Genomic DNA, 144,179 nt, shown 5'->3' on the forward strand with positions numbered 1-144,179 from the left:
GACTGAGGTAATTTGGTTTGGGAAAGAAGAATTTGTATATATGTATATTTGTATATATGTATATATGTAAGCATAGCTGTTTACAAATTCCTCACAAGGAGAAGCAGAGGGGCAGGCACTGATCTATTCTCTGTGGTGATCAGTGACAGGATCTAAGGGATTCATATGAAACTGTCTCAGGTGAGTTTTAATTTAGATATCAGGAAATGGCTTTTCACCCAGAAGGTGGTTGAGCACTGGAGCAGGCTTCCCAAGGAAGTGGTCACAGCACAAAGCCTGCCAGAGTTCAAGAAGCATTTGGAAAATGTTCTCAGGCACATGGTGTGATACTAGGGACTGTCCAGTGCAGAGCCAGGAGCTGGACTTTGATGATCTTGATGGATCCCTTCCAGCTCAGGATATCTTATGATTCTGTGTTTCTACCTGTGTCAACACTAGTAGCTGAAATCAGAGAATAGGGATCAGGCATATTATGGTTTTTACACTAAGCAGATGGGATGGTCTTTAATATATTATGATTTTCCAAAGTAAGAAAAATTCTTTCCCTGGTGGCAGAATTAGACTAGATCTGAGCATGGTAAAAACTTTTTTCCCTTTTTGGATAAGTCAGAACTAAAACTCAGGCTATCACAGTTGCTGCCACTCAGGTTTGCTGAAAAGAGCCAGAAGCATCCTCTTTTGCATCTTTAGCCAAATAAAAAAAAATTTCTTTCGCCTTCTTGAAACAAATAATAATTTTTACTATACAAGATAATTAGCCATTTAGCTGAAATCTCAAATGTTTTAGTGAACCATAGCCATAATACAAACTAATGTAACTCTATGATTGATTGATTTTTCACATAAATATTCTTATATTGTCTCGCTTATAAAACATTGTTAGTGTGGTTGAAAAGTGTTTAGTGAACAAAGCAGGGTTGGGGATTTGCTGAAGACACCCAAAAGGGTTTTTTTACAGTTTTTTGATTGACTGACTTGCTAAGGCTGTCAAATCAAAATAGTGAAGGTTCCTTCAGGATGTGCATACAGCATGTTTTAATACAGAGAGGCCCCTCCAGGTCTGCATTAGGTTTGGACAAGATAGTACATGCTCCAGAATAATTTTGCTTATCCAGGATAAATGATCAAATCCCTTGCTTCTAGCTATCAGACTTGTGTTTTAATTTTCACATTTAATTTTCACAAATTTTAATTTTAATGGTAGTAAGTCCATATTTATGTATGTTTTTAAGGAAACTCTGGTCCTGGGACATAGTGAAAGGGGCTATGTATACTGAAGTCAATGAAAACTAATGAAGCAGTCCTGTAGGAATCTTTATTATCCTTTCCCTCACCCTTAAGACTAGTTCAAATCTACTTTTTATTACTTGTTAAATATTACTTAAGAGGAGTTCTGGGTCTTAACCATCTAGTGCTTCCACTAATTACATTTGCTTTATCATTGCTTAACTGAATTGTTCATTAGTTCTCTTGTGCTCTCAGTCTGTTTCCAGAAGCTTTCAGTATCCCACTGTCTGCTCATAAACTCTTCCTGACAAAATAGTTGTTTCCTTCATTTCCTCTTTTGCAACCCCAAGGAAGACAGAATGCTGTGATAATGAGCATAAATATTTCAGAAAAAAAGATAAGTCTCTTGTTATCTCAGTGGTTATAGTGAGACGGAGCATGGGTTATTGGTGTGATTACTAGTTACTAACTCAAAAGAAGTTGAGTGAAATGCAGACAAAAATTAAAGCTACTAGGGGTTGTTGATTCTTAGAACTAAATCTGAGACAGTGAAAGTTTAACAACACTGCATATTTGAGATAAAATCTCTTCTTGTCTAGGGTGACCCACATGATTTGTGAAAACGATCTCTCTTATCTGAAGGAGCATAAACCATATTTATGTAATGTTAACCATTTTAGCTTAATGAAGCACATTCACACCAAAGCTTTATTGTTTTTGTTGGCACTATTAGACTGTATTATATGTCCATGAGAAACAACCAGAAAGATTTTTGTATATACAGAGAAATGCTAATACTTTCAACTGTGTATAAATACAGCCTTTGGTCTTTCTCTTTAGTCTGTTGACTCCAGTATTACTGAACAATTTTTAAAAGAGCTTTTTTTTTTTTTTTTTTTTTTTTTTCCAAAAAGATGTAGGTATATAGTATTCACCCAGTTCTTTAAGCTCAGCTGCCAACAAATAAAACATTTCTGTTTAAAAACCTTATTTCCTTAAAATAATTTTGTTAAATTGTACACTTTTGAGTATGAAATGGGACAAGAGGCTGTCTTTCAGTTCTGTTTTGTCTTTGACCTATACAAAAGGGGTTTATCAGGCTGCAGGTATGTTTAATTACTTATATTGCAGAAGATTGTAATGGGAGAGCTTAAAAGCCATAAAGTTGCTCAGTCAAGTATTGTCAATGTGGTAAATTGTGCCATTTACTATTTAATGCATTTCTAACTCAACAGTTTGGAACCCAAGTTCTTAGTTTCAAGTATGCAAAAGATTAAAAAAGCAACTTCATAGAAATGGATTAATGTATGGGAATTTAAACCACAAAGCTGAGAAAGAAGAAGCAGTATCCCACAGTGAAATAATGAGTACAGATGGGTCCATATTTACAAATTTTTGTATAAGCGTTTCCTGGGAATCTTTCTTTCTCTTCTAAGATTTTCTTCCCCAAAGATATCAGTCACAAAGCAGAGGAAGAATGAATAGTATCATTCATGGAAGAAAAAAACCTAAAACTGCATACTTCTGTGGGGGTTTTTTTTTGTTGTTGTTGTTGTTTTTTACTCACTGGAAAGAAGAAATGGTAATTTTATTGGTGCTTCTGTTAATTACCAAACCTAAAAGGACTTGAGTTATTGGACTATGATACAGTGGTATTTTAGATAATGACAAGTTATTTTTAGGAATCTTAATAGCTCCTTCTGGTATTTTAATAGCTCCTTCTTAATAGCTCCTTCTGCAAAATTAATCTCAAGGTATTTTTACAGAATTTTTATTAGAAATCATCTTATTATTAGAAATAAATTAGTTCAAAACTCCTTTAGCTGAGGCAGCTCTTCTGTTTTCTTATGTGCAGCAAACAAATTTCACCACAGTGTGTTTATTAAGTCTTTAGAAACCAGCAAATCAGGCACCACCATGCCTAGCTGCTGGAAGCCTGGCTCCTAGCTGGAGATCAGGACATGGAGATAATGCATGGTGTGTCATTACTCCTGGGGCTTTTTAGAGGGTTAGGTGCTATAACATCCAAAGAACTCAGTACTCTACCTTTAGAATAATAATTAAACTGCTTACTATTTATTTTGTGGCCTAATATTTAGGGCACTGTCATTGACAATGCCAAGAGTTTGGCTCAAGGCCCTCCATCTCAAAAGTTACATCAAGAGGGACAGTTGGGAGATCTCCTGCCCAAAGAAATGTTAGATTTGTGAGGCCATATGGGAAGAAAGCAAGAAGAAATCACAGAATATTCTGAGTTTAAAGGATCTGCAAGTCCAGCTCTTTAGGAAATGGCCTATTTGGGACTGAATCCACAATGTTGGCATTGTTAGCATGATGTTCTAACTGAGCTAATCTCCTAATGGAAAGTGTTAAAAGGATTTCTGGATGCTAAGTCCCAGCTTCATACCTGGTTTATACATTTTGCTCTCCTCCTTTAGGAAAATGGTAATCTTTACTTACAAGGCTGGGTGAAACTGTACTATTGCAGATGTATCAATCAAAAGATTGTTCTGCACTTCATTTTTTAGTCTGTATTCTATAGTCATGAGTCAAAATATCATGTCTCATTTTGGAGACACATAAAGGCAGGAATTTGAGGATCTAAATGGGAATTAGGTCTTCTTACAGAATTAAGTAGTACACCACAGAAGTATCACATTTTGTTGTCTTAGAAACAGGATGGAAAGCAAGTAGCTAAATCTTGACTGTGGCATTCCAGTTAAGCCACCTGCTAATAGGGAACTGAGTTTAAACCTTTCATCAATGTTCAGGCTCTCAGGAAATACTAGGCTTCCAGGTTTGGAGACATGGGACTGAAGGGAATTAGTGTTAGTTAAGAACTTGAATTTAACATGTGAATTATCCAAAGGTACCTGATGCTGCAAAATATTGCCATTGACCTTAAATTACTGTGTACTAAAAGTTGTCTTGATTTGAGAAATCAGCATCAAATCCTGTGTTTTTTCCAACCTCTATTCACCCCAAAGTGGGGTGACAGGAAAGGAGAGGGAAAGGGAAAAGGCATTTCAACTATTATAGTTTTCAAGTCAAACTCTATGTCCATGAGCACAGCAAGTTCTAGGTACTGTATGCCAACTCTGTTGATAGACTCCATGTATTAAGAGCCCATCCTATTCAGAAAGGTCTTGTTCAAGAAGGATTGATGTGAACTTAGCTGAATTTCACATTATCACCCATCACAGCACTATGAAGAAGGATAGGAAAAATCCTGGAGAAATACCTGTTCTCAAAGAATCTGTCAGATATTTCTCAGCTTTTCCCAAGGGGAAAAAAACAAAACAAAACAAAACAAAACAAAAAACAAACAAACAACAACAACAAAAAAACAAAAAACAAACAAACAAAAAAAAAAACACATCCCACCAGTTCTCAGGATATGTGGTTTAAGAGTATTGTTGCTTATATTTAGGCTCTGGAAGCAGTGAAAAATGATGCTATTTCTATAATCCAGAAATAACTTTTTCCTATGAAAATAGTAGTTGAAATTTACCTCTGCACTGCCAGTCTGGCTGATCAAAGCTGTGGTGTGCCTCTTCATGATCTTTCCTTCACAAATGACACTTTCTAACCTAAAGATGAAAAGTGATTGCCCTGAAGTAGTCAGGCAGGTGGACTTTACGTTAGTTTCAAGTCCCTTCCAACTGAACTAGACTATTCTGAAAAAAACCCTCCAAGTTGAAAGCTTATGAAAACAGCAGAAATGAGGTACTCTTATTATGCTGATAAAGTGAAATGGGGTGTACTTGTCCTTTTCAATAATATTTATTAAGGAACTAGTATTGCCTGTGACCTTCCACTGAAGCTAATAGAACCAATGGTCTTAAAGGTCTTTTCCAACCTAAATGATTATATGTATTCATTGTACTGGTCTCTTTTCAAATGGAAGACACATTCAGTTGTGAGGCTTCCTTTTCTCATCCTGCGCACTACAGATGTGGCTGTCTACTTTAAGGACATTTGGACAATTTATTCTGTAAGTTCCAGAACTCTGAGATGGGTCAAGTATCTAGTCTGTGTTTTGTTCTTAATGGGAAGGATTTAATTTGGGGAATGGTCAAATGTGGGGAAAGCAACTTCATTTAAAGCTAACCTTTTGTGAGACTTTTAGATTGAGGCAATCTTAACTTTGAGAGCATATTTGTCTTCAAGACCTCTTCAATTCCTAATGTTTTCTTGTAGTTTTTTATTTAGTTATGCCAAGTGTTGTAGAAATACTGTGTAAAGATTCAGTTTAATTTCTTTGATCCAGATAAATAAACACAAAGGATCTCAGAACCACACATATTTAACAATCAGAAATGGCTGATTGTTGAGGAAGTAACCATGATGCTATTGCATCACTGAAAATACTTCCATTAATTGATTATTAATACATTTTCTCAAGCCTTTGCTGCAGCTGTAATAATTAAAGCCCTATGAGTTCTGTGTAAGCAGATTTATTCTTCAGCCTTTACTCTCCTTTAGTTATGAAAATAGTATGTGAGGCAAAAATGGGAGACATTGCAGGAGACATTATATTTTCTGTACTTTTTTCAATCTACTGAACTATTTTTGTTGATGATTGTTTTCTGTAAAAGGGATCCCAACAATGCTCTGTTGATCCACTCCAGCTCGTCTTCTTGGTGATGAAGGTTCCCCTGAAAAGCATAGAATCTGATGGGTTAATATGTGCTCAGGCCAGGTAGTAAAATACAGGCACCTCCCTGGGGTGGGGGATTTGCCATTGTCTCTTAAACCAAACTATGGGTTTATTGCACCACGTGCAGTTCTGTGGTGCAAGGCCTCAGGAATGACTCTGGGGAGCACTTTGAGGGCTCTTTGATGGATTAAGGCACTCCTTCAGCTGCCTCTCACCTGAATGTCCCATGGATGTGCACTTCACGGGGCCGGTGGTCCCATAGCCAGTGTAAGGGAGGATGGGTTCACAGCCCCTGAACAGAAGTTACAGCACACTGAAACTTCCTCCCACCACCACGGCTGAGGAGGAGATATGTGCAAACCTGCTCCCAGCAGATGGGTCTGTGGGCTATGGCCTCCCCCATCCCAAAGCTGAGAATCCCTGAATCAAAGATGATTCTCAGCAGGGCTGCTGTGTTTGGCTCACATTCCTTTCCTTGTTTACTTGTTTGTTTCAGGTGATTGAAGAACAGGTTTTCCTTTTATCTAATCTCAGTAGTTTGACTTACAGTTCAAAGTTCCAGTCAGGCATCTTCAGGGAGGCTTCTCTGGTTATAGCTTCTTTTTGTTATAATGAGTAAAACTTTATATCAATGTTTGAGGCATGAACTATTTCAGTCTCTGACACACCTAAACCACTCTGGCTTGCAAGTTCTAAGAATGGCTGATCAGGTCTTTTATAAAATGAATTATTTATTGAACAGACAGAAAATAACAGACAAAAGGTCTTGGACAGAGTTACTTACTATACATTATAAAACACAAGAAGTACTAGTAGATTACATAAAACAGTGCATAACATTTAGGTACCAATATTAAAATTAGCAAAGAAATAGTATAGATTAGGAGTCACTGTAATTTACCACCAAATTGATGATATTGTACATAGAGTCCTTTCACTCAGCCCTTAAGAGATTAACCATAAAACCAGCATGCTGATTTTGGGGAAAAGCCCCACACATTTCCAGGGAATGCAGAGAAGATTTCTGTTTTGTAAATGTTTGGTGTAGCTTTTTATGGTTTTAAAGCCAGTCAGAAATTCCAGCTTATTTCCACAATGTTGCTTCCACACCAAGATATTTATTGTCAGCTAGAAGTGTCACTTCCATGAGACAATCTGTCTTTAGTGAGTTAATTAATCAATTAGCAAGATCTTGTTGTGGGGGAGATACCCTGCTACAGTAATTGCCGCATGTTTGGCCTCAAATACCACTTGGCCTTACTGGGATCTTCCACCATGTAATAAACGAGGCAGGGACTCAGGTGGAAAAAAAAAGGCACCTCGTTTATTGATGTAACCACTGAGAACAGGAGCCCGAGATAAGCCCAGGCACCACTCGACAAGCCAGAAAAAGTAAAAACAAATAACAGTGCAAAAAACACTGGCTGCTCCTTAGGACCCGAAGTTCCACCGGGGAACCTTGAGGAAAATCTCAGAGTCACTTTTATACCCTCTTGCTCCCACTTGATTGGTGCACTCAGGATCCTCACTCTGATTGATTCCTTCTCTGAGGTTTGATTGGTCTTTAGCTAGGACCATCCTGGACCAATCATTTGGCCGAGGCATCAAATGATTGGTCCATTCCATCCACCAATCCAGATTTGGAGCACTGACACCGCTTACATGATGTCCACGGAGCCTTCAGTCCCCTTAGAACTATCGCATAACCTTTGACACACAACCCTTAGAAACATCACCCACCCACAACAATTACAACCTTTAACACATGAGCCCCTGGAAACATTTATTTACTTGTAACACCCCAAGTGGAACTTCCGGTCATCTTCCCACCCAGGAGCTGGGTTAGGGGCTCCAGAGGTAACATGTGAGGCATTGCCTCCAGTATGCCAGGGATTGGCAGCCACTGAGAGGCTGGGATACAGGCTCTAAGAGTGGGGTGTACAGGGCAGTGCACTGCCTTGCCAGGGCAAGGTCCAAGCTACCCCTTTGCTCACACAAACATGAGATTTTTTGAGCCAATGATCTCGTCTATTCTCTGACAACTGCCCTGTGGCTCAAGACATTGACAGGGACCACAGTAATGGTACCTTTCCTCTCATGGCCTAGCAGACATCTAGCAGACAGAACAAAAAGGAAAGAAGATGAAAGTATGCAGGAACTTATGTAAAGGCCAATTGCTATTACAATAATCAAAGAATAAATATTTATAAAAATAAAGATTTCCCTCTATTCAAGTCATTGCTCCCCACTCAGTGAGTCACGAACATCACAGGCAAGGTGTGATGCAAACCAGGATCGGGGGGAAGAGTTCGTGAACCCATCTTTCATCTGCACTGATCAGATCCAACACTTAGACACATCATGGTCTAAATCACATGGTCTGTGATTTCCTTTGTGTTTCTTGAAACAGCACTCTTCTTCAGTAAAGTTTACTGAATGTTAAGCAATTTTATAAAACTATTTTTGATACTTGCTGGACTAGTAAATTTGACTCCAAAATAGCATGGCAAATTCAATTTAAGAGTCTGTCTTGCTTATTGATAGTGCAATGCATCGCACTCCTTGTACAAACTCTAAGAATCAATAGTTAAGCTACCTTGCCTTTTGGTGTCCGTGATCTTACAGGTCCAGGTATCACCACAACCCAAACAAATATCCATGTGCCAGATTACCACCCTTTGTCCTCCCACCAACCAGATTTCAAGGGGATCTCAAAACCTGTACCCACAGAAAGAGGAAAAATCAGTGGGTACCATGGGAAAATTCTGTTCCATAAATATTCTACTACATAATAGTTTGGACTGCCTCAAGGGTGGGAGACAAAATATGACAGCACTTGAGTAATTCCAACCTCTTCAGCGTATCATTTCAGTCAGGGTGTTGGGATCAGACTGAATACATTTTTCAACTTTATCAAACCCTTCAGTGGTTCTCAACCCCAAAACTTTTCTTCTTTTAACCACTTACATCTTCTTCACTTACAGTTGGAACTTTATGGCTGCCACTTCAGTTCATCTGTTAGCCCCTTTTCTCCCTCCTTGCAGGGGCTACCTACTGTTCAACATCCCTTTCTTCTGCAAAATTAGGCTTTACACATCTCTTACTGTTATTACACATGCTTGCCTTTGTGTAATAATTTTATACTTTGCTCTGAGGAGATAGGAAGAGGTACAAAAATTTGATTCCATAATCATATTAGATCCTGTGTAGGCTCTCAAAACTAAATTGAGACAGGAATCTTTCCCATTCACTGTGGCAACTAGAAAAAAAAAATACTAACATCTTAAAATATTTCTGGCAACAGACTTAAAAAAAACATATATGAACATAGATATCTGAAAACTCAACAAGATAAAAACACGCGAACACTTGATGCAGCAAAGAACAGTGACTCCTCTGTCTCATTACTTGTTGTGTTCTCACAGAACTTTTCTAGAAGGAGAAAACTCACTCCCACTTGGACCTACTTCAAAAGGAGGAACTGTCTACCTGGTGTTCTTTTGTGTTCTTTTTCATAGAAAGTTTTGTTAAATCTTTACTCAAACTAACAAGAACACTTTGTGAAAAGAAATGCAGAAGGCATCAAAAATGCAACCATCACTAATAAAACTTACTTAGTAAAACTTCTTTAAGTTACAAAGTACTTTAACAATACTGAGGATTCTTAGCACCACGTAGGCAAAATTGAGTTAGGGTAGCCAGGAATTCTTTTGAGATGGTTTCCCTTTTAGATAAAATAGTTTTTGATACATCTACGTATTCTGTTACATCCTCCTTTGAAAATTTGGAGTTAAGTCCTAAGACAACTATATTTGTTCTGTGTGGGCGATATTAGAGTGGTCCTTTAGGAAAAAGAACACCACTTTCTTTTCTTTCTTGCTCACTTATCTGTCTGGCATTTGAAGCCATACTTGGTATTGCTGTCTGTATTAGGTAAAAGGTCCTGCCAGGATGATTGACTAATCCAGAAGCAAACAACTCTGGTGCCATAGAGGGACACTGTTGTGAAAATACAAAAAGATAAACCATTTAATGTATTTCATTTTAGAGTTTTGTGTTTTGTGGCAGCTTTGTCTGTAATGGACTTATTGTTTACTATATTGTCCAATATAGTCTGGAGCTGACTTTATGTACAGAAGAAATTCTTTATTGTGAGGGTGGTGAGGTACTGGAACAGGTTGTCCAGAGAAGCTGTGGATGCTCTGTACTTGTAAACATTAAGAGTGTGGTTGGATGTGGCTCTGAGCAGCCTGATTTGGGGAAGATGTCCATGTTTATGGAGGGGGACTTGAAACTTGTCCTGGTTCCAGCAAGGACAGGGATGACTTTTGCAGTAACAAAGAAGAAGCATGGTTAGAACCTGGAGGTTATTCTGTATCACCTCACATCATTGCCAGCAGAAAAGTGTCTCTTACAGGAAGGGTTAAGAGGTCTTTTCTAGTCAGTATGTGTGGCTCTAGTTGGGTCTGGCTCTGCATTGAGCATTTCGCATGTGAATGTCTCTTTTTAGTACACTTCTATTTTTAGTATTGCTGCTGTTAGGGTTTGTTTTCTTACCTAACTGCTGTTTCCAGTAAATTATTCTTATCTTAACCTGTGACCTTTACCTTTTGTACTTCCAATTCTTCTGTCCAGCCTGCCACAGAAGGCAGAGGAGGGCAAGGTGAGGAAGCTAAGGAACAGCAGCATGGTTTGCAGGGTCTCAGTAGACATTTAATTGGGGTCTACCATTCCAGTTGTTCTCAAGAGACAGTTCACACCATGAGGTAACCTGTGCTTTTACCTGCATGACCACAGAGAGGATATGAGGAAGTGGGCAGGAAAACCTACCTCTGTCCTAGCAGCACGGGTGTGTGAGTGGAGAGGAAGGACAGCCACCACAGGAAATTCTTCAAGGGTAAGTGCTGCTCCAGTTTCCAGTGGGCAAGTTGTCAGAAACAATGGAAGGGCTGAATGTCATTTCTGTTGCTCTTGAAGGGACCTCAAGATCATATTTACAAGACATGAAAAACTACTACTATGACTAGAACTAGAGAGGCTCTGCTTCCAGCAGGAGGAAAGGGACAACTGGATCTATTGGACTGTGTGGATCTGATGGCCTTGTGCATCAGACCTGCAAGAGTGTAAGGCTTTAGTTCACACTGGTACACAATATATCCTGATACCATCAAGATCTATAGGGGAAGAATCTATCTCTATTTCTGGGGTGACAGCTGACAGGATAGGAGCTGGAGGAAGCCTGACTGGGAATGAATGGCAAAAACACCCCAATTCTGATTGGCCAAGAGGCCCTGTGTGTCTTAGGCATAGATTAACTCAGGAGAGGGTATTTCAAGCACCCAAGAGGGCATTGTTGGCCTTTTGGGATAACTGCAGAGGAAATTAGACAGCTGAATACTTTGCCTGGTCTCTCTGAGGACTCTTCTACTATGAGACTGGTGAGGGTTGAAGAACAACAGGTACTGATCACACCCACAACACTGCATCATCAACAATACTGCACCAACCAGGACTCTGTGACCCTCATCTGTGAGACAATTTATGAACTGGAGAGCTACCCTTTAATATCCCTATATGGGCAGTGCATAAGTCCAATGGAGAGAGGAGGCTGACAGTAGACCAATCACGGTCTGAAAAAAATCACACCACCTCTGAGTGCTGCTGTGGACATGCAAGAACTTCAGTACAAACTGGAGTCCAAGGCAGCAAAGTGGTGCCACCACTGATATTCCCAATGCATTTTTCTCCATTCCTTTAGCAAGACAATGCAGGCAACAGTTTGCTTTCACCTGAAAGGATGTTGAGTACACTTGGATTCAAATGTCCAAAGGGTGGAAACACAGCCCCACTATTTGCCATGGACTGATCCAGACTGTACTGGAAAAGGGTGAGGCTCCAAAACATTGCAGTACGTTGATAACATCATCATGTGGGACAAAACAGCTGAGGAAGTTTTTGAGAAAGTTTTTACCTGAAGGCTGGCTTTGCCATAAAGCTAAGTCAAGTCAGGGGACCAGCCCAGGAATATCAGTTTCTAGGGGTAAAATATCATATAATCAGATTCCAATGGACATGGTCAAGAAAATTGCAGCTGTTTCTCCACCAATCAGCTAAAAGTAAAGACAAGCTTTCCTCAGTGCTGTTGGGTTTTGGAGAATGCATGTTGCAGATTACAGTCAGATCATAAGCCCTCTCTAGCAAGTGACTGGAAAGGAGAATGGTTTCAAATGGGGTCCTTAACAGCAACAGCCTTTTTAACAAATTAAACAGGAGACTGTTCATGCAGTAGTCGTAGAGTCTGGAATACAAAAGAGGCAAAGCCTACTACACCTCTGCCAAAAAAGAGATACTGGCAGCTTATGAAGGGGTTCAAGTTTCTTCAGAAGTCATTGGCACTGAAGCACAGCTCTTCTTGGTACCCTGACAGCCATTGCTGTGCTGGATTTTAAAAGGAAAATCCTTGTCACACATCATACTGTAGGAATGCATTTCCTACACAGAGCAGGTGTTTCTATATAAGGGAAAAAAGTTCAAGCTTACCTTAAACATATAAGGAAGTCGAACTAGAAAGTTCTGTGCCCTTTGCATCAGTATTGGCTCAGGGCCAGCACAGGAGCATTGATTGGGCTTTGGAAGTGTACCTCAAGGCCTGTTGCCGATTTCATTGGGCAAGGGGCTAAATAGCCCACCTACATTATCGAGTACTAAAAGACAGTACAGAGGTGTTCTAGGCTTTTTAAGGTGTCTTCACTTCTAAAATGACTTCTGTCAGAGGCTTCTCTGATACTCATGCTCAGCTTTTTCTTTTGTTTCTGTAACGTTTCTTATTTTTCATTTATTAAACATTTTACTTCTACAAAACACACATGAAGACCAGTCTCACAAATTATTTAAGCCATTCTGAGAAGGGCAGGACACCCTCAGAGACTTGATACATCTCCAAGTGTTTCATTCCATTCTGGATATGTGTAAGGCTGCATCATCATGCTTCATGGAGTAAGTGGATCACATTGATCACACAGCAAGCTTGAACAGGAAACCCTAGTCACCTAGGGATCTTGAAAATCATCACAAATTGGCCTGAGGGTAAAAATTGTGGACTGTCTGCAGAGGGTGAGAAGGAAAATGTGTCATCTGCTAAGGGGGCTGCACCATATAATCAACCACCTGAAAAAGAAAAATGATACATCCTCTTAACTGACAGTTCCTGCTGAAATGTGGGCATACATCAAAAATTAAAACTACATGGAGTCTTATGCAATGAGGCACAGAAGCTATTAAAGGACAAGGTGGATCAGGTTAGGTTGCAGAGCTGAAAGCCATCTGGCTGGGTTTTACTGATATGACTAAAAGAGACAAATGGCCAGCACTCTGATTTGTTTCCTCATTGTTACTGCAAAAATCATCCCTGTCCTTGCTGGAACCAGGACAAGTTTCAAGTCCCCTTCCATACACATGGACATCTTCCCCAAATCAGGCTGCTCAGAGCCACAATCCAACCACACTCTTACTGTTTTCAACTATGGAGCCTCCACAACTTTTCTGGACAACCCATTCCAGTACCTCTTCACCCTCACAATAAAGAATTTCTTCTGTGCATCTAACCCAAATTTCCTCCCTTTGAACCCATTACTCCTTGTTCTATCTTTCGAGTTCATGATGAAGAGTCCCTCTCCAGCTTTTCTGTAGGTCCCCTTCAGATAATGGAAGGTTGCTATTAGGTCTCTATGCAGTCTTCTCTTCTTCAGACAAAAAGCCCTGACTTTCTCAGCCTGTCTTCATACAGGAAGGATTCTAGTCCCCTTATCAACTTTGTGGCCCTTCTCTGGACTTGTTCCAACAGTTCTATGTCCTTCTGATGTTGGGATCACTAGAACTGTATGCAGTATTCCAGGTGGTGTTTCACAAAAGCAGAGTATGGGGAGAATCACTTCCCTTGATCTGCTGGCTGTGCTCCTTTTGATGCAGCAGAGGATTCGATTGGCTTTCTGGGCTGTGAGCACACACTGCTGGCTCATGTTGAATTTTCTATCACCTGTCACTGCCAAACCCTTCTTCCCAGGACTGCTCTCAATCACTTCTTGCCCAGCTCTTAGATGCTCCTGTCATTACCTCAACACAGATGTAGGACCTTACACTTTGCTTTATTGAACATCATAAGGTTTGCATTGGCCCACCCCTCAAGCCTGTTGAGTTCCTTCTGGATGGCATTATTCCTTCCCTCCGTCATACTGACTTCACTGCCACAGAGCTTGGTGTCACCAGTGAACTTGCTGAGGGTGCACCAGTCTCAGAGTGTCCATGTTGCCAACAAAGATGTTGAATAGTGTCAGCTCCAACACCAATTCCTGAGGGACACCACTTGTCACTGGTTACCATGTAGACAATGAGCCACACCATCTAGCTAAGTCTTTATCCACTGAGTGGTCCATCCATCAAATCCATGTCTCTCCAGTTTGGAGACAAAGTCATGTCAGACTGTGTTAAGTGCTTCGCACAAGTCCAGGTAGACAGTATCAGTTGCTTTGCCCCTATCTACCAACTCTGTAGCTCCATCATAGAAAGCCATCAAACTTGTCAGGCATGATTTCCCATTAGTGAAGCCATGTTGGTTATCACCAGTCATCTCTTTATTTACCAATACAGTTTCCAAGAGAATGTGGTCCTTGATCTTGCCTGGCACAGATGGGACACTGAAATGTCTGTAGTTCCATGGGTCTTCCACTTTCCCTTTTTTTAAAATGCATGTTATATTTCCCTTTTTTTCAGTCTATTGTGGCTGGATACTGGCCAAATGCCAGGCACCCGTGGAAGTTGTTTGCTCATGTTCTTCCTCCATAGTTGGGCAGAGGAGAGGGAAAAAAAATAATGAAGGGTTAATGAGTTGAGATAAGGATTGTGAGAAAAACACTCTAAAGACAAAACAGGCTCAAATTTAAACGTATAAGAAAAAATTATTATTAACAGAGTCAGAGAAGGATAATGAGAAGTAAGCCTTTAAAATACCATTTTCCCCCCAGCCCCTCCCTCTTTCCCACCAATGGTGCAGGGAGACAGGGAATGGGGTTTTGGTCAGTTCGTCACTTGAGATCTTCTTCTCTTTGCTCAGAGAGAGAAGTCTTTCCTCTGCTATGCCATGAGGTCCTTCCTATGGGCAAATAGTCTTCCCGAAACTGTTGTGGCATGGGTCACCCATCCACAAGGTGCAATCTTCTAAGAATAGGCTGCTCTAGTTTGGAAGCAAGGGCCCTCTCTCTCTGTTCAGGTCTCCCACTGGCTCACAGCTTTCTCTGGCATCCACTGGCTCCAGCATGAGCATTTTTCTCACAGGCTGAGTGAATGTCTGCATCCCTCATGTCCTTGTACAAAGAGGACCATTTGTTTCACCATGGTTCTCACCACGGCCTGCAGAGGAATTTCAGTTTTGACACTGTAAGACTTTTCTCCTCCTCCTTTTTTTCCCACTGACCTTGGTGTCATGTTGTTTCTCTCTCATCTTCTCACTTCCTACCCTTCTCTGACTAGAAGAAAAACTATTGCTTGTAGGTACCATTTCCAACAAGTTCCACTAATTCAAAGATTCTTGCAAGATCCTGCAGCACTGAGAGGTCAATCTCGTCTAAGTTCTGCATCAAGGAGTTGCTTGTCATCTTTCTGCTTTCTGCTGCTGGTGTGTTATAATGAGGTTATTCTTTGATAAAAGGCAACAGTGGTTTGAAAATGCTTCATTCTGGAAGATTTCATTTACTGTCTTTCGATATCATTGTCAAAAATTTCAATGATGGTATTGTGTTTGAACAGTTTCCCCAAAAAACTAATTCACACTCACGGCTCAGAAAGAACTAGTCTGCCAACAGGAAGGCTTGCTTTGGAAAAACACCAATTAGAAGATTTCTGGTTATGAAGAAAGAATATAGCAGGCTTTCTTTCTCTCCCACATCTGAAATTTATCTTTGTTCAGCTCTCACAATTATTCAGTGGAATGAGTCATCTCACCTCACCTTAGCTGTCTGAAACCACAATGACCAACTAAGACAATTTCCTTGCTGATTTCTCTCATTAGTGGGGGAAGGCAGGCACATCAAAGAGGCAGTGCACTTTCTTGAGGAAGTATATGACAGGCATGTGGTTTATCATTGATATCCATCTCCAGTTACTTCCATGATCATCTGTGTATCTGATTTCTATAAAAGGTTTCTGCTAGGTGAAGTAGTTGACTTGAATTAAAAAAAAAAAACAAAAAACAACCAAACATGACCAATCCTATTAACTGCCTATATTTTTTTGTTCAGTTCCCAAAGTTCAGAACCTGAGAATGGGAGAGGTGTTTGCATATTAGAGGAGTGCATATCTTTTAGAGTTTTTAGTAGCAGGAGAGGGAGACCATGATAATTTACAGGACCTGGTGCTGAGGAAGTGCCTAGGCTGTTGTTTTATTGAAAATCATTCAGTAAGTCAAAGTTTACTAACGTTTCCAGCACAGGACTTCCCTCAAACTCATGAAGGAATTTATAAATGGGAAGTGAAAGCCTAAACTATTTAATTGACAAATGTTGACAAAAGTTTATCTGAATCAAGATGAGTTGAAACAAGCTTTTTACTATCCTGCTGAGGCCAGTGAAATTATCATTGTTACACTTTCATGTTTCTAATAATAATAAAAAAGTTGATTACTTAAAATTTTTAGTGTTTGTATTTTTATTCAAAGGAAGAAGGATATTTCAGGAAACATGAAGGCAAAACAATTACTTAGGAAATTGCATATAAATTCTTTGGATTAAAAATGCCAGTATAGCAGTACTCGTGTGTTTGATTTTTGCAAACACATGTTTTTATTTCCTCTGAATGTTGTGACTTGCATTTTTTTTTTTGTATACAAAAGTAGTGACAGAAGATAGCTATCCAGCCTAATACAAGTTCATTGGGTCACAGGCTACCAGTTATCCTATTTTCAATTTCATTTTGAGTATTACTGCATGAGCTGGCTCTCTTGATTGTGTCTTTTCCCAGTGGTATATACATTATATACATATGCAGAGCCTTAGGTTAAGATGTGGCAGCCTGGGAATGATGATGAATAGTGCCTGCTGACTGTTGTAAAAAGAGATGGTGAGCTTCTGGGTTACATCCTGTGTGTGCTGTATCTCTCCCACCAATCCTCTGTTGGAATGTGTTTCAGGCATATGCTATGCAAACTGTTGAGACATCTGTCTTCCCAGCTAACTGAAACTACTGCACATAGGCATGACAAGCATAACTACATATAGTCAGCTCTGGATACTTTTGGACAGTGTTAAGTATCCTGTGTATTTGCTTTACGTTTTTTTACACCCCAACAGGCAGACAGATACTGTCATGGGGCATCTGTCAGACCCTCTAAGTGCTCATGCTTAGATAGTCTGCACATGCTCTCTGACTCTGCCATGACTCTCAGAATATCAGATTTATCAAGTTTGTACATTATAGTGAGATGGCAGATGCACACCTGTTTCTGTGTAGGAATCCTTTGATATGGTTCACTGTTTCTCAAACTTAGTAAGAATTTCTTACCGGTAATTATGGTGGTTTTCCTGAGAAGAGCAAGGAATGTGCTGAAGATCAGAAGGCAGTGTTTTGTCTTTCAGTTCAGCAGATGTTTATCTTCCAAACTTTAGGAGCAACTCTTCATCTTTTTCTATGTATATACTGAAGCTGGCTTTTATGCAGTCAAGGCTTCTTCTGACTACCCTATTGTCAATTTATAAAGTTTGTTGTTGATTTTACTTTTTTTATAAAGCTATTTGAGCTGGTTCTCAAAGGAATGTTATCGCAAATGAGTTGATCTTAGAGTTGACTGCTAAGATCATTGAGTCCAGCCATTAACCCAGCACTGCCAAGCTCTTGCTAAACTATGTTCCTAAGTGCTACAGGTGAATTTGAATTTCAAAATTATTTCAGCCACCTTGAAGCAGAATTTTTCAGATAATAAATTTGCCTGGATTCCCTTCTGTCCATTTAGGATTATTTTTAAAAAACTGATATATGGAATACATTAAAGGCAAACTATCACCAGGCTCTTATTTAGTACAATTAATTGGGAGCAGCTGCTGTAACTCAATAAATCAGCAATAGAGATACTGGATGGTAAGACAAAGTGTAATTTTTTCATATGATAGTGTGAGAAACAACTGTACGTCTGTTTTTGTAAATTATTGATGCACAGAGTACTTTGCATAATCTTCTTCAATGATTATTGAAGAATGAAGAATGTTGGTTCCATGAAAAAATCATTACTCGCTGCGCTATTATTGCACATGAATTTTGAATGAGCTGCCAGATACTTATAGCGATTAAATATAAGTCAGGAAAAGCCAAAGGTTATGCTCTTTTTGTAGTATTGACTCCTGTAGCATATGTACAATGTTTCTGGTAGCTAGTTAAGGGGTCATATCTGCAGACTCCCCATACATGGAATGAAGAAACGAGGAGGCATATGAAGCAATCCTTACTGTTTGGATGTGAAAGTAGTGAGTTCTATTTAATATACATGGGATAGTCTAAGGGTGGCTTCTCGATCTAATGAAATTCATAGTTTTTCCTAACCTTGTATATATTTTCTATGATAGTGTTTCTAAGTATATTCTAGTACAGTTTTGCATGTGTATATCAATCATGAGGAATAGCAGTCATTTGTTAACAGATACTATTCAAGAAGTTCCTTCTTATGGCTGGATCAAAATTGTCCTCTCAACTCCTGTGTTAAGTGTCAAGTGATTTCTATTTTCACTTACTTCAGTTTTGAGTAGGGAACAGACAGCTGATTAATGGAAGTGTTTGTCCTGCCCTGCTCTGCACTGGTATGTCCTCACCTTGAGTACTGTGTGCAGTTCTGCACATCACAATATAAGAAAGATATTAAACTGTTAGAAAGTGTTCACAGGAGGGCCACAAATATGGTGAAAGATCTGGAGAGGAAGCCTTATAAAGAGTGACTGAGACCATGTGATCTGTCCAGACTGGAGAAGAGGAGACTAAGAGGAGACCTCATTGCAGTCTTCAACAATCCCATGAGGGGATGTGAAGGGGCAGATACTCATCTCTTCACTCTCATGACTACTGACAGAAGCCTTTGGGCAAAGCTCTCAGGCATATGGTGTGATTTTTGGGGTGTCCTGGGTATGGTCAGAGGTTGGACTTAGTGATACTGATGAGTCCCTTCCAACTCAGTATATTCTATCATTCTGTGATTGTATGATTCTGTGATAACTTATGGACTTACATATATTTGCCTGGCATCATTATAACTGATCTTTGAAAAGTAATTTTTGTAAAATTTGTAAAATTTTGCAAATTCAATTTCATGAATGTAGCTTAAAAAAACTTGTAAACTTCAAAAAATTTTCACCTGTCAAGGTGCTAGGTCTCTTCCTAGGAACTGACACACACTCTCAACCTGTTTTGCTTTATACTAATCAGACTTTTGTTTTCCTTTTCTTTAGACTGCGGTTTTTGGTAAAGCAATTAGAGAGAGGGGAAGCTTCAGTTGTAGATCTAAAGAAGAATTTGGAATATGCGGCAACTGTTCTTGAGTCAGTATACACTGATGAAACTAGGTGAGCTAATTACAGACATCAGCACTCATATCTAACACCAGTTGTAATTTACATGTCAGTTGTGAAAGTTGCTTGAGCCAAGATTTATTGCTCATAAACAATATGGGTTTAATCATTAGAACATTGTATTCTGTGTAGAACAAATCTTCTTCCTTCATTTAAAAGCTTCTTCAAGTTTCCTGGGACAGGGAAGGAGATAAAAACCAGTCATAAATGTAATATACTTTTTCTCAGAGAAACATTTTCATAGTAATTGTGTCTTACTTTTTCTGACAGTTTCTAAATTTCTACTCAACTGTTTCTTCTGAATAATGTCAAAATTTTCACTTGTATGATATCTTTGAAATAAAAAAAATACTCATGACAGAGGTAGATGGATAATTTTGGATAACATTGCAGAGTTCTCCTCCTTGATTACATGCTATTTACCCAGTGATAAATGCACTTGTAGAGTCAACACAGATGACCAGAATGGGAGAGAACTGTATCTTACTAATTCAGAAGCTAGAAATTACCATAAATTACCTTTGAAAGGCAGAAAGTTCAGAAATATTGATGAGCTGAAGATGCAAAGTCAGTAGATGATCGTATAGTTGTGCTTTAGAAGACTGATACTTCTTGATTCTCAGCCTAGTAATGATTTTCACAACCTGAAATGTAAGTACATAAGAGAATAAACAGTTGAAGACTTGTATTGTGTTTTATTAGGACTGATGAATCAAAGACTTTTAACAGATGCTTTAATTAGAAAATATGTGGGTTTTTTGTTAATAATGTTGTAGTGCTCTCTAAGGGAGTCTGTTTATCCTTCTGTTTCCTCGTCTCTCTAGTCGTTTACTGGACACAGAAGATGAACTCCGTGATATCCAGTCTGACTCTGTGCCCTCAGAGGTCCGTGACTGGTTGGCTTCTACCTTCACACGGCAAATGGGGATGATGCTCAAAAGGACTGAGGAAAAACCCCGATTCAGGAGTATCGTCCATGCAGTGCAAGCTGGGATATTTGTGGAAAGGTAAAGTGTCATGTAATTACTTTGTTCTAGTAACTACCCAGATGCTGCAGATTTCACCTGTAGTATATGATGGCACAATGACAGGAGGTGGGGGAGAGTAGCTTAGGCCAGAAGACCTCAGAGGACTAGTAGAAGACTACTGAATGAAGAACACTTTAATGTGCTTTTGTTGATGTTTCTACACAGATCTGGGTAACACCTAAAAACCTGAGATACAGTAAAATATTGCAAACTGAAATAATACCTACTCCCCTGTTGTTACTATAGTACAGATGTAATAGCGCACTTGGTATAATTTTGACAGACAATATACACTTCTGCACAGTCCAAGGTCAGGAGTGATAGCATTCAAAATTTGGACAGATCAAACTCTCCCTTGCTTCCATTTACCTCTGTGGTCTAGTATTTCTTAAGAAGAAGTGCTAAGATACAGAACAAAATCCTTTACCATATTATTACTAGAATGAACTATAGATCAAAACTGATGGGAAAATCTTGTAGCTCAGGGAGGATTTCAAAAAAGCCATTGAGTCTCAGTATTCCCTCTTGTGATTTACATCACCATCTGTTGCTAAAACTGATTTTACTTCATTGACCCTTTAAGACATTTATTAATTTCAATTTGGATTCATTTCTAATCTTACCTTTTCTTGTCAAGTAACCACTCTTCACTGACCTTCTTTGTTCTATCCAGAAGGAGGGCTGGCACATCTGAAACTGTCAGCATTCTTTGGACAGCCTGAAAGACAGCAGCTCTCAGATCTCTGGGGTAATTTTGTAACAGCAAATATCACGTCAGTAATGAAAGAGCAGAGCACTTTCCACTGTTCATCAGAATTGCAGTGACAGCCTAACCGCCCTCTGTGCAGGAGATTATGCATATCAGACAGTGGACCACAATCCACAAAGACACACAGAAGCCTCCTTTTTCATGACTACAGCCAATATTTTTATCTGTGCACCAAAGTTACTGTACATTTGTTAAGAGTGGCAGCAAACTGTAATAAGACTAAACCTCTAATTACTTATTTAGATAGATTTCTCCAAGGTTTGACTGGCTACTTGTGAATTAACCCCTACTCTCAGTGGGGGACTTGCTCAACAAGGAAGTAAATGCAGAAAGCTGGCTCAGTAGGCTGTTTTCCAGCTCACCTGGATCACTGTGACCCAAAGAAGGAAGTGTTCAGATATAACACAGATAGGGCACCAGAGGAGGGTTGTGACTCTCCTGAGCTAAGGGAAAGGGGTTCTGCTTCAGTTGTCTCTTAAGAGAATGCTATGGAGTTTCTGACTACAGAAATGAAGGGCTAAGAAATTCTGTAATTTGGGAATGGGTGAATATCAGTCTCCAAAGGGGAATGACTTTTTTCAGTTCTGAGTGCAGAAGATGACAAAGAAAAAATGGCAGTGAAGAAAGACTTTGCACAGGGTCGTTTCAGATTGGAGAAGAGAGCTTTCCATCATCTCCTTCTAGTCCTACAGTTCTTTAGGGCAAAAAAAGCGTGGCCTGTGGGGAGACATTCTATGTATGACAGAGTTTCTGCATTCACCAAATCCTATTAAGCACAATGTGTCCTGAAAACAGTTTCTTTAAAAACTTGTACATACTTTAAATTCTGTTTAAAATACACCTTATAATCAAGTTTAAAATCTGGTACATTACATACTTTGTTAATATGTTGATTATTGCCTTGTTATTTTTCTCTCACTCCCTGAAACACACGCACACATGGCAAACACCAAAAAGGTTTTATACTACTCCTGAAAACATGCAGACAAAAGTAACAGCTGTATCACACTGGAGTTGGTTTATTGCATACAAATGGTTTCTAAAGTACACTCAGAATTAGTTTGCATGTTGGCCAGCAAGGACTGAGGGAACTAAAAGGTCAGTTATGTGCAGTGGAAAACGGGGAACATTTTGTTTAGTTGAGTGGAGCCTTTCCATCTGATGAAAACCTGCTACTGGCATATTCTTTGTAACATTCAGCTCAGGAAACCAAGCTGTGAGACACTAGAGAGTGTACAATCTCAAATTAAGCTGTACAATAAGAATAGTATTGAGACTATTGGGCAAGTTAGGAACAAAATGGAAGGAAAAAAGCTCCATATTCCAGTTAGAGTTTTCTAGGCTAAATCAGGTCTCCTATAATGGTCTGTTACATTATGAGTTTTGTTGATTGTTTGTTTTGTTTCTTTTAATTCTATTTATGTGTTGCTTTATCTATTTCATCTTGGTAGAATGTACAGGCGTACTTCAAATATGGTCGGCTTGAGCTACCCACCAGCTGTAATTGGAGTGCTAAAGGTAATAACAATAAAAAGATATTGAAGGGGGGTCTGCACAAATCATCAAAATAATATTGTGATATTTGACATGACAAGGGGATCTTAATACTTGGCCTTTCCTTCTCTCTGGCATTCAGTTAGTTCTCATACATTGATCACTTAACTGGCCTAAAGGATTATCCTTTCAGTAAAAGAAAGAATAAAGTTCAAGACTGGCCATTTTCTGGTTGTGAAAATCGCAATTCTGTTCTAGATTACAGTGATACATTAAGATTTAGGAATCACTCACAACATCCCACAAGGAAGAAAAAGAAAAACATAGATGGAGAAGGAGAAGGATTTTTTTGCTGTGAGAGAAAGGAATTTCTTGCATCGTTCAGCTTCAGTTCTTCAAAGTGACAATCAGTTTATGAAAACAGACCCATCTGTTAGTTTTAAGGTTTCAGAGTGAAAACGATTAGTCAGAAGTAGTGTAGTCTGAAAAATAAAGCTTCAATCCATGAGCCAATTGCAAGATTCTTGACTTAGGCAGGAATTATCAAGACTACTAACAGAAGTTAGCAACCAGTTGCCTACACAGAAGCTTTGCAGGTTATATGTTGCATGTGGTTTAGCCATGCCATGCAATGGTGAAAAGAGGTGATACAATGGGGGAATACAAAGGGCTATTAAGTATAAAACTCATTGAGACATTTTGCAGCGTTTCTCCACACTGTAAAGATTGACGGTTAGGGTATTCTTTTCATTTTGAATAGTAGAACTCATCAAAAGATCTGGAGGACTTGCAAGAAGAATGATCAAACACACTTTTCATATACAGAATCAAAGTGTCCACCCACTTCTTATTCCAACTGCATGTTTACAAGTGCTAGCTTCACTCCTGCAAATGGGATGTAAATTCTTGTTCTTTTGCAAGTACACTTCATAGCCATCTTATGAGGGAAGATATCTATAACTTGATGATCCCTCAGCATATTCTATTATTCTGTGAAGTCTTCTGTCTTAAAAATAATATTTCATCCTAAATTTCTCAGTCCCATCTCCTCCATTGAAAATGATGTGTTTTGTTGCTTGCTTCAGTCCAGTAAGGTCAATTATAAAACCCTTACAGCTACCTGACTGCTTTGTGTGCTCTGTAAAATGATCTCTGTAAATGATGATTTAAGCATGCAAAAGTAGGAGCATACCACACACACATCTTCAGCTGTTCCGGATTGCCATAATAAATATTCCCCTCAAAGTCATGCTAATAAGACAAGAATTGAGATGAAAGGAAGTCAAAAGAAGCTCAGTTTTTAACTAAAAATTCTCATTTTTGCTGCTGTGGTCAAGAGGACATCTGACTTAATAACACAAAGCTGTGGAATCACAGCTTTGTGACAAAGGTTGATTTTAATAAAATAATGAAGTGCTGCAGCTTCTGCAAAATAATGCAGGCTGTAGCAGTGCAAATTCTAGATGTATAATCTGTCTCACTTTTTCAGTGGATGAGAAGTTTGGCTGCTTTTTTTTTTTTTTTTTTTTTTGGGTGCACAGCATTTCTTTCTCTTTATACATATTTTATACTAATTTTTCTACTGCAGTAGTCTGTTGCCTTTCTTTATGACATGAATGTGAAGATATAAGACTGATTGCCATAAAAGGCATATACGGGATAGGAGGCAGCTCAACCCAGAACAAAGGGACAATCAGCTTTGTCTTTCATTTGAACAGTGGCTATACAAGCCATTCATATAGACATATTTACAGAGTAGGCTGCGGGGATCTGCTGTTCATCAGTCTAGTCCTAGAGACGGAACTTTGCATTAATTGCTGCCGAAGGATTTACATGCTTTAGAATTTAATTTTTCAGCCTTTTCTGATACCCATGCCAGGAGAGGAATATTTTCTAGTCTAGCAAATATACAAGTCGTGAACACAGAACCTGTAGTCACTTACAATGTCTGCAGTATAAACTTCTTATCTGTGGCTACAAAAATGTGCCTTCCAATAATGATGAGCAGAATAACCTCTATCCCTGAATTTGCTTGTTGACATATATAACAAGTCCCCAAGGTTAAGAAGAGACAGAAAACTAGGAAACTGAGCATTTAGAAAGAATTAGTGTTTCTCTTAATCTCTTGCTAGATAATGAATGCTGTCACCTCCTACAGCCTTCCCTAACATTTGAGATTTGAACTCAAACTCCTGAAAGAAGGTTAAACCTTAAACTTTAGATGTAGGAGCTGAGAAGTGAACTTCCCCTCCTTGATCTCTTGACTGACCAGCCTGCAGCACTAATATGTCATTTATAGCTGGCTGTAACTTTCCTATCTGGAATTAGATATTTATTCTTCTGTTATAAAGGTTGGATTTTTATATAATTGTTAGCATTTAATGTGTCATATCAGCCCAAACAGTATCATCTCAATATCTCAGGTACTAGAGCAAACAAGGATTTTTATCTTTTAAGAGTCCTCTTTTGGTGAATAAATTCTGGTGTATTATGTATAGAGAATTGTCATATTTAGAATAAACAAACAACATACATGTTCTTAATGGAAGCTTCCTAAAGACACGTCACACAATACTGATAAGTATACTGATATTCTAAGTACATTTATGATTCTGTATTGAAATAAGTTAGCTGAGACTCCATTTTCTTCATGCAGGAAAAGCCAATTCTTTATTTTCATAACTCATTTTATATGGTTTTCACAGACTTCATGCACAACACCTATTGGCTGGTAGTTTTCTTACTACTTAATTTATTGGTCAGATCAAGAAGTTGATTGTGTGCACGTGCTAAGATTCAAGTTGTTCATATTTTTCCCTTATGAGTTCTCATGAAACAGATCTTATTGTTATTGAAGGCGCATTTGTTTTTCAATCCAGGAATAGGCTGTTATGCTAACGAGTTTCGGTACCAAGATTGTTTTCACACAGGAGCATGCAAATTACTTAGAAGTGACAGGCTAACTTTGGCAATTTAACAGAGCAGGCCTGACTTTATGATGCCTTTCTTTTATAATTCTTTTACCTGTTATGACAATTCTGCATTGGTTAAATGGATTATGAAGAATTTATTGAAACAGAAATTATACATTTATATCACTACTGGAATCCTCAAACTGTGAAGGAAAGTGAAGAAATTGAAAGATCATGGTAAAAGTTATGACCATATTAACTGTCTTTTCTACATACTCTTGCAGAATGTAGACAAGTGGTCTTTTGATGTATTTGCACTAAATGATGCCAGTGGGGATCATGCACTGAAATTTATTTTCTATGAACTTCTCACACACTATGATCTGATCAACCATTTCAAGGTCAGTACCTAGACGATGGCTATCTTCATTCATCTTGAATTTTTTTTAACTTCCCTCTCATCCTGCTTTTTTTCAAAATATAATTTTTTAAAAGTGTAATTTTAGTGATCCTTGAAGAATTTGTGAACACTGCACTTTCCCTAATAATCAAGACCATATGTGATTTAAGTAGTACTTTCAATTGCAATGAGGCACCATAATCTAGGAGAGGTTCCAAATGAAATCCATGGGAAATACTGCATTTGATCCTCTAAGAATGATGCTGTCATTTTCCTGAGCTTTATAGGACCCTCAAGCATGCAGGCATAAAAGAGAACAAGAAAATATGAAGGCAAATTCAAATTCATTCCAATTAGATTGGCCAGCAGGTCAAAGGAGGTGATTCTACTCCCAGCTCTGCTCTGATGACACCCCGTTTGGAGTATTGCATCCAGTTCTGGAGCTCTCAGCACAGGAAAGACAAGGACCTGTTGAAGCCATTGTAGAGGAGGGCCACAGAAATTATCAGAGGCTTGAAGCACCTTCCCTGTGAGGAAAGGCCAATAGATTTAGCACTGTTAAGCCTGGAGAAGACAAGGTCCTGGGAATTGTTCATTGCAGCATTTTGGTACTTGAAGGGACCTATAAGAAAGATGGGGGAAAACTTTATATCAGGGTCTGTTGCAGTAGGACAAGGGCTAATGATTTTAGACTAAAAGGGGATAAATTTAGACTAGATACAAGGAAGATTTTCTTATGGTGAGAGTGGTAAAACACTGGAAAACATTGCCCAGAGAGGTGGTAAGTGCCTCATCCCTGGAAGGATTCAAGATCAGATTGGGCTCTGAGAAACCTGGTCTAGTTGAACATGTCCCTGTTCATTTCAGGGCCAGGTTGACTAGATGATTTTAAAAAGTCCCTTCCAGCCCAAATTATTCTATAATTTTGTAATTGTTAGAGAGGTTTCCTCCAGCTTTGAAGAGGAAACATTGCCATCCAGTTCTTGACCACTTTCCCCATGCAGGAACTCTGTCATCCTTTCCACTGTTGACATTTCCATTTCTCAGGGGTTCGCACTCTGATGGGAAAGAATTTACAGATGTCTAGATCCCATTTTTCAGGAACTTCCTATGCCTGATGAGACATAAAGATGTCTACTCAGAATTGCATCCTCTGCTTATATGTACCTAAGAGGAGAAGATCAGTGATCTTTTAAATGGAAATATTAGCATTAAATGTATTTCCTGTTTGAGCAGATGAAACTGGAAAACCCATATTGACAGTTACATATGTTACCACCTGGCATAATCTCCTTTCTAGAAATTCCCTGAATTGCATTTTGTCAGGTAATTTCAGTTACTCTTGGAATCAGAAAAACATGGCAATCCCATAGGATGGGCAGGCTGGGTTTTGCTGTGAAAGCTCAGACTAAATTATAGTCCTCTCAGAGTATCTAAGATTCACTACATCATGGGTTTCATTAGAAAATCTTAAGTGTGAATAGTAAAGCAGAGATATATTCCAGTGGATCATGAAGGTAACAGGCAGTTGTTTGCAATCTATTTAGAAATATTTCTCCATGGCAATCAATCCAGTGGTTGCTGTTACTTTTTATACTCTATCTGTGTTCCAAACAACATTTCATAGTATACTTATTTCTGTGTATTTATTTGTGGGAATGATTCACATGTAATGTAATTATGGATGGAAAAACCAGTTTGAAGTAGTAACCAGAAATCACTCTCTCTCAAGTGACTGTTTCAGATGTTCTAGCATTTTCTTGCTTTATGAAGAACAGACGGCTCTTTGAGAACCTCTTATCAATATACTCCTCTCTGAATGCTAGCCATTAAAGCTGTTTGTTTGTTTGTTTGCTTGCTTGGAGTTATTTATTTGTTTATTTATTTTTCTTTAATTTTGTGCTGATTTACTTAGATTCCTATTTCTGCCTTGGTGTCTTTTGTGGAAGCTCTAGAGGTTGGCTACAGTAAACACAAAAATCCTTATCACAACCTAATGCATGCTGCAGATGTCACACAGACAGTCCATTATCTCCTTTTCAAGACAGGCACAGTGGTAAGTAAAAGACTTGGCATCCTGGATATATAGAGTTTACTACAGTTTCTGCTTATTAATGAGATTATGATTATCCACAGTAGAACCTGTTTACGCTGTAGACACAATTTGATATGGCTGGGCTAATAAAGGCAAAGACTTGGGATTATTTAGGAACAGAGGGTAAGTGAAGTTGTTGATAACTCTTTTAACAGTATTCTAAAGAGGATGAATGAGGAACCCAAGTTTGGTTTTTCACTCTGCCACAGATCTTCTGTGTGAATCTGCCAACATGCACTTGCTGGTATTCATTTAACCTAGTATGAAGAATTGTACTGTCTAAGCTTTCTTCTTAACGTGGGAGACAGTACATCCAAATGATAATTCATTCCACTTATCTGAGCAAGTCCTGGGATCTGGAAATGCTGATCTCCATCCACTTCTCTACAGCAAAATTATCTGGACTGACTTGCACAGAAACCTAGACAGCTGAAGTCTGACAACAGTGCCAGGAATGGATAGTAGGCTTGAAAAACAAACTTAGTGCACAGTATGTTCCCACAGTGGTTCTCAAGACAAACAACAGGAACACATTTGAGAGCAGACTAGAGAAATTGAAGGAAGATAAAATTCCAAAGTGAAGATCAACCATTGGAGTTTGGATTCAGCTGGAGGCTTAGAAAATTGCTGGCCTACACCATTGGGGAGAATAAATAGCAGGGCAAGTTCAAAGTGTACAGGACATATATGTATACATTCTCATCTTCTTTCTCCTGGTTACCACTGCAGCCAGAAAAAAGAATGAAATTACCTTTAGTCTGATTCTGTGGAGCAGATCTTTTCCACACATTATTTGCCTCACTTTTTCCATGCATCTAATTTGCCCTTGCTCTTGCATTGGCAGAAGTGTAGAGGCAAAGGTGACAGTGAAAGGGAGATTAATCTATTAAATGTTTGGCAGTTATCTCCTGTTATACCATGGTCATTCAGTGATTGCTCTATTTGTGCATACGTGTAATTCTGTCTTATTGCACTTCATTTCACTGAGGCCTTTTCACTAGCCACAGTGCAGTTGGAGAGTCATGAAGTCTTTGTAGTGCAGAGAAGAGAGAAGACACATGAACCTAGGTCAGCAGAGGCTGAGGCTCTTACTGCAGCTCAGGCCTTCGTAAACACTTCCCAATTGTTATAAACGCTGTATCTGAAACTGTTGGAAAAAAAAAAAGAAAAGGAAAAACCGTGTGCCTCAGCCCAATCAAATTCCACCCCTCTTTCTCAGGCAATGAGCACTTTTGATCAGCTATACAAAATCACTCTAAAAATTGTCTGTCAGCATCACTCGGGTGATATTTGTATGCCAATGATACCTTTTTCACTGCAGCTCAGTAAGAAACTTGAAAAAATGCCACCAGTATCTACTGGGTGATGAAGAATAGGACAGAGGGGTACAGGCTAACAAGGTGTAGTGCAGCTCTGGCTATGTCTTTTAGGCCAGTTTCAACAACTGTGGAATTGCTCACTCTTGGAAACTATATTTTGTGCATATGATCTGCATTTCTGCACTTCCTATTGCCACACAGGTGTTGCTTTCAATTCTGAAGCCAGACTGGATGATCTTCCTTGAGGAGTCACATGCTTCACTGCCTCCTGTAAACATCCCAGATCTCCTGTGTTGAATGTTGTAGGTGAATCTGCAGACGGCTGGGACAAGGAATTCTGCCAACTTGTATATTCTAGAACATGTGGTTTTATTGCAAGGGTCGTGGGTAAAAAGGCCTTGCCTTCAGCCACCAGCCTCGGCTGAAGAGAAGTCCCAAAGAAAGAGGGAGAAAGAACAGCAGGGTATGAGTTAAGAGAGAAGGGAGCCAGAGAGCAAAGTGGCAGGAGGAAGACAGCAGGAGAGAGCAAGAATAGGGGGAGGAGGAAGGGTAAGAGAGCAAGGTCCTTGTTACAATACATTATATCTTCTTTTGTGATGAATATTCTAATTTTCAGTGATGAACACAAGACACATAATGCTATAGAATCTACATACAGCCTATAAGAACTGCTATATTACCATACTGCATTATATTTTAAACTCTAAAAACTACTCTTTAAACTTCTGTTTTGCTACATTGACCTTTGGATCCCTTAGCCAGCAGTAAGGTATTGTTCAATCATAAGGGATTCTCTTTCAGCTAGCTAGACCATTGTTTTCAGGTTATATAGTAACTAAGACTCAGTATCCTACAACTCAAAGTAAGCTTTCATTCCTATCCCAATTATAGATTTCATATTTTCAGAATCTTTTGCTAAGCAATCATATTTATAAGGTTTCCCTGATTCATCTTCCCCAACAGAATGTAGATTGCACTTGTGAATTACAGTCGCACTGCAATTAGAGCAGTAAATACTGCTGTTTTACTGAGGCAGATTTGAAAGGAGTCAGGTGCTATCTGTCTCAAGAGGTGATTCAGACAGGTTTGATACTGATGGAAGTTGTGTCGCTTGCTTCTGATTGTGCCTGAAGTAGAAAGAACTTAGGTCAGAATTGCAGCTAATACAGTTACCTACTCAAAACCTCCTGTGAGATACTAAATTGGTCACTGTTGCTAATAGGACCACTAGTTAATGAAAATGCACTGCAGGCTGTAGCCAGTAGAACAGGTTCAATGCTGAGTAATGTGAACTGTGTTCTAGTGGTGAAGAAAAAAGATTCCTTTTTTCTCCTCCTTCTTCTCAAACCATGGAAGAAGGGCAGTTTTCAAGTGGTGCTACTCTGCACCAAAAGGTTTCTGGATTAAAAGAGCTCCCCAAATATAGCTGATCTCCATCCTATGTATGTTCAGAACTGCCTTTTTTTCCATCTTGCTGCTTCTTGATCTGTTAATCATTTAGCAGCAACTTAGATGGGAGTGAATGATTACTATTTCATTCTAGCCTGTGATGCACCAGTGCTGAATGGGATTTCCTATCCTGTCTCTGAGTGCAATAATGCAAGGAAAGTGTTAAAGAGAGAACCAAGAGGACATGAAAATATATAAGTAAACAATGGAGAATTTTAGACTTTTTTCCCTCTGAGACAGAGAATGCAGCAGACTAAAAAGAAATAAAAAACTAAACCCAAAATAACTCTCCCAAAATCAAACTACACTAACCTCTTTTTCAGAGGAAAAGGTGGTCTGAAATCACAGAATGACCTATGACCTAACACTGCCTTACCAACTAGACCATGGCACTAAGTGGTACATCCAGTCGTTTCCAACACCTCGCTTTGCAGCCCATTCTAATGCCCAATCACTCTTTCTGTGAAGAACTTCCTAATATTCAGCCTACATCTCCACTGATGCAGCTTAAGACTGCTCTTGTCCTGTAGCTTGTTGCCTGGGAGAAGGGAAACCAACCTCCACCTCCCTACTACCTCCTTTGGGAGAGTTGTAGAGAGCGATAAAATCTCTCCCCTGAGCCCTCTCCAGGCTAAACAACATCAGCTCCCTCAGTCATTCCTCACAGGGCTTGTGTTCCAGACCCTTCACCAGCCTTGTTGCTTTTCTCTGGACATGCTCCAGCATCTCAACATCCTTCCTAAATTAAGGGGGCCAGAGTTGGACACAGTACTCAAGATGTGGCCTCACAGTTGTTGGGGGTTAGGTTTGTTCCTTTTTTTCACTCTAAAGAATTCCTTTCCCTGTAAGTTACTAATGTGATTAAGTGTTAGATACTTGAGAGTATCTGACCGAAACAAAGAGGTGACCAAAGTTTAGACGGAGAGATAACGAGTTTTGGGGCAGGTAAAGGAGAGAGCTGGAGGCAGATTTGCCCTCTATTTTTTCAGTGTTTGGGAAGAGAGAACAGCTGGGTTGCTGCTTGCTGTGAGAGGAGTTCACTGCTGCTGGAGGGGTCCAGTTCTGGGAGGTCTGTCATCTTCTGCTCCCCCGCCCTGGAATTCTGAGCTCCTCTGCCTGCCCTGCTAGAGTTGGGCCAGCCCTGCCCCACCATCAGGGCTTCCTCGGCACTTCTTTTTCCGCTACAGTGTGACTCCGCATCCCCCTGCCCTGCCGGGACATCCTGCCCCTGCCTGCCTGGGACATCCTGCTGTTCAGCTACCAGCCTGGGACTTTTCTAATGTTTCCAGCTTGGTGCTCTGAGGATCCTGCAGGGGCACTGAAACTAAACCGCCATGGTTTTTTTTGTGAAGCAAAGCCCTCAAGGTTGTTGCTACTGTTTTGTTATTAATGCTGTGGTTGTTGTTTTTGTTTGCTTTGTTATATATAATAGTAAAGAACTGCTATTCCTATCCCCAAATCTTTGCATGAAAGCCTCTAACTGCAAATTTATAATTGGAAAAAGGGTGGATGTGGTTTACATTCTCCATTCCAAGGTAAACTCCAGCTTTCCCTGGCAGATGCCTGTCTTCACAAACTGAGACACCAGTGCTTAGTACAGGGGAAGAATCACTTCCCTGCTCCTGCTGGCCTCACTATTCCTGATACAGGCCAGGATTCCACTGGCCTTTTTGGCCATGTGGGCACACTACTTCCAGTCAGTGCCCTCAGGTCCCTTTCTGCCCGAGCACTGTCCAGCCACACTGTCCCCAGCCAGGAGTGCTGCAGTGGGTGGTGGTGGCCAAAGTGCAGGACCTGGCACTTGTCTGGTTAAACCTCATATCATTGGATTCAGCCCATCAATCCAGCCTGTCCAGGTAGCTCTGAAGGGCTCTCCTACCCTCCAGCAGATTGATATTCACAACCAGCTTGGTATCATCTGCAAGTTTGCTAATGGTAGACTTGATCTGCTCATCCAGATCATCAGTAAAGGTACTAAGCAGGACTTACACATACACAGCCCATACACAGATCCCTGGGGGGCACCACTAATGACTGGCCACCAGCTAGATGCAGCACCATTCACCATCACTCTCTGGGCCCGGCCATGCAGCCAGTTTGTAACCTAGCAAAGAGTGCTCCTGTCCAAGCCATGGGCTGTCAGCTTTTCTAGGATTATTCCATGGGAGATGGTGTCAAAGGCTTCACTGAAGTCTAGGTAGACAACATCCACAGCTTTCCCCTCATCCACAAAACAGATCACCTGGTCGTAAAAGGAGATCAGATTGCTTACATAAGACCCTCCCCTCCTAAATTCATGCTGGCTGGGTCTGATCTCCAGGCTGTCTTGTATGTGCCATGTGATCACCCACAAGATGTTCATTTCTATAACCAGGCCAGACATTGAGATCAGACTGACAGGCCTGTAGTTTCCTGGATCCTCCTTTTGGCCCTTCTTATGGATGGACATCACACTGGGAAGCTTCCTGCCATCTGGGACCTCCTCAGTTAGTCAAGACTGATGAAAAATGATGGAGAGCAGCTTGGTGAGCTCTTCAACCAACTCCCTCATCACTCTAGGATGGATCCCAGCTGGTCCCACAGACTGATGAGTGTGGAAGTGGCTTCCTTCTAGATTACAGCAGGCTACTCTGCTCTGTGACCCTGTCTACTAGCTCAGGAGGCCAGTTGTCCTGAGGATAACCTGTCTTATTGCTGAAGACTAAGGCTAAGAATGTGTTAAGTACCTCAGCTTTCCTCACCTTTGGTAACTATATTCTCCACCGTCTCCAATATGGAACAGAGGTTTTCCTTGTCCCTCTCCTTTCACCATTAATGCATTTATAAAAACATTTTTTATCATCCTTTGCAGAAGTGAATATCTGCAATGTGTGTAAAGATTATGCAGACATGTCTTGGTTTGAAAGACAGGTATCTGCTAGTGAGGGCAGGAGCCTCCCTTGGAATGGAGAATGTAACCCCTCTCCCTCCAAATTTATTATAAGTTTTAAATTAAGGGACTCTCAGGCGAAGATACAAAGATAAGAATAACAGTTCTTTACTAGTATGTATAACAAGGCAAACAAACAACAATAACTATGGCATTAACAACAAACAGAACCAGGAACCTCATGACAGCCTTCTTGGCTGTGGGCGCTTTCCCCTTTGGTGCAGTTCCGGTCACAGCCAGCAGGGGCGCTGGTGGCTCCTGGCGGGGCAGGGCAGGTGCAATGATCACCACGTGGCTGCAGGGGGCGCTGTGGGCGGGCTCGGGGAGCACGCGGTGATGGCAGCTTTGTACAAGATGGGAGGGATGGAAGAGAGGCCTTGCTTTACAAACCCCTATGGCTGTCAATCCTGGTGCCCCAGCAGGACTCTTGGAAGCAGCAGGCTAGAACAGCAACAATGAGCAGAAAATCCTGGGGCAGTGGACAAGATGTCTCAGAAACTCCATGGCAATAGCTAGAACTGCGGGACATCCTGGCAGGGCAAGGGTGTGTGGGGCCCAGCAGCAGAAGAAAGGCAGCTCCCAGCTGGGTTATAGAAGTGGTAGAGAAATTCCTTTCCCCAAGCAGCAGCTCAACCATCCTCCTCCAAAAGCCGAGAGTGAGTGAGAAGCCCCAGCTCTCTCAACCCTTGTCCTTTACCTGCCTCTATTCTCCCAGTAACTCTGGCCCTCCTTGAGAAATTCCCAAAAACCAGAGGAGTGCCACCAGACACCCTCCTTCCCTGAGGCCTGGCCACCTCCCCCATCTCAAACACCCAACCATCAGTGCATCCTAGCAACTCAATGGGAAAAAGTATTCACAAGTAAAAAGCAAAGGGAAAGAGAAGAGAAGAGAAGAGAAGAGAAGAGAAGAGAAGAGAAGAGAAGAGAAGAGAAGAGAAGAGAAGAGAAGAGAAGAGAAGAGAAGAGAAGAGAAGAGAAGAGAAGAGAAGAGAAGAGAAAAGAAAAGAAAAGAAAAGAAAAGAAAAGAAAAGAAAAGACAAGAAAAGAAAAGAAAAGAAAAGAAAAGAAAAGAAAAGAAAAGAAAAGAAAAGAAAAGAAAAGAGAAAAGAAAACCCCCATCAAGAGGTCAGAGAATGTATATATACCAGACTTCCATCTAGAAAATAGGAACTAGAATGTTCCTACTAGCACACACTTCTAAGCATATGTACATGCTTGCACTGCAGTCAGCGCCTGAATTGAGCCTGTGGCCCGTATATTCTTACTCCAATTAGCTACACACTCAGTAGCCCATGCAGACCATTATGATGGAGTTGAAGTCCAGAGGAGTGTCTTCTCCTTCCCAGGAATATTCCCAAGTACTTATCAGTCCCACACCCAAATCATGTTTGGTTTAGGATCTAATATAGCCCAATAGGAAACCACTTCACAATCTCGCAGCACTGTGACAAATAGCTTCTCTTGTTTGAATGCTTTTTTAAACTTTGGTTTTAGGGTGGTTTTTTTTCTTCATTTTCACCTCACCTTCCCTGAACTATATGTGCTGGTTTGAAAGCAAAACCAGTGAGAGTGTCCAAGTCAGAAATACAATTTAATAGGAGGAAAGAAAAAAAAAATACAATAAAATAAGTGCAATGATACAAAAGACCACTGACAGTGTCAGAATGCAACCTGAGCAGGGTGGTGGAAGCAGTCCAGATGAGGTGGTCTTTCTGAAGCAGTGATCCTGTAGAAAGGTCTGGTAGCTCTTGTCCTTTGGGAATCTAGTGGGTAAGGGCTGCCTGTACTGTCCCAAATCCCAGATTATATCCAGGTGAGGATGCTTGGTTCCTCCGCCTGGGCGGAGCATCTCACTATGGGATGATACCATTCTAATGGTCATGCAGTGGGTCCTTAGAGGCCCATTAAAGAGGCAAAGCTCCCGGAGGGAGTTACCTGTGAGTCATGGGCAAGGCATTGACAGGCCATTAACAGAAGATAGTCCCGAGGGAGGGGGCAAGAGAAAACACTGCCCCACCTGGTTTCAACAGCTCATGAGGATAGTGATAGAATATACACTTTGGGCACATCTTACATTGTAACCTAGGACACTATACAGCCAATCTCAAAGAGCATAGATTTCCTCTTATTAGCATATGGGCATGGATGTGAGGATTTTGAGGGAATATGTTGTATGAATTTGTCTGATCATTCAGAATCTATCCACAAAAGCGTACAACAACTTAAGGCAGGCATATCAAAAATCGGAGTTAATGATGAGACTTGGGTACATAGTCTATTTGATGGATAGAATTTGACATCATGGGCAAAACAACTTCTAAAAATGGGCTTGTATATTTTAGTCATCATAATAGTTATGTGCTAACCATGGTGCCTTGTTTGCTCCAACGCATGTGACAAGTGATTAACAAAGCTGTCAGGGGAGTCTATATGACTCAACAAGGATGGGGAGATGTCAGAATGCATCCCTCCCTGGGTTCCCCAGGGAAAGAGAAAGATGTAGGGGTTGAATTAAAGCCTTTAGAGAAATTAAAATATATTAAGTCACATAAATATGAAGTAGAAGTTTAGATTTTAATTTTTAAGTATACTCTAAAATGCCTTAAGAACTTGTCAGCCAGCACAGGGCCTAGAGCCCTAAGGCCTGATAACTTGGCTTTAGACATAACAAAAACATGGTCAAACATTGCTTACAGTACTAGATAGAGCAGGTGTAACTTTTACGTCGACATAGAAACTTTTGCACTAATAGATATACTGTACAATAGAACATTTTTACGTTAGTAGACATGCTAATGACGTAGGTTTTGTGTAAGGTTTGATACCATCCTTCATAATTTTTCATAGTTTTGTGTGCTTTCAAAATTAGGTTTAGATTGGTGTAGAAAGAATGTTTCAGAATTGTGTCCTTAGTGGATTGGCTAACCTATAGGTGGGGCTATGAATATACATTTATGGTTTATGGAAAAAAAGCCCATGTTTTGGGGGCAATCGCATCAATTCATCAATTTTCAATTGACCAATCCATCCTCCTGCCATCTACAATAAGAGAGAACAGGGCTTTGCCAGGGAGCTGATGCCAGGGAGCTACAGACAGGACTTTGTCAAGTATTATCACTTGGGTTGCTGCTGGGGGTGCTGCTGCTGCAGCTGCAGCATCATGGTCTGTGCTGCAGAGAATTCTGCTTGGAAAATGGACTCTGGGCCAGTAATCTGCCTTTTCCCTGTGGCCAGGACTCCTTGTTAATTTGCCTCTGCCTCCATTGCTAGGACTCTCTGCCAATCTGCCTTCACACCCTGCTGGGAATTTAAACTTACTAGCTTTTAGTAAGACTGTGTACTTAGAACTCTTCGCCTTAGAGACTGATGCATTTATATAATAAACAACTTTGTAATAACCAGAAAATGTTCTTGACTTTTTAAGACCTTATACTCTTGAAGAGATGGACACCTTCCCTCTTTGTTTTTAGATTTTATTTTCAATTAAATCTTTGTTTTAAATCTCTCCTTTTGTAAAATTTCATCAGTTTTCCTGTTATTTTTTTCAGTCAGGATGATGATTTGGAGTTAGTTTGTTATACTTTACTGTATGAACTACAAAGTTTTTGTCTCACTCATAGACAAAATGTTGAAAGAGAATTTGGAATTAATCTGATGTTTATCTCGTGGAGGATTGGCATATAAGCATGATATGCAGGAACAGCTTCCAGGAGCTGACACACTTTTTGCGCATTTCATTCCTTCCTTTATTAAACTCTGTTGTTCAGCTCAGATTGTTACTTTATTTAGTATTATTTTTTGATTAATTTTTTAACTGTTTGGAAATACCATGAATTTCTTTTTTAACCTATACTACGATGGGAAAATTGTAAGGCTTAAGACTTCTTTTTCTGATACTGACAAGAATTACAGGAATTTCTGATACTGAGAAGAATTCCTGCAGCAGACCTGAAAAACTGTGAAAGTGCAGGACTTCTGTTGCATCTTTTAGTACTAAAGGGAAGTAAGATCATCTCCAGTAGCCTATTGTGATTAATAATCAAGTCATTATAAGTTTTCAAAATAATACCTATTTTGGAATAAAAGTTAATGAACTCTTGGGAAGGAAACTAGTCAATTACTTACATTGTAGCAATTTCTTGGAAATGCCTTTTTTTTTTTTCCTTTTCTTTTTTTTTTCTTTTGTTAGATTTGGAAACACTATTCTTTCCTCTTCCTTCTTCTTTCTATTTTTATCAATCCTTCTTCTTACATGCAAATGAGCCACCATAGTGGCTAATGCTTCACATTTACTGTATATTTTTGAAAGCCAATCATGGTTCCTTGCCCATTTTTTTTCATTCTGGAAGGCAATACTTGGTATTTCGTGCCTTTTACCCTCCACCATTTCTGACCTCCTACCACTGCAGAAAGTTTGGTATGTTTTTATTCTGGATTGGTTTTGTCAGCCCTTTAGAAATCAAACCCATTCACATTTCCTTGCTCTTTTCGTCTTTTGTAACACTCCTGATGTTCTTGTTGGCTCTGTACTTTAAAAATTAGTTCTGTTTCCAAGATGAAATCCACCACAAAGCAGTGAAATGTAAAGTCAGCACTTTGATGGAGATTGCATCCATTCTCTGCAGGCTCTTTGCTTTCTTGTTTACTTTCTCTTGCAATATCGTGACAGAAAAAAAGGGACTAAGGGACTAAGAGGTTCCGGTTACTTGCCTTGTGTTACTCAGGAGCCTATTTTGACTTTGTTCTACTTACACTGCTTTATTTATTACCAACAATTAACAACTGTAATTCCATTTTATTCTGGATGATCTTCCTGGAATGCTGTTATTATACTTAATACTGCTAATACAAGATACCGCTAATAATAAGATCTAATACACCCTATTTGAAAACCTACCTTACTCAAAATTGTTCAACAAATGATGCTTTGGTATGGTATGCGAGTCAGCACTTTTCCTGTATGTGCCGTAAGAGACAAGGTAGGAAACCTCAAACACTAAGGCTCATTGCCTTAGAATGCTTTAAGACTTGAGTCATGAGGTCTTGTTAGTGTGGGAATTGTCAGATGCTGTCGAGAAGGTCTAAAGTGGATGCACTGGATTAGCTAAATGTGTCCTGAATGAGTTCTGCGTGAATAATACAGGCTCATCCTGGCTGTTTCTGAGTACTTGTGTCCTGACTTTTCTCTATCATTTCAGTCTCTCCTTTTGGCAAATGGCAGACCCCTGTTAGCAATGAAAGTTTAGACATGTAGCCTGGAAATCCTTGTTCCATTTCTTCCCTCCATTGCAGTTGCCAGAAGTTGTTGCTTGAAAGTTGAATTAATGTTCTTAATCCTTTGGAAATCTTTCCTTATTCACAAGTCATACCTAGAAACAAAATTGAACTGACTTCTTTACCATCAGTGCACTCCAGTCATGTCCTGGGATCAATAGTGTAGATATGAGAAAACAGTGAAGTTTCTGTTTCTGATACTTTCTTGCACTTCTCACCATTCTCTCTTTCTTGCTATAAAAAAAACCCAAAAAAACCAAAAAACTCCAAGCAAACAAAGACAAGCAAACAAAAACTACCAAAAACCCCACACAAAACAACAACAACAAAACACAGAAAAACACCCCACCCCCCAAAAAAAAAAAACAAAATCAAACCAAACCAAAACACACACACAAATACACAAAAAACCCCCAAGCAAATGAAAAAAAAAACCAAACAAAAAAAACCAACCTAAAACCAAGTACTACCTTGATTATGGTCAATAGCACTGTGCAAAATGTCTCTGGGCCGTATTTTCAAACTACATCATTAATGTAAGGGGATCTTTAATACCAAGACTTGCTCCATTTTTCACTGGTTATGCAGAGATGACTGTGAAACACAGATAAAGAGCTAGACAGGTTGTTGTCTGCAGCGTCCCTATTACTAATGCTTCCCTGCATATGACTAACACACTAGTGGTGGCCCCTGAGCTATAATATATGTCTAGAATAGATTTTGAAAACCTTAGTGCCTTTGCTGGGTTTTGAATTAAAATGAAGTTTGTATATGAATGCCTGTCAAAAAGTTTGCAGATTGACAGTGAGGTGTTACAGAAGTATTTGGCAATCACTGTGTTAAAGGCTTTTTCTAAATGCAATACATTTAAGCATTTCATACAAATATTTACAGCAGTATCTAAAACCTTTGACTCTAAAGTGCTTTATGTTAACAACACTCCTTATGGGCTACCAGTGGAAAACCAGACAATAAAATGATTTATTTCTGACTCAGATAAAATTTATGAAAACCATCTGAATAATTTATAACTCCAAGGCAAAAATGACTTAAGCATTGTAAAATAAGGCTTTGACTAGGAAATTAGGACAAATCTCACAAACTCCAGGGCTTTGTCAAGTATTTTTGAAAATCATAAATAAATAACAAGATATACATCTTTTGAGGTTATCTTCCTTGCTCTCCTCAGGATTCAGTGATTGACAAAGACTTATTTTCTGAAAAATAGTGACATTCTTCTGTATCTGAGTCTCTGGTACTCAGGTAAACCGAACTGAAAATACATACCCTGGTGATATGTGATTACCTGCACATATATAATCAAGTTTTCCTCGATGAACCTTGATTTTCTTGAGTTTTCCTTGTTGCTCTTCTTCAAACATTGCTCTTTCAGAAGGCCATATCCGCTTGCTCTGCTTTAAACTTTTTTAGGTCCTGAAATAATTTTGCTGAAGATATGTTTATTTAGATGAAGGTCTATGATGAACACTGATTTAGCTTTTATGTATCAACCAAAGAAGTTTGCTTTAAAGCAGCTGGTGGACTGCAGGGGAAGGGTAATGACATTGCAACACTGACTGTCAACAGAGGATAGATAACTTACCTTAGAAGACAAAAGCCTGTGGAAATGACAGCTTATCTGATTGTACTGTAATCTCTTTTCAGCACTGGCTGACAGAGCTGGAGATCTTCGCTATGATTTTTGCAGCTGCCATACATGACTATGAACACACTGGAACCACCAACAATTTTCACATCCAGACACGGTGAGGCCACTGTAAATCGTGATGAAGGGTCAGGAAATAGCAGGAGAAACCTTTAGAGAATAACAGCACAGCCACCTTATAAAAGTGCAGGAATGTCTGCATTCAAGTATTAAAGGAGGAGAGTTCACTTTCTCAGGCTACATTTAATTTTCTCTTGTTCAAACATTCACAATGGAATGACTGTATTCTAAATTTCTGAGTGTTGTTTCATATCAATAACCAGGAAAAAGGAAGCTCCAAAAAACTTTCCATGTAAAGTTTTCAGAGAAAAAATGGCTGTATAGAGAGATGTATTTTGATGAAGATAAAGTTTTGAACTAGATATTGTAATTTTATGTTTTTTTCTCCTTGTTGAATTTGAAAAATCAAACATTATCAGTATAAATCAGGCATTCAACTGTGTTTATTGCATTAATCAGTGAATGTGAACCCTTCACATACTATTTCTACTTGAGTGGAAAACCAAGGTAGGTAGGCAGGTTTTCCTGCAGCAAGGAGATATACTTACCACTACCTAATCAGGGAAATACCCTTTTAAAGCATCATAAATTGCTAGAGAGTAATTAACTGATCACAGACTAGACTGGACTGGTGTATTTTATAAAGCTTTTGGGTTGGTGGAAAAGAGGAAAATTAGATGAAGATAGCAGCAAAATGCAGAAGCGTGCAAAGATTATGAAGTCTCTAGTTTCAGTGATAATTGGACATCTAATATCTGTGTGTTATTTTGACAATAGGAGTGTACTGGTAGTAATGCCAAAATGTCTAAATGCCCTCAGCTGACACTGCACACTTGGGCATTTCTTAAATGCATTTTAATTAAATTGGATTACATGTCTGTAATTAAAATAAATGCCTTTAGTGTGTTAGTTGAATCATACTGTACATCAGTAATGTTTCCAGTATAAAGCACACATATGCACAGTAAAGACTGGGAATGAAGAAAGAAGTCTCTGTCTCTTCTAGGTGAGGCCACATTACTCTGCTTACAACTTCAAGCGTACAGGAATTAGGGATCTGCTGTACTTTCCAAATACTTATAAAAATATTCAAGGAAGGATAGTTGTAATTTAGTTTTTATAACATTGAACATCAGACAGTGTGAAGTGTCAGAGGATAAAAATATACACTGCTCTCTGTGAAGCAGATCTGAGTGAGAACCGTAACAAAACATATTCACCCTCTGCTGCTGTTAACTTCTTTGTCTTCAAACCAGTTTACCCATTCATCAATTACAGATCTCTGCTCTGGAGCTTAAAATCAGGCATGAATACCTTTGGTCTTACCCTGTCCCACTGACAATTTTGCTTCCAGACAGCATAGTCTAGCACACAGATGTCAGAAATCAGTGGAGTTATATCTTGCTTACAACCTGTTTGCTGTTCTGGAAACAGTATTAGATCACATCTTTAAATTGCTTACTTGGATACAGTCAGATTTTAATACCAGAGAGACATACATAAGTACCAGGAAAAAGTCTCATGGTTTTAATCCAGGTTTACGTATCTCTCACAGCTTTCAGCACTTGCTTTCAAGTGTGTAACAAGGCAGTTAGGTGAGTCTTATCTGGTGAATTTGATTTTGCAGTGTTCTTTAGATTTCTTTTACTGAGTAACAGCAATTAACCAAGTATTGCAAGTGCCCTTAAAATGCTTATATCTGTTCTATAGACTTAATTGCTGTAGTTGATCAAAGAAAAAATTCTTTAGACAGGAGAGAAACAACCTTTCCTATGTTTTCTTTTAAATGCTAGGTCAGACTCAGCCATTCTATACAACGACCGATCTGTGCTTGAAAATCATCATGTTAGTGCGGCATATCATCTTTTGCAAGATGATGAAGAGATGAATATTTTATCTAATCTCTCAAAGGATGATTGGAGGTAAAAATTACCATGTGGTTGCCTAGGAACATTGCAACATCATAGACTGGTATTGCCTTGTTTGCATAGCAATATACATTATTGTATATTACATATTAGTCTTTCTCTGCTACAAGATAAAGAGCTTTAAAAGATGTTTGTCTTGTTTATTCCTGCTTTCAATTTTCACTTCTGATAGTGAGACTAAACTTTGTGACAATGCGTTGTAGTATACAAACTGACTCCCATTTAATTATTAAGTATCACAGAGACACTGTTTGTATACATGTGAAGAGTTAGCCTGCTGTTTCTTTGTCCTAAAGCATAAATATAACCTTTATCTACTTTAACACTTCCTGCCTGGAAATTATAAATGGGATTTAATGCAAAACATAATCGAGTCCAGGGGGCATGGATCTACTACCTATGCCTGGGAAATAAAAGAAGCTGTAATTTAAAATAAGCCTCATTAAATACATGATTTATGTGTGAAATTGAGCCCATGATTAACTCTCTAATAGCAGACAGTTCAAAGTGATGACAGTTTCCTGTTTTTACAGGGGTTTGTGAATTTTAAGGGGTGATAATTTAAAAACAGTCTAGTGTGCTAGACAGGAAGGATTCATCCCCATAGTTTTTTTTCATGGGAAAGGAAGCAAGTTGTGAAATCCTATGTGACACACAGTGCCTTCTATATATTCTTAAATGTGCTGAACATTTAAGTGCTGAACATATAGTGCTGAACTGTTGCTTAATCAAGTTTTAATATAAATGTGGGTAAAGCCTGTGTCTGGGGCTGACTTCTACCAAGATGGTCAGTGAAGGCTCAGCTTACTAATCTGTTTAGCCTGAGTTTTCTATTTATTTTAACTTGTCGACAGTGATGTGATCCTATAGCCAAACACTAGGAACTTACAGTGGTGATTTCAGTCAATAGGAGTGTCATGGAGAAGTGTCCTGAAAATTCTATCTTCCAATATATAGAATAGTCCCATGATGGGCAGCAAGAAGGTGGCAAGAAAATACCTCCACTGAGATGGCAAAAAATCTATTTTAGGTACAGATGGAAATGCCTTGTCAAATATTGGCAGCAAATTAATGCTTCATTTAATGTTGGTGAGAAAACACAAGAAACTGAGTGACTAGAAACATCACCCTTAGAGCCACTGTCTAGAAGGATCAGCCACTGTTTTTAGTGGAGCAGATAATTGAGTATGCTTCATTGCATAGATACTGGCTTTAGGTAAATTGTGTGCTTTTGAGCTTTAAACTGTTTAAAGTTTTTGATTGAATTAAAGCCAGTTTCAGATATTTCTCATTGATTCAGTAGTGCCAATGTGTGTGTTCTGTTGATGCAATGTGCTTAGAGCCAAAGTTTCAAAGATTAACCCATCCCTTTAAAAATGCTGTAACTGCCTGAGCAAAAATATTCAGTGGTTTGAATTGCTTATTTTTTCTCTCTCAAGTATGATTTTATAGCTGCTGATCAAACAGCAGTGCTACAGAATAAAGGGCATTATATGGAAGTGCTCTAATTCCAAAACATTGTGATTTCTATGTGCTTTTGCCTTTGACTCCCACTACAAAATCCCATAGGCAAACATTTGGGAAGCACTGTAAACATCAAACAAGTAAACATCAACTGACTTCAGCAAAATCTGAGGTGTTGAAAAATAAAAGCCAAGAATCCCAGAGTTTCCCCATTCTGGTACTCAAAACTAGGAACCTCAGTATTGAAAGATGCTTCAGGCAACTAATAAAATATGCCCAAATTAAACTTTACTTTCGTAGACTGATAAATCTCCCTCTGCAAAAGGCCAGAATGATGCTTTTTGGAATATAAATTCTTTAGTACCTTTTTGAGTTGAACTCTGACTTCTTTTTTCACATTACTAGGGAAAGAAGATCTGATGATCTGCAATCCTAGATGCCTATGTGGATTTTATAACTTTTTTGTATTCTGTCATCTAATTAGGGAATGTATTTTCAGGAAAGATACATAGAAAATCTGAGACACATTTCACAGCTGAAAAACAAATGGCCACAGGTTTTATAAGGAAAGCATATGAGAATGGAAGAGAACTTTTGGGTTACAGTCAAGAAGAAAAGAGTTGAGTGCTTACTAGTGCTTAAACATGTTTTTTTTTTTTTTTCCTCCACAGAGAAATATGTATTTTTCTCTGGTGCTTATTAAAAATTTGAAAATTAATTTAGTTGCTCCATTTTGTGAATTGCATTTATGCAATTCCATGCAGTTTATTTAAACCTTTACTACCAAGTATAAAACAAAAAATAATAAATAAAATAAAGAAGTTGAATAAAGGCTGAATAAAAAGATATCTAGAAAATGTTTGCTTGTTTAGCTTTATATAGGAGTACAACTTCAGAAGTAACTTTGAGTTCAATACTGACTTTCTCAGTAAAGTTGCTTGGTCTTTTGTCCCTCAAATAATTCTGAACTCTCCTTGTCAATCACTGTTATTAATTACAATACTGCAGTGAGAAACCACGATTTTTTTTTACTTACTTTGTTCATATGCTTTTTTTCATAAGTAATAGTGTGTGTATGGTTGCAGGATCATGTAAAATTTTGTTCCTATGCACTCAGGATGGGCACATGCATATTCTGAGTTTTATACCTTCAGCAAGGATCAGCCAATGATGATATTTCTTTTAATGTAGTGTTTTTCTATTAATTTCTGTGATAATAAAATGCTGGGACTTTGACTGAACAAAATTAGCCACATAGATCAGTTCGGAAGATGTAACTATTGTAACTGTGCAGTAAGTGTTCCTTTTTAAGACTTCTATAAATTCTTGTCACTGTTAGCAGTCTTCATTGTCTGTGGGGTTCATGTAAGTGAGCTTAGCTGGTTTGCTGTAAAGATTGATGGAGATCAGCATCTTTAGATCATGGCGTTTGTTTACTTAGAGAAGTGGAATTATTCTTTGAATTATCTTAGCTCAGTGAGAAACCTGAAAAAAAATGATGCCACCATGTGTACAGTGTGATGGAGCATAGAAGAGAAAGGTGCAAGCTAACAAGGTGTAGTGCAGCTTTGCTATGTCTTTTAGGCCAGTTTCAACAACTGAAGAGTTGCTCACAATTGGGAACAACGTTTTGTGGCTATGATCTGCATTTCTGCAGTTCCTTGATTACTACACAGATGTTGCTTTCAACTCTAAAGCCAGAACTGGATGCTTTTCCCCGAGAATTGTTTTGGTTAGAGACAATTTATGGGGTGGAGCTTGGGAAACAAGCTGCCTTCTTTTTCAGTTTAACCACTCCCCTGTCACCAACAACGACAAGTGCAAGAAGATAAAAGTGAAAAAGTTTGCTAAAAAACCCAGCCACAACCAAGATAACAGTAATAACCACTGGATACAAAGGTCCTGAATCCTATGTACTCCCCAAGAACAAAGCATACCAGATGGCAGAGAAGTTCCTCCCCCAATATGGAGACTTTTTTAGAAGACTGCATCAGCCAGAGGACAAAGACAAGATGGGGAAGAACATCTGTTCTCCTAGCCATGTGATAGAGAGAGAGTACAAAGGAAAAAACCCAACAGAATTACTGAACACCCATGATTACAAAACTCCCTCTTCCCCCAAATAGCAACCAAGCAGGAGCAAGGATAAAACAAATGAAACCTGGAGAACTTGGACAACTATTCCTCTTCAAAACCAGTCAAATGTTGCTGCACCATTTAGTCCATGCCACCTGACAGGGTCTCTCCTAGCGATGTCAACAGTGTCAACAGTGTCTCTCTGTCAACAGTGGCAGCTGGATCTGGGGTAGCAGCTGTAACTCATGAGGAAGAGGGAAGGACCAATTTTCACAGTGTGAGTGTCCTGAGTGGCAGTAGCAAAAACAAAGGTCCCAAACAAAAGTCCTCTGCCAGCTCCCGGAACAGGGATTGCTCCTGGCAACTGTGGCCAAAAAAGGTGCTTGGACATTTCCTCTGAAACAGTCTAGGATTGACAAATGCAGTTTCTCTGAGACCTGCACCAGGCAATTTCCCACAGAGTTCTGAGAGAAACTAAAGAATGCTTCTGCTTCTCTCTGCCCTGGCCCAGGAAACTCTCTTGCCAGCCCATAGAGAAACACGAAGGAGAGCCCTGAGTCTTCCCCCACTCTCAAAGGGACCCTGGTACCTCCAGTCTCCATGGACCCAAAACTGATTCCGGTTCCACTTCTGATCCCTGGGTCTTTAAGGGACAGTAGTACAAACTGCATGGACTGACATAGAGGAATAATGGAATACAGTTCACATATTTTGGTCACTCAAGACTTTATCCACTCCTTATTCCATACCATCTATATCATGCCCCAATTAATACCTTTCAACTACATACATATACAAATATAAACAACTATGTACAAATCACAGAATCGCACAGAATCACAGAATAACTAGGTTGGAAGACACTTCTAAGATCAAGTCCAACAATTCAACTAGACTATGACAACGAGTGCCATTCCAGTCTTTTTTAAACATGTCCAAGGCTGGTGACTCCACAACCTCCCCAGGAACACCATTCCAGTACTTTATTATTCTTTCCACAAAAAATTTTTTCCTAATATCCAACTTATATTTCCCTTGACGCTGCTTGAGACTGTGTCCTCTCGTTCTGTCAATTGCTGCCTGGAGAAAGAGACCAACCCCCACCTGACTACAGCCACCCTTCAGGAAGTTGTAGAGAGTGATAAGGTCACTTCTGAGTCTTCTATTCTCCAGGCTAAACAACCCCAGCTCCCTCAGCCGTTCCTTACAGGGTTTGTGTTTCAAGCCCCTCACCAGCCTTGCTGCCTCCTCTGGACACACTCAAGTGTCTCAAGGTCCTTCCTAAACTGAGGGGCTCAGAACTGGACACAGCACTCAAGGTGTGGCCTCACCAGTTCCATGTATAGGGGAAGAATAACCTCCCTGCTCCTGCTGGCCACACTATTCCTGATACAGATCAGGTGCCATTGGCCTTCTTGGCCTCCAGGGCACACAGCTGGCTCATGTTCAGCTGCTGTCACCAGTTCCCCCAGGTCCCTTTCTGCCTGGGCACTGTCCAACAACACTATCCCCAGCCTATAATGTTGCAGGAGGTTATTGTGGCCCAAATGCAGGACTTGGCACTTGGACTTATAAAACTTCATCCTACTGGACTCATGGACATGTACCTAAGAGCCGAGCTTTGAACATCCAGCCGTGCACTGGTCGTCAGGGTATGAGAATGACCAGTGCTTTAGTAGGAAACACTTCTAACATGGTTCAAACCCCTTCATAAGCTGTTAAGATCCCTTTTCCCAATGGCCTCATATTCTTTGTAGACCTGAACCCAAAGGTCATCCTTGAGTTTCCCCAGGCATCTTCTGCTAGAGGCTCCAGGAAGGACCATTCTTCCTGGCTGCAGTGTGGAGTACATTCTTCTCATCCTGTCCCATCCTGACTTACCCAAGGACTACCACATGGACAATCTCTTGTTTGATCTGTTCAAAGTATTGCTGTTGTTCAGGGCCCTACATGAAATTTTTTTCTTCTGTGTCACAAGGTAGAGATGACTTACAATTTGGCTGTACTCTGGGATTTTCATCCCACCATTCCCATGGTGCCTAGGAAAGCCTGTGTTTCTGTCTTGCAGTTGGGACATAGTAGCTATTTTGTTGATCACCTCTTCTGGAATTTGTTGATGTCTGTCTTGCCACTTCACTCCTAGCAACTGAATTTCCTGTGCAGCTCCCTTGACGTTACTTTGCTTGATGGTAAAACCTACTTTGAGGAGACACAAGATGATTTTTTTCCCTTTTCTCAAAAACATCCTGTGCCATTTTGCTCCATAGGATCATCTCATCAATGTACTGTAGATGTTCTGGAGCCTCACCCTTTTCCATGGCAGATGGTAGGGCTGTGCTTTCACCCCTGTGGGGCCATTGGATCCAGGTGTAGGGAATGCCCCTCCAAGTGAAAGCAAACTGTGGGCTGCTGCTAAAGGAATGGAATAAAATGCATTAGCAGTGTCAGTGGTGACACCACTCTTTTGCACGGGAAGCTAGTTCATCCTGAAGTTCCGGGATGTCTGTCACAGCAGGACTCAGTGGTGGTGTGACTTCAGTCAGGCCGTGATTATTCTACTGTCAGTCTCCACTCTCCTTTAGACTAATGTACAGGATATATGGGGTTATTGAATGGTGAGCAAGTCTTGCTGACCACTCCCTAGATCTCCAGTTAATTGGATCATCTTACAGACAGGAATCACAGAGTCTCAGTAAGTGCAGTATTGTCAATGGTGCATCGTTTTAGCAGTAATTGGTACCTGCTGTTTTTCAACCCTCAGGTGTCCTACAACAGAAGGGTCTTCTGAAAGATTAGTCAAGGTATTAAATTGTTTCATGTCTTCTGTCTCCACAGCAGCTATCCCAAAAGCCCAACAGAGTCCTTTTGGGTTTTTGAAATAACCACTCCTAAGATAATCTATACCAAGAATACACAGGGCCACTGGACCAGTCAAAATAGGTTGATTTTTTTTCTATTCCTTCCCAATCAAGGTCACCTCACCTTCCAACAGAAGATTGCTCAGATCCCTTGTCACCCCAGCAACAGAAACAGGCTCTGTCCCCACCATGTCATGATGGCATCAGAGTAGATTGTGTGCCAGTGTCAGTCAAAGCTTTGTATTTTTGTGGTTCTGATGCACCAGGATATTGGATCCATACAATTCAATAGATACGATTTTCCCATGGCTCTATTAGGCTAGAGGCAGAGCCCTTCTAGTTCTGGCAATCATTCACTCCCTGGGCATACATTCTGGGGGTCCCTTCAAGGGGATCAGACAAGTCATCTTCACTTCTGTTCTGCCGAAGAACACATGCAGAGGAAACTGGAGCTAAATTCATTCTTGCCAAGTTTCCTTTGTTAGTAGTTTCTTCTTTTAGTTTATGTACCCATGCTGCTAAGATGGAAGTGGGTTTTCCATCCCATCTTCTCATGTATTCTCCATATTCACGGAGGAAGAACCATAGCTTGCCTCATGAAGTGTACTCCCTCTCCCTAGCTCTGGGATTCCTGCTTCATATAGCAGGGATTCTGGTCTGTACTGGTGAAATGTGGAAAAGACCCACCTAAGCCAACTGCTTTGAAGCATGGATGCTCCCATATCACTGGCCAGTGAGCTAGGCGGAGTTGAAACCCTTGACCAGTCATGTCTGTAAGCGTGGGAAATTTGAAAGCCCTATAAAAGGAGCTGCTGGACAATAAAGGTGTGGTCACTGCACAAACTCAAGTGCATTAATGTTGCGTTCCTGTCTCCGACTCCACAATGACAATTAATAAGCCTTCAGAAACAGCAGCTCAGACCAGGACAGGCAAACAACAACGAATATACATCTGAAATGATCTTTATTACTTCTGATATTATCTTTCTATAAACTGATATCACGACATGTATAAACAAAGCAATCTTGGTTTTCATTCCTGATGTGAAAAAAAGCACATGTGAATGAATGACTGATATTTCATTTAGCCCTGTGATGCACTAGGGCTGAAGTGGTTTTTTTTCTGTCTGTCTTGGTTTGGAAAGACAGGTACCTGCTAGGGAAAGTTGGCGCTCCCATTGGAATGGAAAATGTTACCCCCCTCCCTGCAAATAATTATAATTTTGCAATTAGGGCCTTTCAGGCAAAGATATGGGAATAGGAATAACAGTTTTATACTAGGAATATTAAAAATACAAATGTAGTAGTAAAAAAAACAAGCAAGCAAACAAATAAAAATCCTAGAAACCCTTGACAGAGTCAGAGATACGACCTGACACCCTGTTGGTCAGGATATTGGAAGCAGTCCAAATAAATCTTCCCAGAGTAACAGATGTGGTTCTGTTGGAGTAGAGATTATCCTGTAGAAAGAGTCCAGTGGTGATGAGATGGCTCCAATCTTCCTCTGGAATCCAGTGAAAAACAGGCTGCCTTGGTGTTTAGGACTCCCATTTTTTCTCTAGATAGGAATGGTTGGCTCCTCCCACTGGGTGGAGCATCTCAAAATGAGATGATGTAATTGTATCAGTCAAGTGGTGAGCCTTAATGCCCCATTAACAGAAGATATCCCCCGGAGGGAGGATGAGTTGTGGAAGAGATAAGGAATTACTGCACATGGTTTTAACAGCTGGCCTGTTAGCAGAAGGCACCTGCCCCCTCCCCCTGGAGTAATGAGGAATGGGTTATACAAGAAATAAAGAAAACACCGCCCCAGTCAGTTTCAATAGATGGAAATAGAATACAGATTTTTGGTTAAATATTGCAAACCAAGACATTGTCTCAGGGCACAATAGAGCAAGGCAAGTGTTAAAAAAGAGATAACTGGAAGGACATGAAATACATGATTAAGAGTTGGAGTGGTTCCCTACTCTAAGAGGAGAGAGACAATACAGCAGGCTAAAAAAATCTCCATACGTAAAAATAACCCCCCTAAACCAAACCAAAGCAACATATACCAAAAAGCCTTAATGTTTTTATTTATGTTCAGAGCAAGCTTGATGATGAATTCTTTGAGGTGTGCCAAGCCTGTCAGTTTAGTGTGTTCCATGGTGCAAGTGTGTGTTCCTGTAAGCTGTGCTGAATACCTGGCAGTCAACTCCATGAGGGAAGAAACCAAACAAAGCTGTTGATTAGAAACTTAGGTGTAAAAAGATAGTTGACAGCATGGCATGCTCCCTACTGGCTGTGAGGTTAAAGACCTTAAAGCCAGAAGAGCCCTGGAGTTCAAAGTCACATGCTGTTGTGATGCCTGTTGTTTAAAGTGACAAATAAAAACTTTTCAATAGTGAAATCCTGTATTTTTTAGCATGTCTGAAGTATTTTTCATCTCTGTTTCAAAGAAAATGATGATCTGAAATATGTGCAGAGGTCAGAGGATATGCATGTTCCAGATTCATGTGTATGAAAGGGAAAGTAATATCTGTGTGCTTGTAAGCATATGTACATTCTTGCACTGCAATCACTGACTCATTTGCCTGAACTGAGCCCTTTGCTTTTGTATTCCTACTGCAATAAGCTACACACAAAATAGCCCATGCAGAGCAGTATGATGGAGTTATAGTCCAGAGGATGTAGTGAAAACTCTGCCACTTCCCAGCATTAACTGTTCCCACTGTATTATCACACCATATTCTTGTAAAAGTATATTGCTATGCATTCAGGTTCTTCTCTCTTGGTTGTATTGACAGAGATGTTTGTGTTGATGGGAACTGACCAGGACTGGCAAAAAAAAGAAATTATAAAAAAATAGTTACTTTTCATCCATCATATAATTAGTTGGAACGCCGTTAACTATGCATCTGATTGTACTTATGGGTTGGGAGGAGGAAGTGGTTGTAGGGGGTGAAGACCAAGGCTATCTGATACCATCAGTGTTGCAGAACTCTGGTGGTGAAGCATCATTATGTGCCATCCATTGGACTAGGTAAGCACAGCAGTCTTTGGTCTGTACACAATGGTGGCCGGGGGCTGAAATTTGAGCACAGTTATTACAGGTAAGAGAGAAATCATCAAAATTGACTTCATGAGACATTAATAAAAAGGATAAGATTTTTTAATGAATGCTGGCCCATTTCTGTATCTTCGAAATCCTGAGCTGGTATGCTAAACTTGAGCTGTTCTTCCTCTCCTAAACAGTAGAGACCTTAACTGAGAGTAAAAGAAAATAAATTTGTATTGTGTGCTAGATCAGAATATTCTGATATTTTAAACTGTTCAGGACATCCATAGCGTCTTCAGAGAAATTTCCACTGGAATCTAAACTAGTGCCATAATACTACGACTACTACTAATTATGATGAGGACAATAATTATAATAATAACAAAAATATGAGAGAGAGAAAAATAACATCTGAAAGAAATAATGATGAACAATACTATTGCTCACCACCTGCTGACTGATGCCTAGTCTGTCAGCAAATAGTGATCACTGGCTCCAGTTTATATATTGGGCATGATGTTCTATGGTATAGTATATGCCTTTGGCCAGTTTGGATCAACTGTCCTGGCTATGTTCCCTCCCAGCTTCTTGTACACTTGCTCACTGTCAGAATATGGGAAACCCAGAAGTCTGTGATTTGGAGTAAGTACTGCTTATCAACAACAAAAATCATCAGTGTGTTATCAACATAATTCTCATATTAAACCTCAAACACAGCATTGTACCAGCTAAGAAGAAAATTAACTCCATTCTAGAAAAAAGAAACAGGACAGCAAGTTTGCTTAACAAAATCTCATACAGGAAAAGTCTGAATTAGCAATAGCAGGGAAGAAGGGCTAGTTCTCAAAGGCCTTTATTTCATATATGGATCATATATACTAGGCAATTTTTTTTAATGTGGTGATTTTCCACCATATAAGTCAACTTTAAACATGCCTATCAACCAGTTGAATCAAATTACCTAAGGTTTTAAACAATCTTTCCCTTTCCTTGTAAGAATGTCCTAGAAAAGAAAACAATTTCAGAAGTTTGTGCTGAATTGGGAGTACTAATACCGATGTGATCTTCAGAAAACATCTAATATTTCTCTTACCAAGGATTAGCCACTTGGCTTAATTTGCATCCCTCCCATTTCTGTGCTTGCGCAGAAAATCCTTCATCGTCTTCCCCATCCCTGAAAGAGGAATAAAGAGTTACATACAAGGATATTGCTGTCACTAATTTGCAGATAACAAAATACACTGGAGTGTGCCTGATGCTGGGTTTTTTGCTTCTCTTTCCTTGCTGCTCTCCTTGTGATGCTATCCAAAAGGGAATTTAGAGCTCTAGTTATTGAGATGGTGTTGGCTACCGATATGTCCTGTCACTTCCAGCAAATCAAAGCTATGAAGAATGCTTTGCAGCAACCAGAAGGGTGAGTCACTTTACAACATAGTGCAGTGAGGAGGCTGCATTTCAGCTGGTGCGTTGCCAATGTGTTTAACTTCAAAAGCACCTCTTCAGAGTCCCACTCTTTCTTTTATATCTACAGCATTAATTCTGCTGTTGAATTTTGAATTAATTCACTTAGGGAGGGATGAGACATGCCTATATGCACATCTATATTCTGTGGTGGTGGCCCAAAGCCTTCTGGTGGATAACATCAAGGATTCATTAGTGACCTCAATAACTGAGGTTATAAGACCTGCAGAATATAACTTCCATTTTGTCCTTATGAAGATAGTATCAACGGTCACTCCTGGAAGGGGCCAGAGATGAAAGCATGAGATCCACTGAGGCAAGGACTGGAAAATAAGCAGTATGGAGGAAGCCTTTTCTTCTTTTCAGTATGCCACTGGAAGCTGTAATATTTTATCCACAGCTCTTCCAAAAAAATTCCTTCTAGATTGCTCTGAGTGATGGTCAGTTTTTCACCCTGGACACAGTTATGTCCAGAGTCTCCCAGAAATATACCTGTATCAGAATTATACCTATATCAGAATTACACCTGTATCAGAGAAGGGTGTGGCTAGCCACCTGATCCCCTCAGAAGCTACAACTCTTTTAACCATTTTGGATAGCCAAAAAGCAGAATTAAAAAATGAGAACACACATACCAAGAAAGCATTATTTACTGGGCTCTTGGGCTAGCCTCTTAGGTTATGGTTGTAAGAAATCACCAGATTTTTTTCTGTGAAATCAGGATTCCCTTCTGTACTCACATAGATTTTCTATCAGTTATGTTGTAGACTTGTCAGAGCCCCAGAGATCCGCACTGTTCATTACAGTGGGATGATATGGACCATTTTCTCTTCTAAGCTGCATAAAACACAGCACCAATGAAATGGGGAACAGAGCAGCTCTTCAAGACTATTAGTTCAGACAAGCAAGCCTGGAAAGCTGCTGAGCCAGACTGAGCAATTTTTTTTTTTTTTTTTTTTTTTATTTCTTAGTATCTCTTTTAAAGGAGGAAGCATGTATGTTGGAGAAATAAGACAGAGTTGTCTGATTTTATGATCAGAGAAACCACTTCACAAATGTCCTGGTCAAAGATTCTAATTACCTTATTTTCCTGTAGGTAAGATTTTTTTGTCAATCTTCCCTGCAAGAGCAGACAATTAATTTTTTTGATCCTTTGGGTTTTCAGAATTGACAAGCCGAAAGCCTTATCACTGTTATTACATACAGCAGATATCAGTCATCCAGCCAAGACCTGGGATCTCCATCATCGCTGGACCATGTGTCTGCTAGAGGAGTTCTTCAGACAGGTAAAGCTAGGGAAGTTCTTTTTCTCCTGCAGTTGAGAGAGAGTGTGTATGATTGGGTAAGGAAGTAGGAAAATATTAACACGGGAATGTTCCTTTTCTCTGATGTTTTTAAGAACCTTCTAAATAGTATGAAGCTTTCTCCTCTAGAACCATTAGCACTGACTATTATGCGTCTTAGGAAGCTAGCGTCTGCTACATTCCCTATACATATAAACATTATCTACATAGTAGAAATTATAATTTGGGAAGCTAATATGTCTTTCATATTAGGAAAATATGGAATATATGTCACTCTACTTAGCTCTAGAACCATAAAACCATGTCTGTGTGGCTGTACTTTATGGAACTCTACTTACATTTTTATGATGGATGTGAAAAATGCTTACTTTGCTCTTACTTTAAAAGGAGTGAACTGATCAAAATTATAGTTCATAGTTGACCACCTGTTGACAGACCCACAAATCTAGAAAAATCATTGAGCTCTGTGTGATAGTTACAAGCTTCTCAAGTGATTAATAAAAAGCATCTAAGGAATTAATAAAAAAAAAAAAAGAAAAAGTAAAAGCAAACAGATCACTTAAGGAGTGTATAGGATACTTTTCTCCAGTACGAATTACTAACCAAAGCATTGCTAGCACTTAAATGCTTATTTTCCCTGCAAAGTCCAAACACTTCATGTTCTATAGTAAATCTAAATGTAAAAGGGAAAAAAATGACAATTCTTTAAAAGTTCTGACAATTTTAAAAAGTAGTATTTGTTTTTAAAGGCACTGCAGTAATTTTTCAATTTTTTTTTTTTACAAGGATATTGCCAAAATTTGTTTTTAAATTAATACTTTAGTTTGTTTTTTAAACCAAGGATCATTTTACTGGGTGGAAGCAGATAAGATAGCTCATTCCTGCCACTGATTCTGTCTTGCCAGACAGGAGGCTTATGCAAGTAGGATGGTTTAGCATGATTTTTAGGGGGAAATCTTTGCGTATTTATGCTTTTCTAGCTCAAAGTTATACTAGATACGTTACGATACATGACTGCTAGACTTCTGAAGGAATTAAGATTACCTCACATTAAGATGTGAGACCACAAAATCTCTGAGTTTTGATTTTTTTTTACAAATGTAATGAAGACAAAACTATTTTTTTATATATTTAAAGGAGTATTTTAATTCCAGCCAACAACTTCTACTTTAGTTTTGTAAGAAGAATAACACTTTTAGATGAAGCTGTATATAAAATCCGTATTGTAATTTCAAATTCAGATCCAATATTAATTTCCTCTTCAGGAAAACCATTAAGCTTAACATGAAGCATAGATTTCTATTCCTTGAAGTTATTCAGTACTAGATCAATTGAGCACATCCCTACTTGATATTGGAAGAAAAGCAGACACACTTCTCGCAAATTGATGTCCCAGTTCTGGACAGGACAGGGTTAATTTTTGCAGAAGCCAGGAGGTGGCATGGCTAGAACATGGAGGCTATTCTATTCCATCGATCTTTATTTTCCAGGGATGGAGGAAGGGCTCTTTTATGGGTTGGGGTGGTGTTCAGTGAGCATTTGCATCTGAATTGCTTCCTCTCTCTTGAACTTTCTTATCTTATTGCTGTTTCCAGTAGATTATTGTTATTTCAATTGCTAATCTTAACCTTTTGGGCCTCCAATTGTCCTCTCCAGCCCACCGAAGGGGGAGGGTGAGGGGAAGGGGAAGAGAAAAATAAGTGAGCAGAACATGGTTTTGAGTTTTTTGGTGGGAGCACTAAGTTGAAGAATACCCTTCCTAAACTAAAACAACCTAGTTTGGCACCTGTCACGGTCGGCAGGAGAAATGCCGCAATCGATACAACTGATCAGCAAAACTCAGTTTATTTAGAAGAGTTTATACAATTTATAGCATGCTTAATGAAGCTCATGCATAGTGCTAAAGCGAGCTCACTATTGGTTACATGATAAAGCATTAACTACTTCCCACCTCTGCATTCCTATGGCTCCTGTTACACATCTTGATATTGTCCAGCAGCTACACTCAAGGACACGGTGCCCCTGACTATATAGATAAGGGCTGACTACGCGTCCTGCTGCTATCCAGCTGCAGCGTGTCTACATGACCTCTCTCAGCTAGCCATTCCTCTACAGGCACCCACTGTGGAACTCAAAGAGCCGAGTTAACAAGAGATGTGGCCAGAGTGTTGGAAAGAAATTTGATCTAAGCATTCGTTCAACTATGTATGGAGCCACTGGTTGCAGTGTTGCTTGGTCTGTTCACAAGGTTGTGGTACCTAATCCTGGTAGTGAATCCACATAACTGGGATCTCTGTCCTGGAATGTGGGCATTGACAAAGGGATTGGGAAGAGGACACAAACTCTTGGCCTCTGAAGCAACTCCAATCAAGTGTAAGAGAAAGGTATTAATTCTCATAAGTATGTTCTAGTAGTGTGGTCAAGCATGGGGAAAGCCCTGGAGAAATGTACCCAGTACCTGAAAGAATTAGCTGACTGGTGCTGGTAGCTGTGTTGGTGGTAACCTATGAGTATTCAAATAACAAGCGGTGCCTAGCAGACTCAGATCAGGTCCAGCTTACACAATTCATGTAGCAGAAATTTGTATGCAGCATACCATTGTTGTACACCAACTCATTAGCATTGATGTCAATGAAAGAAAGATAACAAAGAGGGCTTCATATTGGCCATCCATCTCTACATCTTCAGGTGAAGACTACACTACTACACTGCTATGGTAATATGAAATGATTTTTTTCCTTCCTTGTGGACACACTCATAAGATTCAAGCATCTTTGAGAGGAAATGTCCTATGCTTCTCCAGTATGGACCACAGTCTCTGCTATTGGAAGCATGCACTCACTGGCTTGACAGAAAGGGTACACAAGTTTTATTAGACCACAGAGAAGACATGAGAAAGTGGGATGGAAAACCTACCTCTGTCCTAGCAGCACAGGTGTGTGAGTTGAGAAGAAGGACAGCCACCACAGGAAATTCTTCAAGGATAAGTGCTGCTTCCATTTCCAGTGGGCAAGTTGTCAGACACAATGGAATGTTACTTCTGACCCTCTTGACATCCAGTTCATATTTACAAGACATGAAAAATGACTACTATGACTAGAACTAGAGGAGCTCTGCCTCCAGCAGGATGAAAGTGGCTACCCTATCTATTGGGCTGTGTGGATCTGATGGCCTTGTGCATCAGACCTGCAAGAGTATAAGGCTTTAATTCACACTGGCACATAATATACCCTGATGCCATCAAGATCTGTAGGGGCAGAACCTGTGCTTGTGAGGTGGCAGGGGGATCTCAACATATGACTGTAACTGGAAATTATAGTGAGCCTGACTGGAAATAAAAGTCAGAAACACCCCAATTCTGATTGGTCCAGAAGCCTCGTGTATCTTTGGCATAGATTAACTCAGGAGAGGGTAATTTCAAGCACCCAAGAGGACATTGTTGGCCTTCTGGAATAGCTGCTGTGGAGACAGAGGAAATTAGACAGCTGAATACTTTGCCTGGTCTCTCTGAGGGCTCTTCTACTGTGGGACTGCTGAGGGTTGAAGAACAACAGGTACTGATCACACCCACAACACTGCATCATCAACAATACCACAACAACTGGGACTCTGTGACCCTCATCTGTGAGACAATTCATGAACTGGAGAGCCAGGAAATGATCAGGAAGCTTCAATCACCCTTTAATAGCCCCATATGGCCAGTGTGTAAGTCCAGTGGAGACTGACAGTGGACTACTGTATCTTGAAAAGAGTCACACTACCACTGAGAGCTGCTGTGATGGATATGTTGGAACTTGAGGATGATCTGGAGTCCGAGGCAGCAGAATGGTGCCACCATGTACATTGCTAATGTGTTTTTTTCCATTTCTTTGTCAAGAGAGTGCAGCCCACAGTTTGCTTTTTCTTGGAGAGGTGTCCCATACTCATGGAACTGATGGCCCCAGGAATGGAAGCACTGCCCCAGTATTTGCTATGGACTGATCCAGACTGAACTTGAAGAGGATGGATCTCCAGAACACTTGCGACATGTTTGATGCGATTATTGTATGGTGCAACACAATATAGAGAGCTTTTTGAAAGAAGATAATCCATATCCTCCTGAAGGTTGATTTTTCCATAAAGCAATGTCAAGGGACCTACCCAGGAATATCACTTTTTATGAGTAAAATAGCAAGATTATGAGTAAAATCTTCAGATTCCAGTGGACATAGTCAACAAAATAGTAGCTGTGTCCTCACCAGTCAGCAAGAAGGAAACACAAGCTTTCCACAGTACTGTGGGTTTTTGAAGGATGCATATTCCAGATTACAGTCAGATTGTAAACCCTCTCTATCAAGTGACCCAGAAGAAGAAACATTTTAAGTGGGGTCCTGAACAGCAACAAGCTTTGTTACAAATTAAACAGGAGATTCCTTGGGAACGAGAGGCCCAGGTATGACAGGACAAAATGTGAAAAATATGCTGCATAATGCAGCCAGGGAGCATAGTCCTTCCTGTAATTTCTGGTAGAAGGTACCCTGGGAGACTTGTAGGTAATGCTTGGGATTCTGGAGTCTGGAATACAAAGGATATGGGGCCTATTGCACCTCAACTGAAAAAGAGGTACTAGCAGTATATGAAGGAGCTCTAGCTGTTTCAGAAATGAGTGTCACTGAAGCACAGCTCCTCCTGGCACCCTGATAGCTTGTTCTGGTCTCGATGTTTAAAAGGAAAGTCCTTTTCACAAATTATGTTTCAGATGCATGCAGAGTGGTTTGTGCTGATCACTCAGAAAACTCAAATTAAAAACCCCTAATTGCCCAGGGGTATAGGTCTGAAGGCAAAATCAAAGAACAGGAATTGCCTCAAGGCAAAAATTTTGGACTATTATCATCATTGGAGAAGGAAAAGATGACACATGCTGAGGAGATCCTATCATATATAATCAGCTACAAGAAAATGAAAAATGATATGCATTCTTTACTGATGGTTCTGCTGTATTTGTGGGAATATTCTGAAAATCAAAAGCTGCTATATGTAGTTCTGTGTGATGAGTTGCAGAAATTAGACAAAGTGGATCTAGGCTGCATAGTTGTAAGATGTCCAGCTGGCTTTAGTTTTAGAATAAGAGAAATGACCAGAGCTCTACCTCTACACTGACTTGTGGATGGTAACAAATGCATTCTTTCTAGGGGTGGCCCACAGACCAATGGAAAAAGACCAGTTGGCTAGGTGGAGTAAACCCATCTGGACTGCTGAAATGTGGCAAGACATTGCTGCCTGGCTTGTAAAACTAAGTCATATAGATACAAGTATACTCAGGAATTGGGCTACTGAAGAGCAACGCAACAGTGGATAGGTGGATAGAGCTGCCATGATTCAATTGTCCCAGGTGGACCTGGATTGTCAGAATAAAGGTGAATTACTTCTGGCTTGGTGGGGCCATGATGCCTCAGATCATCAAGAAAGAGATGCAACAGGGAGGAGATGGGCTTGTGATTGAGGGAGTACTTAACCATGGATCATATCTCTCAGGTTATCCACAGCTGTGAAATGCACACTTGGTCTGCCAAGTGCGTAAAGTCTCTGTTGTATGGGGGACAGTGGTTGAAATATAAATATGGGGAGGCCTGGGAGATTGATTACACCATGCTCTCCCAAACCCACCAAGAAAGTACTTTGTACTTGCAGTGGTAGAAACACCAGGTGTGCTCTGCACCACATGCCTCTGTGCCTCTGGCCTGTAATGCCATCATGAGTCTTGAAAAATAAGTCCTGTGGCAACATGACACCCCAGAAAGAATTGAGTCAGACAACAGGACTCATTTTAAAAATCACCTCGTAGACACCTGGGCCAGAGAGCATGGTATGGAATGGGTGTGTCCTATTAACTATCATGCACCAGCCTCTGGGAATATTAAATGAGACAATGGGCTATTAAAAACCATATTGAAAGCCATAGGTGATGGGACATTCAAACATTGGGATGTACATTTTGTGGAGGCCATTTGGTTAGTCGATAATAGAGATTCTGCTACTAGACCTCCCCCCATTCAATTAAAACTTCCACGTACCTTAGAAGGGGACAAAGTACCTGTGGTGCATATGAGGAATATGTTTGGAAAGACAATTTGGCTTAGTCCTTCCTCAAGCAAATGTGGGATTGTTTTGCTCAAGGATCTGGATGCACTTGGTGTGTAATGCAGAGTAACAGGGAAACATTCTGTATACTTCAAAAAGATTTGATTTTTGGGTGAGAACAGTCTGTAATGTTGAATTGTGTAATGTTGGCTGCTGAATGACACTGCCTCTGTATGCCAACACCATGAACAATGGATATGGAGTGCTCCAGATGCACCAGTTGTGAACTCCTGATGCAGCTTGCAACCATTCAACAGCCCACCAGCCCTCCTGCCCTTGAAGACACCTAGGATGGATAGAATCCACAGTCATGGACTAAATAACTCAACAGACATCTTGGAGGGATGGCCATTTACTACAAAAATTATAATAGTGCTTGTAAATACATACATATATATATATATATTTGAGATATATATGTGTGTATAGTTGGAAAGTGTAGGATCTGGGCATAATGCACATAGTATAGAATAAGGGGTGTGTACTGTCCTGGTTCTGAACAGGACAGGGTAATTTTTACAGCAGCCAGAGGAGGCATGGCTAGAACCCAGAGTTTATTCTATAACACTTCACATAATTTTCCTGGGATGGAGGAAGGGCTTTCTTGTGGGTTGGGATGGTGTGGTGGCAGTCAGATTGGGCTTCATGCTGAGCATCTGCATGTGAATCACCTGTCATTCTCTTGTAAAATTTTGCTATTCATATTGTAGCTGTTACTCTTTATTTTCTTATATCATTGATGTTTCCAGGAGATTGTTCTTAAGTTATGATCTGTATCTTTTTTACCTCTTCGATTCTCCTTTCCAACCCACTGCAGCCGGAGGGGAATGGCTAATGGGGAGTGAGCGAGTAGTGCATGGTTTTGAGGTTTTTAGTGGGAGCACTAAATTGGAGAATACCATCCTTAAACCAGGATATTGAGAACTACTACTAGCTAAGGGGACTATGGTTGTAAGGAACTTGCTTGACCTAGGATTGAATATTTATTCATTATGGTCACTTATTGCAGACCCTCCCCTTTGCTCCCCTCCTCTCCTATTCTTTTGTTCTTCAGAGACTTAAAGCCTGACTTAACCTGTATCAGAAAAGATCCCCAGCTCTGTTGATTTCCCAGTATTTTAAGATGTGACATGACACAGGTCTTCATACACCAAGTGATCATGTTGTAGGTGTCAAAGATTCTAAGTACAATACTGGGTTTTTTTTATGTTCAACATCTATGAGCATTTCTTAAAGCAAACATTTCCCCTTAAATAATTAGTTCTACTAATGTGTTTTAGCTAGCCATTGGGGAGCTGCTCAAACAGCTTAGAAACCAAGTGTCTCACATAAATCAGAATTGTTCTTCAGCAGAATGATACTATTGCTGGTTGTTCCACAAAAAATCCTATTAAAACTTGTGCCCCTTTTTTATCTATGTTGTATAAAAAGAAAAAAGAAGAATTCAGTTCTTCTTATACCCACAGAAGTATTTTCTCTGCTTAGTTTCCTGAAATATTTTAGCTTCTATTTGATATTAGTCAGAACACTGGCAAAAAGTTCAGCACAATTATAGTGAGCTGCTGATTTAAGTTAATGATTTACAGTATATTTAACAGGCTATTTAATTGAATGCTTTGTGCGGAGTACTGCGGCTCTGTCATCCTATACGTCTTCTCAACATAAAGCAATGTTATAGAGTGATTGAATTAAATTAAAGAGCCTTTTGAAACATGTGACTTAAAAGACTGGAAAACTGGGAAATATGGGGTTATAACACTTGATCTTCTATCATCTTGTGATGCTAGAAAAAGACTTTGAGTTCTGAGGGCTGGTAGGCATGTTTGGACTTATGTAGTTAAAATGTAAATGTAATCTAAAGGTAATGTGAAATGTCATATTCGCAGTAACACAGAATACCAGGTTGGAAGGAAGCTGAAGGGTCATCTGATCCAACCTTTCTTGGCAAAAGCACAGTCTAGATAAGATGATCCAGCCCACTATCCAGCTGAATCTTAAAAGTGTCCAACGCTGGGGAATACATCACTCCCCTGAGGAGATAATTTTAACGGCTGATCTCACTCTGAAAAATTTTTATCCTGTGTCTAATCAGAATCTCTTCAGGAATAACTTGTATCCATTATCCCATATTTTTTCATGTGCCTCTTGTAAATTGGTGGTCTCCATCTTCTTTGTAGCCACCCTTTAAATACTGGAACATGGTAATAAGGTCTCTTAAGTTTTCTTTTCTCAAGGCTTAGCAAAAACAGTTCTCTCAGTCCTTTCTTACATGACAGGCTTCGCAGTTGTTTCATCATCCCTGTATCCCTTCTCTTGACCCTCTACAGCCTATCTACTTTTTTTTGCTTGGGAAAACCAAATCTGAATACTATATTCCAGCTGCAGCCTTGCAGGTGCTGAGTAGAGTGGAATTTCATTATCTCTGCTGGTGATGCCCTTGTTAATGCAGCCCACCATTCTGTAGTTTTCTACACCAGAGCACCACTGTGTTCACTCGTATTAGCTTATTGTCCAACAGGACTCTCAGGTCCTTTTCCACAGAGCTGCTCCCCAGCTGGGTTGCTCCCAGCCAGTGTTGTGGTCCTGGATTATGTTTTCCCAGGTGTATGACCTTACATTTGTCCTTGTTGAGCTCCATAAGGTTCTTGGGAGCCCACTCTTCTAGCCTATCCAGGTCTACCTGCAGGATGACTCTCCCTTTATAAGTGTTCCATTTCCTACTAGATTTGGTATCATCAACAAACCTTCACCAGGGTACACTTCATCCCATCATCCCGATCACTTATAAAGATATTAAACAGCCTTGGGTCTAGTATTGACTGCTGGAGTATCCTGCTTGCAACAGGTTGCTAGTTTTAGAAGAAGCTATTTACCATCACTTCTTGACAGGCTGGGGCTTGTCAGCCAGTTCTTTATCTGCTGCATGGACCATTGTCTATGCTATAATGCATCAGTGTCTTTAGGAGGAGGCTATTGGAAATCATATCAAAAGCCTTAGAGAAATCCAGGTAGTCAATGTCCACAGCTTGTCCCACATCAACCAAGCAGATTACTTTCTCATAGAAAACTGTTAGTGTTTTCTTTGGGAAAAAATGCTAATCTGCATCCAGCCTGCCATATCTGAAAGACTAAAACAGATGTGCAAGCCCTGAAAAACCAGTCCTGACACTGATGTTTTCTCATGAAAGATTTGCTCTGAGAACTGAGTCCTCAGGAGAGCTGCAGTGAGAAGCATTCTTGTGCTCAAGTGGTTTTTAGTTGGTGCATAGAAGTACCAAGCAAGCAGGGAAAGTTCTAATGAAAAGTCAATATGCTGAATTCACCAACCTCTCTTTGGACTACAACTTTTCCAGTGAGACTCAAATTCTCCACAATTTATGTTAAAAAAAACCCCCAATCTTAACAAACCCAAACTTAATTAAATAAAGTAAAGTGAGAGGCTCTTACAGTCATGACATAATATATGAAAAGTGCAATGTGTCTTGTCTTTTTAAAAATTTCTTCTCATTTTTTTATCCAGGGTGACAAAGAAGCAGAATTAGGGCTGCCCTTCTCTCCTCTGTGTGATCGGAACTCTACTATGGTTCCTCAGTCTCAAATAGGTATGTCCCTTTTGGTGCGTGCAAAGTAGCATCTTAAAAGAAAAACTTCATCTTCTCAATAGTGCTAAGATCCTAGTGTTCTCCTCATTTGGAATTATGTTAAAGAGAGGAAATAAGGCACAATGGCATTCTTTTCCCCAGATCAACCATTTCAAAGATGAGCCATTAAATTTATGGTGATGGTTCCATATAGTAACCAAATTACCTCTGATCTGGTTATCTGATCTCTGAACTATTACCTGGTTATGACACTTCATGATTCTGTGAGCTGTGAAGACAAGGCACACAAGAATATTATGTGAATGACTGTCATTGGTGCATATGAAAATGTAATGTCAGTTCCTTTGATGACCTGGAGAAAACAGTGTATTCCTTTCACCCTTTCCCTCCCTGTTTTAAACCAAATGTTATTTTTAACTGAAGTCAAGCAACTAGCAAACCTTTTTCTGTGCCACCCATTCAGAAAAAGAGATCATTTTGCAGACTCACCAACTACACTTTCTCTACTTCTTCTTCAGTTACTGAGTGAAAAAGTAGAGGAAGGATGAGGCAACAAGAATCACATTCAGTGGAAGAACAAGAGGGGCTAAGTGAAGTAAAACTGTTCAGGGGGTTTGGCGCAATGAAGAGAATATGGAAAAGGTGGATTTGTGAGTGGATTTTTATACTTTGGAAGTAAGCAAAGTAGATAGAAGGACATGTTCCAGCCTCAACTAGAGAATAGCTAGCCAAATGGAATAAAAAAGTGAAAGATAACGCAGATGCTAAAATTGAGAGAACTGATAAAAACAGAAAGACAGAAAACATATAAAGAAAGCAAACAAAAAATTTGAAGCAAGAAATTTCTCTCAAAGAATGAAAGAAAGATTTCCCAGAAACTAGGAAAGTACAGATTCATATTTTTGTCTAAGAGCTGTTTCTATTTGAAATTATTTCATTGTTCCTCACAATGGTCAACCATTATCTCAGAGACAGCATCCCAGATTTTTCTGGCTTTGGAAGTTTAGACAATTCACCTAAGAATTTGAGTTTGAAATGCCCTATACAAGCCTGGCCTGGTTACAAGGCTTGTATCATTTACTCCTCTAGAACAATAGCCTACCATATAACTGTGTGTTCTGCCAGTAGCTTGGTGGAGGAAAGCAGCAATAAGCCCAAAGTACGATAGTCTCAGCTAAAACTCATGTTGAAGACTCCTGGACATACGTTTATTGCTGTGCTGTGGGAGAAGATGAACTCTCCTCTGGCTGCTGTGAGGGAAAGTCCAGGTAGATATGTCTTTTACACATCTGTTTTATCAGCTTTCAGATATGCTCCTCACTATACAGGAAAGAGGAGTTGTGCCTTCCCCTGGGTCCCTCTACATAAGGTTGTGTATACTTGGGAACCAGTTTTCCTGGTCCTTTCCTTTTCTCCTCCTTTGCTCATGAAGACCAGAAGATGAAAAAAACTTCTGTTCCAATGCCCCTTGTGTCAAGCTACTGCAAAATTAATGTTATATTGAACCATCACAAATACCTTAGAGGCACTTGTCAGTAGGCAAAGGCAGGCTCATTTAGTCATAAGCTATTTTATTTGTGGATATTTAGTGGATATTTAGTAATCCATTGACATTAATAGACTACTCCTTATTTTTGCCTTCTACCATTATAAAATTATTCATTTCTCAGTCTGCAGTACATTTTGACAGTGTCTTTTTTTATGCCTCTTTTTTGTTAAACTGAAACCACCTGTTTTCTGGCTATCTGCTGAGATAAGACTTTCAAAGTTGTAGGCTGGATTCTCAGACATACAGTATCCTTTCATTAATTTATTAATCCAGTTAATAGCCTCAAAAATTGTTTCCTGGAACAGTAATTACATTTCCTTGCAGAAAGAAATTACTTCTTTGCAAAAGTTCTTTCTGAATTTCAAATTGTGATTGGACTTGACAATTTTAAAGGTTCTTTCCAACCTTAGTGATTTTGTAATTGTCATCTGCACCAAGTAGCCATCAATTCTCACAAATTTAAAACCTTTGTCATTTGTGAAATAAAATTGTGGTTTTGGTTTTATCAAGGACACAGCCTAGAAATTATGTTCTGGTGACTCAACTTGTTTGTAGTTGCTGGTTTGCTGCTGTAAGGTCACTGTAGATGCAACAGCAGTGGGCATACATTTTCATTAATGTAAGTTTTCACAAATGCAGACTGAAGGTTTTGGCAGTATGGACTACTTGCATGAAATTAAGCAATCCAAGAGAAAAAAATCCTCAAAGGAAAGAATATCTCTCTCCTGTTGCATGAAATTATGAAAAAAATGTTCAGTTTAAACTGATAAATAAAACCCCCGTGAATATAAGTTATTAAACTTTACTTTGAAAACCTATTAATGTTAACTATAATGACCAATTTATCATCCTTTTTCTTATTCAATAGAGCAAGTATGGCAAATATTTCTGTACTCTAGTGAAATGCAGAAATTGGGAGAGATTTTTGTTGGGAAGTCAAGCTGCTTGTCAGAGTGGGGGAGAGAAAAAACTGCAAAAAAAAAACCACACCAAGATTTTAATATTTTCCAACAAGAATATCAGGAGCTAAAACTTCTCTAGCTCAAAGTCTAGGAAGCTTGTGTTACTGAAGATTAGCCTTTACTGTCATTGTCCTCTTCTACAGATGAAAAATGCAACAGCATGTTTTTAATTTTGTCCTTATACTGTCAAGGAATAAAAGTGCATTTTCAGAAAACATTGGATAAAGGCTGATGAGTACATGCTGCTGATTTTTTTTTTTTTTATGGTGGACTTTAAAGAAACTGTCACCTACCCAATTTTTTCAATGTTATGCTCACAGGTGTAATGAGTGAACAGTAGGCATATGCCTGGAATTTATTCTTTGCATGAAGCTGGTAAAATGGTCTTAATAACTCAACTGGTAAAATCATCTTAGTCTCTAGGGTACAGAAATGTTTATCATGCTCATTCTGTTGAAGGAGGAAAAGGATGATAAACTAGTCATTAGTATTAATAGGCTTTAAAACTCAGGATCATTATTTGATATTCAGGGTTTTAAGTAGCAAACTTAATCACTGTCTTTAAATCCTCAGGTAAAGAATAAGAGCATACAACAGGAGAAGAGGCAAAAGTGGGAATAGGGCAAAAGTTACATAATTTTTAATAAAGTCATAAATATTTTCTACAACAGCAATTTTGATTCCAACTTTATAATAATCCAAATTTTAAGATAACATATTTGAATAACTTATTCATGTTATAGGGAATAGAGGAAAAATACCACTTATCAAAGAAAAGTTGTCGTATGTATTTGAATGTGTTTACCTGTGGTTCCTTTGAGGACCTCATCTGTGTTGATGAGATGCAAGACCACTCACAAGGAAAACTTGATTCTTAAACACAACTGTTTAATGTGTTTATGTGCAGCTGTTCAGTACGTCACAAAACAGATCCCAGTGTCTTGCTGCTGAAGTTAGTGATACATTCATGTGTCTGATATCAGAGATTTACATGTCTCAGGGTTGTTAGTGGCGAAGGTGCAAATGGCAGTGGTATTACTTGCTGAGCAGAATGACAAGGTAGTATGACTTGGATTTCTTTGGTCATTAAGAGGTAAATAAGTTTTTGATTGAAGGAGAATAGAAGAGACATATAGACAGACACACACAAATATATAAATCAAGTTCTTATCATCCTTAGGATTCCTTTGGTACACAACACTGTTCTCAGTCAGTAAAATTTTCATTGCTTACAAAAGATTATGTGAAGTTATCTGGGACTGTCTGGGTTGCGATCCAGCATACAATTTCCTGTATTCAAGCTTTATACTGCATGCATTTCTGATTAACTCCCTGGGAATTCTTTTTTCCTGAATTTTAATAGATAAGACTGACCCTGGGTTATGGAGGCACATGTTCACATAAAACTGCATGTGTTTCCAGATTTACAGAATATTGTTTGAAAGTTGATTGGCATGAAAATGCACCAAATAATCCTTCCTTTTAAAAAATTAGCAAAAATACGTGGAGGGAAAGGAAACTAGGAAGATATTCAACTGCTTTACACTCAAGATGTAGATTGATGCATCTGTGAATTCAGGTGCCTGAACCACATGATCTCTGCTTTTATTGTTCAATTATGATGTACAATCATCAGTGCTATATAAATATATCATGCCCTGGTCAGAGAAATTGCAATATTATTAAAGAATGATTAATTGTTGATAATTTTAAAAATCTAATCATTGTAAAAATAGGGATTTGTAACAGCAGTAATTGTAACCTGGATTCCAACGTGCCCTAGGAGGGACTAAGGACTTTGTTGTTTTCTTGGCTACCTGAGCACTAAGTAATTTCATAAGTGAAGTTCTAAAAGAATTAGAGAAATGTGTAAGCTACTGTAAGCTTTTCACTTCCACATTTTATCCATGTGGTTTGGATTTTCCTTCATCCCATGATCTTATGGCCACAGGGCTCTTCAGTCTGCACTTCCCAACATTCAGATCAGAGCCATATTCATCTCTGTCAAGGTGTATACTGAAGTAGAAAATATTTTGGTCTTTTTTTTTCCTTTTGGTTTTTTTGTTTTGTTTTGTTTTGTTTTGTTTTGTTTTAATATTAGAAAATGTGGGAAAAGCATCTAGATCTGTTTTATTATCAACAAGAAAAAGGTGGCCAAGCACTGAGGAGAGAGAATTCACAGCAACATACTGATATGCAGTAAGGGTGGTTTAAGCTCACTGGTATTATTACTGTTATAATTATTCTCTTCTTTGAGGAAGTTCTTTGAAAGTAAACTTTACTTTTAAGTTTTATTTAAATCAACTAGGAATTTTACTTCAATATCACACGATTTCTCTTATAAAACAAGTCTTGATGAGTCTATTTATGTTCTAATTTGCCAGAGTTTCTTTCCAATGTTTAAATAGGTATCTTTTACTGCATTCTATACTTAGGATTGTGGGTCAGGGATTAATGTATAGCTCAGTTTTCCCTTTCTATTATTTTCCCTTTCTATTATTTTCCCTTTCTGGTATTTTCCTATCCCTCTTTTAAGTTATAATTTTTTACTGTCATTTACAGTGTGGTCATCTATATTCACTGAAGCAGAGACTCCATATAAATCCTCCTCTTGCCTATTGACTCTGCTTGTGTTTCTGCTCAGGTTTCATTGACTTCATCGTGGAACCCACCTTTACTGTACTGACCGACATGACAGAGAAAATTGTGACTCCACTAATTGATGAAGCTTCCCACTCTGACATGTCTGGATTTAGACGTTCCAGGTGAATAACCCCCTTCAGTCTGTACGAGCTGCCATTGCAATCAACTGCCCTGGTTTCCCCCCTCTACAGTGTATGTCTTTCTTGTGGCTTAAAGACCCATATCTGCATTGTCAACACTGCAGCTCACCTCATGTGACTTTGTGCAGGGAAGGTCCAGCCTGGAGGAGGTCCAAGAGGGAGGGTCATATCCTCTAAGGCAAGGAGCACAAGTGGTTATAGCCATGCAATCAGATACACTCTCACTGCTGTCTTAGTCACTAATGTCAGAGAGAAGGCAATGAGAGTAATTGGGAGGCACTTGTTTCTTCATGCCTAGAAGTATAAATGGGATTGAAACATAAATGATGGCTTGAAAGAATAAGCATAATTTTGTAACAGTATTTAGGGTTATGCAAATGTGTGAAGAACCACCAGAATTCAGCTAGAGTTTAGGTGTAAGAAGTCTTGGCCCATTCCACTCACACTGCTGTTTTAGAGATACTGCTCTTTTGGTAGTTTAATTTACAAGGTATATCTTGGGATTCAAATGCTACATGGCTAGTGCTCCCTAGAGTAGAGCTATCAAGTCAGGATTCACTCTCCCAGGTGACTTCTTTCTCTTGGGCAAACAAAGACCAAACACTAATATATTTCTATATCAGTAACCTTGCTGTCTTTATTAAAATGTTCACAACAAAGCATCAAAATTCAGCTGTAGGATCTGTAACAGAAATGAGTGCCTGAGCCTCAGCTGAGGTCACCAAGTCCTTGACAGAGAATGACCTGTGCCTAATACCTCTCATTGGTGAAATTTATGAGACTCCTTTTGTGACATATTTGATTTCTAGAATTGTCTGACTCTCCAGTTATATTTAGGGAGTTGAAATACACACAAAAGAAGTAGTTACAGCATTTTGAATGATTCTATTTCTTAGTGAGCATGAAAAAATAGATGGGGAAAAGGAGCCCTTTATTTCTAATACTGGCTCAGGTTGTAGTCTTTGCTTTAACATTGGTTGGCCTGGGGTAGAAGAGAGGGGAAGGATAAGGGATTCAGGCTTAGTTTTTCCAGGGTAGCTCTGTTATCTGACTTACAACTATTATTTTTTCTTAGCTGTATTTGAGTGTATGGGATGCTGATTTCTTCTGTGTTTTGTGATATTGTGTCCCAGTTTGAATAGCGTTAGTCCCTCTGAAGTTAAAGGATCAAGTGTCAAGATCACTGGGTCCAAAGGAAGTGTCTCACTCAACTGCTCCATACTCTCTGTGGACTTCAAATGTTTTAAGGCCACCTGGACTGAGGAGGTGCAGCAGAACAGGGAGAAATGGAAAGCACAAGCCACCAAAGGTAACAGCCAGGCTTCTTAATAATAGAATAAAATTCTGTTGACCTCTTCTTCTTCAAGCTCATCTTCAATCTCAAACTGTTAGTTTGAAAGAATCAATCTATTGAGTTCAACAACCCACTCTGGATTCAGGAAGATAGGGACATTGTGGTTCATCTGTGCCTTATATTCTTCTTATGCAGTGTAAGTGCACATAATGGAGAGGATGTGAACAATGGGAGTAGAAAAAATTTAAAGGGAATTCTGCTAAAGTCACATGCAGACTCAGTGGGTGCAAAAACAGTTGAAATTGTATTTGTAAATATAGGTTTATCAATTGTTCATTGTTGTAATAAGTCAGCCAAGACTCCATTATTTTATGCAAGAAAATCCAATTCTTTATGCACAGAACTCATTTTATACAGTTTTTACAGACCTCCTGTGCAACTTTAATTAGTTAATAGCTTTCTTGCCAATTACTCTATTGGTCAGTAAAAGATATTCTACTTGTCCTTCAAATCTCTCTATTGTAGCATTGTTTACATATTTTCTTTTCTGATTCTCATTGGACAAATCCCTTCTTATTGCAGGCACATTTGTTTTTCAGCCCAAGAATAGATTGTTGTGCTAACAAGTTCTCATACCAAGATTGTTTTCATATGGGAGCTTGCAAATTGCTTAACTACACTTAGAAGAGATGACAGGCTAGCTATTAGAACAGGCCTGATTTTATGAGGCCTGTCTTTTATAATTCTTCAATCTGGGTATAACAGTTCATTGGAGTTGAAAGGAGGTGGTAGTTTTAGAGATGGATGGTAGTTGGAGTACAGTTCAGGAGAGAAGGATATTCTCTACTCACAGCTGATTTCATATTTCTGGTGATAACTTGGAAAATTAATTAGGAACTAAGCTGAAAATGTGTGTGATGTCATTGGTCTGGGAAGGACTGCAAACATTTCAGAAGAATATTAGGGCTGTGTTGATTGAAGGTTCACCAGGGTTCAACCTGTCATGAAACTGAAGAAAAATTCAAACCAACACACCACCACCACTGAAAAATCCCAGCAAAGCAAAGCGAAGCAAAGCAAAGAGAAGCAACACTTCACCCTCCACACTAAAAATTCAAAATACTTTGTTTCTAAGACCCCTCTGGCATTCTTCTCACCTTTTCAGCAGTAATAAGGCCCTCAATGCTGTTCTGTGTCCAGTTTTGGCCACTGCAATTAAAAAGACATATAAACCAGTTGTAGACAATGCAGAGTACAACAATGAAAATTGTGATAACTTGTTTATAGCTAAGAAAGTGCAAAGCTGAAAGCAGTTTCTTGAAGACTACTGCAGCTGCAAAATAAGAAGACTATTTTTTATTCAAATACTTGGACCATTAAGAGGAGAAAAAACTGGTAGTTTATTATAGACATTATTATAATGTCTAATAAGTTAGACATTGGTAAATCTCTATTATTAGAGTTCTTTTGGAATTACTGAGAGCCATCTTTTGAGAATTATTTAGGTATAATTGTCCTTTAGCTCAAGGGTATGGATGATTGCCTAAAGTATCCTACAGCCCCTAGGTGACTTAGACCAGATTTGGAACAAAAGAAAGGAGGAATATTTCACTGATTTTTCTTTTCTTCATGAAACTGTGATACAATTGATTCTGTGATCTGAATGATTGTTGCTCAATCCCTTACTGAATGGAGTTGTATTATTTCATATAAATGGAAAGAGTTTGATTTTAGTGTATTATATGATTGTGACTTTGGGGATTTGGCATAATACTCGGAAGTACCAGAGCAGGTTTTTCTTCTCCAACTGAATGACCTGTCTAAAGGTTCAAGAAATCATGCATTATTCAAAACAAGTTTTCCTTTGTGATTGAAACTTCCGATTAAGGAAAAACACCTTCTAGCAATTCCAGGAAAATGAAAACAAAACTATAATTCAAAATCTGTGTATTTCCCAGGAACATTTTTTTCTTTCTTTTTAGGTTTTGTTTTCTTTTGGTGCTTTTCTTTCTGGTGGTGTTTTTGTTTGGTTGGTTGGTTGGTTGGTTTTTGGTTGTGGGTTTGGTGGGTTTTTTTTTTTGTTTTCTTTTTGTGTGTGTGTGTGTTTTGGGAGAGGAGGGGGTTTCTTGGTTTTGTTTTGTTGTAGGTATTTTGTTTGGGTTTTTTTATTTAATATCTAGCAGTTCTCTATGGACCAAATTAAAGCTAATCATACAAACAAAGCATTTAACATGTTCAGTGTCTTGCGATATCAGACTGTTGAATGAATGAAGTTACAAGTTGCAATACAGGTAACTAGTTTTAAGAATTTAATTTCAACATGTACCATATATATTTTCTTGACTAAGCATAAATTGTATAAAAACCCTATGTGCAAGACAGACCTATGTGAGTTTATTACTGATTGGGGTTTGGTTTTTTTTTTGCCTAAATGATCATCATTAAAGAGCAACAACAAAACAAAAACAAAAACAAAAAAAAACCAAAACACCAACAAAAAACAACACCTGACTAAGCAAACACTCTGATGTACAAAGCACCATTTAGATAAAGTATTTTCTGGCACTACTTTTGACAATGGATACTTATCCAGTGGTGTTGTAGGAAGCCCAGTTCTCCTGAGGCAAAGTTCTGTCCTGTGGTTCAGGTGCAGAATAAAGCTTTTTTTTCAGATCTCCACATGAGAGAAATTCTTCTGTATGCCATGAGAACCTGAGATTAGCTCAGTTGGTTAGAGCATGGGCTTGATCTTTGTATGACCCATTCACTTAAAAGTTGTACTTAATGGATCTGTTCCAGTTCAGAATTTTATGTGAAATCTGTGAAACGTCCCTACAGCCTTCGGTATTAGTACCTCTTTTTGCCTTTTAACAATTTTGAGGAACCACTTTTTCAGAGGACATGCACATGAAATACATTTGAGACAACCAAGGGAGTTATTTTCAGAACATTTTGTTAAATGTCCTCCTATGTTCTTTTGTTGTCAAAACAGTTCCTATATTTACCTAAGGAAACTTGTTTGCATGTAAAAATATGAAATAGACTTTGATACATGAGTTGTTCTTGTCAAATTGACTTATAGCTGTGATTTCTTTCCTTGTTTGGCTTCTTTCTTTGCTGAAGATGCAGAAGAAAAAGCTAAGAAAGAAGCTGAGGAGAATGCTTCTCAGGGAACAGATGAAAAGGAAAGAGATGAACAGGATGGGAAGCTAGATGAAGATGTCACAGAAGCAAAGACAGAAAAGAGCAAAGAACCGAATCCTGGGGAAAGCAAAAGTGCAAATTCCAGTAAGAATCCTGTAAATGGCACTTGGCAAAGTGGTACGAGCAAACATGAAGCCTATCAAGGGGAAAATGTTTCTAGGAGAGATAAGAAAATGCATCCTCATCATATTGTGGGAGAAGAGAAGCAGAATGTCCAGAATGGTGAGTTCTCCTCTTCTACTGATACATAGATCCAGCCCTAAAACCAGTATCTCACCTCAGTGATGGAGGAACCTCCTGTTCTGAAAAACCATTCCCTGGCACAGAGTTTCTTCCTGAACATAGGCATAGTCACCTACATATGGGAATCAGAAACTAAATTAAATTCCAAATAGTGTTCTTCTGTAGATGGGGTGCACCATCCCTGCTTGGAAAAAAAGGAATTTTTTTTTTTTTTTTTTCATAAAGCTGAAGTAGCCTCTTACAATACACAGCAAGGAAAGCTGAAACAATATTCCTGCTTCAATGAACATCTTCATTGCTTGAATAATTGACAGAGAAGAAGCCAAAGTTGGCTTATAAACTCTTTATAAGGCAAATTAAAGGCATCTTTGATTTGAGCCTCAATTGAGATATGTTTTGGAACACAGAATTTTTGTCCTCTCTTTTTTTAGGATTTATTTCATCTATCCTTCCTTTGCTCAGTTTACTTTTTTATAAGGACAATCACTAGCCTTTATTTTTTGAGGTTTTTTTGACAGAAATTTTATTCCAGATATTTTAACTTGCTGTGGAACTGAGTTAAAATAAGAACCCCATTCTGCTCCCAAAAAAAGGGTGGAAAAAAAAGTTTGAAAATTCTATTAAATATTAAAACACTTATTAAGACCAACAGAAGAGATCTCTTGGCCATTTCACTGTCCTTTCCTGCACAGTTCCTGCTCCCTGGAGCCAATATCAAAAAATGGGAGTACAGCCATAGGTGACTTGTCAAAAACTTGGCTAATACTATGCAGTCCAAAAGTAGCGGAAAAACCACTATGAGGCCTCCTCTTGGAAAAAGACTGAATGATCATTTAGGCTTTGAAAGTCCAGGCTCAAGCAGTGAGTTTAGATGACAGGAGATGGAGAAACTCTGTTTAAAGCATTCCTGATGTCATTCTCAGGGTTGCTGGCCTTTCTCAGTAACTCCGTTGTAATTAGGGGTTTTTTTCAATTGGAAGGGCTGTGGGAAACAAAGTTGTCATTCTCTCTAATGTATGGGATTTTTCTTCAGTATTAGATGTGTGAACAGGAATGGGCCCCTCCAGAAGACAAAAAGGTCAGGGACATATGAAATGCGAGTTAGACTGCACCAGACTTTTCTTCTGCAATCCTTAGTTTTGCATGCTTCTAACAATATGGGGAATAAGTGTGCTTCGGTGATTTTGCTAGTACTTTTTTTCGGCAATCTGTCTCTGCTGCAGGTGTCAAAAGTGCTCTGAAAAGAATTATAATGATTTCTGAAAATTAGTGACTTCCTCAGAAAAAGAAATTCTGCTCCTTTATTTATGGGGTAAGGCCTTTATGAAGAACAATCACTTCTCTGGGGACTGATGAAATCTTAACATTCATATCTCTAGATTTACCACAGCTTCCTTTAGGCCTATATGTCAAGATCTCATCTAATGTATTTGTCTTATTATTTCTCTGCCTCTGTAATCCCTTTCAAAAAATCATTATGATCATTATTTTGCTCTGCTGGCAGTGTGACAGGGTAGATATTACATTACTCAAAAGTTCCCTTTTCATAATATTGACTGAAAGTTCAGAAATTGTGTTGTCAGGTGAGTTTGAGAGATCAAGCGCTGAAACAGTGCATATGTAGGTATTCAGAATTTTTCCCTGCATACATCATTTAGGATAAACCAACTTGTTTATGCAATGGTCAAAAAAGCTTTGTTAGTTCATCATTACCATCAGCTGTATGATGGTGGAGGAAATGCAAGAATACTTTTGTGCTTTGCTGTGTACATATTTGTTTCAGTTCCTGAAGATGGCACATTTTTTTTTTTTTTTGACCACCTTCATTAAACAGATGCATAAACCCTGTTGGATCTGATCTCTTTCTGTAAAGAGACCAAGTCAGTGGCAGTGTGATCAGCTGAGGAGGGTGCTGCTTGTCCTGTATCATTTTGCATTCTTTTTTTTTTTTTTTTCACCCACACAGTGAGCTTAGGAAGATAAACATGAGAAGTTTTGAATAAAAACCAAACAGAACATGCTTTGGTTCCATCTTGTTAAATATTTTTGGGTTTGAAAACCATTCCTCTTTTATACTATGATGAAGCTTAATTGGAGAGAGACGCTGATCCACTTCCATCCAAGAATAATGAATATGCTAAATCGTTAGGCCACACTGTGGAAAAGGGAGACTTCATTTCTCTACATTTTTTCTTTTTTTGAGCTGTTCCAAAAATAAATATCCACTGCCCATGAGTATTTTGAAAGCAGTTCATATCCTCTTTAAAACTCAATACCTTTAATCTTGATCCAAAGGGTGTGAAGTATAGTACCAAAAATAATAATACAAATGGAATATGCATCATTGTAATTGAGCCTCATGTTTACAGAATTCTGAAGTGAGACTTTTACAGCTTTTTGTGTTGAGTTGTGCATCACAAAAGGAAAAATATTTTTCTTGCTGTTTGGATACTGCAGCTGAAACAACTCTGTTCTGCCACGGCTTTCCATTTATGTTTTTCTTTGTTCTAGCATTCAACATTCTCATTCTATGAAGGGATGGTCTGGTAAGGTCTGATGTGCTTTGCTCTATGGCTAGTAGATGAACAAAAAAAGAGTCACTCTTGTTTGACATTCCTGGCTTCATAAAACACACCCCATCTTAAGTTGCTATTTTCATTCTGCATGAACCATTGCTCTGCCAAAAGCCTTGAGTTTTTGGTTTGCTACATTGACTTTAAAGGCAATGATTGATGCTAGGATGACTGTTCCCGGATACGAACACAAAAAATCAGTGGATAAAGGAATCTGGTAAGAGAAAGTAAGGCAAAATTACATAGGCCTGTTCAGGGTATTGAAGACAGTTCTTTAAAACAGACACTTATGATGAATCCTTGCAGGATCTTATTTCTTTGGAAAGCATAAATGTTTCAGACTCCTGATTCTGAAATGAAGCTTATGATGAGGTTTTTTTATGGCCTAGATACAATCAGAGCAATCATGAGTTTGCATATGAACTTTAAAAGGTTTTGAAAATTAGAAGAATTTTATAAATAGATTGTTTATCTGTAAGAGTTGGATAATTTTTTTTTCTCTTGCTTTGTTCTAAAAAAATGGGTTTATTAATTTCTTTTTGAACTCAGACTTTTCCTCCTAAGGAACAACATCTACTTTGGATGTTTTTATAGCAATTTCATTGAGTTATAAGCATTAAAATGCACTCTGCATTAAAATGCTTATAGTGTTTTTTATTGTTTTTTATTGCTTCTTTCTAGGTGAGTTAAAGGAAGACAACAAATTGGACAGAAAAGATAAGTTTAGTGTCGGGGATGAATCAAAGAAAACAGATGGTAAGGAGAACATTTTATTGCATTTTTGACACCCAATTTTATATGCAATCTTTTGTTTCCTAAACATCTCCAGTTTATTCTAAAACCAAAAATACTTGTGCAGTAACCAGAAACAAACTTAACAGAAACAGTCATTAGATTTGAAAAAAGCCATTGAAGCATTCTGAGGCAAAATGATTCCTTCCACATAATGCCTAGTACCACTTAGTTCTGCTGGTAAGCCTTAACCATCAATTTTTGTGTAGTGGCTAAAATAAATCCTGGATTAGTAGAGTTGCTTAATAGAAAATGCAGATTTGTAAGATTCTGACTTTCTTTGGGCTGTATTCTTTTGTTGGTAAGGACAGGCCACATTAGGCATGAGGAATACAGACCAAAGAAAAACGCTGTGCAAGAGGTTCTATTAAGGATGCTATTGAAAAGGGAAATATTTTTGAACTCTGCTGAAATATTTTTGAACTCTAGCAATCCCAAGGCATAGGATGGTTTCATGGTCATCTGGGAATAATTTCAAATGAGTCTGAGCCTAGTGTAGAGGTCCACAGATAATTTAGCACCCTCAGCAGCTTGGAAAAACATCTCTAAGTCCTGCATTGTATTTACACTTTTGCACTTCCTCACCTGTGTACCACAGGTGTATGAGATGGTATCTGAACCCACATTGCTTCAAAGACAATTGCTGAATAATTAGGTAGCAAAATAAATGTGAACAAATTTTCTAGCATTTTCTTTATGTATGTATCAGTGAAATTGACTGAAATGTAATTATTCCTAAATAAAAATAATACAATGCTTGGTTTTGATCATTGAAACCATCAAAATTATTTAAATTCCTACTGCTCTAGCAAAGCAGTAAATAGGAAGGAAATATAATATCTTAACTAAACACGTAGAAAATTTCATCTAGAAGCATGTATTAATTTCAGACAGATAATTATGTACTTTTTCTTAAGAAGCTTCTTTGTAACAATTGTTTAGAAAAATTCAGTTCTTTTGTTAAGAAATCTTGCTACTTATATTCTTGAGTTAAATGTCTGTCAGGAAAAGTCTTGAACAAGTATCAGTCACAGCTCTTGCTGCAGTCATGCAGAAACTGAGCACAAATACTGAAATAACATGTGACTCTTCAGATTTTCCTGGGTATGTGCAGTTCCATGTCAAACTATCAAGGCTCCAGAAAGATTAATGGGAAGAATGACTGCTCTCCCTACTCCGGTGGGGGATGTTCAGTTGTGCTGGAAGGCTGCTTCCTTGCAGGACCAAATGAACATACAAACACCAGGGCTTTTTTAGGAGGACTCAAGAGCACCAGCTCAGCCAAGAGAGTTGACCCATGACTCTCTAACTTTGAGGAAAAGGTTCCATTTAAAGGCCTTCACTCTCAAAATCTTAGGAAGATTAGGGCCACATATTTGTTTGGGCTGGAAGACCAAGAAATGAATATGTCATACTAACTAGAAGATTGAAGATTGAGGATGTGAATTTGTTTCTTCGCAAGTTGCTTATCTTTGGTGTTATTTATATTTGTTTTTTATTGTTCTGTAATAGATAGCTAAGTTCATATTTTTAGGGAAAATACCAGTACCATGGGACCAATTAGTTACAGTTAATAAGCAATTCTAACCATGCAAAAGCAATTTGTAGGCTGACTGCTTCTCATTCAGACAGTGTAGAGGCAAATTATAGCTAATCATCTAATTGATAAAAGTCAGAAAAAATATTGTGAATTATTAGAAATGTGCACCTTAGAAAGAAAAACACTAGAATGGCCCTTCTGCTTTGCCAAATACTGCACAACTTGTTCTGTGCATTACCCACTCCAGAGCAAATCTCCTCTACCAGCTATGTGAGGGGTGTGGAGAAAGAAACATTATCCATAGCTGTTTGCAGACTACTAAAATGTTTACTCAAACATATGCTTTCTCTTGTGCTAGTGCATGGTCTTTCATATGTCACACACTGGAAAAAAGATTTAAGAATTAGAAAGATTGAGATTATGGCTATAATGTGCTCACCACATATAATGTGGTGGTGGGTGAAACTCAGCCTGCACTTTTTTCAGGGTCAAGAGTACTTGGGTTTTACAACCTCTCTTCTGTTCTTGTGTTTTACAACCTCTATTCAGTGTGTAGCTTGGGAGTATTTGTACTAAACCGGCCCATTTGTCTATGTTTAACGTAAGAGTTTCAGCTTTCTCACCACTATCCTTTTGCATCAGCTGAAGTCCTGAACCCAACTGACAGTACTCTGTCCTACTGCACAGGCATCCTGCACCCAGAAAAGAAAGTTACAGACTGTATTTCACATAAATCTTTGTAGGATATGTATCCAAGTTGCTTTTTAAATGATATACAAAGGAAGCTATTGTAATATCTACTTATAGGCATACATACATGCCAAAATAATTCTGTTTGTCCTTTTACTACATGGGAAACCTAGTGACTAGAGACACATAAAATAGCTAGCCAAGTTGACACAAAGATGTTGAAACTATATGTCTACCCTATAGTCACAGGTGTGAAATGTAGCTTCTGTGTCAGTTACTTTGAAGCTACAAAAAAATACTCAAGTGGGCATGCCTCCAGAAAAAAGGATCAAGCTCACTGAGAGTGTGAGGAACTACGTGTTTAGCTAGACCTTTTCTATGACTAATTCTATCCATATCAAAGCCAACTGCAGTAAAGCTAGTTTAAGGATGGCTGTGTTAAGTTGCAGTCATATCTTGGGTTTAAGACTTAACTGCTTCGAAATCCTGTGCAAGTCTGGGAAGAGAAACAAGATCATGTCTTTTCATGGGAAGAAGGAAGAATATGAAATCACTCCTCCAATAGACATTGGTGACATTTAGATTGCATATTCAACAACTCACAAGACAACTGGCATCCAATTTGAGCTTACCGGCTACAGGAACCAGATAGAATTCTTATAAGATGTGTCTTCCCAGCCCAAAATAGAAAGCAACATGCAACATGCCCAGATACTCATGATTGAAATGTGTAATCTTTATTACTTATAATCATTAATTGATCCATCACTAGGCAATTCATTATTTTGTCTCCTTCTAAACCTCTTCTTTCCTTTTCTTAACTTCAAAACCTGGTACTTGCAGGCAATATCAAATGTAGAAGAAAAACAACAAGTGTTATTAGTTGAAAAGGTTTTTTTGAGTCAAGCTAAAGTGTTTAGAAGTTTAAGTCTAATTCAAAACAAGAGATTGTCAAAAACTGAAGACATTGAAAAAATCCAAATGAATTTTTTTGCTCTGAGATGGTGTTTCACATTTTTATCCAGGATAAAGTAAATGGTAAACATAAAAGTTTTATTTTATTTAGATTAACAGCTCAGCTTAATCTTTTATTTTCTCTCTATCCACCCACTGCCTCTCCCCAATCCCCAGTCTCCAACAGACATTTTGCCAATGCCAGAAATGCACCAATTCCTTGTGTCTGACCCAGAGGTAGGCATTATGCTATTTTTTTGTTTTAGTCGGCCAAAGAAGCCCAGTGCTTACTACAGAATTCTAATTCACATATGTGACTGAAAACCTTGTTGGCTTTGATGATCCTTCTTCCTATAGAAGATTCTATTTGATTTGCATGGTAAGATTTTGGTAGTGGGAAGAGCTGGAGCTGAAGATTCTCAGCTTCTCTGAGAATCCAATAGAAGCTTCTGTCATGTCTGACAGAGCTATCCAACCAGCTCCAAGATGGACTTACCCACCAAGGTCAAGACCATTAGCAGTATATGAGAAGTCCACCCCATGAGGAGGAAGCAGCAGCAGAGACAATATTTGAGGAAGTGACTCTAACCCCCATCATCTGTCCTCCTGTGCCCTGTGGTGGAATAGGTAAAGAATCATGAATAAAGTTATTCATAATAACAAATAAATATAATAATAAGTAAGTAAGTAAATAAATAAATAAATAAAATTATTAATAAAGTTATTTCTCCTCCCAGGAAGGAGAGAAGGATGGGAGAAATGTGTTTTAAGGTTTGGTTTTACTTCACATTAGCCTTCTCTGATTTCATTAATAAATTAAATTAATTTTCCCAAGTCAAGTATGTTTTATCTGTGACAGTAATTGGTAAATGATCTCTCCCTGCCTGTATCTCAAAACATGATCCTTTCATTATATATTCTCTCTCCATGTCCAACTTAGGAGAAAGTGATAAAGTTGCACCTGGTGTCTAGCCAGGGTCAGCCCACCACACAACTCATACCCCTTGCTCCCTGAAAAGGACTGGGGTTTTTTGTTTCCATCCACAATGGAACATCTCTTTATAAAAACAATGATCTAGCTTTTACCCCAAACATATGCAGAGGTTTGATTTATGTTTGATTATCAAATATAGAATAAGCTTTTGCACCTATTCTTCTTGGTGGCTTTACATAGTAAGTATCTAATTTCTTTCATACATGCTTTATTCAGGAAATTCAGTCATTACTTCATGTAACCAAACCTTTGCCAATGTATTAATCATATTTTTATCTGCTTTTATATGTTTCCATAATATGCTGGTAGGCAAATAACATGTATTAAACCAAAACTCTTTCATCACTGATGTTATTCTAAGTCAAGTGGAATGCAAGCTGTCAAGCAAACATAAAACTCAATGTCAGTGTGAAAAGGACTAGAAATAGTTTGACTTCTTGAATGGTTTGGCACGATTATGTGCCAAAGCTCAAAAACCAGGATATCTTCATGCTAATGCTATTTCTCCTCATAGAAAAATTAATGTTATGCAGTTGAGTCATGCTAAATTGGAGTGATGTTATTTAAATTCACTTACTAAACAAGTGTTCAAAACTTTTTCCTAAAAGTGTTTATTCTTGTTTTCCCTTGCTTTAAAGAGAATGCATGCACCTTCAAATAGCATTTTGTTTTCTTTAAAAAAAATAAATCACTCCAGAATTTTTCATCCATTAGATATACTGATAACAGAGATTAATCAATTTATTATGCATATTTCTTCTATATTTCATTTATCTTCTGAACTTTGTTTCTTAGGCCTCATACATCTTTGGTGCAACAGAAGAAAGAAAATATCATAACTGTACAGAATTTATTTCTTCATGGTCTTAATTATCTTTGAAAAGGCTTTCAAATGGCTTTTGTAGGAGACAGGATCATCCAGTGCTGAGAACTGAGTACTTAGATTTCAAAATCTTTGTTTTATTTTGAGCACTAGAAATAGCTTCAATTGTGTTTTTCAGGTGGAAAAGCTGCAGATTATGACTGAGCCCACTTTAGCACTCAAGGAGACAGGAAATACCCAGGTTTGAAGGAAAAACTTACAAAGAAACCCAAAGGTCACTCCTTTACATACTGTAAGATGCTGAGTGAGTCCACAAACAAATTAAAAAGGAATTAAAAGTGGCAGATTTGGTGATCTGGCTCAGCAACTGCAGATACTTCTGTCATTTATGGTTTATAGGGAAAGACTGGATTATAGATTATGTGAGATGCAGTTATGCACTACTATTTCACCTCATTGTGCACTGCATCAGTAATAATTGTTTTATGATATCCAAGGCCATCCAGGAATTTGCAACCACTTTTGTCATTTCACTCAGTGTTTGGATGTGGCTGGGTTCTGAGGGGCAGAGCAGAGCTTGAAATAAATAAGCTCATTTTTAAAACTTTTGCTTTTAATTAGTAGGGGTAGAATCTACTTTCAAACACTATGTCAGCTTTGATATGAGCACTTGAACTATCTTACTGGGTTAGACCAAAAGTCCCTTTAGCTCTCCATCAGCTGCATGACATCTCACAGCAGAGATCTTAATGAACAAAAACCAAAATCCAAGCAATGGGTGCACCCCACTTTACAGTTTCCTGTGTTCCAGAGGGCCAAAGTCAAAGCTCTGACTTGGATACAGTCTGATGGATTTTTCTTCCATTACTTGGTCTAATTATCTTTGGAGCCCTACTTTTGTGCCAGTACTTTTGGGTACTGGGTACTGAGGCAACACAATTCAAAGTTTATTTAGTGTCCTGGTTTAGGGCAAAATTGGGAGGAAACCTCCAAATGCGGTTCCTCTGGAGAGCAAACCCAAATGGCCCCTCCCCCCAGCCGGTCCAGGAAAAGAATTTCCTCGAAGAAAAGTGGAAAAAACTATTTATTTAACAAATGAAATGCCCACAAGCATAAAGAATAAATAATATGAAACAACAGAACCGCTTGCTGCTCTGAAAAAAGATGGTAAAACTGAGAGAAGTCCTTGCCAGGAGTTAGCTCGGCTCTCTCAGTCTCTTATCAGTCCCAGTCCCTTTGGCACTGGAAAACGCCAAGGTCCACGTCCCAGTTGGCCACAGGTGTGAGCCCTCAGTCCTCCTCTGGGTTTTCAGTGCAGAGCAGATTTAAACAGTCCCAAGAAAAATGAAAAAAAAAAACCAGTCCAGGAAGCTTCTTTACCTCAGCTAGCTAAACTAACTAAAAGCAAAAAGAAACCTCTCTCTGGCCGCTCTCTGTGCATCCGACAAACACACGGTCCTGAGGAAGAGGGAAATGCAGAGGAGTGAATGCTGTTTTTCAAAACAAACTGTGCACTCCTTCTTTCCCTGCTTCACTCTCAGAACCAGTCTTAAAAGAACAGAACACAACATACAGCACACACAGAATAGATCAAGCATCACAGTCACCCTAGGACACTTAGGCATTATATGATAAATCATATCATTTTATTCTTTGCAAATTTACTGTTTGATAAGTTCTTCTGGTAATTCTCTTCTTGAGTTGTGAGAAACAGTGAGTAATTGTTCCCTTTCACATTCTTGGTGCCAATAATAATTTCATTTACTTTTTATTAGGCTCTCTCTGGAGCTCTGTTTCTAGGCTAAAGAATCATAGCACATGAACGTTGTGTATTGAACTTTTCTTCAAGTGCAACCCTTTTGCTATCTGCTATGTTAGGATGTAACAGACTGTGTTACACACATTTATTGCAATGTGACAAGAGAAACTGAGTTTAATAAAAATTAGATAATCTCTCAATTTTTCCCCTATATTTTCAATAGTATGGTCATGGATAATTGTGCTGTCAGCTTGTGCTTCCTTCAGAACTAAATATGGTTATAATAATGCTTTGGAAATTTGAGCAGAGAAAACAAAGATTGTACAAGAACCTCACAAACATTTCCATTCACAGGGATTCAAGCAGGCTAAATAGTTTTGAAAAAACTTTTTGTCAAAAAAAATGCCAAAACCCCTGGCCAAAGAATCCTTAATCCACACCACACTGTCCTGCAGTCTGCATTCAGCATTTATTTTTTTAGGAGAGAAAAGAGGCTTTTCTTTTAAATGCAATTTGAAAACTATAGGGCTTGGTCTTGTCCTGATATCCTGACCTGGCACTGGATGCCATTGGGAGGTGTCTGTCTTGATTTAAAAGACAGGTGTCTGCCAAGGAAGGCAGGAACATTTCTGGGATTAAAAATATGACCTCTTCTCCCCAAATATTTTAACTTTGAAATTATGGTGCTTTCAGGCATAGATCTAGGAAAAGGAGTAACAGTTTTTTACTTATATATATACATACACATACATATATGTGTATGTATATATATAAAACAAGACAAACAACCTCAATGGCAGCAACAACAAACAGAAGCAGAAACCTAGTGACAACCTTCCCTCGGCTGCAGGCACCTTCCTCTTTGGTGTAGTTACAGTCACAGCCAGCAGGAGTGCTGGTGGCTCCTGGCCGGGCAGGGCAGGTGCGGTGAGTCCCCCACAGCTGCAGGGGGCACTGTGGCACGAGCCCAGCTGCTTCTCCACTGGTTAATGGCAGCACTGCTGGGGGAAGAGAGAGAGGGAAAAAATGGAAAACTTCCTTGCAAAACTTCAGGGGAGCAGCCAGTCTCAGTGCCTCTCTGGGTGGTGACCTGGTCTGTAGCAGGAACCTTGGAGCAGCAGGCTGTAACAGAAGAGACAGGTATGCCCCAGGTGGCAAACAAAGCATAGCAAAAACCCAGAAGCCATGGCAGGAGCAGCAGGAAGACAGGTCGATGAGGTGTGTCCAGTTAAAGCGTAGCAAATTCCCCCTGAATTAGTGGCAGAAAACAGGAGAGGCAGGGTGACCCTGGGACAAGAGAGAAGGTAGAAGGAGGGTGTTGTTTCCAGTTTTCCCCTGGGTCTCATATCTCTCCCCTGTGATGTCCTGGGGATATCTGCAGCAGCCAGACTCCCACAAGGAGCCAGTAGATGCTCCCTCCAGAGTGAGGGAGGGGGTTGGGATCCCAAGCTTCCCCTGAGGCACCCAAGCAGATGCTGAAGGTCCCTCCCAGTGAGGTCAAGTGTTGAAAAGGTCCCAGTTCAATGACCACTCTTGCTAGCAGAGGCTCACCCATGGTAAGGAGAAGCAGTGAAGGACAAAACTCCTCAGAGGCAGCAAATCCTTCAGGCAGCAGCAGTCCAGCAACAAAACCACAGCTGTCTGTCCTTTGATCCCCCAGAGAGAGAGAGAAAGGGCTGAGCCCAGCCCCTGACCCCCAGCCAAGGTGTGTGGAATCTTTGCACTTCCCAAGAATACTGAGCTTCCCCCCAGCCACCATGCTCATGCCCCCATTGCAGCAAGACCAAAGGAAGCTGCATCCCTTCCCCTCCTTCTCCCCATCCTGGCCACATCTTTTGTCTCTTAAGTACCCATCATTCACATCTCTTAGGCAACAGATGGGAGACAAGGTCCCTGAGAGAAAGAAAGAAAAAAAAAAAAAATCCCAACCTTCAACAGTGTCCTAAGCACTCTCTGACCAGCACTGTGTTTTTGGCAGCTGGAGAGGAAAGGTTGGAGGTAAAAGGCAGGCATTTATGTGTAAAATATATAAATTTTACAGATAAAAGGAGCAGTAAAAGGAGCAGTCATTTTACAGGTAAAAGGAGCAGCAGAGCTGGCTGCCATCAGAAGCAGTGCTTGGAGAGGTCAGCTGTCCACTTCTAGTTGGTGCAACCAGCATCACGTCTGTGATTTATGCCTGTTGAGGAGCAGGAGTCAATATCGAACAGATGTTTCTGAGTTAGTCTAAACTCTCACCTCAGTCTAAATGCTTCTGTATGTCCTCCAACTGTGTGGAGAGAGCAGATTTTGAAAGTTTGAATTAGACAGGCAGAATAAATGTCAACTGTTAAAATGGATAGCTCTTTAAGACTTCAGACTCCAAAGCATCATTAAGAGAGATTGATTAATTAATTAATTAATGTACAAAACTGACAGCTTCCTGCCTATATGGGTATACTCATACATTAAGTGTATGAGTATGTGTGAAGAAAAAGATGAACCACAGTGTATTTCCATTTCAGTATGTCAGTCTGTGTAGATATATAGCTCCATAGTCCAGCAGGCAAAAGTTAAAAATGCCTTGGTATGAACTAGAAACTGATAGCAGAAATGGACTCATAGTGGTAGCTGGTATCACAGTATGGAAAAGTTGTAGAAGTCACTGGCATTTACATTAGTGATCTAAGTGAAGGCTAGTATTCAGCCTTGACAAACAATCTAAGTTCATCAGAGACACTGAAGGACTGAGATGTGCATTCAGGAAGGCTATTTCATATAATGACATTCAATATACACTATGTGGGCTACTTAGTCTTAGGTGTTCAGAGCACTGCATAGTCATTCTTTTTCTTCCTTTAACCACTCTGTTGATACATGCTAGCATTTGCACTAGAGCTATTATATTTAAATGAGAAAGAGGCTGAATTAAGGCAGTTGAAGGGAGGTTCTATTATATGCAATGGGAAATTTGGCTAGGAAACAAAAACATCTGCTCCACCAACCAGAAAAACAATTCAAAGCAAGTTATATGCTGGTATGTTCTTAATGGAGCTGATGATGTAGCTAACAGAAGTAGAAACCTGTCACAGGACCACAGGAAGTTAAGGGATTGGAATGGCCCTTGAAGGTCATCTAGTCCTAACCTCCTCTGCCATGGACAGGGACACCTACCACTAGACCAGGTTTTTCAAGGCCTTAGCCAATCAGGCTTTGAACACTGCCGGGGTTGAGACATCCACAGCCTTTCTGGGTTGACTCAGTTCTCACAGCTAGGTAACTTCCAGAGAATGGAGAAAACTTTGCATATTCCCTTGCTTCATTAACAGGGATGGGAGGGGTTAAAGTTCTTGTAAGTGGGGATGGCATAGGAAGAGAAGCATGTATTAGGTGATGCTCCAAGCTCTGTTTCAGATCTCCAGTGTGATTCAGCAAATCCCTTAAGAAGTTCAGAATTACTTACTTCTCAAATATGTCATTTAGTCCACCTGCCTCAAATAATTACCCTTCCTTCTCTTTAAAATGTGTCTAATTAGAAGTTCCCAGAATTGTTATGATCCTGTTAATGACGGTAAATTAGGCTGAATGTTTTACTCGGAAACATCACAATAATGTTATGGCTGTTAATATTGCCTATTGCAGATTATGCTGGAAATGTGACAACTCAGTCTAAAAAATCAAATTAAATGCTGAAAGACTAATTCTTTAAAATGGTGTCTTAGAATTGCATCAGTGAGCAAGATTTTGTAGTAGCAATTTACAGGGGACCATCCTGAAAGAAAAGGTTCCCCTGCTATCTGTGTGGCAGAAGTTACCAAATCATGAATAAATCTGTGCAGCTCCTGTATACATTCATCACAGACAATGCAATCCAGTTGCAAATATCTTTGTTTTGGCAGTTGGTTTTCTCCTTTGCCCAAACACCATTAAAAAAAAAAAAAAAAAAAAAAAAAAAAAAAAAAAAAAAGCAATATATTAAATATATTATTGAGTGCAAAAGAAATTGGTTTCCTGAAAGGGACCAAAAGATGTTTTGATGCAATGTCTTCAAAGGCATGCCCAGCCCTACAGGTAAACTAATCCCTCCTTGGGCTGAATCTCCTTGGCTGAGAGACACAAATGCACTTTCAAACTCTGCTGATATAAGCATTGTCAATATAACAGCAGCTTAACAGGGTGCTAAGTGTATGCAGGGAGCCAGTTAGAACAGGTAATGTAGAGTAAAATATTCATGTTCCTTTTTGTAGCTTTTCCAGAGGATTTCTAGAGATGGCTATGAGATGAATTGGATAGACTGTCATCTTTAATTAGAAACTGTCCTTTTTCACTAGAGATAACAAAAAGGTTTTCCTGTCTATACTTCTTTCTCAAGGAGATCTGTTTATTGTGAAGATGCACTTGTAGTATACCTACACAGAGAACAGTTATGTTTGTACGTTCAAGATATTAGTCAAACATAGCCTTATTATGAGGCCAAGGGATTATAAATATTTGACAGAGAAGTCAAGCAGCTTGTAAAATGCACATATTTTGTTATATCTTTGGTGCACTCGATACTTAAAGCTGTGTTTTTCACTGAAAGCTCAATGGGAGAAAAAAGCTTTTAAAATGTAATGTTCTTTTGTGTTTGGAGCATTTCCTTTTCTTCATTTCAAACCACATGTACAGCATCCTTGACTTCATAAGTAAAAAGGCACTGAAAAAGCTGTTGATCAAAGATGATCAGAGAGCTCTACATCAAAGAAATCTATTAAAATCTCTTGATCTAGGCATGCTGGACTCTGTTATGGGATCTTCTTGATATCTGACTTTGAATTCTAGCTGTATTAGTCTGATCATAATAGACTTCGATTTGTTTAGGACAGAATATTTCCAGTTCTGCCTGTAAGAGGTATTGCCTTGGCGTGCCTCACCTTTTATCCTTTCAACAGTTAAGTAAAGTTTCAGAAAATGAGGCTGTCTAAACTGATACCCTTATTTTACTTTCCCAGATTACCTACCCCTTGGACAAATCAGAGAAGGGCAGCATTTGGCACTTTTCTCTTTCTTTATTTATTTTCTTTTTTTTTTTTTTTTCCAGATACAGAAGAGTAAAAATATATTTAAAAAGAGACTGCAAATATCTGTTCTCCTACTCCTGCAAAGACCAGTTTCTGGGAAAGACATTAAACAACTTTCGAAACATTCCTCCTCTCACTGGCTACTTTACAGCTAGCAGCTCTGGGTTCAAGGGTGGGGGCCTTGTCTTTTTGGTTAATTTTGTTTATTTGTTCATGTATGTATGTTTTTTATTGTTGGTTTTTCTGGAAGATTTTTTTTTTGTTAAAAGGTCAAATTGTGATTTCATGATGCAAATGGTTCCATTTTCTGGACAGGTCAAGCAAATAGAAAAAAAACTATTCTTTAAAAGCTTGTTTTGCCCTTTGCTATGCCTCAGCTTGTGAAACCAACACTAGGATGATGCAAGAGGATATAAAAGAAAAAAAAAAAAAGGCAAACCAAAAACTCCTTGATAATAATTCACTTTTTTCTTTTCACTGAAAGCCTGTTCCAATTGCTATTAGACAGAATTTGGCATCAGTTTTAACCCTGTAACAGATTTTATTAATAAGAACAGTGAATTTGTAGAGCCATTTGAACATTTCTTGGGATTTGATATCTTTCACAGGTAATACAATGATAAAAAAATGGGCTTTTTTTCTAAACAGCAGTCAGACTCTCAACCCTTGATTTTGTTGGGTTTTTTCAGTTAGAAAGAAATCACCTATGAAAGCAATATTCTCTTGGGGCAAATTTTGTTGTCTGACTCTGAGCACATGTATTAATGTACTGTATGATGTGCCTGTGTAACTTGGTATTGCAGGAAACTATCTGTTTTCCACATTTTTTCATAGCCAATTAGTATTAGCTGTTTGTCTGACCTGAAGATCTAGGAGGAGAGGGGCATCAGGGAATCACATGGATCAATTCTTACTTTCATCTCAGTTTAATCTTTCATCACTGACTGAATGGACAGTCCAATGAAAAGGAAAAGCATTGTTGAATAAGGATGGACAGAAAAAAACCAAAATAAGAATGTATGAGGAATATCAAGCACATTTGTGTTTCTGGCTTGGGATCTTAATAGAAATCCACAATAGGAATTACAATTAGCTGTAATTACAGCTGGAATTACAATTAACTGTAAGCAATTTTGCCTGTTTATGTGGAAGTCAAGACATGTACATATACATACAAATTTTTTTGCTGAACAGCTTGCTGTTCAGGATAAGACTGTATTTTTGCTGTATTAGTCATATAGGTATTTTTTAAGGAATCATACTCCTGTCATGGATCTTTTCTATGTAGAGAACATGCAAAACATTGGCTTAGGAAGGTATATCTTTAGTATTTCCTTTTCATGTTCAAAAGCCCGCAACTTTGCAAACAGAATTTGGGTCTCTGATCCTTTTTAAACTCTGCATATATAGGGAGGAGCCTCCTGTGACACTAGCAAAAATTACAGCAGAAAGCTCAGACTAAATCCATTTTAAAAGTAAACACTTTTACTTAAGAATGTTGAGTATCTCGCATATTCAGTATTGAGGCGAGAAATAATGTAAGGGGTTTTTTTGTACTCCAGTTTGAATTTGTTCAAAGCCAGAGCTTTAGATTATGTTCATGGTGTGAAAATGTTGTACTTCAATCATGTATTTTCAGAATGAAGTTCAAAAATAATTCTTGAAGTTTTTAGAACTTTCAATTGACTTCACTGAACCAGCTCATTTAAATGAAATATAAGGGGACATAGTGTTCCCATTTGTGCGTTTGTGGTTCAATAGTAGCTCTGGTGTAAATTTTTGAAGAAAGTGAAGTGCTGGGAGGACAGTGGCTCCACCATCAAGACTGAATACATTTCATGTTGTGATAGGCTGTGTCACCTCTTAGCATTGTTTGACTCTAATTACCCCTCCTCCATCAGTATTCAACCCCAATGAGAGTAGCAGAATATGAATTCCAGCCCTGAGCAGGTTCTTTGAAGGGACACTGATGAGATAACAATAATGTTGAACTAAATACCACAGTGGTGACAGTCTGTGCTTAGGTGGACTTCTTCGTGGAGTCAGGGAAAATATACCCAGAGTGTTTGGTTAGAGGTGCTGTAATTTAGTCAATATTTTTAGTCAAGTTACTCTTACCTTTTACAGTGGTTAAAGATGCCTTAGATTATGCACACTAGAAAAATAACATTTTTTGAAAAAACTGTATCTTTTTCTTAACCTGTTTCTGATATATATTTTTTCTCTTTCTCTTTCTCTTTCTCTTTCTCTTTCTCTTTCTCTTTCTCTTTCTCTTTCTCTTTCTCTTTCTCTTTCTCTTTCTCTTTCTCTTTCTCTTTCTCTTTCTCTCTTTCTCAATTTATAGCTCGTCATTCCTTGTTTATCATGCACTGGCACAGAGGTGTGAAATCAGGCTGGAAAATGGTTTTGCTCCATTATTAGCGTTATTCACTATTGGTAGGAGCTAATAAAGGAAGTGGTAGATTTGATATCTCTTGGAAGCTGCAAATCAGACTTGCTGTTCTAGAAGAGATGCTATAGGGAGAGTTACTGATCTCAACACACCAGTGTACAGTAAAATGCTTTTTAATACACACAGTCAGAGATAGACCTTACAGTCTCCTGCTTTTAATTGATTTGTGTAAGCTACAGTGGGCTATTAGCATTTTTAAAATTATTTTTGTTGTCATTTTAGAAAATAAGTGAAATTTATTAGCTGGGAAAATACATAAAGTGAAAGTGAAATCTAGAAATCAAAATCCTACAAAGAGACTTGGCCAGGTGAAACACATCTATTCTGGGATTGCCTCCTTACTTTCACCCTTCACCTTCCTGAAACACTCTGCAGCCTTGTGGTGGTGCATTATGAGCAAAAGTATGGTATGCTTAGACATTTCCCACTTAAACTAGAGATCAGCCACTGTGCAAATGTGTAAAAAATTAATAAAAAATAATGATAAAAAATACATAGCTGCTTTCTCTTATTTTATTCCACAAAGGAATCAATCAAAACCTTGAAAAGTATTAGGTGTTTATCAGTTAATAGCCTATGTTTATAGTGTGAGAAAGGATTTCTGTTATTACATCTTTATCTAACTTTCCCCAAGTGTATAGAAACTATGTTTTCAGATGCCATTCTTTTCCATCCTCAGTAAGACTACACAAGCAATGAATAAGCCAGAAATTCTGCAAATATTGGGTACATACCATTTGCTTCATGCTGAAATTTTACAGAGTTATGTGAGAGCTCTCATCTGTAGGCAGAAAGGAGTCTTCTGGTGCCAGAGTGCTTTTCACAGAAGGCAGCATAGGCTATGAAGCGATGAGATAAAGATGATGCTCTTCCATCTCTGCACAGACTTGCTGATGTTCTCAGAAAGCTCTACCTAACTGAAAAAGCACCATAGTATATAGTATAGTTTGAGAGGGAGAATTTCCCCTCCTAAAACAGAGAGCATGCCATTGCAAGTATCAGTGTTTTTTCTTTCTGTGGGATCGGTGTTCAGGGAACTAGAAGACCTTGGATTCATGGTGACATAGTGCTTGGATTCCTGAACACACTATATTTAAAAAAAAAAGTGTCAGTATGTTTTCAGAGAATCATAGTATTAGAATAGTCTGGGTTGAAAGGGACATAGAGGATATATAAAAGCCGTCTATTCCAAGCCCTGTTGCAATGTGCAGGGACACCTTCCACTAAGCCAGGCTGCTCAGAGCCTCATCCAACCTGATCTTAAGTGCTTCCAGGGATGGGGCATCTACTGCCTCTCTGGGCAACCTGCTCTATTGTCTCACCAGTGCCTTAGTGTTCCATTGTATCCTGCTAATTATTTAAATGGCTCAAAGAGCAATAGATTAGGGATGCCACTAATATTTGCCATGTTTGAGAAAAAATATAGATAAGGGAAGCCAACCTTCTTATTTTTCCCTGGTAATAAAATAGGTAGTAAATAAATAAATAAATAAATAAATAAATATTGCCATTTCAGATAGATTTAAAACATTTCAGATTAGTCAATCTAAGCAGAATAAACCTAGCTGCAGCCTTTCGTATAGCTCAGGCTGGAGTAAACACATTCCTATTTATGCAGTAGGATGTATAGCATTAGAATGAATCTGACATTTGGGGACCTGATTCCTGATGGGTAAATTAAAGAGGCAAATACTTTTTTCTAGGTGTTCCTTTTTTCTACCATAAATTTTGTGGTTGGACAGAATCTTCCCAAAATGTAGTTGGTTATGCTAGTGAAGAACGGTATGTGGTGGTGTTTTGCAAACTATCCTTTGAGTATGAAAATGTTTGCATTTGTACTTATTAAGTCTTACAAGCTAAGTCTAGAAGCAAATATATTTCAAATTAGATAGCTGATAGTGCTATGCTGCTTTATAATCAGAAGGTCCATAAGCTCAGCTAGCCAAAGGTAAATGCTATCCAAATTTGCTGTTAGTCCTTACAACTTCTACAATGTCTCCCAAATCTGTCTTTTAATTGAAAAACACAATAACCTATCCAAATTAGTAAAGATGGAACCTGACAAGTATAGTACTTATTTTCCTTTAACTAGAATAAAATAGTATATTTCCAGGAGCTTGTGAAATGGTCTTAAATATTTCTTTTCTCCTTGGCCTCACATTTCATTTTAAAATAAGGAAATTCCTCATCCTTTGATCTATACCACAGGTTAGCAATGTATACGCAGAAAATAAGACCATTATCAAGCTCTTTTCTTTTCTACTTTTTAAATCTGTCACCTCACTTTATAATTAAAAACAGAATGATACTTTGCTTCCATGTGTTGAACCAGTGGTGATCTCAGAGCTTTGCTGGCATGGTATCTAAACATCATCACTCAAAAACAGAAACATGCCGGCTGAGAGAGAAGGAGCCCTCTGGCACTGACTACATGCAAATTACTCCAGGGACCAGATGTCAGTGCTGGCTGGTTGAAGGAAGGAATAAAACTTTGTATTTTCACTTTTCATAATTCATCTCCCTTTGAAGTGAGTACAGAGGATTTTCTCGCTTGTGTAACCCACAACACAAGCAAGTCTTCTCAGTCTTAGATTAGTGTCAGTTGTGCATCCTAATATGGGGCTTCTCCTGTCTCCATGGGTAGACAAGTTTTGTGATCCTAGATACCCCTTTCCATATCTGACTACTGTGTAAATGCAAGATCAGCACCAAAAGCAGCACAGGTGACCACTGCCAATGCCATTATTTTCTGTTAAAATTAAATGCTCTCAGTGCACTTGCGCCTGATGAGACTGCTTTCCTGTCACTGAAACATCTCTTTTGATCCCTAGTAAGCACAGAGGATTCTGGTCTTTACCCAAGCAGGACCAGGACACAGGGCTGTTTTGAGGCATCAGCTCACCCTGCTCTGTGGAATTAACCACTGGGTAGAATAAAACAGAGCTACTTCCAAGCAAGCTGGCTGAGGACCTGAAACTCAGTTTCAGCAAATTTATTTACCTTTATACTTAAGCACAAGACAGCACACACAAGTTTCATAGTGACACGAGGAAAGACTCTAAAACTCAGAGACAGAGTGGGTTTTAAAGCAGGTATGTGATTTATTCAGTGCTGGGGGCAATGTGGGATAGCTCCCAAAGGAATGTGCAGCCCCTCCATCACTCTTTTAACCTCTACAATGCTACCTATGCAGCCAGTTTCGCAATACGCCTATGCATATTCATTCCTTGGCTCCTCCCTCTCCGCTTCGTATGCCAATTGTCTTATCAGTCCTTGGTGCCTGTGCAGTTGTCTCTGGTGGTCACTCAGGGGTCTCAGAGATGAAGAATAGTCTTCCTCGAAGATGAACTTCTGACCCCGCTGCCTTGTACATGCCCACTGATCCTCTGGCCATAGTCCAAGCTATAAGGCCAATTTTATCTGGTCCTGGGGGCCCAAGATGCCCAGTTATCTCAGTATCTCTGGTAATCTTCTATTCTTGTCTCCTGTTTTGGTAAGCATCCCCCCCTTATCAGGCATCTTTGGATTTCTCCTTGCTGTTCTTGCACATAGTCCTGTCTCTTCCTTCGAAGAGCAGCAATACACATCATCTGAATGCATATTCTTTAATCAATATATTCTAATTTCTATTATTAATATCCTCTAGTTTCCAATCCCATGTTTCAATAGCACATTCTTGACATTTTGTATTATTTTGATCTCTTCCAATCACTTATGTATTTCAGCACCCTGAGTTTAGATACTATCCAGTGGCAGGAGTGGAGAATTATGTATATATATGTATATATACATAATTCCATTGTCTTTGCTGGTAGTTGTAGGAGTGCACCTATTAGATTAAATTACTTATAGCCAGTGGGATTTTCCAGATAAAATCTAGCAGTAGAAAGACAGTGAGCATTTTGCTTTTCTTCTTGCTTGGGTAATATTTTTTACACTTTTATATGCAATTTTAAAAAATCCTTACTGTTGTTCTTGTTAGGTTTTTACCAGGTCTCCTGGTTTTCTACAGGCCCAGATTATCATAATAATGTTTCACTAACCTTTTCTCCTCCCTATTCTTACTTGAGGGACAAAATCCATTGTATTTGCAAATAAGCTTGGTGCAAAATAATACTAAGGGCCTGACCTCACTTCTAGTTGTACTGAAATCAAAGGACATTGCATGCAAAGTTCTGCTAGTCCCAGGGCATCATCTGGGGACAAAGACTAAACAACAACAACAGCAACATATACAGCTCACCACACACAGTGCATTCTGTGTAAAGGCAGTGCATCAGAGTGGGTCCATCTTTTTTTGTTGTGGTAGGAGCTGATTACACCACCATGAGTTTTATGAATGAGAGACTATCTGTCTTTGTTCTGATGATACACTTCAAACTCATGCCGTAGTGCACTGTCTACCTTCAGCAGGGAGGAAGGGTGGGCAGTGTGGCTTATCTGTGACAGATTTATTGCTCTTGTGGTTAATCCTACAGCTACAGGTTTTAAATAAAGTTAAGAAACATTAAAACCCTTGGTAGGAGCAATAAGGGGAAATTAACCAAATTCAAGGATCTTAGTCCTATAAAATAACATTTTCTCAGCTGGCAATTTGCAGCAAATTCTATGTATGAGGTTGATAATAGACTTTAAAATATGTTTATATAAGCAGAACTGATAATAGAGGCATCTTTCTTAAGCTGAATAAAGATAAACAAAAGACTACTGTTCTCTAGCATTTTTCAAGGAAGAAAAGAGGCAGGTTGTTATGCTATGTTTTATATTCAGGAAATAGAAAACAAGTTAAAATGCAGGCTGAAAACAAAACTCAGCACAAGTTTGCTCCTGGAAGCGAGTGGGTAGAGTAATGAAAAACCTATTTGGCTTGTTAAGAATCATAAGGAAAAAAATGGAAAACCAAAAGAATGATGCTAAGTAATGGCAAATGTTCTCAATTGTTCTGAAACTAATTTTTAACAATAGGTATTTATTGTTAGTTCTTGATTTGAAAGAAGAGGCTTGTGGTCTCTGAAATATTTTTCAACATTTCCATTTTTTCTGTAACTGAGTTTGTATATGTTCATGCTACTACCAAATATCAACAATGAGATATCCCCTGCATTTGAATTCAAGTTGTAGAAGGTTGGTTGGTTGTTGTTGTTGGTTTTTTTTTTCTTTTTTTGTGCTTTTTACATCTGATGCAGGCATGGTGCTGGCTGTTTACATTTCATCATCTGGCTCCCTAGAGAGTCCTAAGCTTTTTTTAAGCATAGTGGGAATGTTGCTTGGACAGCTGTTATTTCTTACCACCCACCCCCTAGGAGAAGTCGGTGTCATTACCAATTAGTTTCTAAAGATAGGGAAACTCAGGTAGAAAATTGATCTTGCTTATTTAAGGACCCCAAGGTATATCTCACCTTTCTGCATTTCTCTTGACTGAAATCACAGTCTGTGAGAGATCTAAACCAAGAACAGCACACTCCAGCTCAGTAGCCTTTAGCTCAGCAGCTTTAGACAAGTTACCAGTACTATAACTTGTTGGTTTATCCAAAGATCCTTTATTGGGAACCTTGTCCTCACTGGTGCAGTTTCTGTCAGGAAACACTGTTCGAATGTTTAACCTCGGGATTATTGAGTCAGGCTAGTCTCAGCAGTCTTCAACACCAAAACCAGCTTGGTCCCCCTTCTCCATCCACTGCTGATAACTTTTGAAAATAGGGGAAAGGTACAGCTGCCCACATAGGCAGAGCATCCTTCTAAAGAGGCTACTACTTTAAATCGCTCAGGATTTTCTTGCAGGTGGCATTTAGATCTTTGAAGAGATCTTGGGGAGGTCATGCTTTTTGAAGAAAAACATTGTTTTAAGGAAAAATTGAGGAATGAAACATTCATGTCTCATTACACTTATAATTCTCATGAAAAGTAAACAGATCTAATATAAAAACTAACTCATTTTTGTACCTGTTATCATATTTGCATTGGTCTTTTGTTTATTTTTATAAGCAATGTTTACATATGACTTTTCATCCATTTCTCCAACTCTGTCCCACCTTTAACCCACTGATCTATTAATGAGAACCTGCAAGCAGCAAATCGCACATCCCTTATGTGCAGCACTTCTGTGCCTGCTGACCACCCTTACAATAAGCATGTCAGGGGTATAAATGCAGAAGAGGAGGTTTTGGCATAAAGCTGTAAGGTCTCAAACAACTTGTTCAATGAGGTTTTTCACAGGGCTTAGGATTGTTTATGTGCTCTGAGTTAGATGCACGGGAGAAATACCGACAAGATATTCTCAAGAGGTGAAAATCACAAAAAATACTTTACTGGTAACTTCAGAAAATCAGAGGAATTTGACAAAAGGTTTAGTACAACATTCAATCAGCATAAAACACTTCTCAAAGCATTAACTTGGCCCTTTAACTTATGAAATTTTAAGCACATACAGTTTTACGTAACTCAAAAATTCCAAGAAGAGAGAATTAGAAGAAAGAGAAAGAGAGAAAATAGAAAAGATACAGAAAAGCACACACATAGCTACCTAATTCTGAGTTCTGGTTGTGTTTAGATAGAAATTCCAGGAGGTGGTAGAGTGAAGATATGTGATTGCCTCATGTTTGGCCTTAAATACCCCTTGGCCTTCCTGGGCCCATTCCCCCAAGTGGAACTTGTGGTCATTAGGCCACTCAGGAGTTTGATTAGAGTCTCCAGAGGTGGGTGAGAAACATTGCCTCTGGGGATTGGCAGAGTCTGCCAGGCTGAGATACAGGCTCCAGGGGGATAAGGCGTACAGGGTAGTGCGTTGCCTTGCCAGGGAAAGGCTCAACCTTTCCTAAGGTCCCCACATACATGCACCCTTAAATGTCTCGAGACATCAGTCTTTCCAGTCTGACAGCTACCAAGTACAGTCCCTTCATTATGACTTGCTAAAGGACCTTGTTCAAATTCTTATTGTGTGCCCAGTTTCTTCATTTGTTTGGGAATGATAACATTTAATCTCCTTTAAACATATCTCTCTACATAGGGATCTGTTAACTGTTTTGGTTAGAAAAATAGCAGTTAGGAGGATCCATCTTCAAAAGAGGGGAGCAATCAACCTACTAGTGTTCTTTTTTGAAAAACATACTGAATTGTTGCCAGTCATGCCTTGCTTCCAATAGCAACACTCACTGTGAGAATACCACATTAAATTATAGGAAAGTGCCTTCTGCCTGGCACTTCCAGAAATCACTAGCCTGTGTTTTATCTCTCTCTTTGTTAGAGACCTACTGCCTCCTGGTTATTTTTCAACCTTTTAATGAGTGTGAAACTAATCTAGTTGAGAACAGGAAGGATTATGACTATGCAGAAATCTGGATGCACATTTCTAAAGTTTAGAAATCCATAGCTTTTTGTTTCCCAAGACATTTTAGGATACAATTAATCACTTGAGGAATTTAGCAAGATGGGAGTGACTCCCATGTAGCTTTTGAATCAGTGATGTTAGCTAGCTCCCACAGTGGAATCTTTCTTACTTTTCAGGATTCCTGAGAAAAGCAGTGACTTTTCTTTTTAAATCCTTATCATACTAAATATTCAATTGGTTAATTTGCAAATAATAACTAAGCATAAGATGAAAATATTTTGATCATGGTCATGTTTATTTTTTTAGTCTATCTATTTTATAAAGAGGTAAGAAAGCAAGATGTAGGTTCAAATAAACAGAGTCAAGAAGTTGGGAATGGTCAGATCCATATGTAGACCACTTCCAACTTTCATAATAACCTGTAGTTTATTGGAAAATCAGACAAAATGCCTCAGATCCACTTATTCCTGAATTCTGGGAAACATATCAATTCAGATTTATTGCCTTAAAATTACCTTGACCAACAATATTTTGAAAACATTTAAGTGTTTCACTGTATATATGTAGATAGATAAGTATAAAGCTACTTCTTCATTGAGTTTTGGCAGTTTCGTCTACTGTCTAAACTCTTGTTTTCTAACTGTAAAAATGTTCTTTCCTGTGTTGATGTAGTCTGCTGAGAAGTCAAAATAAGGGCATGATTTCAAGTTCCAGTATTCTGTAGTGCTTAATTGCCCTAATTTCAGTTTTGGAGATGCCTATGTTTCATTTTAGAGTTTTACATCTAAATTTATTGTTTGTATTTCTAAACCTCTTTTTTTGGTTTTTTTTTTGTTTTTTTTGAATGAACTTTTTCCTAACTCTCTGTTAACTACCCATTAACTCAAAAGAATCCTGGCTCTCAGGCTGAGAAACCCTCCTTTGCACAGACAGGCCGTGCTGAGTGGGGTGGATACAGCTTCTGAGGAATCCATTTCCTCTCCACAACTAAATGAAAGCTAGGCACAGTAACCATCACTGTTCTTCCTTTGTCACCAGCAGCCATCAAACCTCAAATGCATCACCTCAGGAGGCCTACTCACAATCCAGGAGACTTTTTCCCTGCCTTACACAAGAAGTTGGAGGAATATCCGGTGAGAGATAAGGTGTTTGACAAGAGGGGAAGAATGAAGAAAATTCAACATATTTCCCAGAGCTGGAATAGGAAATAGCAGAAGAGATAAAGAGGCTTCTTCTGGAATGGCTAACAGAGAACATTGTGGAGTCATTGCACAGGCCGCACTACATTGACAGCAGCTGCAATTCTAACTAAAACTGAGTGCTTGATTTATACAGTATAATGGATATTTTGTCAGAAATTACTTCAATAGCCTTGTTATTGTAGCATATGCTCACTTAGTACTAAAATATTGGTCTGTTACCTTTAAAGAATTACATACACAAAGTAATTGTATGTGACTTACCATCAAATTAAGTCATTGCTTTTCTAGATTATTTGTTTCCTTATACTGTTCTCAGTGTGGCCTTCTGCCTATCACAGTTAAAACAATAACTCTTATTTCAGAGAGCATGGGAAAATTTTTCTTGCTTAACAGTACTGAGAATAAATGTCCTCCTATGACAGTGTGATATGTATTTAGGAGGCTGGAGTACAAAGAGCCCTCTCGCTTCACTCAGTAGAAAAAGAAAATATAGCACAACATTAAAACTGTTTTTTGCTCCAATTCTGTTGAATGTTGAATAAAAGTCCTTGTCTCTTATGGCATTAATTTTGTTGAATTTGGTCCCATGCATTCTTTCAGTACACAGTGTCCCTTGGGCTTGAGTTTCACAGTTGAACATGTCCCTTGTGAAAAAGGTCCTCTTGTCCCCAGATTTTGCACTTCAAGAAACAATGGCAAATAGCTTTCTGTCCTCAAGCCCCTGGTGATTTACATACTATCTCAACTGTCCCTTTGCAGTCCTCTTTTTACCTTCTTCACAGGCAAACCTATTCTAGTTTTCATTTTCCTTGCTGCTCTTTTCTATATCCTTCTTGATTTTGATTTCATTTTGAAAGGAGAGAACAAGCACTGCATACTGCTCAAGCTGCAGGTATACCAGAAATGTTTATGGTAATGTAATTACACTTTCTGTTTTACCTTCTGTGCTTTTCTGAATAGATTTTAAAGTTGTACTTTCATTTTGAACCTCCTTGATGACTGAACAGTAGTTTCTGTAGAATTCTCTATAAAAATCATAATTAATGTTTAGCCCAAGTACACATGTGGAGTTTGTTAAATTAGTGTTGCCTCTCTATATATTCATTTTTCTGCAGTAACCAACACTGAATTGGTGGATTTGACAACTACACTGAAGTAAGCTGCTGCTTTTTCTACTTCTTCACTTTTTCTTCATTTCTGTTCCCCACTTGCTTTCTTCTTCCACCAACAACTTTTCCAAATCACATCTTCTGGAGAAGTACATTGAATAGGAGAACCAGCAATCCTTCTTTACTATGAATCCTGACCATTTCATCACATTTTTAATTTATTTGTGGATTTTTATTTTTCTCCCCATTGTTAACTGATTATTTACCCATCTTAAGATCATATGTTGTAATCCTCTTTTAATCCATGACAGCTCAGTAGCTTTGACATTCTTTGGATCAGGACCTTGGAAAAATGGAGAAAATCATTGTTGGCTTCTCCAAGAAGTGTCAAGGTTTGTGAAGCAAAATTTCTTACACAGAAACTTGTCTAAACTCTCTTTGTTTTAAATATTCTTGTTAGAAGTATCCAGGCCACCTACCAATTTTATTATTTCTATTTCTAAAAATATGGTCACTTTTAATTAGCCCTGTTATATACTACAAATTTGTAATCATGTTCAACATTAAAACTTCACCAGCTGGGGTGTGTGCCACTGGTGCATGACAATCACATTCAAATCAAGTCTGGCTGTCACATGAAAAAAGGCAAGGTGTTTTCCTGATGCTACAGATGCCCTTCACTCCCTTAAGAGAGGACCAGTGCAATTCCAGGTGCACTTGCCTCAAGATCTCACACCTTTTTACAATATTTTGCAAGATGTTTTCACTGCCTGAGTACTCTGATGTCACCATGTTTCAGTTATTTTCATCCTTTGTACTCAGTGCTTCATGTCTGTGATGTTGACCTTAACCACCACCTGAACTTGTTACTCCAGCAGCAGAGGTGAGTCACTGCCTAAACACAATGCTTAAAGGAATGGACTTTAAAGTCCCCTGCTTATGAAATGTGATTTATCTCTGGGAATTTTCTAAGAACTGTATTTTGCTTGTAGAATACCCCAAAATGTTTTACTCAAATATATGTATACTGCATATCCAAATATATATATATGTGCAAAATTATATTGTCTTTCCAAACACATTTCCTGTCTGTGTCATTTCTTCCCCACAGGACACTTTACCTAACAGAGTTCTGCCTGTGAACAACAAGTGGACACCACTAGGTCACTTGTAGCGGTTGAAAGGGAAACCTCTTCTTTTTTCTTTCATTATTATTAATAGCTTATTTGTGTTATCATTCTTCTGTCACTAGTGTCTTACAAAGGTGGAGATTTTTGTCTTTGCTCTCCTGGTCCACACTCTCTCCTTTGCCATGAGGCAGAGATAAGTTGTCATCTTGAATATACTGCTATGTAGTCACAGGGAAATTAACTGACCTACGTGAGGTGTTATCACAGACTCTGAGAATGGTTTGGGTTGAAAGGGATCTTAAATATAATTTCATTCCCACCCCTCTGACATGAGCAGGGACATCTTCCACATGGGCAAGGCCTCATCCAGGCTGGCCTTGACCACTTTGAGGGATGGAGCACCCACAGCCTCTCTGGACAAACTGTCCCAGTACCTCACCATTCAAAGTAAAGAATTTCTTCCTAATATCCAACCTGAACCTACTCTCTCTCTGTTAAAATCCATTCACCCTTGTCCTGTCACTACATGCCTTTGTAGAAAGTCCCTCTCAATCTTTCTTGTAGGTCTCCCTTTGATACTGGTAGGTGCTAAAATGTCATCTTGGAGCTTTCTCTTCTCCGGGACAAGTAATGACAGTTACCTCAGCCTGTCTTCATAGGAGAGGTTATCCAGCCCTCTGAATGTCTTCCTGGCCATCTTCTGGACCTGCTTTAACAGGGCCATGTTTTTCCTGTGCTGGGGACCCCAGAGCTGGACTCAGCACTGCAGGTAGGGTCTTACCAGAGCAGAACAGAAGGTCAAAATCACCTCTTGTCAACCTGCTGACCATGCAGATTGTGATGCAGCCTTTGGACTTATTGGCTTTCTGGGCTGCATATTCAGCCTGTCATCCACCAGCATCCCCTATTGCTTCTCAGCAGGGTTGCACATGATTTCTTTATTGATGATCTTCTATTGATACCAGGGATTGCTTGACCCACATGCAGCACCTTGCACTTGGTCTTGTTGAACATCATGTCATTCACATGAATCCACTTCTCAAGCTTCTCCAGGACCCTCTGGGTGGGATTCTGTCATCCAGGAGTGTCAGCTGCACCACTGAGCTTGTTGAGTCATGGGGAGTGCCTATGGCTTCTAAAATTTATTGAAGTTCTGATCAGATTCTTTTGCTGTCACTTTCCTCCAGGTAAATCCATGCTGTGCTCCACTACTATTTAATAGAGTTGCCTCTAGAAAGTGGCTGCTCACCCAAGTGGTTCAGAGGCATTGCTTGATTTGGTTTTTTTTCCTGGAGCTGGAGAATGTGAAGAATGCTGCCGAACACTCACTGGTATTGGAAAAACATCTCAGAATGTTTTCTCCCTCTTCCAAAGCCTGGGGCTTTTAGCTGAAATAAAATAGTGCCAAGTGGAGGAGAGACGATATTTGTGCAGATGGCTTCTAGTGAATACCAGATGCTTCAAAAAATAGTTCCTAAGCTTACCACCTAATTGTGTTGATGGCATGCAGCCTGATGTACAGAAAAATAGGATCAAAAGGATGGGCTCATCCACTCAGTCCAACCCTGACATCTAGTGTACAACAAAGGGAAATTTTCTACAAATGAAATCTGTGTTATTTAAGGAGGACCAGCTTTGCAGTGCACTCAGCTTTCTTCTGTAATTATGTTTTCCAAAATTAACCCTTGCTCCCAGCATAGAAAAACGTCTGTCTCTCTTAGCAAGTTTTACTATCATAGGTTTATGATGCTGTTTAAGCTCGTTATCAATAAGTCATTACAACAATCAACACTTGAAAATTTCTTCTTTTATTCTCTTTAGTCCATTCTTGAACTGAGTCTTAACTATAATCACTGGCTTGCTTAGCTATGAAAAAAAAAATTGGTGCTTTGTTATTTGAAGAGTTCTTCCTTGTTTTTTAGGAAAGGATTCAAGTCTGAATTAAAATCTGAACGTTAAAATCTACAGTGAATGAGGCATAGAAGGACTCTTTCGAGCATTCACTTTTTATGTTTTGAGTATTTCCTGGGAACTCTTCATTGCTCCATTACTCTGGTACCCTATTGTCATGGTTTTAAAACTAACATATATTTACTGTGAACTTTTTGTGAATTTTTAACTTCATATGACATCATTGCCACTAACTGTTTTTCCTCTCTCACAGACCTGCTAAGCATCACTGGGCAGCTCCCTTAGTACGTATCCTGGGTTATAGTCACAGAATCACTAAGGCTGGGTCATGTGTCTGGAGTTTGCTTGCTCATATATAGTCCACTGAGGCAGGTTATAAAGGGCTGTGTTCAGTTTTGTTGTGAAAATCTCCAAAGATGGACACTACAATCTCTCTCGTGTAGGATCAAAAGCCAATATTATGGAGCAGAAACTGGCTTTAAAGGTTCACTCTTTCTATTTGTAGATCTACATTGCCAAAATTTTGGTATTTCTGTTTGTACCACCTCACTCTTTTGGGGGAGTATGCAAGGAACTGAATAACATCAGTTTAGAAACTTATCTAAATACAAGTGAGTGTAAAAATTTTTATTGTGCTTCACTGACATGCATTTTTTATTTTTGCTTGTAGATGCTCTTGCTGGGTAGTCTCTCTGCATACAATATTGGAAGGCCATGTGTAAAAACTGTAATCTCAAAAGGTGGAAATTGCATATAACATACAGGAAGAGAATGAGTTACAATATCTAAGTGTATCAATTAATTTTGGTAAAAGCATTGTACAATTATCAATTTATTAACTGGTAAGACAAAATTTCAACCAGACAAAAATTCAGTTAAGTTTTGCTAAACTCAATGCATACAAATTATGCTTTACCTGTAAATATATTGTGAGTTTACATACATAATGACTATTGCTTTAGATTTTTTTCACCTAACCTACGAACCTAATATTTAGCATTACAAAAATGCTCATTACAACCCCTTAAGATAGGTGTGGGCTTTCTGTAATCCTTAGTTGAAAGTTGTTAAAGTGTAAGGCCATTAAATCCCTTGTAATTGTAAATGGAGACCTGTGTCTTAGTTTCTAGGTAGAGGGTAATCAGTAATTTGCTTCAAAACTATTAGCCATTAACAATTTCCTGACTGCAACCAGTCTTTTATTCACTGATTGAAGCACTTAATTTCCCCCCAAAGGCTTGAAGTGGTTGTTCAATGTTCAATTTGAGCAAAACATTTTTGAACAGAGGCTTGTTTGGCCACCACATCTGGAGGTGGTGTTCCTGCCAAAACTGGCTTGATGACTTTAAAAGGTCCTCTTAAAATTAGTGATTGTTGGTGGATAGTTTCCTCTGCTTCCTGAAAAGCAGCATTAACCACCCATAAGCCCTTTTCCCAGGCAGAGTGTTGTTTTTCTGCATCTTTAAAACAGCAGGAATAAAATCTTACGGGTCTGGTAAGACTATTAGGTCCTTTCTGCTGTAAGTGTATGTACAGTCCATCAATTTGTAATGAATCAGTAGGGTGTATAAGGCCTAGTGATTGATATATACTGGCTTTAAAAATTAGGAGTTGTAGGGCCTCATCATGGAGGAGGGTCCAATCCCACTTTGCCTTTTTCCATAGCAAATCATATAAAATCCTTGCAATTATTGAAAAATCAAAAATGTGTTTCCTCAAAAAAATCAGCAGGCCTAAAGCATGCTGCAGGTCTTTCCAGTCTCTGGCTTTTTAATTTAGTGTAGGTGGGTGAGGGTTTTCAGGGGGATTACAGACCATTCCTCCTTTCCACCAGATTCCCAGGAATTTAACTTCTGGAGAAGGAGTTGTACTTTTTCAGGAGGAATATGTAAGTCCAGAGACTCTAGATGCTTGATAATGTCTGTTTGTGTTGATTGTACAGGCGAAGTTTCATCTGCTACATAAATCCACTGATTTATTTATTTATTTATTTATTGCTATACTTTTACTCCTGCTGCAGGAAGAAGGAGTGACAATTCTTGTGTCAGTGCATGATGTGCTAGAGTGGGTGAGTGTTTAAATCTTTGTGGGATGGGGTGAATGTGTATTTCTGGCCCTCCAATGTGAGAGCAAAATGCTCCTGATCCTCTTCCTGCAGGGTAAGCATAAAAATCATGTCCTGAACATCAATAGGGGCCATCATTTTATGAGCCTGTTCTTGTATAGTAGCTATCAGCTCAGCAATATTTGGGACTGCTGTGGTGTGAGGACCTGAATTCGACATAAGACATCAACAGTCCACCATCAGTCTCAAATTGCTATTTGGCTTGTGGACTGGTTAGACAGGAGGCTTGTATGGAAAATGTGATGCAATCACTATTCCTCTTTCTTTCAAATCTCCAATAACTGGGGTGATTCCTTCATTGTCTCACAAGGGTAAGGGGTAAGGTTTGACACTGGTTAGTAGCGAGGGGAGAAGAGCAGGGGTAGAGCTTAAAAAACACAGATGTTGAATTTCCTTCCTAGAAGCCCATATTTTTCCTTCTTCATTAGTCCAAGACCTTCCCTTTAGGAGGCACAGTTGTTTTGCACTCTGTGTACTCACTTGATTTAAAATCAGTTGCACTTGAAGGTATTAGGTCATATTTTCTTCCATAATTAATTAATTCTTGTGCCACCTACCCCCAGGTCCAAATTTTACTTTTTTCTCAGTTATGGTTGGGGGTTATAGCTGTCTCCAAGATGGCTACAGCTCTTTCCCTTTTAATGAGGCTTTCTATTTGTCCTTGTATTTGGATGTCTATGGCTTTCCTAGCTTCATGGTGGCCTCTGATAAGAGGTATCATTATTTCAGGGCCTACAGTCATCATCATAGGGGACTCATATATGGTGTTAGCTCCTTATCACACATCATTTGTAAACAAGCAGCTTTTTCATGCATTCTACAATCTGATTAATGTTTCCCACTATACCCAGGAGATCTCTCCAGGGGATTGAGTCCACCAGCCCAAAAAGCTGCTCTTAGGGCAAAAGATCAGGATCCTTTCCTGCCCCCAGAACATTTCTGTCTCTTTTTCTGTTAACAGAATTTTGTCACCCCAAGTAAGAGAGACTCTCCAAACATACTCTGTCCCAGATTCTTTAGGAGTTTGGCTATATTCTTTTCTAAATTTTACCAATTCAGTAGCCATATACGGGATTTTTTTCATGGTTATGTAATGTGTGTCATCATCTGAACCCTCATATATGTATTCTGTTTTAATTAAGGGACAAAGTGAGACTGGCAGCTTCTCTGACTGATTAGGAAAACATTTTAAGTCAGAGAGGTGTAATGGTTTTACATTTGCCTATCTCTCTTGGTCAAATTTAGTGTAGTGGTTTCAGTGTCTTTTCTGCTTGAGATAGGATTAGGAGGAAGGCAAGCAGGTCCAACTTAAAGGTTACAAAGATAAATTTATTAACACACACTAAAAGAAGAAAATGAGAATCCAAATGAAATTTTCAAAACACTTTTCCTCCACCCCCCCACTTTCCCACAAACAACATAAAGAGACAAAACCTGTGATTTTCAGTCAGATTCACCATTTAAAAATAATTTTTCCTCAGTTCTTTAGCAGAGGAGTCTCTCTTGGAACTTCCATGGAATTTCCCCACTGACAACATAGAAGTTCTCTTGTGGGTCTTAACTCTCACTAAAACAGCCACCCAGGAAACCTGCTTCTGTGAAGTCCCTCCATTAGCAGCTTTCCCAACACTGCATATGGGTCATGTCTGCTTTTTTTAGGGTACCATTTAAGGAGGCCTCTTCTAGTATAAAATAAAGGTTCTCTTCTTCTATTTCCAAAAATCATCTTCATCTTATGGAACAGAATCCTCCCTTTCCCCTGGGAGCAAAGGGCTTCACATCACTTCGTCTCTATCTTCCTCTGTCCAAGTTCTCCACAAAATCTCAGTTATATCAGTCCACATCTATAACTAGATCTCTGCATCCCCTTAACAGCATTCATATGTTACAGGGAAAGTTAGTCCACTCTCCATGGTTTAACAAGAGAAGCCCAGCCAAATGAGGCAACTCCTCACTCCTTTGTCCCAATTAGTCTTTTCACTCTCTCTTCATTGACTTTTGTCTTATGCTGTGTCTTCTCTAAGTTTCACTGTCCTTTTCTTTTTACTCAAAAGGAGGATTAGAGTTTTAAAAGTTTCATCTGTACCAGGAATGATTTACCATTCTCACCCAGGCCTGCAGATGGTCATGTGATCTCTGCCAGCCAGCAGCCTCTGGGATTTTCAAAAGCCTTCGGAATGGCGGGAAGAGAACTTCACCACGAGGGATCTCAGAGAAGCCTGGCTGGTAGATGCCTCCTGTCTCCCCCATCTCGGTAACCATGGGGGTGGGCCTGACCCAACGGGGCCGGGAGCCATTATCAGGGGCCCAGACATCTCCTCCCCTTGGCCAGCTCAGGGTAGGCCTTAAAATTAGCTGATGTTGGGCTGCAGCCTCCCCCTCCTCCCCTGGAAGCCAATGGGGCCCAGGGCACAGCCAGGCCAGGGCCAGCTCCCCACCACAGGGAGAAGTGGCGGGCCCGGCTGGCCTGGGCCGCTCCAAGGGGGGGCCCAAGGGGGCCAGTGTCATCTGCTGACAAAGGCAAGCCAAAAAGGAAAAAGGGCCGTTCCCTGGGATCCTCTGATATTTAATCCTGTGTGTTCACAGAGATGCATAATTCCTCTATTGGCTATAGTAGCTATCACTTTCAAAATCAGTCACCAATTGGTTTAACTATAACTTCCTGAAAAAATCACTTCCCCAGTGTCAAACTACCACAAGAGGGAATATGTTTCTTTGGATAGCTCCAGCTCTAAGTCTCTTTTTTGTTTTCATTGCTAATCTCACATGCAGCTTCTCTCCGAGCACGTGTGATACTTTTCTGATTTCATATCTCTTCCTGGAGGATGTAGGTGTTAGCCTTATCTTCCTCTAACTGCAGTTGTGACACTTCAACCAAATCTTGTAATGAAGCAATAATTTCCATATCATCTTTTTGTTGGTGTTTATGTCCAACTGCAGGTAAGACAACAGCACCTAAGTCAGAACAAATGATAGGTTTTCCTTTATCTTTTTTGACTTTTGCCCCTGCATGCAGGGTAGAGATTCAATCAACAATTTCTTGGATATTAGACCAGTAATTTCATGCCCATGCCATTCCTGGAGGAGAAAGTTTGGCACCAAATTCATGCAACAAATTGAGCAGAGTTTGTGCATTATGTTTCATGTTTCCACAAAAATGTGGTAGATTTTTCTGGAGTGTACCTTGTGTAATTTCTAAATTAACCCCTTATCTCTGGAAAAATGTTTTACAAAGTTACATCATGAAGGTGAAGTGATTGTTTCCAGAGGGTATCTTATATAAATTACAGCTAATTTTCAAATTTCAATCCTTTACCCTAGAAATTGAAAACACACAGAGGAGTGATAATTCCTGAGGGGCACTTCATTTTAATTATTTAATGTCCCACTCCTTACACATCAGGAGCTCCTTACTTGAAACGCTTAACCATAGTAAAATGCCTCACTTTTGAGGGGTACCTTGCATTAATTTAATCAAAAAAAAAGCAAACTACAATGCTACAATGTTTTACAAAGCACTCCACTTACCAAAAAAAAGGGGGGGAAAAAAAGTCATAAGGGTATCTTGCTTTGTTTCTCTAACACAAAGATGACCAGTCATAAAAATTAGGAATTTATTGATTTTTTGGAATCAGCACTCTAGTTCTAAGGAATTCATGTCCCGTGATTAAATGTTACAATCCACTTAATTATGGACAAGCATTCATCTCTGTGAATTGCAGAAAGAATTTCAGGTTTGAATATTCCCCAAAATGGAATGAAAACTCAGAAGATGTCATATGTTGCTACCAAAAATTTTGATTTTTTTCACTTTATTAACTGTAAGAGAGGCTAAGAGAGATAAAGGGGAAAGTAGAGAAAAGTTGGAAAAAAGCTAATATTACTCTACAAACATAGGATAGTTTACCAAAAACACTTGCTGCCTTTTTACTGAGGGGGGTGGGAGGTGAAAGTATGTTTGCCTTTTTTTTTTTTTTTTTCTTCCCTGCTACTTGGAGCAGCTTATCTGCTTTTATAGGATTGAGGGTTAGCATCTTAGCTGGAAGGCAGTCACTAACCTGAAAATTAGGGGCAGCATGTGATCCCTGCAGCTGACTTCAGTCCACTCTTGTTGCTCACACCAGGGAATGTAGGAGGAGAGGAGGGTTTCCACAAGTCACATGTGTGTCACAGTAGATTATTGTATCAGGTATCATCCAAGGTATCATCCAAGGCTTGGTGGAGGCTCTAGGTTGTTTCTGCACCCATAAAAAGCTTGGAAGGCAGCAATAGAGGTGAGCGAGGGGAAGGTGAAGGCCAGAGTTTCTGTCATTCTCTTCCTCCTCTCTAGTTTTGCAAAGGCTTTGCCTTCCTTTTTATGGACATCAAGGCAGGCTGCTCTTAGTATTCAGGTGTTCAAAGAGATAATGATTAAGCACTTTTTGAGGCATTATTTTTTCTATCAGGTCCTTAAAACTGCTTGCTAGAAACATCATAAACCCTCCTATTTGCTTAATTCATCAAGGGAAAATTTACTTTTAATTGTTTATATTGGTCCTGGGTGGACAAAAATACCCCAAAACACTGATTTGGCAGGCTGTGAATATGCCATTTTTAAAGGAAGCAGCAGCATTCTTCTGTCTGGGCTTCAATTTCTTCAATACAGGGATGGTAAATTAGGCTGCTGTGCCATTAGAGATGTCACTCAGACTGTAACTCCTCTCTGCTGAGCAATATACAGTGCTAGGCTTAAAGGATGCTCAATTTTTTTTTTTTTTTTTTTTAGTTATTATTTGCCATTAAACTCTGTCAGTATTTCCCAGGCTTGGAAACAAATCCTTTTCAGAGCAGTAAAGTCAGTCCTATCTGTGCTCATGCTTTGTGTTGTTAAGCCTTTTCAGGACTCCACACTTCACTTGTGCTGTATTGTGCTATATTGGGTCTGACTGAGAGAGAGTTCATTTTCCTTCAGCAGCACTCACAGTGCTGTGCGTTGCATTGATAGCTGGAAAGGTGTTGATAACGCAGCAGTGTTTTTGCTACTGCTGAGCAGCACTGGCAGAGCATCAGCATTGTCTCTCTAACATTCTCTCCCATGCCTCCTATCAAGGGGCTGGGAGTGGGCAAGAACACCCAACTAGACCAAAATAGCTGACCCAAATAAACCAAGGGATATTCCATATCATATGACATCAGCTCAGATACAAAACCTATGAGAGAGAGGAGGAATGAAGGACATTTTACCATTTTTGCTTTCTGGAGCAATCGCTCCAGAAGTGTGTGCTGAAATCCTGCTTCCAGGGAAGTGGCTGAATATTGCTTGCTGATGGGAAGTAGATATTAATTATTTTCCCTTTTTCCCCTATTTTCCATTTTGCTTATGCATGCATAAACTTTTGCTTTTCTTTTCTTTTTCTTTACTTTTGTAAACTGCCTTATTTCAACCTTCTAGTTGTTTTGTGTCTTATTTTCTCTCCACTGTCCTGCTGTAAAGGGCAGTGATAGAGCAGCCTGATGGGCACCTGGTGTCTAGCCAAGATCAACTCGCTACACATGCACTGAAAATATTCACCAATTTCACTGATATAGGTAGACCTGAGTCATACATATTTTTTTTGTCATGCATTTCTTATGACATACTTTACTGTGGATCTTATATTAATGTTGTTATTTGAACTATTGATTGTTTGTACTTTAAATATTATCTTATCTCTGATAGATTATTAAGATAAAAACTAGTACACTTACTAAGAGGCATTGCATTAATAGTATATCAGACCTCTTGTACAATTTAATATGCAATTATTTATTGTAAGCTCATTGATTACAACTTGAGAGTATACATTCACATACATTTGTGAATGGACTGCATTCTTATGAAAGATGCTGGATCAGTCACAATGGCAAATGGAGTCCAAACTAGTATGGTCCTCAGCTGTCTGCCTAAGTGAGTTAAAAAGATAACTAATTCAGTCTGCCAGACTAGACAATCTCAACTTCTCTGCTTAGTTCCCTAAGGTTCAGCTAGCAGTGTTACTCTATCTATCCCAGAATTATTAAGTCAAGCACAAAGTGTCCAGTTCTATCTTTTTTTTTGGTAAAATATTCTTCCAATACCCATCTCTCTACAGCTGAAGGCTGTAGCTGGATGTGAAAAGAATTCTTGTATGAATCATTGAGGTAAACTTTAAGAAGTTCACATGATGCTCTTCTACCTTTCAGTAAGCATATGCCATGGAGTAACATTATTCCTTTTACTCAATTTTTACTTTCCTGCTATGATTTTGAATCTTTACAGCCTCTCCTAACTGATTACATAGGACTCAATTTAAAAAGCAGATATAAAAAGAAATTATTTGGAGCAAAAGGATCAACTATTCAACTATTTTATCTTTCACCAAGCCAGTGGAGACAATTGCCTACACTGGTGTAACAGGCAGGCGTTGCACTTCCCTAGTGTTTCTCCTCTGAGATCTCTGCCCTCCATCCTGTTTGACATGTCTGTCAATGCTGAGAGCCCTTAGGTGTAAATTTTAATTCTACAGTAAATCTATCTTTTCCTCCTTACAGACATAAGTCATGAGCAGATACAGGCAGAGGAAAATTTTGCTTTGCACTTCAGGGACTCTAGAGTTGAATCCTTGCCCTCTCACCTTCTCTATCTATTTCACCTGCTCTACACATGGGAATTTTCACTGTAATCAGTGTTATTTCAATAAAGGAAAGCTGGAAAAATGATGCAAAGTGTCAGGCAAAAAAAACAATTTGAATCAATAGTTAATGTTTACTACTCTGCACTACCCATTCTAGTGCCAGTATGAGTGTGTGTGTATATATATGTATATACTCACACGGTACTGTATGAGTACCACATTGCACAAAGCTAGATCTGATCTGAGGTAGATTCCTCATTGACAAAAATGCTAGGAAGCCACTTGTAGTAAATCAACAGAATCCTTCAAACCCTGTGTAACTGAAATTTCTGCCGTCATCTCCAATGGTACCTGCTGGGAATTATGAGATGCAGATAGGCAGATAAGCACTTGATGATAATTTATATTCAAGTGTACAATTGGGAAAATTATTTATAAAGGTGTGGCTCCTACATAGGTGAAAGATCTTTTTTAATATGTTGCGACTTTGAATGACCCATGATTATTTACACTGTATTATTGAAGTATCACAGTAATCTAACTGTGGATTACATCTCCATCCTTTTCTTCATCTTCCATAATCACTGTTTGTTCTTCTTCTGTAAACACCTTAGTGCCTTAAAAAGAGAAGAACACAAACAAACAAACCACAAACAAGCAAACAAAAAAAAAAAAAAAAAAGGAGAAAAAAGGAGTTGATTTAATATACTACTTCTTAGAAAATAGCACGCTAAAGAGAATTTTTCAGTTCTCTCATTTTTTGATTTTAATCTCATTTTCCAACATCATATGAGTTATTCCTTGTTTCTTTTTGGATTTTCAGTCTCCTAATACTTAGTAAACTAGAGTTGTATCACTGCATTTTTAGCTAACATCATTCAGCACTCTTAAATACAGCATACTTTTGTTACCTGTAAAAAGATACTCTGAAGTTTCATTTGGGAACCTGTTTGTTAAAAGGATTTGGGTAGCCAAATAAGGGAAAGAGCTTGCATGATGAAGCAAATCTTTGTGACAGAAACAGCTTTTATGGACATGTATGTTTTCTCTATGTATGTAGCCATATTCGATTTTGCGTGTGCATGTGACAAAAGAGACATGTTAAAATACCCACATGACAAGTGCAATCTCCACTGAAATGGTACAGTATCAATAAATTGCAAAAGCTACTGAATTAGGAACTATGTGAAAATAGACTTGGATTGTAGATTATACCTCTCACAAATCTCTCTCTTCTCCTTTCCCTGTGTCTCTCTTTCTCTTTTTCTCGGTAAAACCACTAAGTCTGCCTTTTGGGGATCTGAAGGCCTTTATATTATACCAAGGCATAACAAATATTGTAACTGCCTTCTGTACTTAAAAATAAGCAAGAGTGGTGCAAGATCAACGCATTAGGTACAAAATGTTTTTGAAACCTATTTTAACATATTTTGCTGGGTTTGCCTGTTTCCAGTAAAAATCAAGTAAACTCTGTGGTGGATTTTATGCCCACATGCCCTGGTGTGGATGTTAACAGTCTACAAACAGGATGAGGGATACAATTGCTTTGAGATAATGAAATCTCCCCTTTCTAATTTGATGTCCTACTGGTGTATAGCCAGCCATGCTATTCTGTCAAACCAACTTGTTTTGCTTCTTTCTGCGTCAAACATCCTTTCACAGAGAAGGCTTTCGTTCTTGACAAGGTCTGAAAATAGGACAATACCACAGAGGAAGATTTTCTTCAAATATAGAGTCTTTTCAGAGGGGACAAATTAATGAAGATATTGACCTATACTGCCCTTCATTTTACCAAATTACCTCCTGCTTCATTTATTTGCAGTTCTTGTGAACTAGCTAGTTTCACAACACTATGAGATAAACTGAAAGTCATAAATTAATTTTAATTTGAAACACAAAGCACTTCATTTGCTCAAGAAGCAATTAAGTAACTATTGTTGTTAACTGCAAAGAATGATGCCATTTTATGGAGATGGATGTAAATATTCCCCACACAGACTTCTATCCCTATAGGCAACCTAGGCAAATACAGACAAGGTTTTTTTCCTGTTGTCTTTGGGGTTTGGGTTGTGTGTGTTCTCCAAAGGGGAGTGGGGGTATTTGTTGTTGGTTTTTCCATCCTGGACTATTTGAGGAACAGGGAAAACATAACTAATATATGCTTAAAATATACCTTCAAATGTGTGACAAAATTCAATCTATATGCATTTGCTATTGAGAGAATTACAGAAACTAATGCGATTTTCAGTTGTTTTAAATTATACCTCCAATGACACTTTGTTGCCTAATGGTGAAGCCACCTTCTAATACTTGGCATGAAATCAAAGCAATCTGCTAAGATGCTGCCTCTCTATACAGAGCTTTTCATATCCTATATTCTGGATCTGTTTTCCAGTGATTAACTGCCTGTGGAAGACTTGTGCCTATATCAGGCAAAGTATTTAGATGCCTGAATTCCATTTCCTTCCTGTTCTAAGGATGCATATTTGCTTTTCAAGATACATACCAATGTATGTCATTCTGCTGGTTGAAATTCAGTGATGGCTCCATGATTTGCTATGAAAAGCCTTTAGTTGAAGGCTGGTCCAATATTTTCTACTTATTTACTTTCAGTTGTATTCCATCCAGCAGCACACACAAAGGAACTAAACTTTTGTGGAACTGCTGTGCAAAACAGAACCTGGATAATAGACTTGGAGATTCAAGAAGACCCAGCAGGACTATGTGAGCTAAGTAAATATAGACAAACCTGTCTGTCCTGTCTCCTTGTTATTAGTATTGCTGAAATAAACAGCACTCAGTGCTACATGGTATTGATGCCTTGGAGTAGCTACCTAGAACAGAGGCTAGGCAGAGTTTATAGAGAGAATAAAGTGGGTATTTAGGTATTAAAGGCCTTCAATAGATACACTTCAGGTAGTGTAAGAGCCTCGCAGAGTCTACACTCAAGATGGACAGCAGTCACAGGTTTTTCAGACAGATATAAGCTTGGTCTATTTGCATATCAGGGGTTAATTCTCCAATTATAACATCAGACAATGAAGCCATATTTCCCCAGCTTGCTTCTCCCCAATTCACTTTTGTTTATACTTTTCAGGGCCTGAGATTGTAGCGTATCCTTGGATCACAGGCCCTGAGGGATTTTTTTGTCTAACTAAAATGTGAAGACAGTTAACTACACTTTATATGGAGTTTAGATCTATGCACTAATGCAGTAAAGGATTTGAAAAATAAAAAAAGCTAAAATCTTAAGGCATCATTATCTCTTGTGACCTGCTAATGAAGATTATCACCATTTCCAATATCTCCCCTTCAGATCCCCTGCAAACCACTTGTAGATACCAATTCAAGAAACTTCACTTAACTCTAGTAAAAGACATTAAATAATAGAGTACCCTCTTGAACAGCTGTCCACACTAATACTTTGTTGTAAATGCTAAAATGGCAGATGTGTTACCAGCACTCCTAGGACAGTCCCTCTACCTTTTGGGTGTTCAAAGAGATTTTTCTGTCATAAATAAAAGAAAGTCAAATGTATCATGCAAAATGAAAAAAATTAATGAATCTACTGGGTGGCATGTAGTCCAAGTGAGAAGCAGAATAAGTTTTACATCTTGCAAATACCCGATCCAATTCAGAAATTCAGATAAAGAAAGGGGGCTACTAAATTAGTAATCTGAAATCTCCTGTACAAGGGTCAGGCTTCTAAACACATTCAACCTTCAAACTTCTACTGAAGTGGTACAGCAAATGTTATACCATGTCCATACAAATGAGTCATGAACAGATGTCTCCTTCAGTGGCAAGCTCTCCTTCAGTTAATCAACACCTTGTCTTTCTGAAGGGATTAGATCAGAAGACAAAATATAATCAGATTTCAAATGGTCTTTTTTTTCATATCACTTAACAGCAAATGGCTTGAATCTGACCCAAGCCTGTAGTCAGCTCTAGAACACTGTATTGTCATCCCCACTTAGAATTATATGGTCCATTAACTAAATTAATGGTCTTCAGGCCTGTGGTTTTGAGCTAGAATTTAAATACATGTGTAAATATGGCAACACAGTTCCTGAAATATGGCTGAGTGAGATTTCCTAATCAAATAAGAGATAACTAGTAAAACTAGTTTTAGGCCCTCATTCTCCCTCATAGCCTAGAAAACTAGTTAAGGCTGCTCCTTTAGGAAAATATCACACCTCCATTGAAAACCTCTGGGTGAGAAGAATGGAAGTTTAACCAGTCATCTCTTGCCTCTCCCAACTCAGCTCTAGGAGTTGTACCTAAGCAGTTTGTAGACACGTGCTATCTTGTTTTTCTGATTTGTAGCCCAGGAGGTATGGCTTTGATCTAGGTGGCTGTAAGAGATGGCACCTGACAAATAGATGATTTAAGACAACTACTTCTGCCTAGTTTTTAGCTTTCTAACAGAAGCACTCATCACAAGCATCTGACACACTACTAGTATGGGTCCATCTGAGAGCTGGGGACCTCTGTTTGGGTCTTACATTTCAGCTGTCTCAAGCATCACTCTAAAAAGACTGGGTTATATTCTATAACTAGGTAATCAGAATTACATAAATATACTTTTCCTTCATCACTTCTTCATTTAAATAAGAGAGGGGACATGATCATAAAGCAAAGTGCCGCTATATTTAGCATACATTCCTGAATTATTACTTTTGAGTGTATCCAAAGGCAGCTTAGCTCTATTAAAATGATCCATGGTAGGGCTTCCCTTCCCTTCTTCCTTTTTTGCCATGGGTTATGCAGTATATATTGCATGTCATGCCAGAAGCACAGAATTATCTTTAAGGTGCTGCTAATGAGATGTTCATCACCACTTGGCTTCCTCAGTGCATATGAGGGACTGCAGAATGAAGAGGGGATTAATCAGTACAGCTTTGCTCTAGGTTGTTTGAGGCATTTTAATGCTAGTGACCTAAAAATTTCTATGTGCTTAGGTTTGAAAAGAAGGGCAGTAGTTGGCTTTTCTTAAAAGTAGGATTGCAGTTTGCAAAAGAAAATCAAGTGATCAAGTGCCTTTTCTTTCTCCCTGTCCTTTCTATCCCCAGAGCTTGAACATGAGATATATATTAGATTTTTCATTAATCCCTACTATTATGTACTTGGACCAAATAGGTCCAGTTCAAGAACTGCTAAGTACACTGAGCAGAGAACAGCCTCCTTTAAAGTATATCTCTGACACTAGCCACTTTTTGCTGTCTCTTAGGAGGATCTTTACCTCAGTTTCTTACCTATTATCAAAGGTGGGATGTGTATTGCAGGTGTATCTTTTCTTCTGGGCTTTTTCTGCTCCAGTTCAGTGATTTGAGAGACTGGCCTCTGTCTCTGTGACTTCTCTAGGATACCATACCTTTTCAGCAGACTTTCAGATGAGTCTGAAACTATGCCTGTAAGTAAGCAATAATGAAAATGCTGTTCACATTGAAGAAACTTTCATCTGTGTAGCTCTCCCAAAGACTACTCTAAAGTACAGTGGCACAACTGCTGCATGATGTACCTGCCCTACATTTTTTCCAAATTACTTATTTCCCATAGGCTCTAGAAAATGCCATCAGGCCAGCTGGCTTCTGATCGTGCATAATGCACTAAACTGCAGGCTGTCAGAAATTGTGGGACAGATGAATGTAATCTTCTATTTTAGAACTTTAGACATCTTACCACAGTAGCTTAAAAACACAGATGCTCAAGAGGTTAGTTGGGAGCAATATGACCACAGCCACAGAAGTGGCTGTTTTAACTAGTGAAAAAATGTTTTCTTTATGATATGACAATGTCTTGGGTTTTGTAACCAAAGAAAAAAGTTTATTCTATTCCATCTGTTGAAACCCGGTTGGGGAGATGGGTTTTTTTCTTTATCTGTTGTAACTCAGAAGGGAGGGGATAATTGCCTTCTCTAATAACAAGCCAGATGTTAAACTGGGTGGGGCATTGCTTCTTATCTCTTGTCAGTCTCCACTACCTCCATAGGGATATCTTCTGTTAATGGGCCATTAAAGCTCACCAGTGACATGACACATTACATCATACTATTGTAAGATGCTCTACCCAGGGAGGAAGAGCCAAACCATTTTCACCTAGATAAAAAGGAGCCACAAGTGTCACCAGACATTCAGTGTCCCCATGGGTCTCCTGAAGGAAGACTGGACCCCTCTCTGGACCCTTTTTTCTCTACACGATGATCTCTGCTTCCAACAGAACCAATCCAGGAAGGCTTACTTTTGGACTGTTTCCAACACACTGATCAACAGAGTGTCAGGTTGTATTTCTGACTCTGTCGGGGTTTTCTAGGATTTCTTGTTTGTTTGCTTATTCTTTTGTACAACAACATTTGTATTTTTAATATCCCTAGTGAAGAACTGCTATACCTGTTCCCAAAATCTTTGCCTAACAGTCTTTTATTTGCAAATTTATAATAATTTGGAAAGGGGGAGTGAGGGGAGGGGGGGGGCTTACATTCCAAGAGAGATTCCAATCTTCCCTGGCAGGTACCTGTCTATCTAAACCACGACAGACAAAAACAGCAGGAAGAATATACAGCTCTTCAGCCTCTGAGCTGTTCTTCCTAAGAGAGAATTGCTGGAAGATACATGTGAAAACTGAACAGAATCAAATTCACTGTCTGGATTACAAATACTGGGAAATCCCAGTGGCTTATTTTTCACTTGGTGAATTGTTGCAGATATACAGAGAAGCATACAAGTTGTTACTGGCTAATTCCTCCATGTATGTGCAGCATGGGAAGAACTCAATAATATGAGTGCAGCTCTCTCACTGGAGATTATAACAAGGAGTCCTTGTTAGCTGAGGGTGACACTTATTTCCACTGCTGTTCTTGGATCATTAGGTTTCAGTGGCAGTCTCCTGCTTATTCTTTCCTTCTCTAGGTTGGTGACATTTAGCTCTCAAACGTCTGTATTTGTGCCACAGCAGGGAACATCCTACAAGAAGCCCTTTCATTGCTGTGATGTTTTCTGGCTTCCTGGAACATCTACCCTTTGACAGAGTCCCCATAAACACATGAGCCCTGTGATTTCCAAGAGGAGCATCCTGCAGGTGGCTTGTGTGTTTCACTGGTCTACTCCCAGTCTCATCCCCAGCCTCCTGCTGTGCACTGGATGCACGTTTTATGAGAAAGTTCAGAGCTGGACTTGATATTTTTTTTATTTTGGACCATATCCAATTGGGACATCTAGTATGGCTCAGCAGCTGCAAATAGTCACACATCATTTCACACATAAATGTAACATTATTTATCAGCAAGACTATTAGCTCCATGGGAGCATGTTTTTCAGAGCACGAACCTATCCAGAAACTTATCTCACTTCTCTAGAAGTGAAACCAAACTCTTCAACTAACATGGAATGTCTTTGAGAAAGTCAGACTTTCTGATCACCTGCCTTCCCAGGTGCACATGCATGAAGCTGTGTTCCTGTTCACATCCAAGGGGACATAAGGGAATGAATGTTCTATGGACTTTCACCCAGCCTCAGTCCCCAGAAATTTATTGAGATTTCAAAGTAGAGAGATTTACTGTTCACCTGTTAGAGGTGGTGGAGTGTGCAAAGCCGGTGTATCTTTTCTCTTTGGCTTCTTTTGTTCCTGTTCAATCTTCTGGGAAGCTGTGAGGGTTTTACCTTTCCTTGGTGTTTTTTTGAGGTCACAGCTCTTAATCAGCTGCTCTGAAATATTTTCTACAGGGGAAAAAATAATAGAAATTGGAACTTAGAGGAAGTAAAAAGAATTACTTTGATAATAGTGCTTTAATCCAAGGAAATTAAAATGCCCAGGAAGAAAAATCTCTTAAATATTTAGAAAACCAACAAAAGAGGGCTCTGTACCATACTACATGGGAGTCAAGTCACTTAGGTAGTCCTTCTGTGTTGTTGGCAGTAGATGCAAAATGGAGAGAGAGTTATCGGCTGTTTGTGTGTTTACATGTCAGAGAGAAGGCACTGTGTGCAGAGGTTCCATGGCCACCCTTCTTGCATCCAGTGGATTGTGTTATCCAGTGGATAACTGCGTGGATTGTGTCTTCAAGAGTTACAAGGCCAGTTTTGTGAAGGAAAGTTTTACATATATAGTCTGAGGTACTGGTAAAATGTGGCAGTCAGTATATTGTTCCCTTCAAGATTTAATTTTATTTCCAGAGCTACTGAGCAATTTCTATTTGCTTTTTATTTACATAACATTACACTGGCTTTTTAGTTTTCCTTTAAAACAATCCTTTACTCAGATGACTTAGAGGGTCAACATGGCTTTCTGCAAGGGTCTATATTTCTGGGTGCTTATACAAGCTGAAAATACTGAAGATAGCTTGTTGTGGTAATACATCCCCCTCCCTCAACTCCTCTTTAGGCCTGCTCTACAATCTCAGCAGCCTTAGTTGAATCAGCTGAGTGATGAAGTGCCCCTTAACTGTGCCATTTGGGCAGTGAAGTATCCATGACCATACTGGGTACTCTAGTAAAGGTAGGAACTATTCTGACCATACCAGCAACATCAGCAGTCCAATCAAGGTGAGGAACAAAGCATAAGCAGCCATTCTTATTAGCCCTGGTAAGAAATTTACCTGAGTTATAGTTCAGCTGAAATGGCAACATTGTTATGAGACCTTTTAAAAAATAAATTGTAGACTGAGTGTAATAGTATAATTTTTACTGGACTTTTAGGGAAAAATCATGTGGTGCTACAAACAGCAGTGCTAAGTAAGGCTGTTTGAGCTCTCCTGGAACACAGTGGACCTCTGAATAGGATGCCTCTTGGAGTTTGGAAACCCTCAAGTTTGCAATACTTGAGAGGCTGTTGCTGACAAATGAGCTCTAGGCAGATGCTACCCCTACACATACATACTCCTTGAGGTGCAGCCCATGCCAGTTGAGAAACACAAAGTGATTTTACATGTGTATTGCACTGAGCCTGAGGGGAATTTTTGATGGGTACTTTTACACTAGGAGATATAGATGTATACATCATTTAACATGTGTTCATGCAAGTGAATGGATTATGGTATGAATGTTGTTATTTTGAGTATATAATTAACTCACTGTATAAAAATTGTAGCAAATTCTATTGAATTTTTTAAAAAATATTAAATTAGTCAATGATCAAGTGCTTTTGCACCCTTTTCTTAAATCCATATCCTCTGTACCCTTACCCTCTTGCATCCCAGTCTTCATGTAAATCAGTCGAATTGCTTCTTATCTGATTTACTTATGTATGTTTTGTCTACATAGTAAGTAATAGAATGAACCTTGCCACTTACTCTGTTAAAGCTGCATTCTCATGAATTCATATTAAACCCTGCTTTTTGCCAATAACCTTGACAATGATTCTTTAAGCATTTTAACCACTCATTTGTGAACTGCTCATTAGTATCATCACAGAAACGAATGTTTTGAATTCTTAAAAGCTGCTTGTTTGCCTTCAGCTGAGCACCTCACACCATTATCCAACCCCTGACTGCAGACTTGGATGCAAGCATGACTTCATTCCGGACTTTCTCACACTATTTAAGGCATCTGTTATGTCTCTGAGCTGCAGGTGGATGTGGGAAGGATGGCCTCTGGGTTAAGTCCCTGGATATGTGGGGGTTTTTTCTGACCTTCACAGGCTTTCTTCATAGTCCTAATGAGCTCATTTACCCTCCCACTGCCTCAGTTTTCCAACAGTATAAAGCAACTCATTCTGTGTGTATTTAAATAAATAATTTTGTGCACCAACTATGTTTGGTATACCAGCAGATGTAAAAATGGTGTCTGTGTAGAAATGTCATATAGCAGAGACAGAGCTAGGATACCTTCATTGTAGTCCAAATAAACAAGATGTATAAAACCTGTGGTCAGATGCTTGTTTTTTTACAAGTAAGTGAAATTGCATTTGTGTTTCATTATTGCCATCACAAAGGTAACAAGAAGCAAATAGATTTTTCTTTCTGGATTATTAAATCTTCAGTATAATTTTGTAAAATAAAAGTGAAATCATAGCACTTGAAGCAGAGGCAAAGACCATGAATGTGCAAAAAGCATATCTATCAAGCATGAAGTCTGGTATTCAGGAGTGTGACAGAGCAAAGGCAACCCTTGTATGCTCATTGTAAAAGTTGTATGAAGTAGCTTCAAGAAAGGAAACTGATGAAGGATAAAACATTTTTAAAAAGCTCTCTAGATGAGAGAGCTACCTCAGGGAACTGAGGTAGCAAATGGAATGCTTGAAATCTTTTACTCAAATTACATATAGAAGATACAGTCAGGGAAAGCTCAGCTATATCCTAGCTTTCAGTTTACTGTGATATAAATGAAAAAATTGCTCTACCAGGGAAAAGATGGATGACTTTTTCCTTTCTCCTCTTTAATTAACTTCACTCTAGAGCTTCAGCTGAAATTTATATGCAGAAAAAATGCTCTTTGTCTTTCCATCTGGCACTAGAAGTGTTAGCAGAAGGTGTAATCTATCTGTTTTCATGGGGGGTTGTTTATATCGCTGGAGGGGGAAAACGGACACTGGACAGGACTTTATGATGTGAAGGCGACATGGCTCATTAGTGCAATGACATCATCAAATAACACTTACCTAAATGGTTACACTGTGAGTCTTGCTTGTCCAGTCTGTCCTCTGGGATATCAAGTGGCTGAACACATTCTGTTGACATCATTGAAACAGGCTTTTCTTCTCCTATGAAAATACTACCACATTAAAAAAAAAAAAAAAATTCGGTAGCATGACATAAAATTGACATATTGGTGTTACCTAACCACTGATGAGGAGTTTTTTTCTTCCAGCAGTCTGCTGACCTTATTTTTTACTCACACATGCTGTGATGTATTTATTCACTGTCTTTGTTGCACACAGAGTAACCTGTAAATGCTAAAGAATACGATGGTTTGTTCTGATTTTCTTCTCCATTTTTTCTCAACTGTAAACTAAGGATCATATTTGGTATTTATTACATGAACCAACTTTATTCATTAATTCTGTTGACTTAGTCTTATAAGTCCAGCTTGACTAAGACACCTTGCATACCCCAGAAAAACCAGGTGTAAAAGTTCTGCCTCAGAAAGATGGCCAGTGCCCACAAACCCCAAAGCCATCATGGAGTAAACTTACTCATCGCTTTGGTAAGACCATGGTAATGTAATTGTCCATGCTTGGTAAGTCTCATTGGATTGCTCTTTGGGTTATTTTGTCCCCCTTTACTTACAGATGCAGTAGATATTGAAGCCCATCCTCATCCATCCTCCTACCTAGCTTCCCCAGCACCTTGCAAGCTGAGATTTGATTTTGGGACTGCTAGAGAAGCCATCACAGGAAGACGAAAATTAGATCATTTTTCACTGCTGATAATTTCTATGGTTGCTTAGCAGAAATTCATGAGAATGACAAAAGCAATTTTAAAGGGAAAAAACTTTCAACCTGAAGGTCCAGTCCAAGTGATCTCAGTATCTGCCTTCATCCAGCAACAGCTGTGTTAGTTTCTTATTCACAATCTCTGTTCTCCATTTTCAGGGAATAAGGGCAGACTGTGACTTCCTTGTAAGGAGGAGAAAGGCAATGTGGAAAAGAAAAAAGTTGGAGACATTGTAAATACTAGATGAAAGAAGTAATTGGGAAAAAATAGAGGAAGAAGAGGTAGAAAAGGAAAGACAAATAAAAGAGAAAGGTAAGAAAAGAGGCAGCTGGAGAACAGTGAAAAGGAGGATGGGAAAATAGGAGACTAAACTGTGTGAGTTTGGTTTTATCTTGCTGGAGGAAAAGAAATTACTTAATTATTTCTCTGTAAATTGCAATGGTGGTTTGCTGACAAGAAACAGAACAGTGGGGGAGTTAATCTCATTTCCATGACTAAACTTGCATCTGTGTAAAGAACAATTAACCCTTGAGCAAAATCCAGTCAAAGGAATATTTGCAAAAGGAGGTAGTAAAGCTTACACTGATGTAGTTCTTCAGCAGATGGAAACATGTCTCCAATGCTAGTGACTTAAAAATAACTGGAGTAACACTGCTGTTACAAATGGAGGTGATGGTTTAGATAAGCCCTTGCCTTTTGCCGAGGCCTCTGGCAGCAGGCAGTAGCTTTACTGAGGTGTCCAGCATCCCAAAACCCACTCTCATTCACAAGTTCTTTAATAATGCCTGATTCAGTCTATTATAGAATGAATTATTTATTTAATAGAAGAAAACTAACAGACATAAGACTTAAACTAGTTCTACACAGGAATAAAGACAAAAAGAAAAGAGACTACTAATAGATATATACAGAGGTAGGTTAAAGGTACCTATTAATATAACAGCTAGCAAAGATATAATACAACTTAGGATTCAATGTATCTTACTGTCTCAATTTGAAAGACAGGTGTCTGCAAGGGAGGGGCAGGGCCTCCCTTTGGAATAGAGAATTAAACCTCCTCCCACAAAATTATAATAATTTAGAAAATTAAAGGGGCTTTCAGGCAGAGGAATGGGGGTGGGAATAAGTGTTCTTTACTAGTATATATAACAAAGCAAACAAAAACAACTGCAGCATTAATAACAAAACAGTACCAAGAACCTTGAGGACTTTGCTTCACAAAAACCCAGGGCAGCTTGGTCTCGGTGCCCCTGCAGGACCTTCAGAGCACCAGGCTGGAACAGTGGAGAGTCCCAGGCTGGTAACTGGGATGGCAGGATGTCCCCAGCAGGCAGGGGCAGGGCGTCCCAGCAGGGCAGAGGGGTGCAGGGTCACACTGTAGCAAAACCAGCAGTGCCAGAGAAGCCGTGAGGGAGGGCCGGCCCAGCTACAGGGCAGGAAGAAGAGCTCAGAATTCCAGGGCACACGAACAGATTACAGTAGATTTCCCAGGGCTGGACTTTCTGGTGACAGTGAACTCTTCCCGCAGCAAGCAGCAGCCTGGCCATGTCCTCTCTGACTCTATGCCGAGAGCAAGAGAGTGAAGCTGCCTCCAGCTCGTTCCTTTACCTTCCCCAAAAACAAACCTAACTCCCAATACTTACCATCCAGTTGTTGATGGGGCACGCATTGAGATTCTATTCCTCAGTTCCCAGGGAAGCAACCATGGATTTGCATCCAAAGTCCCAGGAGATGTGTCCCAGGCTTTCAGCGTGTGTGTGTGTGGGTGGGTGTGGGGGTGTGGGGGTGTGGGAGTGTGGGGGTGTGTAGAAGGCTTCTACGTCTGTGATAATTCATGTGTCTTTTATAGTTTATAAAACAGTGTCTCTTAGTTAAGAATATTTCCTTTATCTCTTCCCACATCTGCTCCCCAGACTAAGATGTTGATTCTTAGCTGAGGTCTGAACTCTTTTGGTGCCAGGGATGACCTCTTGATGGGCCTTTCAGCCCCTAGGTTCTCGCTTAATGGACCAGCTGTCAGTGGTAGAGAAGAGGGGGGATAGATGTCCTGCCACAACTGCCTGGCAGCATCAAAAACTCATCAAAAATTGGCATTGATACTGTACATATGGAATTAATTCCCTTATGTTCCACTCTGCAAAATTTACAAAAAATTGTAATATTCTACAATATATTAAAACCTTACTGAATCAGACCTAGATGAGGGATTTCACTTCCAAATGCTCACTACAGAAATGTCCTAGTCCAGCCTCACGTCTGTACTAGTGTTATACTGCCTGAAGGCTAATTTGCCTTCACTGCAAAGAAAAATCCCTCACTTGGGAAAAATTGACAGAAAGAAATCTTTGAAAGCACCTTAACATGGTTGCTCTGTTTATTCACTGTATAAGTAAGCTATAGCTGTGGTTCAAAATGAAGCAGACATAGTTTTATTTAATACAAAATTTATTATCTTTATTTAATACAAAATTTATTAGCCAAGCCATAAGAAGGCTTGGACTACATTTTGAGATTTGAGGGAGTTTTTTTCTTAAATGCCATTTGATTTTATTGGATTTGATTAGGACATGCTGACTGAATATTATGACTGTAGGTAAAAGGTAATTTTCTGAAGAATACTCTGTTTACGACATTTTCAGTAAAATCAGGGATATTATTTCAGACACTATGGACATTTTTGTTTTTACTATATATTGAGGCAAAAAAGGCTGGAGATCAATAGCAAAATTTAAATGTAAAATTCGTAGTTGTAATATGTCTTACAAAATAATTTGTGCAAAAGAATTAAACTACAGCATTCGTATAATCAACACTGGTGAGGGGAAAAAGCAGTTCACATTGGGTGATAAGAAAAGAAAAATGCAGATACCAAAGCAAGGTATCCAAAAATATTGGTTTCAAAGGATTTCTTCATCTGACAAGGCCCCAGTGATATGCATTCAATATGCACTAACAGTAAGATAATATTCGTTGCCAAAGATGTTTATTCCCAAACAGAATTCCAGTAAGAAAATTAATTATTATTCACCCATTCCAGGAAAACTTTTCATCAGAGCAGCAGCAAGAAAAGAAAATAGATGAATATGCTAGAAGGATAAGAGCAACAAAGGAGCAAGAAGACCCCCCCCACACTCAGCAGAAAGAAGTATAAAACAGGACCCTACAAGAGCAGGATTCGTGAATCATGGAGATTTGAAGCCATAGAGTTCAAATCTCATTCACCCAGTGCTGATCACCTGGTTCAGCACTGCATTGTTTGTTGCTTTTCCAAAACTTATACTTTGAGTATTTAATAAATTTTCTTTAATTATTAAATTGGCTGATTTGTTTATAACAGCAGCAAATTATATTTACTGGAAATGGCTTATAACATATAGTTAAATTTGGTTAGATTTCAGTAAGTTATTTCATTGAATTATTTCACCCAATAAAAATTAGGCTTTGTAAAGAGACTTAGTATAGGATTGCTTCATTGTTTTTTCTTAATGTGGTAGTTTGGAAAATTTTATTCTAAAATACATTTCTTATATCTGTGTTCATATTTTCATTGGCACACATGCCAAGCCCTTGGTATCTTCAGTGCTTTAAAATTCTGGTTTACAGGCTAACTTCTGACACTCTACTTCCTTTTCATTTATTTTGTAAGTCTGCCCTGAAGCCAGCATTGCCTTGCTTACAAAAGCACTGCACTTTGTGATAATCTGTCTGACAAAAGAATAAAAAGATCAAAATTACCAAAATATATCATTTTGATGTCTTGGGTGTATATACATTGTGTATGACATGTGAACCTGTGAGTGCTGTTACATCCTGTCACCATGGATTGCACACATAGCTCTCCTTCAAAGGAAACTTGCTGTGTCTGACCATTGTCATGGTGCTTTCCCAAACCACTAAAATCAGTACCTGCCACTAAGGAAACAGATTCCCTAGTAACTTTTATGTGGGAAGGTAGCCTGCTATTGGGACTGTATGAAGCCATTAGTATGACTTTACAAATTGAAGCGTGTTCTCAGATTTTCATGCCTTAAGTGCAACACTTTTCCTAGCAGCCTTCACATTAGCACAGCTTGTACTCTCTGCTGCCATCAGTCACCTTGGTAGCAAATGCTTGCTATTCATGTGATGAAATAAAGTGGGGTTTTTTTTGCACTCTGTTATGTCTCTTGACATAATGATCCACATTCATTCTTTGTGGATCTGTAATGGTTACATTGGAAACCTAATTCACATGCAACAGAAGACACTTCCTGAGATGCTGTAGATTTTCCTATATGATTTAGGATTCAATTGTCATTTAGGCAGACACTTTGTTATGGTGCAGCTAGGCTGTACCACCCTCTGCAGAGATATGTGCCTAAATGAGTCACATGAAGTCTCTTATTTCTAGGAAAAGACGGAACTGATAGAGACAGGTGAAATGTTTTCCTAAAAGTTGAGGCAAGTTCAAGCATTGCCTACACAGTTTTGCATTGTTTCTTGTTAAAACTTTTGGCATGAGATTGGATTGGCTCTACTTACAGACAGAGGAGGGCAATGAATGATAAGGCAGACTGGAGAATGCAAGGATTATTAAAAGCTGCTTCTGCTTCATGTGAATGAAGTCTCATACTGAATCATTGTCATATAACAGTATGACTCCTTTGGGCATACACCCTTGTAAAATATGATGATTCAGATGAAGAATATATCAACTTTTCACTTTCTGGATATCAGCTTTAAATTTTTAGATAGATTAAAGCACATACTAAAATTTTTTTCAAAATTCTGAATTGTTGTACCCCCTTGATTAAAGTGCCCAAATAAAGCTATTTTATCACTCACTAACATAGTCCTAAAACACACAAATACTTGCAAGTAATATGATTACTTTCTTTGCTTAAATTTTTGGTTTCCATAACGAAATTCAGTAATGCAACAAATTCCAGGCTTTAATTAGGTAAAAATACTTTGCTAAAGACAGATAAAGAAACCTGGTTTTGTTTGCTATTTTAATGCACAATTGGTTTAATGTAGATGTGGATTAATGCAGATTTAGGAAATACTCAGTACAGCTACTTTCACATATTTATAACATGATGTAAAGCTTTCAAGGGCTTCCAGTGGCCACGTGACATTTAAAACAACTTAAAATGAAATCTCATGAGAAAAAACCTCGTAAGATAGAAAACTAAAGTTTTGAGAACAAAACTAAAGGGCTGTAGGGGCTATACATGGGTATAAGGTACTATGGATAGTTGTATGTAATCTGAAGGGACAAAGCAGTTCTCAGATGAGTCACCTATGGGTGATCATTCATACCTACAAGACGGAGAAATTAAATTCTGATACTTGATTCTTATAAAAGTTTACAGCGGTTATGTGGTCATTAATGTCAATCCTTCTCACCATTGTATATAAAAGCTTATGATTTCTTTGTATATTGAATGCTTAGAATTTCTGAACTGGCCCTTTATAAGGTATCCGCAATCTGTGCCTCGGAAGATTTCAGTAGACCATGTGGTATTGTATGTAGATTTTTTTTTCTTGCTCGGGAGAGTGTTTTGTTTCTACAATTGCCAAAATCCTGAAGAAAAATGTGATAATTTTCAGGGTGTGCATAATTAATAAACAAACTGCTGGCACGTTGGCAAGGATGCTAGATAAATAAAAGTATTTTTGATAGCACCCTTGCTGAGTAATAGCAGTGAATCTGAATTTAATAAGTTGATTTAGATAGCTGGAAATAATGTTGCCACAGAAGCTTGTTTGGCCCTATGTACTTACCAAGTATGAAGCCAGAGCAATTCCTAAGAACACAGAGAGAAGCAGAGATGGAAACAGAGGCAACTAAGGTCCTGAGGTAGTACAGCATGCACACTTATTTGTCCTCATTCTCATAGGCAGAGCCTGGCCTTGCTGCTGCTATTGTACTCAATAGTTGGAAATTAGGGTAAAAAGAGAGTATCTCACAGGCTGCTGCCAAATGCAGACAGAAGGCAGAGGCTGGACTTCATTAGTCACAGTCCAGTCTGGACAAAAAGCAGTATTTTGCAGCCCTGCCCAGAGGCCTGCTCTGGCATGGGAGTTTGCTCTTTAAGATTGGTACCTCTTCTCCCACCAATTAAAAATTATTTAATTTTTAAAACCAATTATTTTAAATTGGTTTGCCCCTTTCTGTTTGGTTGCAATGAGCACATGAGCAAGCAGGAATAGGCAGGCTCCCAGCATCCTTACATGCTCCTTTTTCCCTGCATTCTTAAACCTGTGTGGGAGGTGGAGAGAGGGACCTGTCATCCCTTCTGTAGCATGCCCCCTGTGGAGGGCTCTATAGTGTGAATAGGCCCCTTATTTGCTTGAAGTCATTTACAAATGCAGAAAGAAGGAATAAGATATTGGATTAAGCCATCTTGCACACATCTGCACTACACAGAAATCATGTGAAACAAGTCAGGAGTCAAGGGGAATGGTACAACATCTGGCTGCATTTGGCTTCTCCCATCAACACTCAGCAGGCAGCCTTGGTACCTTTATCAGAAAATATGTACCTTCATCCATACCCCATCCTATCCCAGCCCCATTAGAACTGCTACCTGGCAAATCATGTTAATGGAGCAAGATTACAGTGGTCAGAGTAGAAAGTACATGTCCCACAAGTAGAAATTCTCAGTGTTGCTGTTCTGCATTCCAAATTTTAATTACAAGGTTTACTATATGTTTGACATTCTATTGGAGTGATGCCTTCTGGGGTACAGAAGACAGTTTCATGCTAATGCACAGGGTTTCTTCATCAGTTCTTTAGGCACTGAATAATGCTCTCGACAAACACACTTTCAGAATACTCTGATGTATACTTTTATAAAGCATATTTAAATCTTCTTATCAAATACTTAGGTACTTGAAAGCCTGATCTGCTTGCCTCCCTCTACCCAAAACTTTTGCTACTATAATAGTATGGATACAGAAGTACCACAGAATTGTTTGGGAGCAGTTTCTTCTCACATACAGTGTGCTTCTGGGTGTTTTTTCAAAAAATGTGGCTGAATGGTGGACTGACTCCCACTACTAACTTGTAAAATGAACTTGTAAAATAGATAAAAATATTTGTTTGATTGAAAAAAATGTCACATAAATTTGCACAAGTTCTGGTTCCAGAGTCTTTGTCTTTGGAGAGCATAAAAAATACACTCTTCCCGAATTTTTTCCTTGAGGTACAAATTAACCCCTTGGTAGTGAGATAAGATGTCCTTATATCAGTTCTCACTTTGCTGACTTACAAATCTGGTTGCAAACTGTCCTAGCAGCTAAAGTTAGTGCTTTAGTTTTCTCTGAAACAGTCTGTTGCCTGTTGCCCTATCCACAAAAACCAGACTCACTTAGGTCATTTGTCAATTTTTCCCACATGGGACCAGCCACAGCCCATTCCCTATGCAGTGGGGACTCTGTGCTTTCCTGCCCATCCCCAGAGGTGATAAGGCAACTTGCTGGTGGTGGCTGCTAAAAAAAACCCGACACAAACAAAGAAACAAATCCACACGCCCCATAGGAAAAAAAAAAAAAAAAAAAGGGCGAGAGAAAGAAAATCAAGAAGCCAACCAGCCCGCCCAGGAGGAAAAAGGTGTAGCTGAAGTACTTACTGAGCAGTTTGAGGTAGTCGGGAAGGTGCAGTTTGTTGTCGGGGCTCACTGGAGGATCTTTCTGGACTGGGGCTGCAGCTGATGCTCTTGCCCGTCTTATCTAGGGGTAAGTGGAAGGCGTTGCTGCGGCAAGACTGCACTCACGCGTCCTCCTGGAGGCTAGGGAGCAGCACCACCACGCCCTGCCCCACTAGCAGATTCTTATCCTGTTTTCTTTCTCTTCCACAAGTTACAGGGGCCAAAGAGGAGGCAATAAGATGTATGACAGATCAGCAGTGCCTCAAGGCTGGCATTCCTGCCAGATGACCGAGAGCCACAGATGCTGCTGCTCTCAAAGAAGTTAGGGAGGATGTGAAAATGAAAGCTTTGACACAGAGAGCCGAAAGGTGAGCTGCAGCTGCTGTGTCCAGAGCTGCAAAGAAAATCACAAGGGGAGGGAGTAAGGCTGATGCCGTCAGGGACCCAGGGGAAAATTGAGAATAAAAGTGGAGCAAGAAGGCAGGGCATACATCCAGGAGCAGCACCATAAGCATAGAAACTGATGGACACTGTCTCCAGCACTGAGGTTCAGTGATGGCTGCATTTTTCGCGTGTATATCTAGCCAAAACGGATTTTACAAGCACGGTGTTTATGGCGACCGGCAGGGAGTCTTCCACGGCTGCCAATTGTCTGCCAACAGAGACCAGTCTATCCTATTTTAGCCCATGCCTTTGGATGGAACTGTTTTTCAGCTCAGGGAAAGAAATAAAAACATGCCTGACATTGGAAAAGCTCTGGAAGAAATATTCTAGTCTGTGGTGGGACTGTGAATTGCTCTCTTAGTATTCATTTACAAAAAAAAATGCCTTTGTCTGTAAAAACTGTGATGGCTCACAGTTGCTGTTATCTTCTTTTCTCCCACTTAGTGACTGCAATTCAAAAATGCCAGTCTGCATGGCATACTTTCGTTCATAAACAGTATATTGTACAGAAAGCCCAAAGGGGCAAAGTGCTAATTGCCAGCCCTGCAAACAATGCTACACCCTTGGATCCTTTGTGTATCATATGTGGTTCTACAAAATGCCAAGCATGTTAAACGCTCTAAAGGCACCACCTGAAAGAACTGAGCTTCCTTCATCAATGCCTGGGAGAGACAAATATATTCATTACCTTGCAAAGTGTAAGTCACCTGTGCTTATATGTCTCAGTGACCCACCTTTAAAAGCAAGTTCATAAATGATTAAATTATTCCTTAAAAAAAGTGGAGCAGAGGCACATAAAAATTTTTTGTGAAAATTAATATTTCTAAATTAAAAAAAAAACAACTCCAAACTCCTCATATCACACAAAGCTCAACCTTGCTTTTTATGAGTTGCCCACGTCCATCATTGTCCAGACTTCTCTGTTGCAGTGAATTCTAAATTAAAAACCGTCTAGTTTTCACTGAAATGCCTTTTACTTAGAAACACAATTGTTTCATATTTTTATATGAAGTCAGAAAATCAGAATGAGGTGAATGAAACAAAGTGATCAAACCAGAAATATGTTTTGAAACTCAGCTGAAGATTGCCTTTTTATCGCCCTAATTAAAAAAGTCAGTCAGTCATTTATCGCACTAAAGAATTCCCTAAGGATGAGAAAATAATTTCCTGTTCTAGCCGCCAGATCGCAAGGTTACTTTGGGAATGTTAGGTTTACTCAGAAGAAAAGCAGCCTATTATCTGTCTCACCAAAATGACACATTCAACCCTGGTCACCTTTTAGATTTGTTAGCTACCATGATGCCATGAAGCATTTAACTGCAACAGAAGATTTATCTTAGTCTCTACAGGATGTCTGTCGCATTACCAGTGTGGTGGAGGATTTGCTGCCAGTTGCAGTCTTTTAAATGTTTACAGTTGTCCTGCTTGTAAGAGGGTTGGGACTCCTGCCAGCTTTGTAATCTTTTTTGTTCATTTATTTCACAAACACAACCTGAAAAATAGTCTGAGTTTGTAATAAATCTCTTTTATTACTTTAATTCTCTTCATATGTACACAAGTGTTCCCATCTTGGGAAAAGTAGTTCTTGGAGAACTACTCATGTAATTAAATATAAGAACACGTCTAAAAGTTTCCGGGCTAGTGCTTTAGATGACAAGCAAAAGGAAAGAGAAGATCTAACAAAAAATTCAGGGAAATACAACACATACACATATATATACACACATATACACACACACACACATATATGTACATATATGCATGCATATACGTGTATATAACTATAACTTTACTGTGAATTTATTATTGGTCATGGTTGTGAAACAGAGCATCTGATGCTGCCTGTAGAGGCTAGAATGAGTCTGCTGGCAAGGAGAGAACCAAGAACACAAGAGATCACCAGGTAAGTCATATCACAGTACCTTCTCATACAAAACCCTGTCTCTAAAAAGGTAAAGGTGAGCATGATTATCAGTACCAGGAAGGCCTGTTACCTTAAAGATGATATAGTTGTCACCTCTGTATGTTCCATATCTACTGCAGATGGCTATGAAAATCTTATAAAACTACTATACTTATAGTAACCTATAGTAACTTATAGCATATATATAGTACACCTTGTGTACAGTCCAAGACACATGTACTACTGTGGCTCTGTCGGGGTTTGTTACATTAAATTTTCATTAAGATAAAATTTTACTTTCAACCCTGGCACTACTTTCAGATAAAATAAGAGGTGCTGATAAGGCGAAGTGCCATTTTATTTTAACAGATCTTAGGTATCTGAAAACTTGATGATTTAGCCTCAAGTCACTTCTCTATGCAGTAGCATGTGATTACATCCAATATAATACTCACTCCAGGTAAGAAAACTCAGGGCTCACACTCTCCCGGTGTGGTTAAGCCCAGGACTTAGTGTGCTCTTACTGTGTTGTGAAATTGTACTGTTCAGTACATAAAGTTTGTTCCAGATTTATGCTAACTCTTAAGCTGCTTCATGCGTGCTCACACTCAAAATAAATTTATATGTGGAAAATTAGGGGAATTGTACCCTGTAGGGAACATTTTTTTAATTTAGTCCCTGTATAAATGCTGTCATAGGTATAAAACAGACTACAATTTATTAAATAATTTATTTTACAGCCACAACAGTTCGATCAATAGGTCAATGGACTGTGCTGGATTTTTAATCAAACAGATTGCCTCCAGTACAATCAACACTTGTCTTTGGCAGTTTCTCTTAAAGTTGTCAAGGTGAAAAGTGCAGAAGATCAAAAGCTGCACACAACGCACCTCACTTTTCAGACTTGCTAATATAAACATTTACATTTTCCCTGTATGTAATTGTATATGCATATATAGGGGCATAAGTTGCATTTATCATGGACACAAACATCAAGATATGTAATATTTTTGAATAAGAAGGCTTCATGAAAATCACTGCCACATCCGGAAAACTGTATATTTCTTCCGGTCCAAGAGGGAAATAATTTGTGTTTATTGTAAAGCTGAGTAAAACCTTTAAGACTGTAACACTAAGGCTCAAAGGTGTCTGGGGTTTGTATCTACTCCGATGGATGACTCTCATGAAAATGTTTTTCCTGCTGCCCCTACAAAGGTTAGGGGCATTACAAAAGAAATCTAGAACTGTGGAAGACTATAGCCCTATTTAGAGTGGCAAAGGAAATTTCTATGTCAAGAATCTATCATTTCTATCATGCCCAGATTCCGTGTGCAAAGCCAAGAAGAAAAAACTATCACACTAAGCAGACATGAAAATTAATGCAGGTTTACCCATGCTTTACATTTAGATAAAGAAATTAGTATTTTCTGATATATCTAGTCTACAACAAAATCTTCCTTCGTATTTCAGGAGAAGCAACCCAGGAGAAAACATGGAAAGAAAAATATGTGGCTTTTCATAAGGGAGAAAGATTTTCAAGTTTCATGTTTTTAAAGACTCCAGTGTTCAATTTTTATTAATCTTTATATCAGATGGTTTTGAGAGAGTTAATTTTAGGGAAAGACAGATATAAAATCCAGCAAATGGCAGATGGTAACGAAAAACTATATTCCAGGGAGACTTAGAACAAAGCAGTAGCAGATGACCTCTGACCCATATAATTTGTGCTTCTCCTTATATCCATCCCTCTTATGCAGCTTTGTGCAAGGTGAGAGCTAGGATGATGTTAAAGCTGGCCTTTACCTTCTAGAGAAGTCTCTCTCTCTCCCTTTTCAGGAGCATTACATCTGTAGAATTGCTCCTTTTCCTGGAGTTGCTGTTTCTCACTCTAAGTTCTTGCTCTAGTTAATTATGTGCTGAGCCAATGTCTTCCCATGGAAGGATACAAGGGATTTGCCTGCTAAAACACTGTAGACTTGTCAAGACTACATAATTTCCGACTCCACATCCAAGAATCTTTTTAAATAGCATCACACTCCTGCACTTGAACCTTAAAATATTAGACAGCTTCTAAACAACCACTGTGTTCACTTTCCTTGTTAACCCTTCATATGGTCTGCTTAATTTTATTAGACTGAGAACCTGGAAAGAAAACAACTTCTCTGACTGGACACTGCACATATGAGTGTGAGAAACATCATTGCCTAAAATATATGCCTACCTCTCAGATTAGAGACAGAGACTCACTGTAAATTTGGGCTGTCGCTCAGCCTTTTTGTGCCTTGCAGCATATGGCAAGAGTTGTAGATGTCTGATACAGTCTGTGAACTTTCCTGGCAAAGAATATTTCTGGATGTGTTTTCCAATAAACAAATTATTGAAAGAGCAATAAGCTAGATATGATTGAAACCACACCAAAAGTCTATCAACACAGGCCATGAAACAAAGAAGCAAGAAGCAGAGTGATCCACATAAGAGGATTTTCAAAGAAACTCAAGGAAAGTGAATACTGCCTCCTCTCAACTTCCTTGAGTTTCCAGCAAGCCTCTTGAAAAATCCTTACTCACTCTCTGCTCTTCACATTACAGCAGCATCACAGACATTTTGGTAGTTACTGCCCTGTCATGAAATGAGAGTGCATTGCTGTGCTGACAAACTTCCAGTTTGTGGATGACTCAGGTCTTGAGAAGGATATATGGCTGACTTGTTCAGCGTTGCTCAGTCAGTAGCAAGCTGTAAGCTGCATTTTTGCATTTTTCAGTAATTCCCCTCAGTAGGAAGATACAAGAGCATACCTTTCCATCCCGAGGTGTTTGGGTTTTTTCTTACAGCTTGAGAAAAGGTCTGAAAAATTCAGTGGATGAAAAACTGTAATCATTTAATTGTTGCTGGCTAAAGAATACAGAGGATGATATTTCAAGGGAGCAGACTTCCACATGTCATGTCCTTGTTACTTCATTCTTGGCATCATCAGAGACTACTCTAAGTTCTCACCTGCTCAACTGGCTGGCCAATTGGAGCCATGATAGCCATCATGTAGCCTCATCATGATTTCTGAGGAGAGTAGCTCCTCAGAAAGCTGTGTGAAGAGCTGAGGGAGAAACAAGGGGATATTGCAACCTGCGCTGGATCCTGAGAAATTTTAGCTAGTCCAGAGGACAGCACTGGTGATGCAGCAGTGGTGGCAGTCATGCAGGGCTTTTGCCATTGTCTTCATCCTACATCCCTAGACTTTCAGACTGATGTTCCAGGCAATACTGGAAAATTGAGGGAAGGAGGAAGTGTGCTAGTGGTCCTTTCTTATTGCTAAGCAGATTACTGACTGGTATTCAGAGCAGGATGGTGTCCTCTGTCTGAGACCATCTCTTCCATTACAGATGATGGTACACAGTAGATAATGCAAAGTATTTCTAAGGGTGAGAAGAACCCCTCCATTGGGTGGAATTTGAAAGCAAGTGTAAAATATCTCTAATTTCATTGCCTGCGTTTTAAGCTTGCAATTGTAATAGCACTTGCAATGTGTTAGTCTTTAGCATTTTATCATTTTTTTCTATGATTTCAATAGAACTGAGACCACTGGAGGTTTGACAGCAAGCTGCAGAGCCCAGCATGGGTACATTATACTTCTTTCATTGGAGACATACAAGCTCTGCATCATATGGGATTTGTGTAATTACATGCACAGATTCCATATTTGCAGAAGCTTGCTTCTAGGAAGTTGTTAACTATCAGTGATTGAGAGATGAGGACATTCAAAGTTCTGATGAGAAGCCAAATTTATTGAGCATACAAGGTGTTTATATAGGGTTTTTCTTGTATGGCACATATAGGGTTCTAATTTTGGTAAATATTCTCATTCTTATTACATAAATTACTTGGTAATCATTACAAAGTTTCACAACATGCTTCTTGGTCTCTCCTACCCTAGGGAGCCTTTATCTGTGTCTGTCTCTCCCATGGTTTCTGCTTGATCAGGCCTAAGATTGAGGCTTAGATATCAGGCTCCTTTATCAGTTCTGTTATAGTCTCTGTTTCATTCGCCATAGTGAGGCTCATTAAAATGGCACACAGAAAATTGTGCTCCTATAATTTCCATTTCAATTGTCATTGAAATTGTTACTGTTATTCAGTTCAATTGTGAGTGCACAACATATGAAATCTACTACAGTTTAAGACAAAACTTTTATGGGTTTAATAGGGTCGGGATTTCACAAAGCTAATTCCCTAACACAGCATAAAATCTGAAAACTGTCCCAGAACAGTGACTTCAATGGACCTCAGGAAACTAAATTGTCTGTTGGCTCAGAAAGGCAAATTTTGTGCCTTACCAGAAAGATGTTCTTAATGATGCAGTCGTTAGAATAAGAAACATTACCACGATACACAGAAAGCGTGCTTGATTAAACAGCTAATGTGATCCTTTTTCTGTTGTGTACGTAGAGGTTGGATATCACCAGGATAAACTGGGTAACTTTTCTTTGTCTAAATATATTTTCAGCTTCAGCAGTCCTATTTTGGCCCACAAGACATTGAGGAAGTGTCTTTTCTGAAGTAGTATCACAGTGAAAAGTGACCATTTGAGTTACATGGCGAGAACAATAGGTAATATCATAAAGAGGAATGTTTGTGAAGCTGATATGCAGCTGTTGGTATCTATCTCAGTTACATTAATAAAAACTGCTTCAATTCAAGCAGTGCTCAACCATTAAGTACCTCTTTGCCTGTTGTTTAACTAAATGCTTGTTCTTTGGTTAGGTTATTTCAACACTTAATCAATGATGAAACAGCAGAACAATATCTGTTTATATCAAGAAATTATGAAGAGGCAGGTGAGAGCTGGCTCTCTTTTTTAATGGTCCAGTGAGACCACAAAGGACTTATTTTTCTTTGCAAAGGCCAAGAAATTATTAATATAAAACATGAAAGAAAAGCAGACAGATCTTTCAATAAGTTGTTTTTGAAAGCAAGTTTGTTACCAAAAATTTGGTGAAATAAAAAAATTCTTAACACCAATGTAGCATTGAGGAGCAGGCATTCTTTATTCGGCCAGATCCACAGGGGGATAGCTCCTCCCAAAAGCCATGCATTGTGGGTACAAGAAAGTTTCTGTTTATGTACTTTCTTTTGCATACATATTCACTGATTGTCCCAGACTAAACACAAATATGATAACCATTTCCTCAAAATCATTAACATAACTCCCCTCCCCTTTACACATACATTCTTCTGTTCTGGGGGTCTCCCTGTTGGTCTCTGGTGGTCGTAGACCCCAAAGTTCCAGGTCACCTGGCTGAGTTGGCAGGACACTGATGAACTTCCAGTTCTTCTTACACAACTGTACAAAGAGCATTGTACTGTTTCCATAGGCCAGCAGTTTTGGAGAACAAGCATTATGTTAGCTCACCAGGTGTAGGCCATGTATCATCTGGTGACAAGTTGAACCGAGCCTTCTTTTCACTCCATAAAGTCTTACTCATCAAAGGTATGATGCCTGTTAAAAGCAAACACCATGAATTTCCAGCAGCAAACCAACCTCAATGAGGATCTTGGAGAAGTGTAAAAGCAGGGTGCCCACTTACTACTGCCGCTTTCACAAATGCTCTTATATATGTGGAAGAAGTACCAAAGACATTGTGAAAACAGCAGTGTGGGTCTCCCTGCTGAAGGTGCTCTAGTGCAAGTAAATCCAGCCTTTCAGTTAAACATTTGGATACATTTAAAAACCCCAAATAAGTGCTGCAAGCGCATTTCTGTAAAGCCAGGAGGGCAGAAGAGGAGACTAATCTCTTCCCTGCTCCCTCTGCTGCCATCTTCTGGAATAGTACTTTTTTGGCTTCCCCACTAGAGCAGCAGGGAGAGGAGATTATGGTGTTAGAAAGATGCAGCGGGGAAGGGTGGACATATGCCAGTATGTGTTCCATTTAGTATTCAATTGTTTTTGTAAAGTGAAAAAGCTTCATCCATTTAGACAGCTTGCATTCATCCAGACCCTGTGACACTGCACAATCCTGTTTGTAAAATATACACACACTTGGTTCGAGATTTGCTGGAGATGGTATGTATAGAATGAAGATGGAACTCCATTTCCTTGGGCCCCTAGGAGCAAAAAAAAAAAAAAAAGAATACCTCTCTCCATTTCATACAGCTTTTTTTTTTTTTTTTTTTTTTTTTTTTTTTAAAGTATTATTTCTAACGATCTACAACCTACCTCAGAGCCAGGTTTTGCGAACATAAATGGTAGGTAGGCAGGGCTGACCACAATTTCCTGAGCAGCAAGACTTGTTCCCCCTACTCAGCCAGCACAGGCATTGCCCCATTTGCTACCGGGAATCTCTTTCCTTAATCAGCATGGAGAGATCTGGGAAATCAACCCCATGAGGTAAGTTGTCTGCTGTGAATTTGACTCTGTGGATCTGGTGGATCTTATGAATCATTTATTGCCTCTTGTGGGGTAGCATATGAGTAGTTGCTATGACCTGCACACAGGAGTGCACAAAACAGACTGGAAAGTAGCTTTTGCTCTAATTAGCTGGGTTGACTTCTGGCAGCAATAGTAGAAAAATCCATCAAAATTATTTTAGTTGTAAAAGCTGAGTTTGCCTGTACTTCTGCTGGGAGCATATGCATTGATTAAGATAAATGCTAATAAGGACTCTTTAAGACCAGAAATAAATACTCAGGCATTTGTAAAAATTTGCAAATCCATTTTTCTCCTTTTTAAGTATTTTTTATTCATTACACACAAAATTGTTGTAGTCTTACATGGTGAATCAGCACTGGAAAGACACTAGCCATCCCTTATTTTAAGTAAAAGGACTTAATTTTAGCCAGAAGGGGAATGGAGGATAATTTTTGCTAATTATTTCTGAAAATCATTCACTTAGACAATCACTGACTCTTTTGGGCTTAACGGGCAGTGTGAAAGCAATGCTACATCATTCTTCTTGGATTGCTACAGGATTCATAAGGTATGATATTAAGTCCAGATATGAAAATTCAGATGGCTGCATCTATGTTGTGGCTGACCTGGTTATGGGCACCTCTTCTTTATACCTCAGCAAGGTATAAATAACAGTCATGATTGAGAACATCAGGACTCTTTCCATCTTGTAAAATAGGAAGAGGGAATAGTTTTGTTAGTTACTCAATTCCAGTTGCCTAATTAGTGTTTACAGTAGCTCTCCTTGAAAATAGCCATGTGTTTTTCATTTCCTACTTGCTTGTTTAATTTAATTACATCAATTGTTGCACACCTGTTTCCACTTACTTGAAACAAACAATATCTCCAGCATATCAAATATGAAGTAACATTGAAATAAATTAGTATTTATCCTTGAAATGTTTCTTTTAGAATGGTATTATTAAGAGCCCATATAAAATTAATCAGATATCAAGTTTATACCTTAAAACACCAATAGATGCATAACCTTTTGAACAGTATAGGCAGATTTGAACAGGCAGATGCACAGAAACAAGTAAGACATCTAGAATATTTCACAGGAGATTACAGAAAAACCTTTTCTTTCCTTGAAAACTGATGCTCTGAGAATGAATGCTGGGAAGAAACAGCTTCAGAGGACAGCAAACAGGTATTTCTTAAGCTATAGCAAGGAGACAGGGGTTCATCTTTGTTGGACCTTATGCCCAAGAACACATAAACCTGTATGCCAAGTGGCATATATTCTAATAAGATATAGATTAAGAACTAAGTTCCTAGACTTCCTGCTTATTGGGGAAATCTTGAACAAGGCTGAAAACCATAAGGCAATTAAAAAATGCCAGACATACATACCCATCCCACCCTACCCCACCCCCTTTTTTTTTTTTTTTTTTTTTTTTTTTTTTTTTTTTTTTTTTTTTCATTTAATGATCTTTGTGGGGGACTTCAACTACCCTGACATCTGCTGGAGAAGAAACACAGAGAAGCACAGTCTAGGATGTTTCTGTTCCATCAGTTGTCACTGATGACCACTTCCTGACAGAAGCAGTGAAGAACCCCAGAAAGAATTGTGTGCTGCCTGACCATATACTAACAAACAGGGAAAGCACTGTTGGAAGTTGTAGGCATGTGGGGGTCAGCCTCTTCTCCCAGGCAACTAGCAATAGGACAAGAGAACATAGTTTTAAGCTGTGCAAGGGGAGACATAAGTTGAACATTAAGAAGAAGTTTTTCAGAGAAAAGGTGATTAAATATTGGAATGAGCTGCTGTCCTGGTTTAGGGCAAATCTGGGAGGAAACCTCCGAATGGGGCTCCTCAGGAAAGCAAACTCAAAGGGCCCCTCTCCCAGCCAGTCCAGAAAAAGAACTTCCTTGGAGAAAAGTGGAAAAAACTATTCAACAAAAATTCCCACAAGCATAAAGAATGAATAATATGAAACAATTAAACCTCTCATTCAGGAGTAAGATGGCAAATTAAGAAAGTCCCTGCTGTGGGTGTAGCTCAACTCGCTCAGTCCCTTATCAATCCCTCTGGAGATCCAGGCCCTGGTGGGCCACAGGTTCCAGCTGCCCAATGTTCCTCTGGGTTTTTTCAGTCCAGAGCAGGTTTAAACAGTCCCAAGAAAAAGTGGGGAAAAAAGCCCCAAAACAGTCCAAGAAGCTTCTCTGCCTCAGCTAACTAAACTAACTAAAAGCAAAAAAGATTTATGTCCCTGTGCTGTCTGGTGCCTCAAATGAGCACCCGCTGGAGAAGGAATGTAGAGGAGTGAGTACTATTTTCTCAAAACAAACTGTGCTTCTTCTTTCCCTGCTTTGGTCTCAAAACTAGTCTTAAAGGCACAAAACTCAATATACAGCACACACAGAACAGACGACTGGGGATACAAGCATCATAAAGTCACCCTAGGACAGCTGCCCAGGGAGGTGGTGGAGGTGTTTAAGGAAATATATCATCTAGCTGACATGGTGATGTTTGTTCATAGGTTGGACTTGATGATTTCAGAGGTCTTTTTCAACCTAATTAATTCTATCAAATGTTAAGACTGGAGGCAGCCTTGGCTGTAGTGGCCATGA

General features: G+C 39.0%; 2 protein-coding genes and 1 pseudogene across 4 annotated transcripts; 1 reads left to right on the forward strand and 2 right to left on the reverse strand.

Annotated features, from left to right (window-relative positions):
- Window positions 1-20,309: 20,309 nt before the first annotated feature.
- PDE1C (phosphodiesterase 1C) lies at window positions 20,310-90,368 on the forward strand. Of its 3 annotated transcripts, none has more exons than XM_066323195.1 (13): window positions 20,310-20,492; window positions 22,734-22,800; window positions 25,973-26,089; window positions 28,004-28,144; window positions 40,820-40,920; window positions 42,674-42,802; window positions 53,556-53,657; window positions 54,870-54,990; window positions 64,649-64,730; window positions 69,886-70,006; window positions 71,158-71,333; window positions 74,448-74,744; window positions 78,020-78,171. In XM_066323195.1, exons 1-13 carry the CDS (start codon window positions 20,407-20,409, stop codon window positions 78,121-78,123), a joined length of 1,644 nt encoding a protein of 547 aa, XP_066179292.1. In that variant the 5' UTR covers window positions 20,310-20,406; the 3' UTR covers window positions 78,124-78,171. The 3 variants fall into 3 exon arrangements, with proteins under 3 accessions (XP_066179292.1, XP_066179300.1, XP_066179282.1); XM_066323203.1 differs by having other exon boundaries at window positions 74,442-74,744; window positions 78,020-78,139; XM_066323185.1 differs by lacking the exon at window positions 78,020-78,171 and adding an exon at window positions 89,950-90,368 and having other exon boundaries at window positions 20,314-20,492; window positions 74,442-74,744.
- A 17,241-nt stretch (window positions 90,369-107,609) lies between these two features.
- Window positions 107,610-108,362, reverse strand: LOC136375462 (uncharacterized; annotated as a pseudogene).
- Window positions 108,363-113,210: 4,848 nt separating this feature from the next.
- On the reverse strand, window positions 113,211-133,170 carry PPP1R17 (protein phosphatase 1 regulatory subunit 17). Its single transcript, XM_066328500.1, has 5 exons — window positions 132,802-133,170; window positions 124,411-124,523; window positions 121,380-121,532; window positions 119,073-119,228; window positions 113,211-114,434 (listed from the first exon to the last, which is right to left on the reverse strand). The coding sequence occupies exons 2-5, from the start codon at window positions 124,490-124,492 to the stop codon at window positions 114,355-114,357; spliced, it is 471 nt and encodes a 156-aa protein (XP_066184597.1). The 5' UTR covers window positions 124,493-124,523; window positions 132,802-133,170; the 3' UTR covers window positions 113,211-114,354.
- Window positions 133,171-144,179: the final 11,009 nt, after the last annotated feature.

The sequence above is a fragment of the Sylvia atricapilla genome, chromosome 1, assembly GCF_009819655.1.
Source record: "Sylvia atricapilla isolate bSylAtr1 chromosome 1, bSylAtr1.pri, whole genome shotgun sequence".
Taxonomy (NCBI): domain Eukaryota; kingdom Metazoa; phylum Chordata; class Aves; order Passeriformes; family Sylviidae; genus Sylvia; species Sylvia atricapilla.

Excerpts from the sequence above, each read along its gene's own strand:
- PPP1R17 (XM_066328500.1), bottom strand. The coding sequence starts at position 124,492 with ATGATGTCAACAGAATGTGTTCAGCCACTTGATATCCCAGAGGACAGA. Across the intron at positions 119,229-121,379 it reads CACTCCACCACCTCTAACAG|GCATAGTTTCAGACTCATCT; the intron begins GTGAACAGTAAA and ends GCTTACTTACAG. Across the intron at positions 114,435-119,072 it reads CATCCCACCTTTGATAATAG|GCACTAAGGTGTTTACAGAA; the intron begins GTAAGAAACTGA and ends TCTCTTTTTAAG.
- PDE1C (XM_066323203.1), top strand. The coding sequence starts at position 20,407 with ATGGGGATGATGCTCAAAAGGACTGAGGAAAAACCCCGATTCAGGAGT. Across the intron at positions 28,145-40,819 it reads TTTTCAAGACAGGCACAGTG|CACTGGCTGACAGAGCTGGA; the intron begins GTAAGTAAAAGA and ends ATCTCTTTTCAG. Across the intron at positions 54,991-64,648 it reads TAGAGGAGTTCTTCAGACAG|GGTGACAAAGAAGCAGAATT; the intron begins GTAAAGCTAGGG and ends TTTTTTATCCAG.